This window comes from Ornithorhynchus anatinus, chromosome 13, assembly GCF_004115215.2.
Source record: "Ornithorhynchus anatinus isolate Pmale09 chromosome 13, mOrnAna1.pri.v4, whole genome shotgun sequence".
Lineage (NCBI taxonomy): Eukaryota > Metazoa > Chordata > Mammalia > Monotremata > Ornithorhynchidae > Ornithorhynchus > Ornithorhynchus anatinus.
Window position 1 is genome coordinate 10,147,271 of NC_041740.1, and position 143,745 is coordinate 10,291,015.

Genomic DNA, 143,745 nt, shown 5'->3' on the forward strand with positions numbered 1-143,745 from the left:
AATCATATTTTTTTAATTGTCTGAAATAAAAGGGGCCATGAGACACCAAGATAATCTACTCTGTATCAGAATAAACAAGCTGTGCGGAATTAAAAAATTTGGTTTAATGACAGGCTGTTACTCATCGTTATTAGAATCACCTTAACATCAACATCTCAGACTGGAGTACATATGAAATGAAATTTTCTAAGAGATTTTTTAATTTCATTCAGCACTATATGGATACTACATTATCTGAATATCCCCAGTCACCAATACTGTAAGCTACGATGGGTCACACGATATGAAAATTAATATTTGCCTCACTTTCACTGACTTTTTAAATGTTGTCATGAGAAGCTAAATATAAATATACCAAAACAAACCGCTAGACCACCAAAATTATTTTCAAGAACAGGGACCAGAGATGAAATTGCTTAGTAAATTAGTATGAATGAGTGGCAAAACAAAATTGGTAAGATAAAGAAAATCAGGGTCTCAGGCGACTCGTTTGAATCAATCATTAATCATCCTCTAATAAAAATATTTCTCAACCATTGCTTGCAAAGTGAGGAATGTTACAAAAATTCTTTAGAACATGACCAGGCTATTGTTATATTTGCTTCCCCTTGAAGTGAAATTATTAGAAGAGTTTTCTCAAAAAGAAACTCTCTAACCACCCACATCTCTCATATTTCCTCTGCCTGGAAATGAACGTACCTGGCAGATACTGAAAGGAGGAAGTCTTTCATTTTCCATCAGCAAGGAAAGTACATCATTGGTTCCAGTGTTGAGCAAAATGGTTTAAAAGCCCTCAAGAGAACTGTTAGAATAGCACCCTTAGCACACCTCTGGAAACTGAATCCTGACAGCAAGGTAAGGGCCTTTTGTTCAAATTGTGTGCTTTTTTCTTGTCTAAGAATAATGCATGATACCTGATTTACTTTTCTTTATCGTGGACAAGATCGGTTCTGGAGTACCAAAGACTTCGGAGAAATATCACAACTTGCGATACTGCCAACCGGTCACTTAGAAATGGAGTTCTTTTCATCATTTTAAAATTTACCTTTCAGTGTTTTTGAATGTCTAATACTTTTGTCTTCTGAGTTACCCGGACAGATGGAATAGGCTACTGGACAGTAAGTCCAAAAGAGCTCCCTCCCTTATTTCTTAATAGTGGGGCATTTTGCCTGGGTTATTTGAACAAGGGTCTCCGCTCTCCACTCTGCCTTTGTAGACATGGTCTGTGTAACATGAGATGAACCTGATAGAAACAGAGGAAATACATTAGCCTTACCAGTGCCTTGAGCTCTGAACAGGAAGGAGCCATTATAGAAGATAGGCCTGGAGGGAATTTCGAAGCCTTGATAGTTGGTTCATTTCAAAGGAAAGTACAATGTATTCCCACAGAATTCGTCTCAAAGCAATTCACCAAAGGATCATGGTCATAAAATGAAATGAGGTCATGTGCTTCAACCCCCGCACCTCTAGACAGGTGAATGGATGCCTAAATGGTTCAAGCAGGTGGCTGTTTATTTTTCTCACAGTGTGCGGTGATAAGAATTCTGCTACCTCATTTATTTTCCACATATCTAGTAAGTCATAGATGTGTTTGAAGCGGTACAGAAATAATAATCTTGGTGCTTGTTAAGTGTTTACCATGTGCCAAGCACAGTACTAAGCATTGGGGTAGACACAAGATAATCAGGGCAGATGTAGTCCCTGCCCCACTTTGGGGCTCACAGTCTAAGTAAGAGGGAGTAGGATTGAGTCCCTGCTTTACAGATGAGGAAACTGAGGCACGGAGAAGTTAAGTGATTTGCCCAATATCCCAAATCAGACAAATGGCAACCCAGGTCCTCTAACTCCTAGAGGAGATCTATCTATCTATTAGAGAAGCAGCGTGGCTCAGTGGAAAGAGCATGGGCTTGGGAGTCAGAGGTCATGGGTTCAAATCCCTATTCTGCCACTTGGCAGCTGTGTGACTGTGGGCAAGTCACTTAACTTCTCTGTGCCTCAGTTACCTCATCTGTAAAATGGGGATTAAGACTGTGAGCCTCACCTTGGGACAACCTGAATATCCTGTATCTACACCAGCGCTTAGAATAGTGCTCTGCACGTAGTAAGTGCTTAACAAATACCAACATTATTATTCTCTATCTATCTATCTATCTATCTATCTATCTATCTATCTATCTATCTATCTATCTATCTATCCATTGTAGATCTCATCCAGCCTCATGCCCCTATTATCCTAGCTATCCTTTCTGATATGGTTTCCGGGGCCTGAAGTTATCTAAGTATATGTTTTCTGAGCTCCAGATCTATGGATACGCTTGTTCATTTTTGAGTGCAAGTGGCCAGAAGAGTCATGGAGTTCGCCAGACCCCAGGGCAACTCAAAACAGAGGCTCAGCAACTAACTATTCAACTAGGATTGTGCAGAATCTAATCAGCTAATCCAATGGAAAAAAAATATTTTAAAAAAATCCTCTTCAGAGCCCCAATGATTCTGTTTCTACCTGCTTTTCCCCACCAAATAACTGCTAATCTTCCATACTCGTCTCTCCATCTCTCCACTGGGAATTAATACTCTGCTCTAAATCTCCATTTTAACCTCAATTCCACTTTTGGAAAGTCTTCCCTCGTTCATGGGGTGGATTCAACTCTTCATTCAGGGGCGGGCAGCACCAGACTCAGCCAGGCATCTTGAACCCACCTCGTCACGCTTTCCGACTGACTATTTCAGGCTTTTGCCAATTTCCCATCCCTGCCCCTCCTCTTTCAGTCTGGATGATCTCAAGACAATCTCCAGTGTCCATACTGTTTAATAGTAAGGGCCTAGGAGGAGAGAATGGTCATCTACATCCCTACACATTGGTTGTAAATTAGCCAAACTCCTGGTCCAATCAGGAGACTTAAAAAGTCTTTGCTACCTTCATTTCGGAAGCAAGGCCAAGCATTCTGAACTGCAGCAAAACATGTGAAATACAATCCTTCTTGCCCTGATTGTTATGAAGCCCATGGTATCAAGGCTGATTCTTCTCATCTTTCCAGTTGGCCAGCCGTAGACAGAAGCCAAACAGAGCACAGACGTCGGATGATGAATAAAACACTTTCTCTTCTCCCTAGAAAATGAAGCATTTTAGGATCCTGTTTTTCCTTGCAACTGGTTTTCATATCTCTGAAACCCTCCCCTGTACCCCAGGAAAGTCTCATCAGTGCATTTTGTGCATGCCGTGGAAATATATATTGGACAAAATAGAAAAACTGGTATGTAAGATCATCTTGTATTCTCCCATTCATGCAAAAAGATTTCTCCTCTCCATTCTGACATTACCTTCGCAGGTTTCCAAGGCCATAGGGCTGGTTTCGCAGTCCTGGAGATAGTTGGAAGGAGAAGTATTGTATGCCAATGCTACTAATTAGTACTAATAATTCGTAATTCTGATATTTTTAAGCAGTTACTACATACCAGGCATTGTACTAAGTGCCGGGGTGGGCACGAGCAAATCAATTTGGACACAGTCCATGTCTCATGTGGGGCTCACAGTCTCAATCCCCATATACAGATGAGGTAATTGAGGCACAGAAAGGTGAAGTGACTCGACCAAGGTCGCACAGCCGGCAAGTGGCAGAGCCGGGATTAGAACCCATACCTTCTGACTCCCAGGCCCCTGCTCTATACACTACACCATGCTGCTTCTCATTATGCCTACTAGGTTGCGCTGTCATTTCCAGTCAAATGCCCCAATACTGATAAAGTCTTTATTTCACTGCTAGAAGTAGAGATAGTAGGAATATGGACTTTGGCACCCTTTCCTCACAATGACTTTCTAGAATATATCATTTTTCGACGGCATCATCGGCATTGAAAGTTCTTGAGCCTGACTCTCCTATCGTGATTCCAGGAGGCTCCGTGGGGCCGTTCTGGGAGGTGGAGGGGAGAGTGAGACTTCCCTATGACTTATCCCTCATTGTACATCCCAAGTGGATGGGCGTCGAGAACGTCAACCAGACAGACAGCACGCTCTTCCCCTGCCCTTCCTTCTGAAGACCAATTTAATGTTTGTGAAGCTAATTTGATCACCTTTTAACAATGATAGTATTTTTTAAGCATTTATTATCTGTAAGCTCTGCGCTGGCATCGAGGCAGCAGACGTAAGCTGACCAGATCGGACACGGTCTCCATTCCACATGGGGCCCGTGGTCTCAGAGGGAGGGAGGAGAGGTGTCTAACACCATTTTGTCGATGAGGAAACTGAGGTACAGAAGTTAAGGGACTTGCCAAAGGTTGCCCAGCAGGCCAGTGGGAGAGTTAGGTCTCCTGACTCCAGTACTGTGGTCTTTCCACAAGCCCACTTTGCCTTCCAAAGTTTAGGAGTGTGAGAGTAGAAAAGGTCTACTGAAATTTAAACACAAATGTTACAGGAATAAAATATGTTTATGGCACCAAGCCTTTTCTTGAATAACTAATTTACAGAAATGGCCCCACTCACGTCTTTTTGATTTCCAGAATGAAAAATTCACTTTTGACTGCAACAGAATCAGGAATGAGGATGACTGTCCTATCCAAGCCCCCGAACTCATAGAAGGAATGGTAAGTTGAGACCTTGGATGAGTTCCAAAGATTAGACTAAAAAACCGAGCCACCGTCTTGAGATTAATAGATCATTCGCTCCCAACCCATATATCAGTTCTAAGATAAGCGGAGCCATATGGAGCAGGTAGCCTGGATGGCAGTGCCAAGTTAGGTGGGGGAGAAAGCCACGCCTGAGGTATTAACAGGTCCAGACCTCTGATCCTTTAGCATCTTCCTATGCTGAATCTGCCAATGCTATTAACAGCGAACCACAGTTAAAGCTATGCCACAAGGGCCCGGGTCCATCTCCAAAGCTCAGAGATTTCATAGACACTTCAAGCTGCAGCATGGCCTAGTGGATAGACCGTGAGCCTGGGAGTCAGAAGCACCTGGGTTCTAATTCCAGCTCCGCCACTTGTCGGCTGTGTGACCTTAGGTGAGTCGCTTCACGTCTCTGTGCCTCTGTTACCTCATCTGTAAAATGGGGATGAAGACTTTGAGTTCACTGTAGAAGAGAGACTGTGTCCAACCCAATTACCTTCTACCTACCCCAGTTCTTGGTACAGTGCCTGACACATAATAATAATAATAACGGCATTTGTTGAGCGCTTACTATGTGCCAAGCACTGTTCTAAGCACTGAGTAAGCGCTTAACAAATCCAGAGTTACTACTGTTATTAGTAAGAGGGAGGCTTCTTCCGCCTAGAAGGCAGCAAGAAGTAGGTTCAGATGCTATCTGTCAATCCAACCCTCTCCCTTACTGTGTGCAGAGCACTGTACTATGCGCTGGGGAGTGTATAATAAGACAGAATTGGGAGAAACGTTTCCTGACCACAAGAAGCTTACAGTCTAGAGGGTCTCTCTTTTTCCTTTGGATAATCAGGTGGAGAAAGAAGGTGCTGCCATTCTCCCAGTACTCCAGGAAATCGCCCAGCTCTTCGGCAGAGCCGACATCCCTTTTCCAGAAGTGCAGCCATTTATCGAGGCAGTGTCTGAAATTCGCATCCTTGCTAATGACTGTGTGAGTATGAGCAATATTTCCTCGGAGTTTTGTTAGTTAAAAATCTGCAAGGAGAGAAGCTCTCATAAAGTACCTCATTCATGCAAACCGTTACCTAGGGTTTCACTCAGTGCCGTTCTAAATATTTTCTTTTGCTCTCATGATAGAATCTGTGCCTCTCCTTTGTAACCTGCTGCCCCTCGAGCAATTAGGAGAGAAGTAGCAGTGTGGGGGAAGGAAAAGAGGATTTGTTCTTATTGCCAGATTCCACTTGGCTCCACCTCATTCATTTACTGATGTTTCCCCTTCTATTGGAAACGGTCCAAACAACCTCCTGCTATTGCCACTAAAAATAAGGCATGTCAACCCCCATAGTCCCTCAATTCCATCTAAGGGCTTCCGGCGAGTCTGCCTCCAAGCAGAACCACACTTGATCCATCCCGGAGAGATAAGAATCTGTCCCCCGGATAAAGAACGCAGTGGAAGGAGGTTACACAATTTCCCTAAGAAATGGGCTCCACTCTCCAACAGCTTTAATTTCAGCGGGGGCACATGTCCCAAGAGAGGCCGGCGGCACGGGGTTTCACATCTCGCCACCTCCTTCCAGGACCACCCTCGTTCTTCCTGCCTCACCCCATTCCATCCAAGAGTGACACCATCTAAGCTCTTAACGTGCATGTTCCAAAGGCCCGGCAGGCATATTCCTCACTGTAGAGACCCATCACAGTCCTCTGGAGGCCAGGGACACCCAAAGATCCGCCTACCATGAAAACATGTGTGGCAATCACTTCTAGATTCAACATAATCCCTTCCTGTTGAGAGGTAAGCCTGTTCGTGGAGATGGAAAATAGCCATCGGCTGGATAAAAGCTCCTCTGGGTCCTTCAAGGCCTTTATTAAATCATCCCAAATCATCCATCTTGCCTCCACCTCTTCACATAGAACTGCTCATGATTCATTTGTTCAAGGCACTGCTTGAGCGCTTACGGTGTGCAAAGCACTATCATTTCCAACTCTGAAATCGTCCTGTTGGCTTTTTTCTGATCCAACCCTCTCCAAATGTTCCAAGTTCCCCTTTAGCTAGAGAGCCCAGAACTGGAGTCACGTTCTTCAAAATGTCTGGAAGATTTGGATCACGAGGGGAAGATACCCCTCAAGGTTCCTACCTGCTCCTCTTCTTTTTAGACAGCTGAGTCTTAAGCAACTTTGTGATTTAGTGCTAATTCCTAACATCGGTTACTATTGGGTCTTTTCTGTTGCATGTACCCATAGTTGCCTCTCCATCTCACGCTTGTTTTTTCCTCCCCGGATAAATTATGCCGCATTTGTCCTTCCCTCAGTTTCTTGCCGATAACTTCTCCACTTTACATTTGGGAATCCAGTCCCAGTTTCTGAGATATTGGCCCTGCACGGCATGAAAATACCTGCACTGTTTTAGACTCCTTTGCCTGAGACGCTAAACTCCGGCAGCATGGCACAGTGGACAGACCACGGGCCTGGGAGTCAGAAGGTCATGGGTTCTAATCCCAGGTCCACCATGCGTCTGCTGTGTGACCTTGGGCAAATCACTTCACTTCTCAGTGCCTCAAGTTACCTCGTCTGTAAAATGGGGATTAAGACTGTGAGCCCCACGTGGAGACTAAGCCCAACCCGATTTGCTTGGATCCTCCCCGGGACTTAGTATAATGCCTAGCACCTAGCAACCGCTTAACAAATATCATATTAATAATACCATCAACTATTGAAAGTTAATCAAAATTGTATATTTTTGCTTTCGATTTCCTCTCAAGTGAAGGGTGACTACTACAGGGCTATCCTTCACCAAGGTGATGCAAAGGTTATTAATGGCCTGGCCCAGTGGAAAGAGCCCGGGCCTGGGAATCAGAGGACCTGGGTTCTAATGCTGACTCCACCCCTTACCTGCTGTGTGCCTTTGGGCAAGTCAATTCATTACTCTGTGCCTCAGTTACCTACTCTGTAAAATGGGAATTATAAGTGAGACCTATGTAGATCACTTCACTGCTCTACGCCTCAGTTTCTTCATCTGTAAAATGATGGCTCCATCCCTGTTTTTCCTCCTACTTAGATGGTGAGCCCCATACGGGATAGGGACTGTGTCCAACAGGACTGTCTTGTATCTACCCCAGTGCTTAATACAGTGCTCGGCACACAGTATGCTCTTAATAAATACCATTAAAAATAATGACAGCACCCTGGGAGATCTGACGTGGTGTTCCGAGGAACGGTGCCAAAAACATGTTAATCTTTTCTTTCTCTGAAGCCTTACAAATTCAGGTTACTATTTGATTGAGTAGAATTTAAAAGGCTTTGTCAAAGGGTTTAGGTTCGTAATGCCATTTAATTCTCCTCTTTACATAACAGATAGAGTCTGAGGTTTCAAATGACACCCATCCGTTTAACCTGAAAAAATGCTTCATGGACATGAATACTTTTCTGGACCAAGTAAGTGCACCACAAAATACCTGGAAAAGACCATCATCCTTGGAAAGATTTCCTCCAAATTCACCTTCAATTAACACTGTAAATTTCTTGGCATATCACAACTGAAAAGAGTGCGAAGGAATGGAAGCCATTCTGATGGCTAAGGAAGATATTTTTCCCACGAGGTTCTGAGCAGGGGGACTTGGGAATATAAAGCATGAAATCTACCACCTTTTTCCTTTTAACGAGGCAGAAGTTCCAAGCATGCGAAACACACCAAAGCTGGGAGGGGTTTTGTGAAATAACTAGATAACTGACTTCCAGCTCTCTTGGCTTCCTCTTCAGTGGAATGCTAAATCGAAGAACAGGCCTTTTAACAGGAGTTTGCGAGGTTTGAATTTTGGTTCTCTTTGCCTCCCCTTTCCCTGTAGCGTACACAACTCAATCTGCAATTTGTTTTAAAAAAGGAACCATTTTAAAAATCCCTTTCTAAAGACCCAACCCTCATTCCTATCTTGACTGTAGAATGGATCCCTCCACTATGGATAGGAACGGGTTAACACACCTCTCCATGATGAGTACTTGTCAGTGTTCAATCCCGGTTGTAGGATTTAAGTCTCTTCTATCTTCGGGGCATTCTTATCATCTTGCCATCCCCAGTCAATTAATTAGTGCTATGAATTAAGCATTTACTGTGTGCAGAGCACTGTACTGAGCGCTTGGAAAAAGTACAACAGATGTGGCAGACATGATCCCTGCCCCTCGGAGCTTACAGTCTACAGTTTGATGCTCCTGGGCAGTAACCTTAGCAAGCCCCTTTGATTTACTCCTGATTAAAACACCAATTTAATAATTACTTGTTTAAAAGAAGATGTTCATTAGGAAGTTACTTTGAGACTGATATAGCTGGGTACCCTGGCTTCCTTTCAGTGAGGAATTGATTATGTTGTAGGGATTGGTGACCACAATTCCAGTCCAACATCTTTTCTAGCTCTTTATTCTTGTATTGTGGGCTGCCAGAACAGTTTCTTCTTTTTAAAAAAGAAGCGTTCTCTCTTGTGTATGCAACCACTCCTGAGCTGATCTCACTTCTGGGCCAAAACATCTTGGAAAGGATGAGACGTTTTAGCTTTCAGTGGTACGTATTAAGCATTTACCGTGTACCACACTAGGCTCGCAATCATTTGGCTCACATAATCTGAAACGCACAATTTACTACTAAAAAACTAGGTAGACCTCTCTTGCGGGATGAAAATACATCTCCCCCTCTAGACTGCAAGCTTGTTGTCAGGAGGGAAGCGTCTGTTATCCTGTTGTGTTGAACTCTCCCCCAAGCGCTTAGTACAGTGTTCTGCACACAGTAAGCGCTCAATAAATACGACTACAGTTTTAACCTGTTCTCCTCCTACTTACATTGTGAGCCCTCTTTGGGACAAGAACTACATCTTACCTGATTGACTTGTATCAACCCCAGCACTTAGAACAGTGCTAGACACCTAAGAGGCACTTAACAAATACCACTTATTTTTCTAAAAAAATTGCCCCTCTAGGAGGACATAATGGGAAATTTGCTACTGGTTGATTTCATAATACTGAGCAAAAAATACCACAACCACAGCATTTCATGCCTCTTTTTAAAAATATCGCTATGAGAAAAGGATCAGGTATCAGTTGTACTCTACATTTAACTGTTTGGTATAAGTAAATGTTCCGTTCTGTCAATGTTGATGCTATAATAATCTTGACAAAATATGGTTTGACTGACACCTCCTCTGTGTGTGTTTTAACAGCATAATGGTACGTGTGCATGGGAAGTGGTTCACTTCAAAACCAGAGAGATTTTCCAGAGGATTTCCAATTTAAACCTCCAAAGATGATACTATGGATGATTACTTTTTAACTGGCTGCATTCTGGCAGAATGCATTAGATATAGTTTTATAAAGTCATATTTGTATAATAAAAAGATAAAAGGCGGAAAGCAGAAAAGCATCTTCTTTGCCTTGGGCTTCAATTAATCAGAAGCACTTAGCACCTGCTGTGTTCGGAGCACTATAACTAAGAAATTGGAAGATTACAAAAGAAGCAAAGGATACGACGTTTGCCCTCAAGGAGCTTAACGTAGAAAGGATATCCCTTCCCTATTCCAACGATCGATCACTCGGTGGTATTTATTGAGTGCTAACTGTGTACCGAGTACTTTATCAAGTTCTTCGGAAAGTACAATATAATAGAGTTGGTAGAGGGATCCCTATCCAGAGAGTGTTGAGAGTCTAGAAGGAGTGACAGATATTAAAACAAATTACAAATAACGAAAATAGTAGAATACACCTCAGCCCTTCCGTCAGCTCCTGCTTCCCTTTCCCCTCTCTTTCGGCCCTCTGAAGGAGGCTCCCTCACCTCTCTTTCCATCCACAACTCTGGATCTCCCCGCCCCACTTCCCCACCTCGAAATTCCCCTCCAATTCATTCAGGTCTCTCTCGCCTCAGCCAAGACTTCTTCCTGGCTTCCCTACCTCAATCAGTGGAACCTGCTGCTGTACATACCTGGAATGTATTTATATAAATTAATGTCTGTCTCCCCCTCTAGACTGTAAGCGCATTGTGGGCAAGGAATGTGTCCGTCTGTTGTTATACTCTACTCTCCCAAGTCTGCCTACAGTAAGCACTCGATAAGTACGATTGGCTGACTGACTACTGAGAACTTAGTTTGTGCAGGCATTTCTGGGGAGAGTAGAATCCGTTTGGTAGACACGATCCCCGGCTTCGAGGAGCTTACAGTCCAGTGGTCTATCAGTGGTATTTACTAAGCGCTTACTCTGTGTAGAGCACTGAACTAGGCACTTGGGAGACTACAACAGAGTTAGTGGACACAATCCCTGCTGTCAAGGAGCTTATCTAAGTTTCTCTCCCTAGAAACTCTCAGTTGTATTGTACTCTCCCCAGCGCTTAGTACAGTGCTCTGCCCACAGTAAATGCTCAATAAATACAACTGACTAGCCGCCAAGCATCTCTCACCGGAGTCTCACCGGCTCCTTCCTCAGGGGGTTGAGCCTTCCCTCATCATCATCACCAACAATATTTACTGAGCACCGATGAGGCACAGAGCACTGTACTAGCACATGGGAAGGTACCATAAAAGTACAAGGATCTGACCCTGTCTTCAACGTGCTTACAGTTTAATGGAGGAGACCTATGGACCCAAATTGAATACATTCACTAGGAAGAAGATTCCAAACTTAGCTATCACTGGTGAAAACAAAAGTAATCCAAAAACAAATAACTGAAATAGAACCGAGTGTCAAGGGGGGGGCTGGTGAGAAAACATGATTAAGAAATGCCATCATTATTTTCAGGAAGGGAGGGATTAGTTGGGAAGGACTTCCCGAAGGTAGCATTTTAACAGGGCTCTGAAGGGGGAGAGAGCCACGGTTTGGCAGGTTTGAGACAGAGAGGTGCGGAGAAAGACATCTCTGGGGTAGAGAGAGGGAAATCAGGTTGTCCCACGTGGGGCTAACACTCTCAATCCCCATTTTACAGATGAGGAACTGAGGCTCAGAGAAGATAAGTGACTTGGCCAAGGTCACACAGCAGACAAGTGGCGGAGGCGGCCTTAGAACCCACGTCCTCTGACTCCCAAGCCCGGGCTCTTCCCACTAAGCCACCCCGCTTGGAATTACAGTGGGACACAGAGACACGGAGAGAGATAGAGACACAGAGATTGATAGAATCGATGTGTTAGAAGCTAAGCGTGAAAAAGGAGGAATAGGAGGAAATGAGGAGAGGCAGGGGTCTCTAGGGAGAGGAACAAAGCAGCAGAGGCAGTGAGGAGACACCATATGTGCATCTAGTGGCTCTTAACTTGTAATGATTAAAATTAGAGAGGACGTGTTACATTTTTAGTGATTTCACAGCAGGGCTGGCTAATTTACTGACCCTGTGAAGGACGGATTAAGGAAGAATCTAGTGCAGTGGATGTTACATGAAGGCTGGTGTCACAGGGGGAATTTTTGGAAGTAGAGCGGAGCCGCCGTGTGGTGAGTCACAAGAACAGCTGCGAGAAACGATACGCAAACCTCATTTCTCCTCGAAATGAAGGAGGCGGAACGGAAAGGAGTTGAAGGAAAACGGCCAAACGTTGCTGCAGGATAGTTTGGGATAGTCCGGAAACATGGAGAGGGCTAGGAGACTCGGGGTGAAAAGCTATGGCGATTATTTCCCTTACACTGCTTTCACGTTAAGCAAGCCCAGGTGAGAAATGAGAAACTGTGCTCATTAACTATCCGTTAGACATTTGGGAGACAAAATAGCTCTCGAATTAAAAACAAAGCCATTAGATTGCAAACACCTCCAGGACAGTGGCCTTCTCTTTCACTTCCAATGCACGCTCCTAGGCTCCTCTGCACACCACGGGTGCTCCTTAGGTCCACGATAACAGTGGTGACAGTGGATAATCCTTCAAAAGTCATTTAGCTTTAAAAACTTACAGCTGAAGGAAGAAAATAAGAGTTTAAGAAAATCTTGTCTCCTTGCACTCATCTCAAAAGACAAGTCATTCTACAATTTTTCACGTTACTAAAACATACCTCCCTGACTGATTTTTGTGCTTTCAACTGCCAGAAACCTTCAGATGATTCTAACATCTTTTCTTCTGGAAAAATCGTGCCCTCGCCAGAGTGGCTCCAGGGGTGGAAGACGGAGCAGAAGGAGAAGCACCTCCGGCTTTCCTCTGCTGCCCATTGGTGTTAGCTCTGCCTCCTTCCAGGCCCTCAAACCCGGCTGACCAGTCCCGGTCCTTAAAAGCCCAATCCCCGGGACGTCACATGTCAGGCCAGCAGGCCGCATACCAGGACCACAGCCCACGAAGCCATTTTTTCCAACATTCCCCCTGAATGCCCCCACTGTCGTTCCAGAAAAACCGAGTCCCCCTTCCAGCTCCCTCTGAATGAAGTCATTCCACCTGGCAGCAGCGGCCCAGGGGGCCGGGAACTGAAAATAACAATCCCGGTCAGAATGGCATCTGGTGCCATCGCAGTCTTAGCAGACAGGGAACAGACCGTTCCAGTATAAAACCAGGCAACTGGCGAGCTCTGCTTCTCACAATGGCTCCATTGCTTTCCGCATCTAACTGGCCTGTGAGTTCAAATTCAGGGCCAGACAGAGAAAACCCCGAACCCTGCCCTCTCCGCCTGTTTTCCATTTCTCCGGCCAAGCTCTCCTCTGGCTGGCAGGAAGAGCAAGGCAGTGGCAGAATGCCACCCACTGATGCTGAATTACGCTACCTACCGGGGGTCCTCTCGGGGCTGCAAACAGTCCTCCTGGCAGTGGGGGTTGCCCCTCATGGAATTAAGTTTTCTCTGTCCACTCAGGGTCACTCACTAACGGACTCACTGTAGGATTGGCTCAGGTTGACATTTGCCCGTCGGCTGACATCGCTGTTGTGTAATCGCACTGTCCATTCCACGCTCCTCATGTCCAATCCCAAATGGAAGGTTCCATGAAATCTATTCTGTTTCTCAAACTGAAGCCATGGAAAGATCTCAACCCAAGAAAATGGCTAACAATTTCCACTTCCTCATTTAAATACCCCCTAGTGATTAATTGCTTCACTTGTGTTCCCTTTGGTTTATTATTGGACATTCCAGTTCCTGTCACTGACAAGGATTTTTTTCAAGTGTAAGGTACACGTATTCAATATTTTCAGAGGGGCTCCCTGGAGCTATCATGAATAGTTTGCACTCCTAGACTTGCACATGTAAGAACTCTCATTTCAGTCCAGTGTTCTGCACACAGTAGTAGGTGCTCAGTAACGACTGACTCATGCAAAAAATGCCTTCTCCATCAGCATTTCCCAGCCCTCTTTCTCTGCACAATTATTCAGAAGGTTGTGGCTTTAGAGCAAAGAGAGAACAGAAAAGAGAGAGATAGGGGTGGAGGAGGAGGAGGGCAACTGTAGCAAAACCAAGGGTTAAACAAAACATATTGATAGAGCCTCAGCATACTTGAAGAAAACCAGACCATCATCCAAGCAGACCAATGAAAAGGCAGGGAAGCTTCACCTGACTAACTACAAACATCTCAGAATAGAAATGACAACTCCGACGAGGCCATAAAATCGGGGATTCATCACTCCCTGTGAATTCACCGGGAGAAACAGAGCCCCGGGATGAAACCACCCCTCAGAGGTGACCTTAACAACAAGCGTGCCACTGAGGTCACCCTAGTACAATCCACCTGTGCTTGTCCGGGCTGTACTCAACCCTCCGAGCACAGACCGCGGGTAACCCATCAGAAGCAGAGCCAGGCGGACAGCAGCAGCGAGCAGGGCGCCTGCCAAATAGTAGGTGCACGGGGGTCTCTGACAACTGATCGAACAATATCCACGCTCCATTAATAGAACAGCTATCTACATATATGGACAATGCCCAATCTATGGAGAAGCAGCATAGCATAGTCGATAGAACAAGGGCCTGGGAGTCAGAAGGTCAGGGGTTCTAATCCTGGTGCCACCACCTGTCCACTGTGTGACCTTGGACAAGTCACTTCATTTCTCTGGGCCTCGGTTATCTCATCTGTAAAATGGGGATTGAGACTGTGAGCCCCACTTGGGACCCACCCCAGCATTTAGTACAGTGCCTGGTACATAGTAAGCGCTTAACAAAGAATAAAGAGGATATTTGTTAAGCGCTATGTGCCAAGCACTGTTCTAAGAGCTGAGGTAGATACAAGGTAATCAGGTTGTCCCACATGAGGCTCATAACCTTAATGCCCATTTTACAGATAAGGTAACTGAGGCATAGAAAAGTTAAGTGAGTTGCCCAAAGTCACACAGCTGACAAGTAGCGGAGCAGGGATTAGAACCCATGACCTCTGATTCCCAAGCCCGTGCTCTTTCCACTAAGCCAAGTTATTATTATTATTATTAATCCTCCAAGCATCCCGTTCTTACTATTGGAGACAGACCACTGACTGGATGAACTTTTCTTCAATCAATCGGTACTATTTACTGAACGTCTACTCTGTCTAGAGCACTGTACTAAGCATCTGGGAGCAAACAATAGAGATAGAACACATGAATGCCTGCCCTCAGGGAGTTTATATTCTAGTAGGGGAGTCTAACTGAGGATAACACTATAATAATATAATAACATAGTTATGTAGTATATTGTGTAATGATCATATTGCATATAATATAATGAGTATTGGTTACAAATTGTAGATTATATAATATAAATTTTTTCTTTATATCGTCTGTTTCCTCTCTAGATTGTAAACTCATTGTGGACAGGGAACTTATTTATCAATTCTGTTGAACTGTAATCTCCTAAGGGCTTACTAGAGCACGTGGCCTACTAACGATGATGATGATAGTTAAAAATAGGATGAAAAAGAGAATGTAAAAGTAGATGTGTGGATGAATAAGTGCTTAAATGCTAAAAGTTTCTAAATATAATCAATCCATCAATGGTATTTACTGAGTGCTTACTGTGTGAAGAGCACTGAACTAAACACTTGGGAATGCCCAATACAACAGAGTTGGTAGAGGTGATCCCTGCCCTTAAAGAGTTTACAGTCCACTCGGGAAGAGAGGAATTAACACAGATTAAGGATATGTGAATGAATAGGATATAAGAATATCTGCATACGTACGTGGGGCGGGGGTGAGTATCAAAGCCTTTAAGGAGTACACAGCCAAGTGCGTAGTAGACGCAGAGAGGAGGGAGGATGAGGAAAAATAAAGGGTTAAGTCAGGGAAGGCCTCTTGGAGGAGATTAAATTTTAGAGGGGGTTTGAAGGTGGGAAGAGAGGCAGATTGTCAGGAGAGAGATCCAGGCCCAAGGGAGGGCATGGACAAGGGATCTGTGGTGAGAAAGACGAGATTGAGGGACTAAAAGTGGTGTCAGGGAAGTGAAGAGTTTGGGGCTGGATTGTATTAGGATTTCAGTGGGGTTAGGTGGGAAGGGGAGAGCTAACAATAATTATGGTATCTGTTAAGCGCGTACTATGTGCCAAGCATTGTTCTAAGCGCTTTGAATGCAATGAGTTTAAGTACAGGAAGTACTTTATTATGAATCGTGGGCGTATATGGAAAGAGGTGGCACAAAAGCGTGGAGGAGGATATGACCTGGGAAGCAGAAAATGAATTAAGGAAGGCCTCATGGAGAACACAGAACTGAGAATCTGAGTTTCATTCTTGATGCACCATTCTCTATAACTTGGAAAGACTTTTTCTTTTTTCTTTGAGTTTTTAAAATGCATCTACTAATGATTCTACTCAGAGGGGATGAGATCAGCACTATTTTACAGGAGTCTCTAAATAAACTTTAGGAAGGGTGAGAGGCAGACGGGAGAGGGTCTATTAAGTGAACATTTCTATAGAAAGCCGGACAAATTGCTCTTAAGTAGACTAGAGGAGATATGTACAAATCATTCTCAGCCAATCACCTAAACCTAAGTATAGTCCAGTGAATGAAACAGGGACAGGCAGATGACTGTTGTAAAATCCACCCCCGCAGCAAAACACTGGATCGTATTCTTCGGTGGCATACGCTGGTGCCAGACAAATCCGATCTGTCTTTGGGAGGATGCATGCTGTCGTGCCTCAACCTCTTGGGCCGTGAAGAGGCGATTGGCCTGGGGGGAGGTGGGGGTCTTCTGTAGGTTTGGAGGAGCCTACTGAGACCGGTAGGGTTGAAAGTAGGGACAGGAAGGGCTGTGTTGGGAGAGGAAGTGGTGGCTTCATAGAGATAATGAGGGTAAGAAGAGCTGTCTGTAAAGACTAGAAATCGACAGGGAGACAATACGGTACAGTCAGTTGCCAAAACATTAAAAAGTCCATTGGCAATAATTCTGGAACTACTATTGCTGCTGCCTCTTCTGCCAAGTTACCATTTTCCTAGCCAACATTCCTCCTTCCGTAACAAGAATGCATAACCAATATTTGCAACAACTTCTCCTTTCACTCTTCCTTCTCTCCACAAAGCCATTCTCTTCTCTCCATTACAAGTTAATTACGAGCTTAAAGCGCTAACTGCCAGCTAGCTATCCTTATCCTCAGCTGATAAGTATTCTTCCGCTCAGACCTCTCTCTGGTTCGGCTTCACACTGTTACTGGGGAAAATGAACTTAGCACAGAAATTACCCTAGGATTATCTTAAAGCAAATAGGAGAAGGAGATATATCCCTCTCTAAATGGAACTAGAGATCTGATACTCTGTGTCAGTCCTGGGGAAATCAGGAGAAATAATAATTACAATAAGAATAGTAGTAGTAATTACGATATCTGTTAAGTCCTATGTACCAAGCACCGTATTTCACCCTGGGCAGAGACAAGATAATCAGGTCAGACACACTGTCAGTTGCACAGAGGGGTCACAGCCTAAAGGGAAGGGAGAACAAGTATTTAATCCCCATTTTATAGATGAATACACTGAGACAAAGAGAAATAAGAAGCACTCAATTCAAGTGAGTTAAGGTAAGAAGCAGCACGGCTTAGTGGATAGAGCAGGGGCCTGCGAGTCAGAAGGCCCTGGGTTCTAAACCCAGTTCCTCAATTTATCTGTTGTGTGACCTCGGGCACGTCATTTAACTTCTCTGTGCCGCACTCACCTCATCTGTAAAATGGGGATTAAGATTATGAGCCCCATGTGGGACAAGGACTGTGTCCAACTTGATAAACTCATATCTACCTCAACGCTTCCGCAGTGCTTGACACATAGTAACTTCTTAACCAATGCCATAAAAAAAAAAAGACCTTGTGCACACTTTCTGATCTTTCCCCAGTAGAAGCTGAAGAATGCTTCCCACTTCTAAAGTTACATGGTGGCATTTCTGTTAAGCCCCTCTGGCGAGAATGCACTTGGCTTAATCTTCCCATGGCTGGATTTCAAATATCATGTTGGTCAGGAAGTGTAGCAAGGGGCTAGGCATTGTCAGAAAAGAACACCCCATTCATTCTCTCTGTTTGCTTTTCACTTTATAGAAAATAGGATTATGCCCATTTGGAGATGAGGTTTTCGAAATGAGCCGGACATCACGGTACCTTGACTGAGCTTCCAAACCCTACCTGTTTCTGGAAAATGTGTGGAATTGTTTCAGCGCAAGACGGGATTGCCCCAGAAGGAAACTGAAAATGGTTTTTGAAGATGGATGTTCTAGAGGCCTCGAGAACTTGCTTAAATCCCAGCTACTGTCCGTTCTCGATTATGATCCTGTGTGCATGTACGTTATTTTTTTTTTAATTCGGAAAGGCAATATTTACACATTTAGTACAATGCTAAGTGCTCAGTACAGTGCTTTGCACCCAGTAAGTGCTCGATAAATAGATTGGATGAAGTCAAATAAGTCACTGATCCAGGACTACCCCAAACTGCGGTCGGGCAGGAAGAAAAGTGCCCCCACCCTTCCCAGAGTGAGTCATCTGATCCGACATGAATAGATGGCACTGAAGTCGAGAAGCACTGGACTAATTTTAATCTGCAGAAAACCTTTAACAGGATATTTCTTCCCTTACTCGATGCCCATTTATTTCCTCTATTTTGACTCCTTTTTTTCTGACCGAAAAATGGGATGGAGATTTATGCAGCACTTCTCATAAAACACCTGCTACTCCTGTTCAGAAGTGAAGATAAGGTCCTACCTAGTCCTTTATGAATAAATTCCAAGTAGAAGCTTTCTCTAACCACCAAAACACACCTCCATCTTAGGCATTAAAGCCAGAAAGAGCATTGTTAACTTTGTTTCCTAACAGAATGGTATCAGAATCTGTTTTTGCAGTTTAATTGTAAATCTTGTGCTGAAGAAATGTTTATCTTTTGCATAAAATTGAACTGAATAGGTCTCTTCTTCCTCTCCTTTCCTACTTTGATGTTTGTTACCCAGAAGTACATAGTCTGACAACAGCTCAGGGTGGAAGCTTTTCCCCTTGATGTTGCCTATCTTTGAAGTGACTCTCTTTTGTGTCACTCTGCCAAGGCAGCATTAAATTTCCTGTAACTAGTCCAGAAGATGGACCCCTTTGGGATAGTTGGGCTTTCATTGTTAAGAAACAAAGCTAAATGGTCTGATCCTGTCCCATCCATCTTGGCAACTGCTTAGAATAAATTGCCTCAGGCAAGCTAGAGGTTGCTAAAGGTGGATGTGAATGGCACCTGTGATTTATTTTAGAAGAGCAAGTCTATAGGAGGTTAAAATGGACCCTATTCATTGATGTTAAAGGAGCATAATTTGGAGAGCTGCCTTATCCAGTCCTAGTGACTGCTGGCACCAAGAGATCTAAGGCTATACGTACACAGGCCATCCACATCCCCGGAGGCTAGTTAACAAGTGTCATCCTGCACATAGACCTGCTTTAGATCCTACCACTTCACAGCAATTTTCCAATTCAGAAACTAACAAGTTGGCCCCAGCATATTTCCAAAGCCACCTTAATTTTTATCACTACGTAAGGTTAAAAGAGTCACAAGGGTGAGGGGGGTTTAAATGAAACAGTAATTTACATCTGGGGGCATATGGACGCGTACATTCTGGGGGAAAAGGTTCCTGGGAGCGGTGAAAGAAAAAAAAATGGAAGGTCAAATGTAATTTGGTGAGTTGGCAGAGGTGACCTGGAGGGCACAGAAGAAACACATCAATTGTACCTGTCTTGGTGGGCATGACTTGTCTTATGCTGTCGAATCGTCTCCAACTGATAGCGACTCCATGGACATATCTCTCTCAGAATGCCCCACTCTCCACCTGCAGTCGTTCTGGTAGTGCACGACTGAAAGAAATCAGAAAGGAGACAGTGATTTTGTCTTGTGCCTGATGCCCCGTGAAAATAATTTGTGTTTTTTAAGAGTCACTCCCCCAGGTCCTTCAAGAAATTTACATTGTAAAAAGGTAGAAAAAGCAGGCATTCAAATGTTAAGGGTGGAATACAGATGGGGAAGAGGGGAAAATCAGAGAGGAAAGAGGATATTAGTCCTGTTCCTTTCCTAGCCTGGTGGAATTGCAAGTTAATTTTCATCAAATGTAATAGAAAGCAAAGCCCCAAGATCTGAAGGACCTCATCAAATGTTACACCTCTAAGTGCACGATGAACCTTCATCTCTGTGATATTCAAAAATTCGAAGATTTTAAGAGTTTTAGGCCGGTATGCTCTAAAAAGGGAGTCTGAGTGTGAAGGGGCACTGTTTGGAAGTGAAAGGAACAATAAAAGAATCTCAAGAAGGATGAAGAAATTAAAGTCTTGAAGGCAAAACCAGCTCTGGAAGAAGGAATATAAGAAGGCTGAAGGAGTCTGACAAAACTGGGGAAGTAAGGTTGGAGAGTTTGAAGTTTTTTCACCATATTTCTTTACAGAGGATCTGGCATCTGAGAAATCTGTAAAGAAGACAGAGGCGAGTATATCTTTTTGAAGCCAATATGCTAAAATTGGAAGAGAAGAGGGAGAGGGTAAGTATGAAGAGGGCACGGAGGTGGGCGACAAGTAAATTGCCATCAGTATATGTTTAGTCTAGTTAAAACATCTCTGTTTCTCAGATGTAAAAACCATGGATCATATTTCAGCAAGGTACAGTTTCCTCATCTGTAAAAGGGGATTCAAAACCTACTGTCCCTCCTATTTAGATTGTGAACCTGAAGAGGTGACAAGGACTGTGTCTGATGTGGTTATGTTGCATCTTCCTCAGAGCCTGAGAGTCCAGTGCTTGGCACCAAGTAAGCGCTTAGTGGCAAATCTCACCAAACAGTGCTCTGCACACAGTAGGCACTCACTAAATACGGTTGGTTGAAGTCTGGGTCTCACAGCCAGGAGCGGAAGAGTCATTTCACGTTACTGACAGTGAGAGCTGGAGAGAATTAACCCAGCATGTGGTAGGGAGAGGATGATTGAGGGGATTAGTGTAGACCTGAGCCTTCCTGCTCTTCTCCTCCCAGCTATCCAATGCGGGGACCCAAACCTCAAGTGTCAGACTTTGGTTACCAGAAAGATCAAAAGCATGGGAGTCGTAAGCATGGGAGTCATATGAAGTTACGTGGTGAGGCCCGGGGAAGAGAGAGCTGCGAGTACTGTTCTAAAGACAAGTCCGGTTCACCTCAGAAGACCTTTATAGTAGGAGTTCAAGAGCTCAGTACAGTGCTTAGTACACTGTAAGCGCTCAGTAAATACGATCGAATGAATAATGACATCTGTTGAGTGCTTACTGGGTGCAGCGCTCCGGAAACAATTAAATGTGGCAGGCTTCCTAAATGGAACGTGGGGCAGGCCCATGACTTTGGGGTTGGTGGACAAGGAAATGGCCCTAACTCTGATTATTCAGAAACAGAATAGGATTATCCTGCCTTTAGTCATGATTTTACTGTTGAACAAAAGTCCTTTATGGTGTGGGTGTCAGGTGTCAGGAATGATACCCCATTCTAACATACCCTTAAGCAGCTATGTTCAAATGCCGTCACCTCCCTTCTCTGTCAGCGAGACGGAGCCTCAGTGGGGAGGAGTCCCCAGCCGGCAGATAGCAGCACGGGGGATGGAAAGTGACAGCTGGCTTGACAGAGTCATTCATTCATTCATTCAATAGTATTTATTGAGCGCTTACTATGTGCAGAGCACTGTACTAAGCGCTTGGAATGAACAAGTCGGCTGGGGCTCTGAGAACTGCCTGCCTTCCTTTGTCACTAAGGCAGGACTGGCATAACTGGGCGAGCCTACTGCAACGATGGAGCTAACAGCAGAAACCTAGGCTGGGGGTACCCAAATCGATGGTAATAATCATCACAATAACTACGGTACTTGCTGAGCACTTACTATGCGGACTGTTCTAAGAGCTGGGGTTGATACAAGGTAATCAGGTTGGACACAGTCCCTGTCCCACATGGCGCTCACAGTCTCAATCCGCATTTTCCAGATGAGGTAACAGAGGCACAGAGAAGTGAAATGACTTGCCCAAGGTCACAGCAGACAAGTGGCGGAGCTGGGATTAGAACCCACATCCTCTTGACTCCCAAGCCTGTCCTCTTGCCACTAGGCCACGCTGGGACGACAAGCCATGGCACAGTGGATAGAGCACAGGCTTGTGAGCCAGAAGGTCATGTGTTCTAAACCCGGCTCTGCCACTTGTCTGCTGTGTGACCTCAGGCAAGTCACTTTGCCTCTCAGTGCCTCAGTTACCTCATCGGTAAAATGGGGCATAAGACCGTGAGCCCTATGTGGGACAGGGACTGTATCCAACCTGATTTGCTTGTATCTACCCCAGCACTTAGTACAGTGACTGGTACATAGTAAGTGCTTAGCAAATGCCACAATTATTATTAAGCTATGCTATGTGGTACTTTTCTGTGTGTTTTCAGGACACCCTCGAGACTGTAAGCTCATTATGGGCAGGGAATGTGTCTATTTATTGTTGTATTATACTCTCGGAAGTGCTTAGTTCAGTGTTCTGCACACTGTAAGACTGGGAGGGGCCTGGGAGGAGCCTGGGAGCATTCTAAACTTGTTACGGCCAAGGAATGTAACTGCTAATTCTCTTGTATTGTACTCTGCCAAGCATCTAGTACAGTGCTCTATCCACAGTCAGCGCGCAATAAATACCACTGAGTGATCGATCCCGGCTCCACCACTTAATAATGTTGGTATTTGTTAAGCGCTTACTATGTGCCGAGCACTGTTCTAAGCGCTGGGGTAGACATAGGGGAATCAGGTTGTCCCACGTGGGGCTCACAGTCTTCATCCCCATTTTACAGATGAGGGAACTGAGGCACAGAGAAGTGAAGTGACTTGCCCACAGTCACACAGCCGACAAGTGGTAGAGCTGGGATTCGAACTCATGAGCCCTGACTCCAAAGCCCGTGCTCTTTCCACTGAGCCACACTGCTTCTCACTTGCCTTGCTGAATGATCTAGGGTAAATCGCTTCACTTCTCTGTGCCTCAGTTACCACATCTGTAAAATGAGGATGAAATCCTCCTCCATCTGACTTAGACAGTGAACTACATATTGAGACAGGGACTGTGATCAACCGGATTATTTTGCATCTACCCCAGAGCTGAGTACAGTACCCGGCACATAGTGAGCACAAATACTATTAAACAAATTACACTAGATTGTAAACTCCTTGTGAGCATGAATCAGTCTACCAACTCTGTTTGGTACTCTCCCAAGCACTTAGTACAGTATTCTGCACACAGTAAGCACATAATAAATACCTTTGATTACAGCAAGAGGCTGATGAGCAACTCACTTCAGCTGGGTGTTGTAAGGTTACTACTTAGCCCTTCTCACTTCGAAACTCCTACATTTATTTATACAATTTATTTATACAATTGCCGAATTATACATTCCAAGCGCTCGGTAAAGCGCTCTGTACATAGAAGCGCTCAATAAATACTATTGAATGAATGAATGAATTTAGGCCCATACTCAGAAGTATGTAGAAATACTCAATTGTACATGGAATATTTACCTTTTTGTCTATCTTCCCCTTTGTTCAGGTGGCTTGCAGGCAGGATACTGGACTTTTCCTTGTTTGGTACTTCTGCAAAGCATACTTGTGTTTTGCATCCAGCAAGTACTCAATAATGCACCTGTAGATGATAATAATTATTATTACGATGATATCTAAGTGCTTACTATGTACCGAGCACTATTCTAAGCCCTGGGGTAGATACAAGGTTAATCAGATTGTCCCACGGGGGGCAAATCGGGTTGGACACAGGCTCATAGTCTCCTTCCCCATTTGACAGATGAGGGAACTGAGGCCCAGAGAAGTGAGGTGTCTTGCTCAAAGTCACACAACAGACACTAGCCATGCTGCTTCATGCTGCTTGTAGATAGTAGAGTACACATTAATTTAGGACCTCTCCTTTAAAATGCAAATTAGCAGTTTGCACCTAACACCTGGCTGATTTTTATACTTCTATTAACAGCACTTTTTCTAAAAAAAAAAAACCACACGGGGTAACAATCTTGGTGAGCTTTTTTTTCATGGCTTCAGAATGTAGAAAGTCAAACAAAAATAGGTAGGGGAAAGAATGCTTATCACCTAAGAAATTGATCTGCAGAAGTGACCTGTAATCATTCCATTCCAAGAAGCATTCACATGACCTTCCCTTGAAAGTAGCAATGAAAAGTATGTTGTAATGTGTACAGGTTGATGTTAAGCAATAGTAATTAGCATTTCTATTACACAAGTTGCTCTTCTCACATATATATCACTACAGTTGCTCATGACAGCAAATGTGGTGATTACATATTCAGCAGTGAGTTATTATGAATACATTTATTAAGTCGTTGGTACTGTCTAGTTACCTTCCCCAAAGCACCCCTAGACCCTGCTATTGCCTAGACTATTTACAGATATCATCTATTAAAACATACAGACAAGGTTTTCCATTTTCGCCGCTACTAAACCTCTCAACATTATATTGGACTCTAGGTTATAATAATGATTAGGTTTTCCTAGGGTTAAACTTTCAACAACAGGCCCGCTATCTGCAAACGCCAGGCTGACATGCATTACTGGAATTCTGAGATTGTGACAACTTTAAAAGGTAATCCCTTCCATTCAGTCTTAAACAAGTCCTCTTGAGTTGCAGTCTGTTGGAGTAACTCAATTCCTAGGAAAGTACAATGTGTGTGGAAGATCATTTAAGATTTAGTGATGGGAAAAGCCCATGGATGGACAAAAAGCCAGCAAAGCCCGAGTTGTCTTGAAAAAGATTCAGGAAAGGCCGAGGGAAGGGTTCCCAAAATTCCAACACAGACAGAGAACCAGGAGTGGACTTGTTTCTCTAAAAGATGTTACTGGGGGCAGCAGATGAGGTCGACTGTACACGTGTAAACTCACGTTATGATTCAACCCGTCCACATGAGAAGCAAAGGGACGGTCCTGTGGAAAGACCACTGACTGGGGAGTCAGAGGACCTGGATTCTAATCCCACTTGCCTGGTGTGTGACACTGAGCAAGTCATTTAACTGCTCCTTCCTCGTTTGTAAAATGTGGATTTGATCTCCCTCCCTCTTACACTGTGAGCCCCAGGTGGGACATGGACGGTGTCTTATCTAAAGATCTTGCATCTACCGCTCACTGTTTGGCATATAAACACTTAAATACCATTCTTACCGTCAACACTAGTTCCCGTGTTTCCTATATTCCACAAAGAGAAAAACTCACCATAGACCTATGGAATACAATTTTTCCAGACCCCTCCCCCCCGATCTTTTTTTTTCCCTCCCACTAAATCTCACTCCAAACCCTTAACTTCAGGGATGTTTTTCCTGGGTCGCTTTGGGTCCTGTGACTTGACTTACTGCTGTTGATTCTCATATCTTGCTAATCACTTATTTTTCCCCAGAGGGTATCGTCCCTCTTTCTCACAGAGTTTTTGTGCATCTTTTGTCTATCTGTCAGCTTGGATTGTAGCTCACTGAACAGGCTCAACATTCTGTACGGCATCCAGGCTGCTCCTGGCATGAATCCGAACCCACTCCACCTCCTCCTCCTGACCCATTTCTTCGTCTACCACTTTCCCTTCCGAGGATTCCTGCCTCTTTGAAAACCCCGTCTCGTTCTCTTCACTCTCTTCTTCTCACCTTCTCGCCCTGCCCAGAAAATTAATCACTGAAACCAAAAGCCTCAAGTCGCAAACCTCTTCTGACTTTGGCAAGAGACGTGTTAGCTAACCTGTCTCTTTCAGCCCGTCACCTCCTTAGGCACAGCAGCACGCTGTTGATGTGAAAACATTCTGTACCGCAAATTAGATGACTCAAAAAGCTTCTTGCATGATTTTAGGGTCAAGAACAAGCATCGACCCTTCCTTTCCTCTCACTCCCTGGATGTGCATCTTCCTTAGCTTGGCGGATTTCCCCAGTGGAGATGGGAAACCGGCCTTGGATTTGGATTTGCTCCCGATATACGGGGGATGCCCTAAAAGGGAACAGTTTAGGAAGGCGGTACTCTATGTAGTCATAATAATAACGCCATTTCCAGCTTTTCTCTCCCTCCTCACTCGTTCCTTTAGAAGAGGTGGCTTGTCGTCAGCCCCAGGAGCCAGAGGAAAGGGGCCTGGGGCCTAGGCCCACGTGGGCCATTCTGGGACCCCTCCACTTGACCCTCATATCACTGATGGCGGCAAACGTTCTCAACCCTTCCCCTTCATTCGGTCGTCTTTATCGAGCGCTCACTGTGTGAGAAGCGCTGTCCTAAGCCCTTGGGGAGAGGGCCCTAAACCAACAGACACATCCCCGCCCATGGCGAACTCAACAGCGACTGGTCCTGGGAGGGGAATTCCCCAAGGATACCTGGGTCCCGGAAAAACCGTGACATCTCCTCCCGTGCCAGTCCAGGGACTGGCGGACATTGCTCGTGAGCCAAGATGGGTGGAGGGGGAAGGGAGGAGGAGGAGGAGGAGGAGGAGGAGGAGGAGGAGGAGGCGACCAAGTGGCGACCTGCGCCTCAGCACGCAGCCTGGCCTGGGCCGACTCCTCCCACCTCTGCGTGGGTGTGTCTCTCTCTGGGTGTGTGTTTTTTGTAATCATAATAATTATGGTATTTGTTAAGCGAGCACTGAGCACTGATCTAAGCGCCGGGGTAGATACAGGGTAATAATAATAATAACGTTGGGATTTGTTAAGCGCTACTACGTGCCGAGCACTGTTCTAAGCGCTGGGGTAGACACAGGGTAATAATGGTTTTTGTTAAGCGCTACTACGTGCCTAGCTCTGATCTAAGCGCTAGTGTAGATACAGGGTAATAATGGTTTTTGTTAAGCGCTACTACGTGCCTAGCTCTGATCTAAGCGCTAGTGTAGATACAGGGTAATAATAATAACGTTGGAATTTGTTAAGCGCTACGGCTCTGCCACTTGTCAGCTTTGTGACTGTGGGCAAGTCACTTCTCTGTGCCTCAGTTCCCTCATCTGCAAAATGGGGATGAAGACTGTGAGCCTCACGTGAGACAACCCGATGTCCCTGTATCTCCCCCAGCGTTTAGAACGGTGCTCTGCACATGGTAAGCGCTTAACAAATACTAACATTATTATTATTATTACTATGTGCTGAGCACCGTTCTATAGCGCTGGAGTAGATACAGGGTAATAATAATGATAATATTGGTATTTAAGCGCTTACTATGTGCCGAGCACCGTTCTAACTGCTGGAGTAGAGGGTAATCAGGTTGTCCCACGTGAGGCTCACAATCTTAATCCCCATTTTACAGACGAGGTAACTGAGGCATCGACAAGAGGCGGAGCCGGCATTAGAACCCATGACCTTTGCCTCCTAAACCCGAGGCTCTTTCCCCTGAGCCGCGAGATTGTCCCGCGTGGGGCTCGTGCTTTTTTAATCCCTGTTTTCCCAGAGGAGGTAAATGAGGCCCAGAGAAGTTGGGCGACTTACCCAAGGTCACCCAGCAGACCAGGTGTGTGTCTCTGGGTGTGGGGGGCCGTCGGCCTCCCCCGTTTAGGCCGGGAGCCCGTCCCTGATCAGTCCAAGCGCTCAGTCCCCGTAGTAGTAAGGGCTCAATAAATGCGACTGAATGAAGGAGTGAATGTGTGTGGGTCCAACACGCATTAGAGAAGCAGCATGGCTCGGTGCAGAGAGCACGGGCTCTGGAGTCGGAGGAGCCAGAGGTCATGGGTTCGAATCCCGCCTCGGCCGCTTGTCAGCTTTGTGACTGTGGGAAAGTGACTTCTCTGTGCCTCAGTTCCCTCATCTGCAAAATGGGGATGAAGACTGTGAGCCCCACGTGGGACGACCCGATTCCCCTGTGTCTCCCCCAGCGCTTAGAACGGCGCTCGGCACGTAGTAAGCGCTTAACAAATACCAACGTTATCGACACGTGCGGGGCACCTAGACTGGGCGCCCGTCAAAGGGCAGGGACTGTCTCTCTCTGTGGCCGCTCTGTCCCTTTCAAGCGCTTAGTCCAGTGCCCCGCAGAAGCGCTCAATCAATACTACTGAATGAATGAATGAATAGAGGCGGGTGGCACCGTGGGCAGCGCGGCCGCATTTTTTCCTCTCCTCCCCCGGCTCGTCCCGCCCTCTCCCGCTGGGCCTGCAGGAGCGGGAAGGGGATTGGCTGGCGGGCCGCCAGGGCCGGCGCTGATTGGTGGGCGCGGCCGTCCGTCAGGGCTGGGGCGGGGCGGGGCGGGGAGGGGCGGGCAGGGGAGGGGAGGGGACGGGAGGGGGCGCGGACCTGCTCCAGCAGCTGCAGCAGCAGGACCGGCCGCAGCAGGACCGGCCGCGGCGGCCGCAGCAGGAGGAGGAAGAAGAGGAGGAGGGCGGAGCGGAGGATGTGGTGAAGGCTGCGGGGCGCCACGCATTTCGCTGCAGCAGTCCCTGCTTTCCCGCGCCGGCCGGGCATCCACCATGGCTCAGCCCCCGGCCGACAAGAAGCTCTTCGAGAACCTCTCGGGCGCCGGCAAGGCCATCGGGGTCCTCACCAGCGGAGGGGATGCGCAAGGTACATCGCCCCAGGGGTCGACCGAGCGCCGGGGCGGGCGCCGCCCCCGAGGGAGGGGATCCCCTCCGTCTCCCCCGTTGAGATCCGGGGTCGGGCGAGGGGGTGGGTCGTCCCCGTCTGGGGCCGACTGGTCCGGGCCCAGCGCTTAGGACAGTGCGCCGCACCATCGGGCCATCGGGCCATCGGGCCATCGGGCCATCGGGCCATCGGGCCATCGGGCCAACGGGCCAAGCCCCATTTTGCGGAGAGCCGGACGGACCTGCCCAAGGTCACACGGCCGGCCTTCGTTGGATCGTCGTTATGGGGCGCTTACCGTGTGCCGACCACTGTAGTAAGCGCTTGGAAAGGAGCTGAGCCCCCGCGACCCGCCGACTCCCAGGGTGGACCATCCCACCCTGGCAGGGGGCGGGGATGGGGCTTCCCGGACGGCCGAGCGGGTTGGGCGCCTCGATGGGCATCCGAAGCGCTGCAGTGCGTGGGGGGAGCCTTGGAAACGCAATAATAAATACATTTCTTTTTTTTGGTCCCCCCCCCCGGCTGAAAGGCGTCTCCCCCGCTCCCCTCCGCGCCTTTTGTGCTCCTGGGGGCTCAGGGGGCGAAGCTGCCGCTGCTGCTGCCCGGGCGAGGTGGAAAGAAAGCCTCGCCAGCCGCCCGAGAGACAGATATAGAACAGTGCTTAGCACATGGTGAGCGCTTAACACATGCCCTCGTTATTATATATAAAGAGAGAGAGAGAGAGATGGGGCTTCCAGGCGGACACCGCCTCATTCCTTCCCGGGAAAGGGAAGGGTGATGAAATAGAGAAACGCTCGGGGACTCCTGGCGCCTCTACAACTCGGTCACCAGCAGCGCTTAGGACAGTGCTCTGCACCCAGTAAGCGCTCTATAAAACGATTGAATGAGTACATGAAGGAGGCTTCGGCCTCCTTTGGGGTCGGGGTCCCGCCTGGGGAGGAGGAGGAGAAGATGATGGTGGTGGTGGTGATCATCTTGGTGCATTGCAGGGGGCCGCCGAGAGGGCCCGGCTGGCTTGGCACCAGTTTCTGGGAGGTTGCCAGGCCTCCCTCGATAGCCTAGAAGCGTACATTTTTTGGCTCGGAATGGCTTTTTTCTTTTTTCTTTTGGGGATGGGCTCTTCCTCCCCAGATCCCTCGCTTTGGAGAAAAACTTAAGGTGGAATACTAAGGATGTAAGCCCGTGATTAGACTGTAAGCCCGTCAAACGGCAGGGACTGTCTCTATCTGTTGCCGACTTGTTCATCCCAAGCGCTTAGTACAGTGCTCTGCACATAGTAAGCGCTCAATAAATACTATTGAATGAAAGGATGGTATTTCATTCAATCATTCGGTCGTGTTGAGCGCTTACTGTGTGCAGAGCACTGTACTAAGCGCTTGGAAAAGACGATTCGGCAACACATGTTCAGTCAATCATATTTATAGAGCACCTACTGTGTGCGGAGCACTGGACTGAGCGCTTGGAAAGTACAATTGGGCAACAGAGTCCCCACCTGACAACGGGCTCTCGGTCTGGAAGAAGTATATAACTGCTTACTATGTGCCAAGCAGTCAGTCAATTGTATTTATTAAGCACTTACTGTGTGCAGAGCACTGTACTGAGCGCTCGGGAGAGGCCAGTACAACAAAAAACGGACAGGTTCCCGGCCCACAACGAGCTTGTGGTCTAGAGAGGGTTTTCTGTTGCTTAGCCCTCTGCAAGCTGAGGGAGGGTCATATTCATTCAGTCGTATTTATTGAGCGCTTACTGTGTGCAGGCACTGTACTAAGCGCTTAGAATGTACAATTCGGCAACAGATAGAGACAGTCCCTGCCCAACATCGGGCCCATAGTCTTAAAGGGTCTTCTTACCTGAGTGACTTCACAGACAGAGGCACTTGGGCCTTCTCCCAGATTCCCTCCAGTCTTCGTTAAAGCGCTTACTCTGTGCCAAGCACTGTCCTGAGCGCCGGGGGAGCCACGAGGTAATCAGAAGCAGAGTGACTCAGTGGAAAGAGCTCGGGCTTGGGAGTCAGAGATCATGGGTTCAAATCCCAGCTCTGCCAATTGTCAGCTGTGTGACTGTGGGCAAGTCACTTAACTTCTCTGTGCCTCAGGTACCTCATCTGTAAAATGGGGATTAAAACTGTAAGGCCTTTGTGGGACAACCTGATTGCCTTGTATCTACCCCAGCGCTTAGAACAGTGCTGTGCACATAGTAAGTGCTTAACAAATACCAACATTATTATTATTATTATTAATCAGGATGTCCCACAGGTTCACAGGCTTCATCCCTATTTTACAGATGAGGTCACCGAGGCACAGAGAAGTAAAGTGACTTGCCCAAAGTCACACAGCTGACAAATGGCAGGGGCGGGATTAGAACCCATGACCTCTGACGACTCCCAAGCCCGGGCCATTGCCCCTAAACCAGCTGGAAGTGGCAGGGGAAGCCTCTAAGCTCTTGGAGTTCGATTCCGGCCCCGAGGGGTGGATAATGGTCCGGTGTTTAAGCTCTTACTATGTGCTTAGAGCTGGGATGGATATAATAGCATCGGATCCGACTGTGACCCTGACCCCCTCTGGGCCAGTGGGAATACTAATAATGATGGTGGTATTTGTTGAGCGCTTGCTATGTGCCAAGCACTGTTCTAAGCCCTGGGGTAGATAGAAGGTAATCAGGTTGTCCCTCGTGGGGCTCACGGTCTTCTTCATCCCCACTTTACAGTTGAGGTAACTGAGGCACAGAGGAATGGACTCGCCCAAAGTCACACAGCTGACAAGGGGTGGAGACGGGATTAGAACCCACGACCTCTGAGTGAGAATAGGTTATCCCCCATTTCCAGATAAGACTTAGAGAAGGCAAGTGAGCGGAGCAAGGTGGCACAGTGGGTGTGTCGGAGGCGTACACAGGCTCTTTCCACTGAGCCACTCTGCTTCTGATTACCTCGCGGCTCCCCCGGCGCTTAGAACAGTGCTTGGCACAGAGTAAGCGCTTTAACGAAGACTGGAGGGAATCTGGGAGAAGGCCCAAGTGCCTCTGTCTGTGAAGTCACTCAGGTAGGACCCTTTAAGACTGTGGGCCCGTTGTTGGGCAGGGACTGTCTCTATCCGTTGCCGATTAGAACCCAGGTCTTCCGACCCCCGGCCCTAGAAGGTGAGGCCGAGGGTCCCCGCCTAGTGAGCCGGGAGCCCCCTCGCCCCTTCCTCCTCCATTCCTTCATTCAGTCGTACTTTCTGAGCCCTTACTGTGTGCAGAGCACTGTACTGAGCGCTTGGGAGAGTACGGTTCAGCAGGTAATAGAGACCATCCCGGCCCACACCGGGCCCACAGTCCAGAAGCGGGGGAAGACAGGCATCACAACAAAGAAAGAGGCATCCATCTAATGAAATAGAGTTTTGGATAGGCGCACATCAAGGAAGCAGTCATCGATATGAAGAAATAGAATTATAGATCGATAGACATCGTTAATAGAAATGAAGAGGGTTATCAATCGGGAGCTGAGGGCCCAAGTGGTGTGGGGTGGGGAAGCATTAGTCCGACTGGCCCCCGGCCAGCTCCCCTTCCCCCAAATCTTCCCGAACCCACAACCTCCCTGCCCCCCGGGGCTGCACACTGTCTGTCTGGGGAGGGGATGTGGTGTGTGATTTGTGTGATGTGTGTGGTGTGTGTGGTGTGCAGGGTGTACGTGCTCGGCCGCCAGTCGCCTCGGACCCCGCCCCCTCCGGCGTCATCGCCGCGGGTACCTCCTTCTCCTCCTCCTCCTCCTTCATTCATTCAGCCGTTTTTATTGAGCGCTTATTGTGTGCAGAGAGAGCACTGTACTAAACGCCTGGAATGTACAGCTCGGCAACAGATAGACAATCCCCGCCCAACAACGGGCTCACAGTCTAAAAGGGGGAGACGGACGGCAAAACAAGTAGTCAGGCGTCAATACCATCAAAACAGAATCCTAGATATATACACATCATTAATAAAAAAGAGTAATAAATGATTTATACAAATATACACAAGTGCTGGGGGGAGGGAAAGGGGGTAGAGCGGAGGGAGGGAGTAGGAGGGAATGGGGAGGGGAGGAGGGCTCAGTCTGGCAGGCCTCCTGGAGGAGGTGAGCTCTCAAGAGGGCTTTGAAGAGGGGAAGAGAGCTAGTTTGGCAGAGGTGAGGAGGGAGGGCGTTCCGGGTCAGTGGTAGGACGTGGGCCAGGGATCGACGGCGACGCAGGCGAGAACGAGGCAGCCTGGGACCCGCCCGGGCCTCTGGCAAGCAGAAGCTGGTGACCTGAGCAGTGTAGCCTAGTGGCGAGAGCCCGGACTTGGGAGTCAGAGATAGTGGCTTCTAATCCCACCTCCACCACTTGTCTGCCAGATGACCTTGGGCACTCACTTCAATTCTCTGGGCCTCAGATACCTCATCTGGAAAAGGGGGATGAAGACTGTGAGCCCCACGTGGGACAACCTGATTACCTGGTATCTACCCCGGTGCTTAGAGCAGTGCTTGGCACACAGTAAGCGCTTAGCAAATACCATCATCGTTATTATTATTATTAATATTAGCCAAAGCCCCCCCTGCCCGTCCTGGCCCCGGCGGCGTGTCCTCGGTGGCGGGAAGGTCCCTTGTGTCAGGAGGTGGTGGGAGAAGAGCCAATGTGAGTTGCATCTGTGAGGAGGACCCCCACCCCACCCCCCGCTTTTCCATCTCCTCCCTGCCCCCCAGAAAATGAGTCGACACGCACGTAGGGCATCCTCGGAGGTGCCCACCCGCCTCCTGGACAGGGGACTGTGGCAGACCAAGACCACACACCGTCTCACCCATCGGGCTGCAGCAGGAGGTTGCCATTGCAACACATCACAACACATCACATCATATCACATCACATCCCGGGAGGGGACAACGAGGGAGCCGCAGCTGCGGGCCCTACCCCTGCCCGTGACCGCTCAAAGTCACCCGAGGCCCAGGGTGCGACAGAAAACCGACTGGGCCTCGTCCAGGCGGGTTGGGGGCATTTCATCCACATGTATGATCGGGGCGGTCATCGTTCGAGTTATCATCTCAGCTGAACCTTGAAGATGGGCATTGCTGACCGTGTTTTGCAGATGAGTGTAGGAGCAGGGAAGTTAAAGGAATTTAGGTAAAATGGCACTTGCTCTTTCCGTGGCAATGGGGAGTGGCAGCAGCTGGCAGATGCATCTTCATTACACATTGCAGAGCGGCTTACATAGTGTGGAACTTGAGTAGATTTGGGAGGAAAAAAATTCAAGACTCTTTAGGTAGTATGGGCAGGCAGATGGATTTGCATCTGGATTCATCAGTCATTCACCAAACAAAAGATCTGCATTTGTTTTTGAGAACACATTTTTAAATTATTCTAAAACATCTAGGTTTTTTTTTCCTGGCCATGAATCAATCTTTCTGCCTGATATTTTTCAAAAAGAGAAGGATTGGCAGAGTGGAAGACTTTAAAAATTAGGCTGAGGTGCCATGTGGTCGAGGAAGCCTTCATGCCCAGAAGCGTGTATAATAATGTAATAATGTTGGGATTTGTTAAGCGCTTACTATGTGCAGAGCACTGTTCTAAACGCTGGGGTAGATACAGGGTAATCGGGTTGTCTCACGTGAGGCTCACAGTTAATCCCCATTTTACAGATGAGGTAACTGAGGCACAGAGAAGTTAAGTGACTTGCCCACAGTCACACAGCTGACAAGTGGCAGAGGCGGGAGTCGAACCCATGACTTCTGACTCTGAAGCCCAGGCTCTTTCCACTGAGCCATGCGTGTATGCATCCATTGCAAAAACGCAATCATAAAACGAAAGACGGTGACTTTTAGATTAATAATAATGTTATTAATTATTATAGAGAAGCAGCGTGGCGCAGTGGAAAGAGCACGGGCTTTGGAGTCAGGGCTCATGAGTTCGAATCCCAGCTCTGCCACTTGTCAGCTGTGTGACTGTGGGCAAGTCACTTAACTTCTCTGTGCCTCAGTTCCCTCATCTGTAAAATGGGGATTAAGACTGTGAGCCCCACGTGGGACGACCTGATTCCCCTGTGTTTACCCCAGCGCTTAGAAGAGTGCTCTGCACATAGTAAGCACTTAACAAGTACCAACATTATTATTATTATTGTTAATAATGTTGGTATTTGTTAAGTGCTTACTATGTGTAGAGCACTGTTCTAAGCGCTGGGATAGACACAGGGGAATCAGGTTGTCCCACGTGGGGCTCACAGTCTTAATCCCCATTTTACAGATGAGGTAACTGAGGCACCGAGAAGTTAAGTGACTTGGGACCCCTGTTTATCAGTGCACAAGTGGAATTGCAAATACATGTGACTTTTTTTTTTAAATAGTATTTGTTAAGCGCTTACTCTGTGCCCGGCACTGTACTGTGTCAAAGTAGATAGAGGCTAATCAAGTTGGACACAGCTCCTGACCCACATAGGGCTCACAGTCTCAATTCCCACTTGACAGATGAGGTAACTGAGGCAGAGAGAAATTAAGTGATTTTTCTCAAGGTCGCGCTACAGACATGCCGGAGCTGGCATTAGAACCCAGGTCATCTGACTCCCAGGCCCGTACTCTTTCCACTAGGCCAGGTTGGTGGGAGAGTAAACTGATCATTTCCTTGCCTGTAGAGTTGTTTGAAAGCTCTCCCAAACAATCAGGAGTAAATCTTAACTACTGTGAACTTAGAGTGTGAATCCTGTTGTTTGGCCAAATACAAAGCACTATGTTTAGGTAAATAGGAGTTGTGTGGAAAAAAAACATTCATTCTTGTCAGAATTGCTGAGCTAGGCTTTACAAAGGAGCTTGTAACCCCCAGTGTTCATTTCTTGTTTTTGCTCCAAAATGAACCCCCTCCCCCCGCCTCAATTTAGCTTGGGTCCATAACTGTTTAAAGGGGGACATTACTTCTCCTCAAAATGAAGACCCAATCTGTTATCAGAAGTGTTTTTCATTCTTACAGCAAACACTTTTATGTTCAGGTTGTTTTTACCTTCCCTAGTCAAAAGCTGTACTTTGTAGAGCAAATGTAGTAAAGAATAAGTATCCGTTTGTTTTTTTAACAAGGAGAGAGCCTTTTGTGTCCAGGGAATTATAAAACAATGTACTGCAAGCTAGAACTTAATGAACTTAATCCAGCCACTATCTCTGAGGGACAAAGACCTTGTTTGTTAAATTGGGTTTCCTTTCATTTCCACCAAAGCTAGCACAAACCCTGCATTGCAGGAAAGTGTTTCTTGAGGAGGAATAACCCTAATTGCAGGAGCACTCTTGTGGAATGATAATGGTGGTGATGGCACGATTTGCTGATGGATTTCAGGATAGAACAGTCCAGGCATGCCCTTGACTCCCCCCTCTTTCTTTCCTTCTCTCATTCAACCCACATAATCATACTCCCTCTAGACGGTAAGCTCATTGTGGGCAGGAAATGTGTTGTTTATGTTCATATTGTACCCTTTCAAGCGCTTAGTACAGTGCTCTGCACACAGTAAACAGTAAATAAGATTGAATGAATGAAATTTAATATTTCACTGAATCCTGTCTGTTCAAACTCCACAACATTGCTAAAATCTGCCCATTAGTCGCTATCCAAACTCCTACGATATTAATCCAAGCACTTTTCCTACCCCGCTTTGATTACTGCCTCAGCCTCCTTGCTGACAAGCACTCTTACGTTCAGGTTGTTTTTATGTTCCATAGTTAAAAGCTGTACTTTGTAGAGCAAATGTAGTAAAGAGTAAGTATCCGTTGTTTTTTTTTTAACAAGGAGAGGGCCTTTTGTGTCCAGGGAATTATAAAACAATGTACTGGAAGCTAGAACTTAATTAACTTAATCCAGCCACTATCTCTGAGTGACAAAGAGATAGACTAATGCAAACTCTGCCACCCAGATGATTTTTCTACATAAATGTTCAGTCCGTGTTTACTCACTCCTCCAGAACCTCCAGTGGTTGCCCATTCACCTCCGCATCAAACAGAAACTCCTTTACCGCTGGCTTTAAAGCACTCAGTCACCTTGCCCACTTCTACCTCACCTTGCTACTCTCCTACTACAACCCAGCCCAGGCACTTCGCTCCTCTAAAACCAACCTACTCACTGTACCTTGATCTCATCTATCTCACTGCTGATCTCTGGCCCCCGTCCTGCCTCTGGCCTGGGATGCCCTCCCTCTTCATATCTGACAATTAATTAATCTCCCCACCCCCTTCGTGGCCATATGGAAGGCACATCTCCAAGAGGCCTTTCCTGACTAAGCCCTCTTTTTATTTTCTTCCACTCCCTCTGGGTTCCCCTAATTTACTCTCTTTATTCATCCTCCCTTCCCAGCCCTATAGTACTTATGTTCATATCTATAATTCATTTATCTTAATGTCTTCCTCCCCCTCTAGACTGTAAGCTCATTGTGGGCAGGGAGTGTTTCTGCCATGTTGTAATATCGAACTCTCCCAAGCACTTAGTATCGTGCTCTGCACACAGTAAGCGCCCAATAAATACGATTGATTAACGTGTCCATAGTTTTTGAGTGACACTAGGGTTGATGTTGTCTGGGAACAGTAGGAAAGAAATTGCTCCTTTCTAAAATTTTGTATTTAAAGTTAATGAAATCTTTCAATTTATTTAGTCAGGAGCCCAAATTTCTCTCTTTCTCTCACTGCCACGTATCGTCCTGGAATATTCCTGGAAGGAATAGAAGGTCGTGGTGTGCCCTTTTCTAAAGCCATGCTACACTACCTGGGGATAGGGAGGTTACTAAGGTTGGCTGACCTCCCTCCTCAAACACAGTTTTGTGTATCTTGGGACCGCCAACCTGGAGCCGTCCCGGGGGAGTGGAACTAACCAGTCATTCAGCAACTCTGGCGGCCGCAACTGAAGATGCCTGGCTTCTCCCTAATGAGGTCTGGGGGCCTCTGAGTTGAGCTGACTATTTTTAGAATTGGATCGAACAGTCCTTAAATTAAAAATGAACAAAACCTAGTTTGAGCCTTCCACTGACCTATCTTCTAAGGAATTGCTGATGTTTTGCTGTTTTAGATTGGTGGGTGGCCAGCAGTTCCCTCTGCCTTGTTTCTGTCTGTCTTCATGGTCAGACCTTCGGGCCAGATAAGGGCAGGGCAGACAGACGACCAGGGCCCTGAGAGTGGAACTTGGCCTCTGACTTATGGCTGAGCCAGGGCTGTCTGTTGGAAAGGGATTAAATCTGATTCCTTCTTTCTTGGCTCCTACTGAGAGGATCTTTTCCCCTTGACATTAGGAGCGCATCAACATTAAGCCTTTTAAATGGGACGCCAGGGAAGATTTTAGCATTCAAGAAATAGTTCAAATCAAGATGGCTCCCCTGGAGCCAGATTAATTTGGTTTAGTTCCCCTTTAGAACTTCTTCCTGGTTTAGATCAGCAGGAACTCTGTAAGGCACGTAGAGGAAATGTGAGACCTTGGCCATTGCAGAGCACCGGAGCAGAGCTGAAAGTGGGAATTTTTCCTGCTTTCTGGAGACCACTGCCCTGAAACACTGCAAAACTGAGTGGCACAGTTTGTGTCTCCTTCTAGAGACCTGCCCTCCCGTTTGATAACCTCTGTCAAGTCTGCCTAGGGCACAACTGAGAGAAGCCTGAAGAAAAAAAAATAATCATGGCATCCAGGAGTCTGCTCTGTTCATGTCTGCTGGTGACCTTTAGCTCCTTTGCCCCCCTTTCTTCCTCCACCCTCTCTCTGCTTCCTTCACAGGCATTCCACTGCTTGTCTGAATTCCGGAGACCACCCTAAGGAAGTCCGGGAGAATAGCAGTAGAGTGAGGGTGGGGGGAGTAGGGCAGAGGGTGTGATGAGGTGGAGAAGGGAGAGAAGCCAAAATGCTGCCTCCCCATGTCAGACAAGCCGTCACCTCTGTAATAATAAAGATGGTATTTCTTAGTCGCTTACTATGTTAAAAAAAAAAATGTTGGTATTTGTTAAGCGCTTACTATGTGCCGAGCACTGTTCTAAGCGCTGGGGTAGACATAGGGGAATCAGGTTGTCCCACGTGGGGCTCACAGTCTTAATCCCCATTTTACATGTTCCAAGAACTGTTCTAAGCACCTGGGAAGATAGAAGATCATTAAGTCGGACTGCCCCACACAGGGCTTGTAATCTAACTAGGAGCGAGAACAGGTATTGAATCTCCATTTTAAGGGTGAGATAACTGAGGCACGAGAAAGTGAAGTGACTTGCCCTAGGTCACACAGCAGACAAGTGACAGAGCTAGGATTAGAACCCAGGTCCTTTGGACTCCCAGGCCTATGCTCTATTCACCTGACCATGCTGCTTCTCTTTCTTTGCAGTTGCCAAAAAAAGGCTGAATTGGGGAATTTTTTTTTTTAATGGTACTTAAGGGGTCTGTACTAAACTTTGGGGTGGATACAAGATCATCAGGTTGGTCACAGTCCCTGTCTCACAGGTCTCTCAGTCTAAGATGGAGGGAAATGTCACCTCCTTGAACATTAGTGAGGCTTTATCAAGTATTTCCTTGCTGTTGTACTTCCTTTAAGGAAGTTCTTTTACTGACAGTTATATGCCTCTGAAGATAATAGAAGCTTTTGGTGGTTGAAGTCCAGACTGCTGAGCTAAAGAACCTGTTCCATTAAAGCAGGCACTGGCCAAGCTTCTAATGGGGTTATTTTTGACTTTGCCGCATTCCCACAAAGCAAGCAAATTTTCGACTTTTAAGAAACCTTGTCCACAAAAAGCACATATCGGGCGGGGGCTTAGTGGTTAGAGCGTGGGCCTGAGGTTCTAATTCCATCTCTGCCACATGTCTCCTGTGTGACCTTGGGTAGGTCTCTTAACCTTTCTGGGCCACCTGTAAAATGGGGATTGAGACTGTGAGCCCCACATGGGACAGGGTCTGAGTTCAGCCTGATGAACTTGTATCCACCACAGCATTTAGTACAGCGTCTGAAACACAGTAAGCACTTAACAAATACCACAATTATTATTATAATTATGAATTAATGGTATTTAGCACTTACTATGTACAGAGCACTGTACTAAAAGCTTGGGAGAGTATAGTACAACAGAATTAGCAGGCACGTTCACTGCCCATAATGAGTTTAACAGTCTAGAGACAACATTGATTCTCTCCTGGACTATAAGGTCTAACAATAATAACTGTTATGTGTTGAGTGCTTACTATGTGACAGGCACCGGGGTAAATGGGGGTTAATTTCTTTCGAGAAGCAGTGTGGCTTAGTGGAAAGAGCCCAGACTTGGGAGTCAAAGGATGTGAGTTCTAATTCCGCCTCCGCCACTTCTGTGCTGTGTGATCTCGGGCAAGCTATTTAACTTCTCTGTGTCTGTTACCTCTTCTCTAAAATGGGGATTAAGACTGTGAGTCCCACGTGGGGCAACCTGATTACCTTTTATCTACCCCAGTGCTTAGAACACTGCTTGGCATAAAGTAAGCGCTTAACAGATACCATAATTATTATTATTATTATAATCAAGTCCGACAGAGCCCCTGCCCCTTATAGGGCTCACAGTCTAAGGAAGAGGGAGACTAGATTTTTAACCCCTGTTTTTCAGATGAGGAAATTGAGGGCAGAGAAGTAAGTTGCCCAAAGTCACGAAGCAGGCAAGTGGTAGGGCTGGGATAATAATAATAATAATTGTAATAAGGGTTTTTTATGGTATTTGTTAAGCACTTACTATGTACCAGGCACTATATTAAACTCTGGGGTAGATAGAAGCTAATCAGGTTGGATATAGTCCATGTCCCACATGGTGCTCACAGATGAGGTAACTGAGGCAGAGAGAAGTCAAGTGACTTGCCCAGGATCATACAGCAGACAAGTGGCGGAGCTGGTACTTGTTAACCAGTTACTCTTTGCTAAACAATGTACTAAGTGCTGGGGTAGGTACAAGATAATCAGGTCCCACGTGTGGCTCAGAGTCTGAATAGGAGGGAGAACAGATATTGAATCCAGATTTTGCTGATGAGGGAACTGAGACACAGAAGAAGTTAAGTGACTTGTCCAAGATCACACAGCAGAAAGTGGCTGACTTGGGATTAGGACCCAGGTGCCTTGATTCCAAGGTCTGGATTCCTTCCATTAGGCCATGATGCTTCTCTAGGTCTAATAATATCTAGACTAGACTGTCTAGAGAAGCACGTGGCTTAGTGGAAAGAGCATGGGCTTTGGAGTCAGGGCTCATGAGTTCGAATCCCAGCTCTGCCACTTGTCGGCTGTGTGACTGTGGGCAAGTCACTTAACTTCTCTGTGCCTCAGTTCCCTCATCTGTAAAATGGGGATTAAGACTGTGAGCCCCAGGTGGGACAACCTGATTCCCCTATGTCTACCCCAGTGCTTAGAACAGTGCTCGGCACATAGTAAGCGCTTAACAAATACCAACATTATTATTAGACTGTAAGCCCATCAATGGGCAGGGATTGTCTCTATCTGTTGCTGAATTGTACATTCCAAGCGCTTAGTACAGTGCTCTGCACATAGTAAGTGCTCGATAAATACTATTGAATGAATAATATCTAGTAATGTTTCTGAAGTAATAGCTCATGATTGCTGTCCCTATGACTTAACAAAGCTACTCTTTTGTGTAATATTTGAAAGTTAGCCATTGTCCCCTTCACCCGTAGAAAAAGCTGGAGATCAGTTGCTTTGGGTACATCTTGTTACCTTTCTCCCCCTCCCCTACTCCTGTCCCTAACCTCCCAGGGAGAAAGGAAAACTGGGATTTTATGTAGGTCATGGAGCAGAATAGTGATCCAGTTTGGCTTTTGTATTCCTTAAATGGAAAGGCTTCAAACACTTCGGGGTAATTGCTACTCTCAGCAGAGCACACTACAGATCTTTGTTCTTAAATCAGTCATGGGTTTTTAAGGCCTTCCAGTCATTAGGGATAGCTAAAATATGCACCAGGGTGGTTTAGTGGGTGTACCTCAGGAGCCCTCCTTCCCCCCCATTACATGCTGATTAAACCTCCAGGTATATTCACCAAAGCCCAAACCCACTAGTCTTAATATTACTGCCTCCTGGAGATTATTAACATGACTACTCCTCTCTCCTAATCTCTTGACAGGGAATAGCTAACTCATTAATGATGTTAATTGCATAGCTCTTTGCAGATATTAAAAAATTCTCCTAGTAATAAGACATTACTTCCTTAAAGCCGAAGGGAGTAGGACACAGCTGCTGTCTGCTGAGCCCGGTTATCATCGTGTGTCGAAGTGAAGGGAGTTTCCACCTCTGCTACGCTATTACTACACTATTGCTCCTCTCGACTTTTGGATTTTTATTTAAAGCCCCACAGGGAAATCATGTTGATGTGCCTGCTGTCACCCTTGTTTTTCTCTAAAGAGACCGAGTGTAGAGAGTTTCCCAGTGAACTAAACTACACAGAATTTCTGATGAAGCAAAAGCCGTGCGTGATTACTGTTTACCCCTATTCCTTTTTCACTTATTACATAAATTAGGAGGGTTGCAATTTGGGCCATTCTTATTCATTTACTACAGTCTGTGGTAGCAAAACCTATCGTTTCACTTTCCCCAGGCTTTCCTCCAAAGTGTCAGCATTCCAATTCTTAATATTCATGAAAATATACATGGACTGAAAAAGTAAGCATCCTATAAGGCTCGGAATCTAGACTCTAAAACAAAAATCATCGGAAGGCCATGGAAGAACCCATGTGAATTTTGTGGAAATACCACTCAATCCTGCTTTCCCTGTTTCCCTTTCAGGAATGAATGCCGCTGTCCGGGCTGTAGTTCGAATGGGAATTTATGTCGAAGCCAAAGTGTATTTTGTGTATGAGGTGAGTGTGCAGTTTATCTCTTCCTTCTCAAATCTTGTTCATCCCTTTTCTCGTCAGTGCCTTTCCTGGGCATTTGAGGCTAGGAGTCCTCTTAGGTGCAATTTGTCTGGGCTTCTTTATGATTTTGGAACTTGGTCCTGTGGAAGAAAGTGTACAAAGTCTTTTTGAGATAGCTGAAATTCTCTCTCTCGGGGATCTTGTTATCAACTGACCGAGGAGTATTAATCATAATCAGAAGGATTGTGCACTTTGGTCCTGTGACAGGTAAGCAGATAGGCTTCTTTGTAAACCGTTTGAGAGGAGAATTTCTTGGGGAGAGAATTGGTACATGGAATGGCGGGAAGCAAAGGTGCGGCGGAGAAGGGCAGGGGTCATGTGGTCAGGGAGAACTGGTCTTTAATTCCCATGTGGGTCATCAATTTCACTCTGATCATTTGTGAATGAGAACTCTTGACCAGTGCAAAGCTGAGGTTTTTCCCAGGTTTTTTGAATTCCAAAACTACATTTGCAGGGTTCCTGCACCCCATACTCTCCGGGATGATATGCTACTGGGAGTCAGCATGGTTTAGTGGAAGGGCACCCGTCTGGAAACTGGAGGACCCAGGTGTGAATCCAGGCTCTGCCATCGGCAGGTTCTGTAACTGAGGAATCAGTCAAACAATCTATCAGTGGTCTTTACTGATCGCTAACTCGACGCAGAGCACCGTACTAAGCTCTTGGGAGAGTGCAGTGCAAGAGAATGAGCAGATAAGTTCCCTGCTCATCACATTCTTACAGTCTAGAGAAAAGCCCTGCAAAATGGAGACAGTAATCCTTGCCTTCATCCCTACCTCACAGGTTTGTTGTGAGATCCCAAATGAGATAAATAATGTGAGTGTGCTTCTTGACAAAAGGAGCTATAAAAAACCAAGACATTATTATTAGTAGTAGTAGTAGTAATATGCTTTCAAATTTAGAAGACATTTAACTCTGCTCTTTAGTAGATTTCCCTGAGTCACCCTTCCTAATGGTTAATAGCCCAAGATTGTTAACCTGTTCAGTCATTACTGAGTTATTAGCCCTTTGAATGTGATGATTTTATTGTTGAATTTTTTTGTGCTTTTTGTGGAAACGGTGTGGTAGGAATACTAACCGAAGAGCAACGGTGTCCTTCTAGCCTGTTCTGTCTCGTTCACACTTGTAAGGTTTCTGTATAAATCCCGGCAGTCTGACCCGGATACATTTTTAGCTGGCGGCATGTTTGCGAGACACATGTTTGGAGTTTCTGCCAAGTGACTGTTTTGGTGCTGCATTTCAGGAAGCGTAGAGAGGATTCTCCTTTCAACATAACTTGTAGTTAGTTTTTTTCTTTCCAAAGAATCCTAGGAATTCCTTGGAGGAACAACTAAGCCACTCCACCCTTAATTTAGAAGAAATGATTTGCAAGTTCAACTGTCCTGGGATGTTTAAAGGGTAGAGACCAAATGATAATGTGTCGTTGAGGGCAGAGATTATGGCTACCAATTCTGTTGTGCTTTCCCAAGCACATAGTACAGTGATCTGAACGCATCAAGTGCTCAGTAAGTATAACTGATTGATGGGTTTTATTTTCGCTCACAGGTCTGTAATACCTTATGTAGTATTTGCGATTTAATTATCTTCTTTTGAAAGTTCTGTTGGTTATAGCTTCCCAAACCTTCCCAGTGAAGCAGGTTTCCGTAGTGGATAGATTGCCGGTCTGAGAGTCAGAAGGATCTGGGTTCTAATTCCAGCTCTGCCATTTATCTGCTGTGTGACCTTGGGCAAGTCACTTCACTTCTCTGTGCCTCTGTAACCTCACCTGTAAAATGGGGACTAAAACTGTGTTCATCGTGATAAGCCTCTATCTACCCCAGCGCTTAGTACAGTGCCTAGCACATACTAAGAGTTTAACAAATACCATAAAAAAAATTGGGACTTGGCAGGACAGTTATTCTGTGTTAGTGCCTTGCGTATGGGCATATTACTGTCCCCAGAAAACATAATTAATAAAATTGCAGTGTAATAATTTTTTGATGATGTAATGACCTTTCTCATTTAAATTAGTTAATGAAACTGACCAATGATCTTTCTCACTGAAGAAAGAAAAATCACTAATCAGTTTCATTTTTAATAATGTGTGTATTGGTTTGAAAAAAGCCTTGAAGACTGTTGAATGGAAAGCATGATGATTCGGGGAAAAAAGGGTCACTGATCAGTTTCAGTAGCTTGTTTGTGTATTCATTCTAGAAAACTCAAATGGTTGAATGGGTCATCTTTTTTCAATTTAAAATGATTTTAACCACTCCCAGCTTTGATGTGTTTAGCATGCTTGGAACCTCTGCCTCATTAAAAGGAAAAAGGTGGTAGATTTCATGCTTTATATTCCCAAATCCCACTGCTCAGAACCTCATGGGAAAAATGCCATACTTAGCCATCAGATTTTCACCTCACTGCTTTTCCCCAGCTCTATATTGCAAAGCAGTAATGACCCTTCTCTTTGCCTACTCCACCCTCCCGTCACTGCAGTCGTTAAGGCCATAATATTTTTCTGTTCTTTGCTGTGCTTCGCCATGGAGTAAAAGCTGTGAAACCATAGTGGGTGGGAGGAACATTTTTGGAGGCCTTACAAGGTCTGACAAGGACGATGTGGTTATCAGGAAGTCAGCTTAAAGCTGTAGTTCAGACCTGAAAGGCCAGAGGGCTGCTTAAAATCAGGGTTGCTAGCTTGGGGAAAGGGAAAAGTACAGAAACCAAGGTTTGAATGAATGTTATTACCTTCTCCACACGGGCTCAGGCCGTGAGAGTGTGGATCCGGTCTGCTGAGTGGTTTGCATAAGTGGTGGTGAGGAAGGCTAGGGCTGTTGCCTGTCTACTTGTTTTGTTTTGTTTATCTCCCCCTTCTAGACTGTGAGCTCGTTGTTGGATAGGCATTGTGTCTGTCCGTTGCCGAATTGTACTTTCCAAGCGCTTAGTATAGTGCTCTATACACAGTAAGCGCTCAATAAATACGATTGAATGAATGAGTGAATGAATGAATGAATAAACTCCTGTGCGGGCAGCCTGTCCTTGAGGTCCCGCCAACCTTCCCCACCAGTCCCCCTAGCTGAATTTGTCTGTTAAAGTGTGATATCAGAAGGTGGAGAGGGTCATAAATATCACTTGAAACCTGGACCCCTGTATTCTTTCCCAGAAAATGTGCGACATGCATTTGAATACTATGTGCATATTTTACTATGGAGAAGTGGCTTCATAGATAAAGTGGGAGTCAGGCAAGCCATGTGTCAGCTATGTGACCTTGGATCAGTCATTTCACTTCTCCGGGCCTCAGTTCCCTCATCTGTAAAAAGAAGATTAAGAGTGTGAGCCCCATGTGGGGCAGGGACTGCATCCAACCTGATTAACTTGTATCTACCCCAATGCTTATGTGCCTGGCAATTAGTCAGCATTTAACAAGTATTATTATTATTATTCAGAAATAGGCATGTCCGCAGAAAAGAGCCTAAACTTCAATAATGGCCTCTCGTTTTGTTCCTTTGGGGTAAAAGTGGCCTAAAAAGGATTCCTTGGCTGTTCCCCAAAACTGAGCAAGTGTTACAGGGATAGAAGGACCCAAAAGGGATCACTCTAAAAACTCGGACCTGGAGAAGGTTGGGGTGGGGACTGTCCTTGAAGCAGTTTCTCCTGATGTTTTCGATAAAGACTGCTGCACTTAGGAATAATGAGCTTTGTTTCTAACAGGAAGGAATTGGGAAACATACCATTCCAGCTTGGGTTTGATATGGTAGATAACTAAACAGTAGTACCAGGCAAACTCTGAAGTGTCTAAATTAGGTAAAACACAGCTAGTCATATACAAATTTTGTAAATAACTATGTCTTTGGAAGACGTGGTTTCGCGTCCAAAAAAAAATAGGTCTGGTTGACTGGCATTCAAACAAAAGTTTTCTCATAGTCTGAAATGATCCGGTGAGACCTCATTTTTGGAAAAGGATTCCTCAACCAAGAGGAATAAAAATAGAACCCAGTGTACACAGTAATGTTAAAAGAGAAAAGGGCCCTCTAAGTGGTTCAAGTGTATGGCTGAGATGTGAAAGTTGTCCTGAAAGGAACAATTTACCAGAGGGAGCCTCTAGGTCCATATTGAACCAATGTGTGAACAGGAACCCGAAATAAAGAGTGAGTTTACCAGGCAGCACTCTGATGTGCATGGGGATGTTTGTATGTTTGTCAGATTCAAAGGTGACACTCCTCATGGTGATCTTATTCAAGCAAGTGGTTGCCACTAAAAGACCCATGTGCTACTGAAACTCATACCATACTTCTCCATAAAAGGAGTCTCTCTTTGCTCTCTGAGGGGTTTGCCACTTGTAGCGCCTGGTGCTGCTCGTTGATTTGTCTCTTGGTTTATTCTGGTATATCTTCAAGAGGGGCAACTTCTCTTTCGACTGTCACATGCCGGGCTGGTCCCTGTGCCACAGTTGTCTCCGTGCCGTCTGCTGCCGCGCCACACCGTTTGACATTTGCTTCGCTCTGTCTTTAAATTGTTGGTTCAGCCCTCGCTCTTTGGGTAGGCCCCATTTCTGTCCACAGTGTGACACATGTCAGATATCCTGTTACCATCCATTGCCGATGAATCCAGTGCTGATGAACTGACCGCATTCAGGACTTCACTGTGCTGATCTTGGCTGGCGGTTTGATGTTGAGGGTGGCTAAGGAGGGTTGCTGATAATGGCAGCACCCCCAGGACCCCTGGGCTAGAGGGAAAGTGAGCTCACACCCTGTGTTGCCAGTAGATGCAGGTGGTAGATTTATACACATACATGATATATTGCAGCTGCCATATTGCCCTGAGCCTGGAACCACAGAGAGAAGTCCAGGGAGTCGTGTAATGTGGAGCATGCTTGTCCCAGGGAATTAATGATACTAATTATGGTATTTCAACGCTGAACCAAGTTCCAGGGTTGATAAAATATAGGTAGATCGGATGCGGTTCCCGAGCCACATGAGACTCACAGTCCGAGAGGAAGGGAGAACGGGTATTGTATCTGTATTTTGCAGATGAGGTAACTGAGGCATAGAGAAGTCAAGTGACTTGCCCAAGGTCACAAAGTAGGCACAAGGTGAGATGGGATTAGATTAGAAACAAGGTCCTCTGAGTCCCAGACCTGTGCTCTTTCCACTAGGATCACTGCTTCTCACTACTATGCCTTCACCCCATATCTCCTCCCAGTGAGCCCCCAAACAAATCCCCATTGGCTTGTCAAGGGTAGCTCCTTCTCTGTTTTTCACAGACATCTTGCACATGGAAGATGCTAGTTATTGAGAACATAGGCAAGGAGAAACTCAGTAATGATAATCAAGTCATCATATTTATTGAGCACTTTCTTTGTGCAGAGCACTGTTCTAAGCACTTGAGAAAGTAGAGTGTAACAGAGTTGTCAGACAATTTTCCTGCCCACAACAAGCGTACGGTCACTTGACAGTAGAGCATCTTCTCACAAGGCAGAAAAACATTTCCTTAAATCAGCTCATTTACAATCATGCTAAACTATGAAATAGAGGTTGGCATTAGTCCAGTTTTTCTGAAGTTAAGGCACAAAGAACTTCATATCTTGATCTAGGCTCCAATTGCTCTAATCACTGTTATAACTCTTCTTCCCTATTTTTCACCCTTCCCAATTCTACTGAAGCTCATCCTGCCACTGCCCCCCCGTGTGATAACAGAGATTGTGTCTAATCTTTGTCTTTTTATGGTATTTGTTAAGTGCTTACCATATGTTCAACTCTATTCTAATCTCTGGGGTAGATAGAAATTAATCAGGCTGGATACAGTCCCTGTTCCATGTGGAGCCAACAGTCTAAATAGAAGGGAGAACAGGTATGGAATCCCCATTTTGCAGTTGAGAAAACTGAGGTTCAGAGAAGTTAAGTGACTTGCCCAAGGTCATAAACCAGGTAAGTGGTGGGGTAAGGGATTAGAACCCAGATCCTCTGGCTCCCAGGCCTGTGTTTAATCCACTAGGCATCTTGCTTCTGATTTTACTGCTTCTACCCAGTACTCAGTGCAGGGATTGGGATATAGTAAGCCCTTAACATGTACCAGAATTATTATTATTATTATTGTTGTTATTACAAAACAATGAAACTGAGGTTGGCTATTTTTTTTAATGTTTCTTTCACTTTTATCTACACACACTGTGAAGAATTTAAGTCAGAGACACAAAATGAAATATCTTGCCATGTGAATGAGAGCAGGGTGAGAGATCTTGCAAGTTAGCCAAGACAGATTAACAATAGAGAAGCAAAAGCAGAGGTGATTGCCTAAATCTTACAGAGTATAAAGTTTAGAGTTGGCTGAACTAAGGATGAACCTTGAACAAAAGGGAGATACAGCTGTCTGAACTTGCTGTTGCTAAGAAAAAGAAACCTGTGAGGATAGGTGAGATTTTTAGATCAGAAATGAGGGCCAATCCATACACAGGTGGTGAAGTATGTTTATTTGGGGTATGAGATAATCCTGGTAGTGTCCTTGTTGGTGTCCATGTCCTTGATAGGTGCACAAAAATTCGTGATTTTAAGCTGCATCTGTTTAGGGTTCTGCTTATTAGTATCAAGAAATTAACAGTGAAATAATAATATAATCTAACCTTGGCTTCACTGACTCTGGCCTCTCCTTGTTCTCCTATCTCTGCCTGCTCATTCCCAGTCTCTCTTGCCGACTCCTCCTCTGCCTCCCACCCTCTAACTGAGGAAGTCCCTCAAGGCTCAATTGTGGATCCCCTTCTATTTTCTATCTACACCTACTCCATCAGAGAATTCATTCATTCTCGCATCTTCAACTACCATCTCAATGTGGATGATTCCCCAAATTATATCTCCAGTCCTGACCTCTCTCTTCTCCAGTCTCGTATTTCCTTCTGCGTGTAGGACATCTCTACTTGGACGACCCGCTGATACCTCAAACTTAACTTGCCCCTAACAGAACTCCTCATATTTCCACCCAAACCCTGTCCTCCCCCAACTTTCCCATCCCCCTATTTGGGATCACCACCACCATCCTCCCTGGCTCACAAGCCAGTAACGGTGGCATTTTCCTTGACTCATTCAACCCAGGTATTCAGTCCGTCTCTAAATCCTGTCGGTTCTACCGCCTCAATTTTGGCCAAATCCATTCTCTCTCCAACCAGACTGCTACCATGTTAATCTAAGTGCTTATCCTATCTTACCTTGATTAGTGCATCAGCCTCCTTGCTGACCTCTCTGCCTCCCGTCTCTCCCCACTCCAGTCCATACTTCACTCTGCTGCCTGGATCATTTTTTAAAAAACAGATCTGTCCACATCTCCCCACTCCTGAAGACTCTCCAGTAGTTGCCAATAAACCTTTGTATCCAACAGAAACTCCTTACCATTGATTTTAAAGCGCTCAAACAGCTTGCCCCCGCCTATCTTACCTGCCTTCTACTACAGCTCAGCCTGTTCACTTTGTTTCTCTAACAACCTATTTCACTCTACATCAGTTTTATCAGTCTCACTACTGGCCCTTTAGCACATCCTCCCTCTGACCTGGAACTCCCTCTCCCTCACATATGACCGTCCCCTCCCCCCCCACTCTGCCCACCTTCAGAGCCATGTTGAAATCACATCTCTTCCAGGAGGCCTTCCCGACTAAGCCCTCATTTCCTGTACTCCCTCTCTAATCTGTATCGTTCTTGCTCTTGGATCTGTAACCGTTAAGCACTTTATAGCCTCCCCACCCTCAGAACTTAAGGACAAATATGTAATTCTTTTAAATGTCATTCCTCCCTTCTAGACTGTAAGTTCCTTGTGGGCAGGGAATATGTCTACCAACTCTGTTCCTTGTGGGCAGGGAATGCGTCTACCAACTCGGTTGTATTGTACTCTCCCAAGTGCTCAGAACAGTGCTCTGCACACAGTAAGTGCTCAATAAATACCACTGACTGATAGAACAGGACCCAACCCTAGTGGACCGAGAATACTTAGGGACTCAGCTAGGCCTCATGTGGATATATTTGTGTTTGTCTTTATGTGACTGTATGTGAGTTCCTCAAGACGAGAGACTGCTTTTTCGAGGGACTTGCCTTTTTATTTCTCACAATGCCTCATACAGTGCTCTTCACACAGTAGGCATTCAGTTAAACTGTTGACTGGCTGGCAGTTATTTGAGCTGACTATCCCCTTTGTTCTCACTTCTCTTTTAGGAAAACAAAGACTTAGAAAAGACAGTCAATTAAAGGCAGTTTCTTAGTAACTTAGAGGAGGTACTCAAGTTAGACCTCTTAAACAAACCCCTGTATCCCCAGGGCAGGGTGAGACCCAGAAATCTCTTTTACCTCCTAAATCCTCCCAGGAGCCACACTTTGCAAAGTATGAGGAAACTGTTGGTTTTGGACGGATTCTGTCAGAGGAACCTGAGGCAGTCTCCTCCTCTGACCTGACCAGAGGAGTCAAGGGAACCACAGGGGCCACTTTCACTCACTTATCGATGGCGTTCCCTGGAACCCATCGCTAGACCATTCATTCCACTCAATCGTATTTATTGAGTGCTTACTGTGTGCAGAGCACTGTACAAAGCCCTTGGGAGAGTACAATATATTCAAGCGCTTAGTACAGTGCTCTGCACACAGTAAGCGCTCAGTAAATATGACTGAATGAGTATATGCCATCTAGATATGTGACATGGGGACTAGTTGAACACGAAATGCTTTTTCTGAGGGAAGAGTTTCCACTTCAACCAAAGTCTCCAAATCTAGTGACCGTATGCAAGTTGGCATCTAGAGAGAATGGAGATGAGATTTGTCATAAACTTAATTTTTAGAGGCTCTATAAAATAAAAACCCTAAACTGGATATTTATCTGGCCAAGAGCCCATGGTTCTGAAAGAAGCAGTGTATTTGAAAGAGAAGATTGAGTTATAGTTATTAGTGCTTTTTAAATGCAGCAAGATTTGGCCCTAGGAGATTATGAGGTTTTTATATATTCAGGATGAGAACATTCAGTAGCTTCCTTTAGTGGAAAAGTAAATGGGAAATAGAAGTTTTCACCAAGCCTTTTCCAGTAGTAGTAATAGGAGAAAAATCAATCATATCTGAGTGCACTAGGAGAATCAATTTGGCTTAGTGGGAAGAACAAGGGTCTGGGAGTCAGAGGACTTGAATTCTAATCCCAGCTCTGCCACCTATCTGATGGGTGACATTGGGCAAGTCACTTAACTTCTCTGGACCTCAGGTAAAACTGATTAAATTGATTGTGGATTAAAACTCTGAGTCCTATGTGGGTTATGGACTATGTCCAACTTGATTGATTCATATCTACCCCATTGAGTAGTACAGTGCCTGGCACATAGTAAATGCTTAACAAATACCATTTAAAAAGAGAAAGTTATGATAATCCACCCTAAAGTCTTATCCCAGAAACTCACATAAAATTTAAAAAATTGGATTGTAGGTGTGACAACTCAAGACCCCCAAAATGGCTTCTGAAAATAGGGCTCTTTATTACTTTCAAAGTCCTATTTCCTAGTTTTTGACTCAGTTGCATGGATCTATAAAAGGTTTTTGGGATTCCCCACCCCCAGTATTTTAATGTTGCATTATTTAAACATTCATCAATGTAAAAAGATTTCTAAAATTTCATGTTATTTTTCTCCCTCTCACAGGGTTATCAAGGTATGGTGGATGGGGGAGACAACATTGTTGAAGTTTCATGGGAAAATGTTTCAAGCATTCTCCAAGTGGTATGTACTCCTATATTTTGTGTTATGATTTCTCTTATTGATCACCGCAGGGAACCTGGATAATTAGAGTCTAAATTCACTCTGGCTACAATTATCCAGGTATTACTTTGGTCTGAAGTATTTGGATAATGGAGATCAAAGTGCATTTTGGGGCCTTGGTTAGGCAGATGATTTACATCTGCACAACTACTGGCCTGTGTTTGTCTTTGCATAAACCTGTTCAATATGACCCTTCAGATATTCTTTTAAAAATTTTTTTCTTGCCTCTTCAATATTTAAAGAAAATGGAAATGCCACTGAATGTTTTGAAGTGACCCACAGAATTTTAAACTTCCTTTTAAAAGAAGTCTCAAAAATAATGAGAAAAAAATACTTTAAAGAATGTGGCTTAAACTTATATTAGCTGCCAAGAAGCTGAGGTGTTCTTTTTAAAAAAACAACACTTAATCCAGTTCTGTTCTTATTGTTGCTTTTTGAAGCTAGAGGGAGGCAGGCTCAAGACATATAAAAGGAACACTGATTCTTGTAGGGCGGTAAGCATATGGGATTTATTAGGAGAGGAAGGAGGGCCGGCAATAAACGTCAGTTAGGTTTTGGAAAAAACTCATGTGGAAGAGGTCCATCATGTTAGAGGAAACAGTTTGGCATGTTAGGTGGTTTATCCCCAAGAAGATGGCCACCGTGGTTCTCCCCCTGTCATTCCAAGCATTGTTTGATATCCAACCCTTCCTATTTCCTTCTGCTGCCACTACTGTTCACCGTTGTTTCCATCATGACTGATGATTCTGAAGGATTCTTTAGTTTCCATTGGAACAGGATCTCCAGTTGCATAGTTTTCTCTTCTTTCTCCTTTCTGTCCATCCCTTGAGAACATTATTTCTTGGCACCAAGTCGAGAAATCCATGGGAATGGTTTAGAACAGGAAATTCTGGGGCCAGTAGACTTCTTTAATGGTGATACAAAACCACTCCACAACCACATTCAGATTTCAGTTGGTTCTACCTGCCCTTGTAACTAAGAGACGGGACTCCCAGCTTCAAGGAATACAGATGATCAACAGGAGCTAAGAGGACCAATGTAAAGAGCAAGTTGTTTTAAATCTGGCACCCCCTGTGAACCTCTGGAAAACCTTATTGAAGAGGCCGGTCAGGCTAGATGCAAACCAGTTACTTGGATGGCTTAATTTTCTGGAGAGCTGCCAAGGAGATTGTCTTTCGTAAATCTCTACCACGGGGTATGAAGCTTTGCAGAAATGTTAGCACTCAGGCCAACTCCTAGGGGAAATGTGAAGACAGTACCTTAGTCACAGAGGAGAGAAGAATTATCTATTTAGTTTGAGTCGGACTGACTTTCAAAATCAACTTCGGGTAACCGGATTGGCTAACGGTGTCAGTCAAATTTACTGGAGAATGGCAAAAATCTTTTGCTTTACTTTGTGCTTTGAAGACTGTCTTAATGTTTGTGGCTATTTTGAAAAACCTAATGTTCTTTAAAAGAAAGAGAAAACAGAAGTGTAAAATATTGTCAGTTTTTTTAGGTCTTACTGTTCCACATGTGGTACATATTTATATTACTGTATTTTTTTCCTAAATTCCATCTCTTAACCCCTTTTGTGGTTTTGAAGAAGGTTCAGAATATACTTTTTTATTCCTTAGCCATACGATCCTGTCCATGTCTACGCCAGGGACTAGTCATATGCACCCTTTTGCATTTTCAGTAGAAGCATCTTTGCGAGATAAACTCGATGGTCAGAGTCACGGGCAGGAACTTAATGTGCTTGGGTTGTATTGTCACAACTCTCTCTGCGTTCGACCCAGGAACTCCCAAGTTGGATTCATTTTAGCGATAGCCTCACTCAGACACACAGTCCTGGGCCTCGGGCAACCTCTGGGCTGGTAGAAGGAGTAGAAATAGAAAGAGTGGTAGTGGTGCCATCAGTCCTGACTGAGAGCTTGGATTCATTTTTCTCCAATTAATTAGTCTGTTGCTTATCAGGGAGACCTAGGTTCTGTCAGGGAACTCCATTCTGCAGTATCTTTTTGGATTTAGAAGAGAGCATTTTGCAATTCAGTTAAATGCCCTGCACTTTGCATTCGGAGTTTACCTTTGCTCTGCAAAATCAAATCTATTTTATGATCATTTTATTACTCTTACCAGAAAAGGAAAATCCTCGATAAGGTAATGATCTGCTGCTGTTGTTAACCATCATTAAAGTTTCATTTGTCACTGCACTTTTTGACCCTTAGGAATAGTCATCTCAGACTTGCCCACTAGGCACCCCCAGATTATCTAGGTGTTGGTTACATAGTCATTCTAATATGTTTTAAAATAGGGAAGGAAGAAAAATAAAATATAGCTTTGGAAACTTATGGCTTGAGTGGATATTTATGTTTGTACACAGAAAGGCTACTCGGGAAAGAACTGTTTTTTGTTGTTTTCTTCAAAATCTGTCACCAGCCTCCCGGTGGGGGGGAATCACCCCAAAATCGATCCAACTTTTCATAAAGCTCTGTCTCTTCTCTGCAAAATACATTGGCTGCTGATGGTAGGAGGTCAAACTCTAGGCCTGGCTGAATGGGCCCGGTGTATGAAATAGAGTGGTGTGGTGGTGTCCCTGTTTGGAAGCTTGACTTCTCTCTTTCCAGCACCTTTAATATAATTCACCCAGGGCTAGAGTGATCACATTTTCCCCAAGTCTAAAAGTGAGGTATCCTTTGAGAGATGGAGACATTGAGAACATATGTAGAGGACAAGAGGAAAAAGTCAGGAAAGATGGACACACAGACTCAGAATCGTAGAGTCTGAGACACCTACATGAAGTATTTCTGAACCAATATCAGGACTGAAAAAAATTTTGCTTCTTCCCTCTCTGTTTTCTTTCCGTATACGATACAGTTGCCACACACCGGGTTTCTTCCTTTCTCTATGCCTCTGTCTTTCTCTTCCTCCCACTCCACAGCCAATTGTTATCCTGTTTTTTTTATTTCCCAAGCTCCTGTCTTGGTCATGACTCACCCTCCAGGTGCTGGAATTGTTATAGAATGCGGAGGCAGGACTTATGCCCAAGAATCTTGGACTGTCCCCTCCTACTCTTTCTGTCCACACAAACACACACATATCCAGCCTCCTCCACTTCATCCCACTCTCAGTATATGTGTATACACACATTTGCACACACTGTCTCTAAAGCACTCACTAAGAGCTGGAATTGGGATCCCTCAGTGGGAAACCCAGGGTTACACAGCAAACATATATCTATCTTTATTCTCTGATGCTAAGGAAGACTGATGTGTCTTGAACTGGACCTGGGTCCTCTCTCCATCCAGAATTCCATCTCTCAATGCATCCTCTCTAGGCTCTCCGAGGTCTCCTCATCTTGGTGGTTGCTTACCTTGTCACCGCAGACAGCGAATGAATCCTTACTGCTAGTACAGCCCTGTGAGGAAGGTCCCCAAATGAAGTATTTTCAGAACAGTAGAGCCGACTTGAAAAAATAATGTCGTGTCTCTCACCGAAACTGTAATGATCTGGCCGTTTTACCTCGCATAGTGCAGACATTCCCAATCAATTGGGAATGTCAGTAGGCCTTGGATTCCCTGCAGCAAGAAACCCTTTCACCTCTATTAATCAGTCAGTGATATTTACTGAGCACTGTACTAAGTGCTTGGGAGCTAGTGGATTGTACCTACTTTATTCAGCTGGCCTAGTGCTTAGTACTTAGCACATAGTAAGCACTTAATAAATGCCAGCAGTATTCAGTTGCTTCAGGAATTTTGTCACTAGTTCTGATGGCTCACTGGGAGGAGGTCTAAGCTTTGGGTCCGAGCATTTAGAAATATGCAGGAATCAGTGGTATTGCACGCTTGCTATGTGCAGAGCACTGTACTAAGCGCTAGGGAGAGTACAGTAAAGCAGAATTAGCAGTCACGTTCCCCGTCCATAAGACGCTTACAGTCTAGAAGGATACGTCTGTGTCCGTCTCTCCGTCTGTGAAGTAAATGAGCAAAATGTCATTTCCTTTCCAGGGAGGGACAGTGATTGGCAGTGCCCGTTGCAAAGCATTCCGGACCCGGGAAGGTCGCTTAAAGGCAGCTCTCAATTTGATTCAGCGTGGAATCACTAACCTGTGTGTGATTGGTGGCGATGGAAGCTTGACGGGAGCCAACCTCTTTCGGGAAGAATGGAGTGGACTACTAGAAGAATTGGCACGAGAAGGTGTGATTCCCTCCCCCCCAATTCAGACACACACTCAAACTCACACTCATACCCACACTTTGAAGGTTTCTCCCAGCTTCTTCCCACTTTCCTCTGCCGCCTCCTAGAGAAAGCATATCCCAGCAACCCGTCTCGTCTGTACAAGTCTTATGTTATGCTAAGGTGTCACGAAGAATGCTGACACTTGCGGGGCTGTGGTTGACTGTTGCCGAACCACAATTTAGGCCCTCTCGTTGGGTCACATTTACTTACACCTCTTTCCCCGAAAGACCTCCCCCGGAACTTGATTGCATTTGCCGGATGGTAAAGGTGAATCTCCTGGGAGATTGATTGTTTTCTTCCCTTCACCCCTCACACTTGGAGAGGAAGTGCTTTGTAGCACAGGTTTATTGCACTATAATACACCCCCTGAGTGAGGTGAAACCCTAAAGGCAGCTGTGCTTAAAATACTTGCAAGTTTATTCAGCAACTTTTGGCCATCCAGGCTTTCCAGGGAGATAGGCCTAGAGGGGCAAGAAGGGGCCAGCTAGCTGTGGCTGCTGGTGACCAGAGGGACAGCAGAGGGTTGGGACCAGGGCCCTCTGTGGCCCGAGGTATGGGCTCAGCCAACTGCGAATGGGCGAAACCACAAACCAAATATCTATGACTGCTATTTCCCCTCACTGTGAATCTTCCATTCAAGTGTGTAAGGAAATCCCACCCCTAGCCAGTAGAATTAGTAGCGATGGAATTTTTTGAGCACCCTCGGATGGCAGTGCACAGCAGTGCGGGACATGTGCCCTAGTGAGAGAGCCCCAGCCTGGAGAGTCTGAGAACCTGGGTTCGAAACCCAGCTCTGCCTCCTGTCTACTGGGTGACCTTGAGCAAGTCACTTAGCTTCTCTGGGCCTCCATTCCCTCATTTGTAAAATGGTGAGTCAATACCTGTTCTCTCTCCTATTTAGACGGTGGGACGGGGACTGTGTCTGGCGTGATTATCTTGTACCTACCTACCCCAGCACTCAGCATGTTATTTAGCACATAATAAGCACTGAACAAATACAATTATTATTAGTGTTATTACTTTCTGCTACTACTGTGTACTTGCAAATGTACAACAGAAGCACAAGACATGGTACACTTCCCCGTCCTCGCCCTCTTGATTGTAGTCAAAACCGAAAACAGGCTTGGAATATGAATGAAGCGTGGTGACTGCTCTGTGAAGGGTAAAAAGCTGGATGGAAGCAGCTGACAGAGAGCTGTCCAGTTGGCCTGTAGAGACCGGAGGACAGCAGCCAGTGGAAACTTGGCCCGGCTCAAGACCGCATGGGCCGTCCTTCTTCCACCCACTCTGAATCACAAAGCAGCCCTTCAGATCAACTGAATGGGGGCATTTGCGGGGCTTTCGCCAGTCATTTCTAGTCAAATCTTTTTCTTCTTTGATGACCCCTTCTGAGAAAAGGACAGGAATCGGGAGTTGGAGAGGGATCGCACAAACCGTCTTAAGATATCCAGTTTCCAGGTGGATGAACTCTGCTGATTCTCCTTCCACCTCTTTGACCTTGCTTGTTCCAGCCTGGAAATCCGCTTAATCTGTGCAATCTTAATTTCCCTTAGCTTTCTTTCCCCTTTGTCCAGGAGACGGTTCTGAAAAGGGGAACTGGGGAGACAGAAAGATTCGGCGGGCGGTTTCCGATTTCTAAGGCCATCCTGCTTAACCTTACAATCGTGTGGAGCCAGTCCCGGGTCGGTAACAAACCATGCTGTGGCTCTCTTGTGGTAGGCAAGATCGAAAAAGAGGCCGTGAAGAAGTACGCCTACTTAAACATCGTGGGGATGGTCGGCTCCATAGACAATGACTTCTGTGGAACCGACATGACAATCGGCACGGACTCTGCCTTGCACAGAATCATCGAAGTGGTGGATGCCATCATGACCACTGCCCAGAGGTGAGGGACCTTAGAGAAATGATTGTGTTATCAGAGGTGTCCCACTCTTCATTGTGCATGAGGAGACAGGAAGGGGACAGGGTATTTAGGAGAAGCAGCATGGCCTAGTGGAAAGAGCAAGAGCATGGGAGTCAGGGAGTCATTATCCCGGTTCCTCCACTTGCCTGCTGTGTGACCTTAGGCTAGTCTCTTAACTTGTAATTGCCTCAGTTTCCTCTTCTGTAAAATGGGATTAAAATGCTGTTCTCCCTCCGACTGGGCCAACTTTATTTTGTATCTACCCTGGGGGCTTCGTACAAGCCTTGGTGTATAGTAAGCACTTAGTAATATTTTATTAATATTATTATTTAAGACGGGAAGCTGAGGATTGGGCAAGGGCAGGCTTCAAAGAGCCAAGAGGTTAGGAAGCCACCATTTGGGGTATTTTCACACCTGGCTGGAAACTTTCAGGTCTGGCCTGAGGCCTGAGCTGTGCAGGTCTGGGAGTCCAGTCCAGAAGACTTTTGGGGGCTCAGCCCAGTGGAGTGGACACTTATAGAAGTTGAACAAGTTTCAAAGTTCTTGCTTCCTATAGACTCTTTTCTGTCTTCCAGCCATCAGAGGACCTTTGTGTTAGAAGTTATGGGAAGACACTGTGGGTATGTGTTTTCTTTTTTCATGGGCTTCCAATGTGATTCCCTTCAAGGTATCTGGTGGAATTTGTGTTTCGTTTCCCCGCCTGATCTGCCTTTGTGCCTTCAATAGATATCTGGCCCTCGTCAGTGCCTTGGCTTGCGGTGCCGATTGGGTGTTCATTCCCGAATACCCCCCAGAAGAAGGGTGGGAAGAACAGATGTGCACTAAGCTTTCAGAGGTGAGTCATCGTGTCGGTCCCACTGTGCTGTGACTTGGTTTCATCACCCGCTGGTGCACAAAGTGATGAAACGGGGACAAAACCCACCCCAGGCCTCCAGATAGAATCAGTAGCTGATGTGCAGTCGTTTACCTTTCGATACAGTGCGAGAATAGGTGTCAACTGCAAACCAGTTTGGTCCTCCGTAGCACTGATGTGTCCCTGATCGAACGTAGCCAGATGCACGTGACTTCTGTTGGCCTACCTCGCGGACTCTCGTGACTAGAGTAACGCTCTCTGCCTCTCTCAAGTGATGATGGATAGTAGAAGAGTATTACAGTAACCGCAGGTTGCTTGTAAGGAGGCATGCCTTTGTTGGGTGAGGTGAGGTAAAAATCACCCAGTCGGTGAGCAGTCGTTGCCACCGACTACCAGGCAAGGGAAAGATGAAAGGATCAGGGAACCTGGGCCCCATCACACAGCTGTTCAGGGGTCTGTAGCTGCAACAGACTGTGAGCCCGTTGTTGCGTAGGGATTGTCTTTCTCCGTTGCCGAATTGTACTTTCCAAGGGCTTAGTACAGTGCTCTGCGCACAGTAAGCACTCACTAAATAAGATCGAATGAAATTTCTGAGGGATTTTCCCTTGGCGTTAAAGCGAATGCCGGTGAGCCCCATGTAGGACAGGGACTGTGTTCGATCTCTTCTTGTCTTAACTCCAGTACCTAATGGTTGTTATGAGACACTGATGATATTGATTATAACTGGCACATCTCTTGCTAGAAGGAGTTCCGTGCTTTCCATTGGAATGCTTTTGTCTCTGGAGAGCTAGCTAGGGCCAGGGTAGGGACGAAAGGGAGAGTCAGATAGCACCCCGGCTCCGGGCGAAGAGCCAACGCTGCTGGGCCTGCCCCTCTTCTCCCCCTCCAAGCCAGGATGGGTCACTGAATCTGGAGCGGGGGAGTGGCTGTTCCAGGACTGATGTACAACAGTTTTGGTGTAGCTCTTTCTGATTTCAGTCTTCTCTTCCCTTAGAACCGCGCCCGCAAGAAAAGGCTGAACATTATCATCGTGGCCGAAGGAGCGATCGACTCTCTCAATCAACCCATTACGTCAGAGAAAGTCAAAGATGTAGGTGCTTCTAGGATCTCTTCTATGGATCAGCCATGTAGTTACTGTGCTACCTGTAGGAAAAAGGAAGAGTTAGCTAAAAGGATCAAGAAGCAGCCTGGCATAGTGGAGAGAGCACTGGCCTGGGAGTCAGCAGGATCTGGGTTCTGATGCTGGCTCCGCCACTTGTCTGCTGTGTGACCTTGGGCAAGTCACTTAACTTCTCTGTACCTCATTTCCCTCAACTGTAAAATGGGGATTAAGACCGTGAGCCTCATGTGAGACGTGGACGGTGTCCAAGCTGATTAGCTTATATCTAACCCAGTGCTTAGTACGGTGCCTGGGACATAGGAAGCCCTTAACAAATACCATCTAAAAAGGGCCGGGGGCGGGGATGAGTTTGATTAAGGAAAATAGATCATATCTTTGAGGTTGTTTGCTCATAACCATGATTTCCATCCAGTAAAATATTTACAGAGGCAAAATGCTGTGCAGGAGCTGTTGTTGGCTTGATAGGAGCTGAAAGAAGGTTCATAGAGCATTCACTGTCTTATTTGACATTGAAGATTGGGAGGTCACCAGTGAGGGACATTTTCATGAAGGAGTAGTAATAGCCATCGTAGACATTGAGCAACACTGGGCAATACACCGTGCTTAACGTTTGAGAAGTACCACAGGCACACAAGACACACTCTCTGCCCCCAGAGAGCTTACGGCCCATTGGAATCATCACATTTCTTATAATCCGAACAAGGAAAGGACAGTGAAATGGCATTCCCTCAAATTCCCATTTTCTCCATACAGTTCTTAGACCACCTCAGAGTTATCTGCGTGCAAATGTCCATTAAGAAAATAGCTGCTAGATAGCGTTTTCTGTAAAGATAAACCCATGCTTAATCTGTATATCCACAAACAAAACTACGGTCCTCTGGCCAATGTGTTTATATTCTGAAGCGCAGCTGAACAGCATAGCGACTCATCCGATCCCTAAAACACACAGAAGCTGAGTATTGAATTTTGGGATTTGCCTATTTTCCCAGAAAGTTCTGCTTAACTTTGACTTATAAATTCAAAATATCTGAACCAAAGCAAAAGACATTTTAAAGCATTTCTTTCTCATTCTCAAGAGTGCCATGTTCTCTACATTTATATAAAAATCAAGATGGTTAAGAAGATGTTTCTGGAATTTTTTTTAGTATCCCATCGTGATGATCGATTCTGACAGTTACTGCTATTTTATTTGTTTTGTGAGAGAGGAGGATTTTAATTGGCTCAAAGTAATCATCGGAACAAATTTTGAGTCACTGTTGAAAGGAAAATTTCTTCAAGAGTGGAGAAACTGGAGATTGCTATTTCTGAAATTGCATCCAGGCAAAGGAAGGTAGCTAAATCGAAGGAACTGAAGAGGGTCGTCTCTACCAAAATATCGATTTATCTTCGTGATGGGAGCAATTTTCTCTTAGCTGCCGGTTCTGCTCCTTTATCCTTTACTTACATGGAAACTCTCTTTGTAGCTCGTGGTTAAGCAGCTGGGATTTGACACCCGCGTGACTATCCTTGGGCACGTCCAAAGAGGAGGTACCCCATCAGCTTTCGACCGGATTTTGGTGAGTATGGCTAAGTAGAGAGATAGGCAGTTTTCCTCCCGACCGAAGGTGCTCGTGACCAGGGAAAGTAGGTGCCTGGTAGTGGTAATCAGAGAAGCAGCGTGGCTCAGTGGAAAGAGCATGGGCTTTGGAGTCAGAGGTCATGGGTTCGAATCCCAGCTCGGCCACTTGTCAGCTGTGTGACTGTGGGCAAGTCACTTAACTTCTCTGTGCCTCAGTTACCTCATCTGTAAAATGGGGATTAAGACTGTGAGCCCCATGTGGGACAACCTGATTCCCCTGTGTCTACCCCAACGCTTAGAACAGTGCTCTGCACATAGTAAGCGCTTAACAAATACCAACATTGTTATGGTAATCCAAAGGGATGCAACTGGGTTCAGGGTTATTTAGCTGAGAAAATTCTAGGCAGCAATTGCAGTGGGCAAGTTGGGAGGAGGGCTGAGTTTGAGTTGAAAGTAGATTTCAGTTTCATCAATATTGAATTTAAGGTAGTGCGTACACAATTGAGTTCTAATATCTACTGCAATTCAATGTAAATAATTTAAAACCATGGTGCACTAAGGATACTCTAAAAGCTCATTAATTCACTTCCAGGAACCCTACAGCCAGGGAAATACATTTCCTTTAACTCGCCCATTGCATGGCTCAGTGGAAAGAGCATGGGCTTAGGAGTCAGAGCTCTTGGGTTCTAATCACGGCTCCACCACCTGTCAGCTGTGTGACTTTGGGCAAGTCACTTCACTTCTCGGTGCCTCAGTGCCCTCATCTGTAAAATGGGGGTGAAGACCGTGAGCCCCAAGTGGGACAACCTGATTACCCTGTATCTACCCAGCGCTTAGAACAGTGCTTGGCACATAGTAAGCGCTTAACAAATACCACAGTTATTATTATTAGTATTACTATTATCTCATTTATCTCCTCCTGCACCATGTGGGCAAACACAAAAGGCTGCCATCAATCGATCAATGGCATTTATTGAGCATTTACTATGTGCAGAACACTGTACTAAGCACTTGGGAGAGCGCTATACTACAGGTTCCCTCCCCATAAGGAGCTTACAGTCTACATGTCAAAGCTCCCTTCCAAGCTTTTATGGTTCAAGCAGTACATTCCCATAGACTCGACTCACTCCTCTTACATGCCGGAAAAAGGAACCCGGAAAATTGACTTAAAGCTGAAGTCTCCGCAAGCCAATCTTTGGCTACCCAAGATTGAAAAAGGAATATTATCCAAATCGGTGTAGATGTTTCAGGCCAATGATATTTATATCGTTTATATGGATAAATGACACACTGAAATGTTTTTGGGACCTGAATCATTTGGCTACTTGGAATTTAGGGATCCCTTAAGTAGAATCCTAGCTAGATTGGCTAAGAACGAATTTCCTAAAAATTAGGTCATGTGGGGGTCCTAGTCATGTAGCACAAGATAATACCTGCAGAAAAGGGCCTGGAGGTATCTCTTGCCTTAAAAGACGTGTTGAACTGAAATCATTTTGTCCCTTATTAAAAATATTTTAGTCCTGAGGGTCTTCCGGTCGCCTCTGTGGTTTTCATTCATTCTCTGTCTGATCCCCAGGCCAGCCGCATGGGTGTGGAGGCCGTCCTGGCCCTTCTGGAGGCAACCCCGGTCACGCCAGCTTGCGTGGTGTCCTTGTGCGGAAACCAGGCCGTGCGTCTGCCCCTGATGGAGTGTGTGCAGATGGTGAGTCTGGGGCGTGGAGCCGGGTGGTGGCTGCTTCGTTATCTCTCTGGAGCAGGAGGACCACGGGGGCCATCGAGAGCCAGGTAATAGTTGAGGCCTTTGTTTGGCTGACAGATGCACTGATATCTCCAGCGGCATAATGCTCTCCCTTCTGGGCTGTAGAAAGGACAATTGAGTAGCAAAAACGCTCTGTTCCTCTTTAGTGTAGTATCTCTTAAGCATTTAATGTGTTCAGAGCACTGTAGTATGTGGTGAGAGGGAATACACAGGTAGGAAGTAGACATGGCCCCTGTCCTTTGGGGTAAATCTGTCTGGTTTTATTCCCTCGATAAAATGAGGAAAGATCATTTTCTTTGATTTACATTCCTTTTTCCTGCCATCCAAATGAGTCTAACTTGGAAACGGGAGACCCCCGGTTTAAACTGCCTGTAAACTCTGGAACCTCTCTACATACCCCTTCCCTTTTGAGTCCTCCCCCAATTCACCGAAATCTGATGTGAGACACCAGTGTGGTCATCTGCCTGATGCTCGGTCCTGCGTACTAGATGGCCTGAAGGTAGAAGTTAGAACTGAAACGGTATTTTGTTTGGGCCTGGTCGTGTTCACTTCTGGCTATGCCACCCGAGAGGGACTTCGGGAACACCGGCAATCAGTGGTAGTTATGGAGCGCTTACTGTGTGCAGGGCACAGTACAGAGCACTTGGGAAAGTACACTGCGGTGGAGCTGGTAGCCACATTTCCCGCCGTAAAGGAGCGTACAGTCTCGTAGAGCCATCGGTATTTCTGCTGCCCACCAGCGCGTACCCATTGGTCCTTTAGAGCAAGCCACCAGTCGGCCCTTGGCCCAAAGTATTCAGAGACTAGTGGGCAGCAGCTGCTTCAGCTCCCAGAATCCTTCAGTGCATTCATTCAGTCGAATTTGAGCGCTTACTGTGTGCAGAGCACTGAGCTCAGCGCTTGCAAAGTAGACTCAGGCAACAAATAGAGACAGTTCCTACCCAACAACGGGCTCACAGTACAGCCGCCGTACCCAGAGTCAGCGTAGTAGCTAGGTGTCACCACCCTGGATACTTACTGGATTTCAATACTTCAAGAGCCTAAGGGGCTAGAGAAAAACAGTGGGACGAGCAAGGTCCTTTCAGCTAAAACCTGTAAGGGAGGTTTCTAAACTCTGACCCTTTTAACTCTCTTTTTTTTAAAGACTCAGGCTGTGCAGAAGGCAATGGACGAGAGGAGATTTAACGAGGCCGTGCAACTGAGGGGAAGGTAAGACAATGACAGGGAGTGAGTTTATGCTCATCTGCCTGAAGTGTTTTCCTCAGCAAGTGTTGGCGGGAGCTGCAGCTGAGGCTGGACAGGTACAGTGGATCTTTGGTTCATAAGGTTCATATGGATAAATATGATACTCGTCGTATTTGTTAAGTGCTTATTCTGTGCCGGGTACAGTACTAAACGCTGGGATAGATGCACGGTAATTGGGTTGGACACAGTCCCTGCCCCACCTAAGCTCACAGTCTTCATCCCCATTTTACAGATGAGGTAACTGAGGTCCAGAGAAGTGAAGCGACTTGCCCGAGGGCCTCTGACTCCCAAGGGCCCCTGACTCCCAAGGGCCTCTGACTCCCAAGCCCGGGCTCTTTGCACTAGCCCATGCTGCTCCCCTTGGAGAGGGTTTCACCATTGATTGGGGTGGGTCAAGGCCAGACCTTGTAGAAGGAAGCTTTCGGGGTCAGAGTCGAGTGGAACTTAGATAACGAGGCAATAGGAGCACAGTTGATGAAAATGAACCTGATCAGCAGAAGTGAAGTTTTAAACCATCAGCGCTCCCCATTTGTGAGGGGAAGGACTTGACTCCTCTCTGAAAATTCTAAGATATCTGTTGTCTCTTTAATAGCTCCAAGTGTTCCCATCCCAGGTTAAATTTTTCAAAGGGGTGTCTTTTTCCAGCCTTCCCAAGCCTTCAGTTCAAAGGCTTTGAGTTCGTGTAGGTAAATATGGAAATTCAGATCCAACCAAAAGGTTCTCTCTAAAAGTAGCAGGTTCTTAATAATCTGGCCAAGTGCCTCTCTGTGTACAAGTAGCCTGGTGGTAAGAAAAGACCTTCCCCTTTCTGTAACCACTGGGGTTTGCTCATCGCGCTCCTGAATGGCCGAGGCCCAGAAAAGGGAAGCAGTGCGGTCTGGTGAATAGAGCATAAGCCTGGGAGTCAGAAGGATCTGGGTCCTAATCCTGGTTCCGCCGCTGCTGAGTGACCTTAGGCAAGTCACTTATCTTCTCTGGGTCTCAGCTACCTCCTCTGTAAACTGGGGGATTAAGAGGGCGAGCCCCATATAGTACAGGGACGGTGTATAACCTGATTAACTTGTATCTACCCCAGCACTTAGAAGAGTGCTTGGAACATAGCGCTTAACGAAAACCGTAATATCTACCCTGCAGGTCGTATCGACTTGCTGTTCTTGCTAGTCACACATCAGGAGGAAGGCGGCAGCCATATTTACAAACGTGACAAACATTCCAAGCAAGACTCTGTTGACTCAGTGGGCATCTGGGAGGGAAGAGAGAGTTAAGCGCTTTCTCTGCCCTTGCAGCTGACATTCTGAAAAAAGAATAGTAATTATTGAAAGCTGCACTTGTAAGGAAACATTTTTAAGAGCCCCATATCACATTTTCTAGGATTCAAAAATGTAGGCTCCTCAGAGGGATTCATTCCTGGACTCCACTCTAGACTCTAGGCTTGTTTTGCTCATCCCTCTAAAATGTAAGGTCACTATGGGCAGGGAACGGGTCTGCTAATTTCTCTTGTACTTACTCTCCCAAGCACTTAGAACAATGCTCTGCGCAAAGTAAGCGCTCAGTAAATACCACTGATTGACTGTGGACAGGGAACGTGTCCGCCAGTTCCCTTGTGTTGTATTCTCCCAAGTGATTAATACAATGCTCGGCACACAGTAAGCGTTCAGTAAGTATGAATGACTGGTTGACTTGATTCTGCTCGAGCTAACAAAATGCAGCTCTGGTCAGTTGGGAAGGAGCAGGTCATGCCTGCAAGAGCTAACTCTCCCTCACAATAGGCTAAATTTGTAGTTATAGCAGACCACTTGTATATAGAGCGCTGCACGTTGATTTTGGTATTTTTTTAAAGAAAGTTATATAAACATGCATTTAAGATACTGTATTTGCCTTGCTTGCTAATTTACAGGAGGCTTTCATTTCCAGTTTAAGAAAACAAAGTCTAAATAAGCTCTACTTAGCCTGTGATTCTTAATCATATTTTCGAGGCAACAGGTCTTTGCCGTAAAAAAAATTATTGCCAAAAAGACATATTTAGACTGTTATGGTTCAGGTCTGTACACCATAAGTGCTCCGTAAATATCACTGATGGATTGATTTCTTGTTTCTTTCAGACACCTTTAAACCTCAAAATCCAATCCACCTTTCCTTGTTTTCATTTTAGGAGCTTTGAGAACAATCTTAATACCTACAAACTGCTTTCTCACAAGAAACCAGATGCAGAACTGCCAACGGTAGGTGGGATCCTCCCCGTCCCCCTCTCAAGCAGGGAAGGAAATAAAGGAGGAGCGGTAGAGGGGAGGGTGGAAGGGCAGTTTGGAGTGTTGGGATACAGAGATTGAGAGGCATCTCTGCCTTGAACTTTGTGTGCACTGTAAATGAGAAGTAAAATGAATCAGTTTTTCATTGCGAATCAGTTTCTAGGAAATATGAAATGTGAATTGGCCGTTTGCCCATCTTGTACACGGCCGTGATGGGCAGCCACGGTTTCCTACCCCGCAAAATTTTTCTGCTCGGTCTACCAAGATGAGCTGCCCTGTAGTATGCCCCGAGCACTCTGTTGGCGGGGATGCTTAATCAGCTGGGACACTATTTCCAGACTGTGCCTTGGCATTAATAGGTCATGCTTGAACAAATCATGGCCCTGACACTCTTACTGAAAATGTGACTGTCCAATTCTTTAACAGTTCAAGAGAGGAGATGGAGTCTCATTCATTCATTCAGTCATATTTATTGAGCTCTTACTGTGTGCAGAGCACTGTACTAAGCCTTTGGGAATGAACAATAAAGCAAGACACGTTCCCTGCCCGTAGCGAGCTTACAGTCTAGATGGGGAGACAAACGTTGATATAAATAGATGTGTGGCTGGGAAGGGGGGATAATAATAATTATTATTATTATCATTGTATTTGTTAAGCACTTACTATGTGCCAGGCACTGTTCTAAGTGCTGGGGTAGATAACACTTAATTAGGTTGGACACAGATCCTTTCGCATATGGGGCTTACAGTTTTAACCCCTGTTTTACAGATGAGGGAACTGAGGCGCAGAGAAGTTAAGTGACTTGCCCCGGGGCACACAGCAGACGAGAGGTGGAGTCAGTATTCGAACCCATGACCTTCTGACTCCCGGGCCCATGCTCTATCCACCAGACCATGCCGTTTCCCCGGAATAATGAGAGCAAGTCAGGGTGGCGCAGAAGGGAATGGGGGAAGAGGAAAGAAGGGCTTAGTCAGGGAAGGCCTCTTGGAGGAGATGGGCCTTCTGTAGAGTTTTGAAGTGGGGGAGAGTGATCGTCGGCCGTGAGGACTGGCGGGATGAGTCTCGGTCCCGAGACTTCAGGACCGGGGGCCGCACGGAGGAGGGGGTTTTAGTGCCAGCGGCTTATGTGACCCCCACTGGCACCCTGTCATTTGCTCTCCGTGTTCCCGCTGGGACCCCGAGGGTGAAGTGCGAGGAAGCGGCGGAGGGGGTGGCGGAGGCAGAACCCGGCAGAGTGCCCATCCGGTCTTCGCCCGCGCTGGCCACCTACCAGTATGAGTCTTAAGGCCATAGAAAACTCCTCGACAACCACTTTTATAGATCGACCTCAGAGATTTGGACGGGCCTTTCATCAGATTCGAGGAAAGGAGAAGTCGAACCCGGGACGGGTTATTAGCAGGAGAAAGCTTGGCGGCGGCTCAGGGTCTTTCGACATCCTGAAATCAGTTCCCCGGAAAAAAGCAGTATAAATAGCCGAAGAGAGATATGGGTCCCGTACGTCCGTGCGGGCAAGCAGTTGGACTTTCCTGAGGGTGGAGTAGGCCTCTCAAATTCCGCTAGCCGTGATTCAGAGCCTGACCCGCTTTCGGCTCAGTGACGCGCTCTCTCCCGTCCCGCAGAGCAATTTCAACGTGGCTGTCTTGAACGTGGGGGCTCCCGCGGCGGGGATGAACGCTGCCGTCCGCTCGGCGGTGAGAGTCGGCATCACCGAAGGTCATAAGATGTTTGCGGTCACCGATGGGTTTGAAGGATTCTCAAGAGGGCAGGTGGGTACTAAGCAGGCTTGGAGCGCACGGGGCCCGTAATAGTCCCTCTGGTACATCGGCGTTACGTCGAGGCTCGCTTCCGTTCAAACACGATGAATAGAACTTGGATCCGTCAGGAACCGAGCCGCCTCTATGTATTAAGGCGGCATGTCGGCTTCGGGATCTGGCCAGTTTTCCCAACCCGTGTCTGTTTCGTTTGTCCAGTTCCTTCGTGTTTGAAGATGGTGCCCCTGGCAGTGTGATTTCATCCTTCAGTGGGTTGTGTCTGGGAAGAAGAAAATCTCTGTGATTCCCATGTGGGAAGGGAAGGAGCTGTGTCAGATTTGTAATAATAATAATAATAATAATAGTAATGTTATTAAGTGCTTAATGTGCGGGAAGCCCACGTGGGGGGAATATGAGATAATCATATCAGACAGTCCCTGCCCCACGTGTGACTCCTGTCAAAGGGAGAGGAAGAGCAGGTATTTAATATCCAGTTTACAGGTGAGGAATCTGAGCAACAGAGAAGTTACTCAGGGTCACACAGTAGTAGTGGAAGAGCTGGGATTGCAAGTAGGTTTCCTGACTCCCCAGCCTCGTGCTGTTAACGCCAAGACACACTGCTGTGTTTGATTTGAGTAGACCATGTATCTACTCAGCACTTGCTACAGTGCTCGGCAAATAGTGAGGATTTAATATCTTTTAAAAAGGAGGGGTCTGACGCAAGGCCACCTCCTACCCAGCACACGCGTAAAAACAACTGGAAAAACTTTCCTAGCCCACGGTCCAACGAGAGCCCACTGTTATCGGGGTATACGCTCGATGTATTTTACCGATGGATGCGCCGGCCTGACTTGAGTCTCTCTCGTTTTCTCACCAAGTTTCAGCCTTTACAGTTTAATTCACGCGACTGAATTAGGATGCGTTGGTTTATTTCGATCCACGTCCTACGGAGCTAGCGCAGTTAGAGTTAGTGCCTCGATTTTTTGTTGTTGTTTGTTTTGTTTTTAACTGCTGTTGTTCTTCAAAAGCCAGGGTTTCCTAGTTTAGCGTGGTTTCTATTAGGCTACCCCACACCCAGGATTTTACAGACCTTAGGAGACTATGATGATTCCACTTACTGGCTCAACCGAGGTACAACAGCTGATGGGGACTTTGGCTGTGTTCTCTGTAGTCCTTTTCTGATGTTTTCGCCTATAGCAGGCTCTTAAAATTGCATTGCTAATATTTGTTTTCCTTCTCTCTTAGGTAAAAGAAATCACCTGGGGAGATGTTGGAGGCTGGACTGGCCAAGGAGGATCAATTCTTGGTACCAAACGGTAATGTCCAGATTCAGCCTCTTGTCTCTGCTGATGTGTAGGTTAATAATTACCGTAGTAGTAATGATGATTTTATTCATTAGGTGCTTACTGGGTGCCAAGCACCGTGTTAAGCGCCGGAGTAGAATACGGTACAATCAGATCACATTCATTCTCTGTCCACGTGGAGTTCACAGTCTAGAGGGGAGGGAATGCAGGTGTTTAATTCCCATTTTACAGATGAGGATATAGAAACAGAAAAGTAACTTGTCCAAGGTCACAGACCAGGCAAGTGGCAGGTGTGACATTCGAACTCAAGTCCGGTAACTCCCACTCCTGCTCTCTCCACTAGGCCGCGCTGCCTCTGAGCAATGAACAGGCCCCCAAAACTAACTCTCCACGTTTTTTAATGGTATTTAAGAGCTTACTCTGTGCCAGGTACAGTACTAAGAGGTGGGGTAGATACAAGTTAATCAGGTTGGACACGGTCCATGTCACTCGTGGGTCTCACCGTCAAAGTCCCCATTTAACAGATGAGGTAATTGAGGCACAGAGAAGTTAAGTGACTTCCCCGAGGTCACCCAGCATAAAAATGGCAGAGCCAGAGTTAGAACCCAGGTCCTTCTGACTTCTAAGCAGCCCATGTTCTATCCACTAGTCTTGCAGCTTCTCTTCCACGCTCTTGTTTTCAATTCAGATTTTTAAACCGGCAGTTTCCATCCCTTCACATTTCTTCTAAGTTGAAAGAAAAGGTGCTGCCGGGCCAGAGACATCCTCTTCCCAGGGTGGGTAAGAGGAGGAGCCACTGGATTGTCACCTGTCTGCCTCTTCCATCTGGGAGTGGTCTAGGGGTTGGAGCATCCCCGTTGAAGCAGGGGATCATTTCTTGCTCCAACTGACTCTTTCCGCTGCAGAGACCCTCAGAGAAAGACTTATACGGTCAGTCGATCAATTAGTATTTACTGAGCTCCCACTGTGTGCAGAGCACTGTACGAAACTGTCAGACCCAGTCCCCGCCTACGGGGGACTTATACGGTCCGACGGAAGTCTCCGTGGAAGTAAGTAGCAGTTGGAAATATGATACCGCTCGGAGGAGTATCTATTTCCATTGACCGAATGAGCAGAGTAGTAATAAACTGAAGGGAAGAGCGGGTCTGAGTCATTATGGACTAAGACGTTTTTCTAGTGATTGGGTTTTTGTTTTTATCTTTCTGGCAAGAGCTATTCTAATTTGGTGAACAGCTGAAGCCAGGGGGCCTCAAAATGATCGGAAAAGATTTGGCTCATATGTGCCGTGGCTGTGAATCTGACCCAGCCCTACCCCAGTGTGTTTCCGAACTATCTTATGTCCGTCGAACCTCTCTCGTGGAAGCTCACTGAGGGCAGGGAATGAGTCTGCCAACTCTCTTACATTATACTCTCCCAACCACTTAATACAGTGCTCTAGGCACAGGAAGCGCTCAATAAATACCATTGATTGATTGATTGACTCCCCGGAAATGCACATCTGAATGCATTCCCTCATTTATTAGATTAAGAGTCTGCCCCGTGAATTGCTCTGTAACGAGGGATTGACTCAGCCCTCCTTTGGGGCCGGGCTGCCGGGGAGAGGCATTCCGGGAGCAATTGGAGAAGCGGTGTGGCCCAAGAGAAGCAGCGTGGCCTAGTGGCTAGAGCACAGGCCCGGGAGTCGGAAGGACCCGGATTCTAAACCTGGCTCCGCCACTTTTCTGCGGTGTGACCTTGGGCAAGTCACTTCACTTCTCTGGGCCTGTCAGTTCCCTCATCTGTAAAATGGGGATTAGGGCTGCGAGCTCCATGTGGGACATGAACCGTGTCCAACCTGATCAGCTTGTATCTTCCCCAGAGCTTAGTACAGTGTTTGGCACATGGTAAGTGCTTAATAAATACCATTTAAAAAAAAAATTGGAGGTCTAAATCCTGCCCTCCATTCAGGCAACTCAAGCTGGGAATTTTCCCGGAATTCCCTGGTTAGTCGCCTAAACTTCTAGCTGTGGCTGTGGAGACCCGGCCCCCGTGGTGGGGCTCCCCAAGCTCCCAAGATCCTCTGCAGCTCTGCCGGCGGCTTTCCTGTCCCCCCGTGTCCGGCCAGCCCGTGTCCTAGCTTTCGGGGCTGTGCTTGGAATTAGAATGGCCCAGGCCCATTGTGCTCCCGGGAACACTGAAACACACTCGCTCTCCAGCCCAAAGGCAAAACTTTGCTCCCTAGCCAGAGACTATTTGGGTTGGCAGCTGGGAGCAAGTCCTGCCGACCGCTAAGAGAGCTCTGTCCCCGTTATAGGGAGTGGGAGCGGGGCCCCGTCCAGGAGGGTTTGGGAGTCCCTCTGGACGCCCGGCCCGACTGCAGCGAGCGGCTGGGTTTTAACCCCCACGCCAGCCCCCCAGGTTCCCATTAGGTTTAGCGAAAGCTACATAGTCCCCCTAAGCTCACGAAGGAAACTTTCCTATTTTTCTTCGGCTTAAGCCGGATATCATTCATCTGGATTTTTATCCTTCTGGTTTCTCTCAGCGTAGCGTGTGACGTAGTTGAACGTCCTTAGAGTACATAGCAATTGAGAACGACGGTAGCTTATTAGCGTGCTCGGGACGAGATGAAGCCTGTTCTCGCTTAACGGAAGAGGGGGGCAGAGTCACTCGATGAATTGTGACATTTGGTTCCAATTTCTTGCTAAGCCCAAGTCCTTGAGCTCATGCCTTTTGGAGGCGGCTTCAGCATGTGACTGCACCTCTCAGACGCCGTGGGGCGGGGGGGGGGCCCGTGTGTGCGTGCGTGTGTGTGCCTGCGTGCGGGGGGGTCGGCGGGGGGGGGTCCCTGCTGGGAGGCACGAAGCAGAAGGCGAATCCCTCCACTTCTCCGGCTAACTACCAGACCGCTGGTTTTGGGGGAAGAAGTGGCCGCCTTCCCTGCCTTCCACCATCTTAGCAAGCATGGTGAGCCATTTTAAGTGTCACCGGATTGCCCCACATTTCTACAGTGCTTGACCTCATCTCTTGATTTAACTATTTTTAGTACCCTCCCTGCAAAGTATTTGGAGCAGATTGCTGAACAGATGCGTACTCATAATATCAACGCTCTATTGGTTATTGGTGGATTTGAGGTACATGATTCTATTTTCTTGTCATCTTGCTGGTTTCCTAAGCATAAGTATTGTAGTCATGCTCTATTTGAAAGAAAGAATTCTTCTCTGAGCTGGGGCCGTGTGATTTCACTTTCCCTATCCGACTCTGCCTCTGATTTTGAATTCCCGAGCCTAGCCTTCGTTTAACTTAACGTCTCCGCAGCGCCCGTGTGCCGAGGCGGCCGAGATCCCGAACCTGCGCCGTTCTCGGCGGTAGCGAGGTTCGGGGTTTCCCCGGTCACGGAAAGCCGATACGATTTGGAATATTCAGCCGAAACGACCCCGTGCAACGAGAGCTCGGTTTTTGGTTGAGCCTCCGTGCCGAGTCATCTGTTCAGTGAATTCTGGCGTGTTTTTTGACACAGGGGAAGAGCGAGAGGTGTCGAGCCCGATTCTCCCGCTGTCTGACATCCCTCCCCAGTAGTAGGTTAGGTCCTCGGGAGGAGCGTCGGCTCTCCAGACCACCGAGGGGCCGTTAGCGCACCGGAGCGCATCTCGCGCGTGCCTTCAGACGGTAGCCGGCGGCCTCAACGGGGTCGTACTTCCCCCAGAGAGCCTCGTCTACTGCCGGGAGTAACTTCCGCCGGGGCCCGGGCTAGTAGTCTTTCGTCCTTTAGCTAGGAGCCCGTTGACCTGGATAGAACCTAGAGGGTTTAAAGGTTTTTCTCCCTCAGGAAACGACCGATGATACGTTGTCCTCCTCAGATACTTTAATTATCTGAAGGTTTCCCCCGCAATGTCTCTTCCTGCGAGACCCTCGGTTACGGGCCACTTAAATCAGTTTCTAATAGAGTTTAGTCTTTTTGTAAGTGACCTTGTCGACCCGCATGTTGTTCTGTAAATGCCGTGTATCTCTGCTGCTGTGTTCCTAATGAATTTTTATGTTGGGTTTGTAGCGGTCCCCTCGTATCCCAGCCCGTGACTTGTGCGGTGTGGTAGAAAAGGCTCTCCCCGTGGCTCGCCCCTCGTACTCCGATTCCGGCGATGTCATTTTCCCTGTCCTCTAACTGTGCCCACGCCTCCACAACAGGCCTACCTAGGACTGCTGGAACTGTCAGCCGCCCGGGAGAAATATGACGAGTTCTGTGTTCCTATGGTTATGGTGCCTGCCACCGTCTCCAACAATGTGCCGGGTTCAGATTTCAGCATTGGCGCAGATACCGCTCTGAACACTATCACTGATGTAAGTCTGTGCGTACTCACCAAAGCAGCTCTGTAGACTAACGCTCGAGGCCCCCAAGGGCCGGCCTTCTCAAATTTATACGCCGGTACAGCAGAAATCAGATCTCCGGGATTTGGGCCGTTGCGTTGACAGACACCCCGGGGGGCCTCGGCCCTTGGAACCCCGGGATCCGGCCGGTGGATTTAGACAACTCCACCGGCCCGTAAAACAACCTGGTCGACCCGATGAGACTGACCGGTCGGTCCACGTAGTAGCGATGCATTCGATGTCAGCAGAATGAATTCAGAAAAAGTCGAGAGGTAAAGGAGTTGGTTATAATTTTGATTGATGATTAAGATTTCAGTCTGCCTGGAGTCTGATTTTCAGAGTCCTTAGACCTAGAATCATTTCCGCGTTCGGGACGTCGGCTATAAAAGTCCTGACTTCTGTGAACAAATACGAATCCATTTCACGTGCTCCTCCTGGCGTGGTTCCTCCGTAAGCTTCTGTGAGCCTCGGGGTTCCCATCTGTAAAGCAGGGTGTGTCGTGCCCTCGATCGAGGCGATCCGTGTTGGCTATTATAGCTGTATTATTTCAACGATGTTTTAACACGCTCCCTTGCGGGAATCAGGCTGTGTACTTGATTTAGTCCCCAGGTCATTAGCTCGGCAACACGAGAATGCATTGCATTAGTTCTTCCCTGTCCCTGGGATTCAAGCGAGGCAGAATTTTAGGGGTGTCTGTCGTAGCCCCACATTTTGCTCCTGGCCTTTCCTAATGGGTTGATTTCTGGTACTGGTAGATAAAATCAAACTAAAATATTTTAACTACATTCAAAGGTAAGTAACGCCGGCACGCTATTTGTTTTTCTTCTTGTCTTCGTAACTGCCTAACCGTCTAACCACGGAGATCATTTCACGCATGGGGGAGATTGAGCAGTAAAATTCCTTAGCGATATACTAACCGTAGAAAACCTTGCGATAGCCTAACCGTAGAAAATTTCCCAAGAGGTAGCATCCTGTAGTCCCTTATAGAAGTCAATCGACCACTAGTGTTACTAATAGTAGGGCGGAATTTCGACTAATTCAGTTTGAGGTTTGCCGGGACTCTGCTTCTCTCTGTGACACGGGGCACCTCCACAGATGGTATCTGTGAAGACCCATTTACCCGGAGATGTACGAGGTGAATGGGAAAGTTTTTCATTCCAGGTGAAACGGAGCTTCTGCTTCGTTAGCCAAAGGATAGCGTTTCTCACAGCGCGGGAAGTTGCAGAGACCTTTGCGAATTCTCCGTACGGGAAGGTGAAGTCGGGGTGGACGGTGGTGCCGTGTGTTGAGCGGGGTGCGTAGCTGCTGCCAGTGGATGAAATGCAGTGGCACCTCAGAGGAGAAGAGAATTTTCTCAGTCTTACACCCACACTCTTTTGATCACACCCCTGCCCAACAGAAACTCCATCCCCCATCCGAACGCCATTTCCCTCACCCCCTCATCTGGGAAGACAGTTCATCTCTGGGCCCTCGTTAGATGCAATTCACTCCACCGAGGGGAATGTTGCTTTAGGACCGTGTGTGGAATTCATTCATTCATTCACTCAATCGTATTCATTGAGCGCTTACTGCGTGTAGAGAACTGTACTAAGCGCTCGGAAAGTACAATTCCGGCAACAAATGGAGACGATCCCTACCCAACAACGGGCTCGCAGTGGTGAACGAGGAGTCGTCCGTTCAGTCGTATTTTTTGAGCGCTTACTGTGTGCAGAGTCACGAGTTCAGGGGAGGGATCGGAGCACCAGAGTTTGTATCAGGAGAGTGCTCGACCGCATCATTGACTGCCGTTGTATCCCATTCACCCCCGGTAGCCGCAGTTTCCCTTTGCCGCCCCTTATCGTAGGCTTTTATCAAACCATCTGTAGGACCCTGAGTTCCAGATGATACGGTTGGGGGGGTTCTGTGGGTGAAAGTTTAGTTCCTATGAGGCAGGTGGCGTGAAACAGGTTGTTGTCCTGACTGTCACCCAAGCCCTGATTAGAAGTGAGATCTACTAAAGGTAGTCATTCAGGGTCTTTGTTTTTGCCCAAGGAATCCCAGGAAACAAGATAAACCACATAATTGTATTGACTGGGCAATTAGTCCAGGACTCAGGCCCAATTTTGGTGGAAAGAAATACCTTCCCATTGCAAAGAACTTAGCAGATGGCTGATGTTTATTAATAGTAATAATAATAATTACGATGGTGCTTGTTAAGCACTTACTATGCGTCAGGCACCGTAAGAAGCGCTGGGCTGGGTACAAGCGAATCTAGTTGGACACACTCCGTCCCGTGTGGGGCTCACAGACTCAATCCCCATTTTAGAGACGAGGAAACTGAGGCACAGAGAAGTGAAGTGACTCGCCCGAGGTCACACAGCAGACAAGCGGCAGAGCCGGGATTACAACCCATGATCTTCTGACTCCCAGACCCTTGCTCTATCCAGTACGCCATGCTGCTTCTCTGTCAGGATATTTGTTAAGCGCCTTCTCTGTGGCAAGCACCTTTCTAAACGCTGGGGTAGATATAAATTAGTCAGGGCGGACGTAGTCCCTGTCCCGTAGGGGTTCGCCGGCTAAATAGGAGGGAGAGAGGGGATTGAGCAGGTCTGTTCTAGAACTGTCCCTAGGGGGGTCTAAACTGAGAAAAGGGAACCAAACTGTCTTATTTTTGGCCTCCGTGTCTCTGAGAGAAAATCTGAATCCCAGGAACCGTGAGGAAAGCTTCTATCACTCCTCCCAGGGTCCTGCCCCTTCTGATCATCGGTGACACTAGTCAGTATGACAAAAACCAGTGAATTTTGTGCATAAACAGTCACAGTTTTAAACCCTTTAGGTCTTGGGGAAGTGGTTTTAGCTCACTGCTTCTTAAACGTCTTTATTGTGAGAATAATTACACCCTTTCCAGAGTGTATCATCTCCTAATAAGTGCTTTGATCTTTTGGGAGGTGTTCAAGTGTAAGTGCTGAAACAGGGCCAGCCCGCTGGAATGTCAGATCGACTCAGCAGATGTCAGTAGTTTGTTGTTGCTCCCGAGACCCCGAAGGCCCGGATAGAGAGCAACCCTTCTGCCGGCCTCTCATTCGGCAGTCACCCGCTCGGCCGTCCGGTCTCGGCTGCTCGCCAAGGGTAGGGCGGAGGGAGCAGACGCTGCGCCCGCCATACCTTCAGGGGTGGGGAGGGAGGAGGGTGCTTCAGGCAGCCCCACCTCTGGGAGGGGAGATGCCCGTCAAGTCAGCAGACAGAACGCCCGCCGCCGACATTGGCCTCTTCTTCCTCTGCCGCCCCCGGCCCACGGACCACACCGATCTCCGGAAGCCTGCTGGTGCCGGCGGTCGGGAGGGAAATAGGGAACCGCAGGGGCAGAGCGAGGAGACGCTCATGTGAGAATGAGTGCCCAAATCATCACAGTCCACCCAGCACTCACCACTGCCCCCGCCGGGACCCAACCCTGGCCGGCCCCGTACGCCGCCGAAGAGCCGCTGCCAGGTGTAAAACCCTGACGGCTGATGTTAAGAGGTTCAAGTTCACCCCAGACTGCGAGAGTTGTTCTCTTTTCCCACGACTCATACTTTCTACCGCCCTGCCTTCCTGGGCGGGCTCCGGCCTTTGGACCGGGTGGTTTCCGAAGGCCGTTGGTTTGGAGTTAGCGGAGAGGGTCTCCTCTCTTTCCAAGAGGGATACGTGCAGCAGTACAGAAATCATGAGAGGCACCAAATGGGAGAGGAAACCATTCACGGTCGAGGATCTGACACGAATAGAGCTACTCGCTGGATGAATCCTCCCGGAGAGTTCGGCCGGAGAAGGGCTTGGCCTCGAAGCCGGCCGTTCCCGATCGCAGTTTCTGTGCTTCTGGTGCTGCTGCGGGGGAAAGTGGTAGTTCATCCGTGAGCGGTTCCTCAGGCCGGCCTACACTGGTGAGATATTCAGCGGTAGCCTCCGCTCAGCCCAACGACCACATTGGCGTAGTCTCCTCTGATACCGTTCAAGAGTTCCTTTCAGATGCTTAGGCCTTTGGAACAGCAGTTATTTGGAGAAAGAATTGGGTCAAAGGCTGAGCGTGAGCATGAATTCTGTCCTCTCATCGAAATGTTTGCTTCAGAGTGGAGTCGGAATGCTAGAGGGCTCTTCACCCCACGCTCCGTTCTTGGCCACCTCAGAGGGAATGGTGTGCAGATTTGGAGTGGAAGCCTAATGTCCTGGTTTTCAACCAAAATCGACTTGGGCAGATTAGACCGTCAGGAGCGGAGCTAATCAAGGAGCGTCAGTGACCTAGGTGTGCTTGGCAGGCTTCGTGCCTAGTCACCGTATTTTAGAAAGAGATGAGTAGCAAGCAGAGCTGTCCAGGATCCGAATCTGGGGAAAGAAGACACCTACTCAGGCCCGAAGGTAAAGAGGCGATTGCTTCCCGAAGGGGAAAATGCCCTCACGTCTCAGAATCTGCACACTTTGTGGTCCCGAGGAGACGGGCTGATGGGGCATGCTGAGGAACTGCATGCTTTCGTTCAAATTTTTTTGGCCCTAGTGATGCGACGTTTGGGGGTGGCACGTGGGGACGTGTGTGAAATGCTGGTGGTTGAAACACTGATATTGCATCCTTACCCTCCTTGCACTAGGTATTGGGTAGAATAGTTGCCAGCTGGCCTGGCTCGTGTCTTAACCGCTTGTCATAAATGACTTTTTTCTCCTCACTGGAGAACGGCGCCCTGCCGATCGTGAGCCTAGATTTCCGTATAGGGCTGTGAGGTCTCCGTTCAGCACCCCAGAAATCGACTTGAAACCCTGTGATGAGCTGTAGCCACTCCTCTTGTCCAGGTTTTTAGCTGACTGAGTGGCTATACGCTTTCATTTTAAGGAAAGATTACAAGCTCCAAACTTACATTTCCTAGTAAAACCCGAGTCCATGGTGTGGCAAAATGGCAGCCCACCCTCCCTCCCCCCTCCAAAAAATAATACTCCCTAACCATCTAACCCAGTCGGCCACCCCTTGTGTAGAAGGCCGAGGGGCTCAGGTCAGATCGTGGTCGCCTCGTATCCTAGAGCCCCGTAGCTTAACCGAGAAAGGAAATGAAATTCTAAATACCCACACATTGGCTCGGTAGGATCTGGATGCAAACCGGGGCTACGGGATGGGCCCGGAGACAGACCAGACTTGGCTACCTGATCACTGCTTTAGAAGAAAGCCCAGCGTGGACTTGAGCAGCCTTGCCCTTCAGCAGATCGACGGTGGTGAAGGCTCTCTGGCCACGAGGGCCGTGCTTTCACGGCTCTCCTGCCCCAAGGCGGCTCCCGGGGCTACGCCTAAACCTCGGCTCTCCGAAACGAGCGGCCCCGGTGCTTTGAACCTTTCTGATCCTCCGGTGGGAATTCAGTAGAGATATTTACTTAGAGTGACTTTATAACCCAACTGACCCCTCTCAGTAAGCCTCTGAGTCCGATATTTCGTTTCGACGATGTAGTTTTCTAATTGGCGGCCGACCCTCCTGCGGAGTTTAGGTGCCTCACGGGAATCATATGATCTATCTGGATGGCGCTGACTGATGCCGCAGCTGCTGCTTCTCTCTCTCTCTGCTTCCTTCTTTGCTTCTGGTTTCGTTTTTCCCTCTCACACGAACTAACTGTCTCCCGTCCTTCAGTAGAGGATTGCGCCAATGCGACCCCCGTGCACTGTTGAGCCTTTTTTTTTTTCCCTTTGCCTTCTCCCGACCCCGTCAGTTTCAAGTGCCATTTTGCCGCCCTGAATTGCACAAGGTTTTTGCGTTTGCCACCGGACAGCCAAGCCACCCCTCACAGTCAAGGGACCGCTCTCCCAACTCTTTAGTGACGGAGGAGAGGACACTAATGATATTTGTACTGCTGCTTCAGGCTTATGAAAGTTGTCTGCAGTTAGCTGAGGCACGTTCCCGCTATGAGGAGTTTTGCATCCCCGTGTGTGTGTTGCCTGCTACCATTAGCAACAACGTGCCAGGCACCGACTTTAGTATCGGGGCCGATACGGCCCTGAATGCTATCGTGGAGGTAAGAGGACGCCATTTCCGCGCTTTCACCAGATTGTAGCTCCGTCGTAGGAGAGAGGGCGGCGTGGTATCGTCCGGTCTTAATTTTCCAAGGGTATTATTTGTAGAACAGAAAGGGACCAGGAAGATCCCCACCAATTTCTGGACTTTAATGTTGTAGTTTTTTCATTAGCTCTCTCTGTATTTTAGCTAGCCAGATTAAAATCACTTTCCAGTTCCTCATGAGGTAATCCCGAGGTAATGAATTTATATATGTATATATTTATATAAATATAAAAATAAATATATATATACATTTTATTGTCATCTTCCAGCGCATCTCTATTGACTATCATTTTATCTCTATTGATCCCTCTCTCTTGCTTACATATGTACATGAGTGAGAGAGAGAGCAGTAGAGACGAAACTGTTAGTCAATTGAAACAGATAGAAATAAAATGTGTTAGTCTATTGAAAGATTCTTATTTTTTCTGGAACTGAAGGGCAAAGCCTTAGGCTCTGTCAGGGAGAGCCACAAAGGCGATGTCTGAATATCTGATGGTGAAGCCTTCTTTTGTCGTTCTGCAGAGGAATTTACATGAGTCAGTCATAGGAAGATTAAGTGTAGAATATGTAACAAAGCTTATCACCAGCTCCCGGGCTATAAATGCTATTGCTTCTGGCAGTGGGTAAGTAAAAACAGCACCAACAACCAACCCAGGCACCATTTGGGACATTGCCTCTTCCGCGGCAGGAAAAGTCTCCCTCGTGCTTGGGAGTGTGACTTTTTTTCCTGGTGAGGAAGCAGTCAGCCACCGAGTCCCCGGCCCGCTAGGACCACTCGGTCTAAGAGTGGTATTTAATTCCCATTTTACAGATGAGGAAGCTGAGGCACAGAGAAGTTAAGTGACTTGCCCGTGGTCACGCAATAGGCACGTGATGGAGTGGGGATTAGTGCCAGGTCTCTGCCCTCCCAGGCCCGTGCTCTCTCTACTAGGTTTTTGTAGGAAGGGTCCTGTGCAGAATCGATGAAGTTGTGGACGTGTAAGAAGAAATCGGCGAGTAAGCTTTGAGTCTTGCTTGCCGGGGAGATGGAATGTTCAATTCGAGATTTTAAGGGTTCAGACCAAATAAGACTACTTAGAACATAATGGGGAGAACCGACTCTACCCAGAACGTTAACGCCAAGGAAGCGACCGGCCGGCAAACTGATGCTCCTTTCTTCCGGTCAGACCTGCGATCGCATCAAGCAGTCGGCCAGCGGGACGAAGCGCCGGGTGTTCATCATCGAAACGATGGGCGGCTACTGCGGTTACCTGGCCAACATGGGGGGCCTGGCAGCCGGGGCGGACGCCGCGTACATCTTCGAGGAGCAGTTCGACATCCGGGAACTGCAGGTACTTCCCTTCCTTTCGAACTCCTTTTGTTCCGAACGTTTATTCGGCCGGGTCTAGTTCCAGTTGGGGCGGCTGAAACAAGGGTTTCGGATGGTGGCTGGAATGCGTGGGGATTATGTGATAATTCTTCGCACACCGTCTCTGGGCCCGTAAGGTTGGCTCTCATGTTAGTGGGGATTCCCGGAACCGGGCGCTCAAAACAGCTTTCTGGCCTTGGCTCTGCCCACGAAAGGGCCTGTGGGATTGACCTCAGAGGATTACTGTTGGTCCTGCATCTGGGGGGAGCCGAGGGGAGACAGACCGACGGGAGCAGCCGACTTTAAGGTGAAGAGGCGTACGTTTCACTGACTTATCAGTGAGGTCGGTCCCTTGTAAGGAGTGCCGCTCCTTAGGCAGCCCTCAGTGGATGATCATCGCTATATAAGCAGTGATTTAGCATCAGCTCTGCTAAGCACCCTACCGAAGAGGTGCTCATCTTCTGGCCGAGAAGCTTCCCGTTCCCCCCGACCGAGCTGCAGACCGGCCCTTCGGTATTTGGGTTAAGAAAGGGAGCAGTGGTCTTTGCTGAGGGCGACCATGAATCTGCAAGGAGGAGGAAGCATACTCACAATCTCTGCCACCCTCTGATTTCTCTCTGATTTGGGCAGCTCCCGCCAGCTGGGATGGCAGGGAAGGGGGGAGTGCGGCAAGGTTTCAGTTCCATTCAGAACAGATCCACGTTTCGGTTGGTCAGGGCTTAAACGTCACACCGCCGGCAGCGCGTTCTGGCCGCCGACGGTCTCGTCGTCGGTAGAAGCTGCCTAGAAGAGAGCCGATCCCGAACCCGCCCCCTGGTTGGAGCCTGCCACCAGCCCCAGGAATCTTCCTTCGGGCACTGGGTAGAGTTGGTGGACTGCGGATCGTCAGCTGGTTATTCCGCTCTTCCGCTTTTCTGCCTTGCCTTTAGCTTAAGAACTCAGGTGGATTTAAATCCACACGGAGTAGGCCATTCACTCCCGAAAAGTAATCAAGCGGTTACCAGGCAATGCCCGAGAACCCTCAGATCTCACTTTTAGCGTTCACGAAGCTCTTGTACGGAGTTGCAGAAGACAATTAAATGAGGTGGTAGCGGCCACCTGTGAAAATGCTTGGCGATGACAAAAGGCGCACTGACACGCACGGAAGTATCAAACCTTTTAATTACACCCGGTAGAGAAGGAAGGTGAAGAACAGAACGACCAGCTAACGATACCGATTGCTTCAACTCAGCCCAGCGACCGAAGTAAAATCCCAAGAGTGACGAGAATAGAAAAGGTGCAGGAGTGGGATTAGTCAGTCACTCTAGCAGGGAGAAATCCGAAATTCCAAGTTCCTTGGGGGCAGGGGACGTCTCCGTGTATATTGTTTAATTATACTCTCCCAAGCGCACGTACAGTGCTCTGCACACAGGAACTGCTCGATAAATACCATCGATCGATCGATTGAGGGTTGCTCTCGTCTTGCAGGCTAACGTGGAACATTTGACTGAGAAGATGAAGACCAGCATCCAGCGGGGCCTGGTGCTCAGGTGGGTGTGTGCACAGGAAGCCAGAGCCGACGCGGGGTCGTCATTCACGTTGGTTTTAAACGGGACCGTCCGGTTTAACCTGAGTGCCGAGTCTCCCTCGGCCTCGGCTTCCGCTGCGGCTACATGACGCTAGCCCCGGTAGGAGAATGCGACGGTTGTGGAGCAGGCGGCGTGGCCTAGCGGAAAGAGCACGGGCCTGGGAGTCGGAGGACCTGGCTTTTAATCCCGGCTCTTCTTGTACTCTCTAATTGAACTGTACTTTCCAGATGCTTACGGCACACAGTGAGCGCTCGATAAGTACGATCGAATGAATGATTGCTTGCCCAGGGACCTTGGGCAAGTCACTTAACTTCCCTCATCATCGGTAAAACGAGGATTAAATCCTCCTCCCTCCACCTTAGACTCTGAGCCCCACGTAGGACAGGGGACTGCGTCGAACCTGATCGACTTGTATCTGTCCCCAGCGCTTCGACCGTAAGTGCCTAACGAATAGTAAGCGCCTAACATAGTACATAGTAGTAACGGTAAGCACTTAAATAGGAAGCGCCTAACAAATACCGCTTTAAAAAAAAGAGGTGAGCCTCGCAGAGAAACGCGGTAAGACAGGCTAAACCTGGGCTTCTCCCGGCAAAATTGCACCTGGGACATCGTCACGTCACGCTAGGTGGCTCCTCTGCCCCCTGGGCCAGAATTCATGCGGTCCAACGGTATCTGGACCAATATTTCCAGTTGGAGAATGTCAGACGGAGGCTCCGGAATGACTAAAGTCCAGCCCCGGATCGCCAAGTCCCCAAAACTCTCTCACGCCCTAAAGATTCCTTCTTCACATATCCTGAAATTGCTGGGACGCCACCTCTCCCCTGTCAGAGTTTGAGATGGAGGGAGCAGTGGCCACTGGGGGAGTCCTCTCCTGACAACTAGCTACATGATTAAGGAATAATCAATCAGTGGCATTTATTGACTACTTACTACGTGCAGAGCATTCTTCTGAGCGCTCGGGAAGCGGGGTGGCCATGAGGAGCAGCGTGGCCTAGTGGATAGAGCAGGGGCCCGGGAGTCAGAAGGACCTGGGTTCTCATCTCAGTTCCTCCACTTGTCTGCTCTGTGACCTTGGACAGGTTGCTTCATTTCTCTGGGCCTCGGTTACCTCCTCTGTAAAATGGGGATTGAGATCACGAGCCCTAAGCAGGACAGGGGACTGTCTCTAACCCAGTTAGTTTATATTGACACCCCCCCCCCCGCGCTTAATACTGTGCTCGGCACGTAGTAAATGCCACAGATTGTTATTACCGAGAGTCATCCAGGATCCTTGTAAAATAAATAAATAAATCATGGTATTTGTTAAGCGCTTACTATGTGCTAAGCACTGTTCTAAGCGCTGGGAGAGATACAGGGTCATCAGGTTGTCCCACGGGAGGCTCACAGTTAATCCCCATTTTACAGATGAGGGAACTGAGGCTCAGAGAAGTGAAGTGACTTGCCCACAGTCACACAGCTGACAAGTGGCAGAGCCGGGATTCGAACCCATGGCCTCTGACTCTCAAGCCCGGGCTCTCTCCACTGAGCCACGCTGCTTGTCTAATTGTTATTCCCCAATGTTGCTTCAGTTTCCTCATCTGTAAAATGGGATGAAAATACCTGCTCTCCTCTCCTCTCGGATTGTGTGTCCGAACTCTGGAGTCTTCTGTTTACCCCAGTGCCTAACTCAAAATAAGAACTTGAAAAATACTATCATCCCGTTTTGGGTTGAGGGGAGGGGCATAGGCTGGAGCAGTCAGTCCATCAAAGAACTCTGCACTTTCTCTGCTTGACCGGTCCCATTTTCCAATCTTCTCTAGGAATGAGAACAGCAATGAAAATTATACCACTGATTTCATCTACCAACTGTATTCTGAGGAAGGAAAAGGAGTATTTGATTGCAGAAAGAATGTTTTGGGCCATATGCAACAGGTAACTCCCACAGAACTGCAAAAGTGATATTTAAATATTCAGAGCCACCTTTTTTACTCATTAGTAGAAATGTCACGGATTCGAAAATCAGTCATTTCCAAGACGATTCAGCCAGGATCCATTCCTGAAATATCCGGTGCTCATGGGAGGCGGGCTTCACAAGAAGTAGAAAACATCAGACTGCCACACCTCGTGATCATTCTGACCCTTTCTACTTTCTGGGGTGTCAGGTCCCGAATAAAGAGGGTAACCAGAGAATGTGGTTTTCAAGAGGAAAAGCAGACAGTATAGGTTTAGATAGGCGATATCCCTTTAATGTTAACTGAAGTATTTGCTTTCTCGGATAAGGCAAGGTCAAATATTGTGAGACCTTGTGGCGCTCTGGACGTACATATCCACTATCCATTTGTTTTTAAAGCCTTAGAGGGGTGGAATTGTGATTCCCATCAGTTTTATCTCCCAGCACCGGCAGACATTTTCCAAGAATTCTTCGTGGTGGTTTACCGCTCAAATTACTAGTAATTTTAGAACAGTTAGCGTGTCAACGTGTAGAGCTTCCCAAGCCCTAATTTAGTTTCAAGTTACAAGAAATTGATTGCTTGATGGAAGACGTCCTACCGTGGCAGGGTGAGATGAACGACCGAACTGGGTAGAGAAATGAGTCTCCAGCAGTCAATACATAGTGAAACTCTTAATTCCAACAGGGTGGAGCACCCTCGCCATTTGACAGAAACTTTGGGACAAAAATCTCCGCTAAAGCCGTGCAGTGGATTTCTAGAAAACTGAAGGAGACATACCGGAAAGGTACGGTCACCCTAAAGATCGATTCGCTTTGGTGGTTGAAATTTAAGCGGTTGCCCTCGACTTCAGATTAGGTGGATTCATATGACTTCAAGTTTCTCATTTAGCAGTTTTCTTTTTGGAGTGTAATTTTCCTGGTCTCGTTAACCTTCGTGTACATCTCCGGCTTTTGGAGTTGTAACGAAGGGATTTCTCTGGCTTATTAGTAAACCTGAAAATATCTATTTTTAGTGGATATGCAGTTGTTCCTTGTTTTACACTGGACTTGCATTCTGAAAACAGTCTAAAGCGAAGCTTATTTGACAGAGTAAAAACAGGGACAGTATATTCCGACTTCCAACAGTGGTATTTACTGAGCGTTTATGGTGTGTAGAACACTGTACTGGGCACTTGGGAGAGAACGATAAGTACTTAGTACATTGCTTTGCACAGAGTTGAGCACTCAAGAAATACAGTTGAATGAATGAACTGTACCCTAGAGTTCGTAGACACAATTCTGGGAAAAGTACAAATGAGCTTCCTAAGCCGGGCATGGGAAGTGTTGGTGAGGGAAGAGAGATTTTGCTCTCGGCAGGAGATCTTGTGCGTAACGTCTTGTGGATGGCTCCCAGCACTGTGATCGGTGAGGCCGAGAGGGCTGGTGTTTGGTAAAAACAAAAAAACCCAAAAACTTGGCCAATTGCAACGCGAGTCAGCACGTCCCCAAGGGAGCCACGGAGCTGGCAGGAAGCGGCAAGAAAGAGCAGAGTGCAGAGTGGCTCTAAGCGAAAGGGTGCTGCTGCGCCTTGGCTCGTCCGGGGTATATCAGCAGCCGCTTCATCGCCCAGGGCAGGAGATGGACGTCTCAACCGAATTTCTGTCTCCCCGCCTCCCTACTGGGGCTGCTCTCGGGGCCTGTGGTCCCCGGCAGTAGCACAGTGTGATGGAGCCCTGCTTCTCACCTCCAAAGCTCAGCTCCACTCGCTATTTCACACGGACCTGCCGGCATCCCAAGCTTTCAAAAGTGGATTTAGACAGTAAAAACAAGCAAAGAGCTTTATGAGAAGAGAATCGGGGTAAAACAAGGAAGACCTGAACGGAACAGAGTGTTGCTCCAACTCAGTTCTTAGCCTGGATCGTAAAGCGGCTTGGCATTCATTTAACTCTAATAGTGCGGTAGTTAAATACTATTTCTGTTTCTATTTTATTTCTTTGGTGGCCTCACGGAACACCTAGAAGAAGGTAATATATTTTCCTTGAGCTCTGTCTTTTTTTGTTAGCTTCCGGTTAACCAATCCAATCTCTCTCTCTATATATATACCAACGATCCGTCCCCAGACCATCCCAGATATGTACTAGTTTACTCTGACAGTCCAAGGGGAGATTGTACAGCCTCCCCTGATGCCTCGCCCTCCTGTCTCAACTGGCAGAGATCAGGAAACTTCCACCAGTGTTTACCCTAAAGGCCTCCAGCTTCAATAAGCACTGGTGGAAGCTGATCGAAGCTCTCTAAGCTTCCACAGGAGCCCTTTTCTACGTGTCTCGAGCTTAGCGGAGCGACTGATCCTCTCCCAGCCATCTGCCCGATATCTGAAGACTTCAAGTGACCGTCAGTCTTTGCCAGGCCAGTCGGGCCTATTTACTGAGAGCTTACTGCGTGCAAAGCACTATGCTAAGCGCTTGGGAGAATACCACCCAACAATATAACAGACACATTCCCTGTCCACAAGAAGCTTACAGCCCGGAGGCCAAATTTCTTCCACTCACCCTCCAGAGACCTCCGAATGGCACTGCTTTAAGAAGGCCATAGTTGGCAAATGTCCCGGCCTGCGCGTCGTTCCAGTATGAGCTGAGCATGTGCAAAGAAACAGAAAGGTCCCCCCAGTTCTGAAAGACAGAACCGGTCAGGTTGATCGCCTTAGCCGTCAGCTCTCCTGCGGTGTTGCCTGAGCTTTTTGCACAATCCCGACCCCTTTTTCGCTCCCCTGTTTAATTTCACGTTATGACTCTTGCCCTTCCTGAGACCTGTTTTTCCCTGTGCAAATTCAGTGATTTTTCTGCAGCAGCTTGTTTGTCCCCCAAGCCTGTCGCATGGCTGCTTGTTGCACGGCCACTAATGCGTACGTTCCCTTTAATCGTCACTAAAGCCGGCTGCTAATTTGGGGTGTAAATGCCTCGTTTCTTTACTCTTCCAATCAGTTGTGCGCTGTGATTGTTATTCTTAGATCTTCGGTACCGGCAGGGCGGTCTTTCTGCATTTGATGTGGCAAATATCGTGGCTGGTGCACCTCTCCCCCCTGTAAACCACCTCCCCCAGAATGATGAAAAAGGCTTGAGTGTCAGAACCTGGTGAGGTTTGAAGGGCAGAAGCATCTCAAGGGAAGGGAGAGCAGGAAACCCGAGGGACCCCTTACCCAGGATATATATACTACGACCTGCTTCAAGTTTCAGCCGCTTCACCGTTCTTTACTCTCCCTCCCTCCTGGTTTTGGGAGTTGCCCTTTGGGGTTTTCCACCCCAGGTGGCCATTTTAAGGCCCATTCATTCCCCCTCCCCCCTCCCTCAATTTTAGCAGTGTTCCCCTCTCAGGACAGGCATGAGAATGGGGAAGCAAGATGTTGGAGAAACCGTGGCAACTCCCAGCTTTAACTTGGCCAAGGCAGGAGACAGCGCACAGCTGGGTGGGGTCCCTGCCGTCTCTCGGATAGCAGCTTGTTTCCAAGAAGACTGTTCCACACCAGGCAGGCCGCTGAGCCTTCCTGGTGCTCAATCCTGGACATTCAGGGACCAGGAGCAAGCAGCTGGAAACGGGGGTCGGGGAAGTTTCGAGAGTTGGGAGGCTGCAGTCAGCAGCTCTTGTCCAGAGACAGTGAAAGGCAGGCCTCAATCCACCCCCGCCGCCTTTGCCAGGGTTCACATTTCCAGTTTAGGAACTCTTCACTTTCACGCATTCTTCCCTGCCTTTATCTCCTCATCCTCCCCCAGAGACTGTTACTGGGTTAATTAGTTCCTCAAATGACCTCTGCATTTTTACCTTTCTAGGAAAAATATTTGCCAACACCGATGACTCAGTTTGTTTGCTAGGAATGCGCAGACGGAATCTTCTCTTCCAACCTGTAATTGCACTAAAACATGAAACGGATTTTGTGTAAGTACTAACAGTAGTAGATTGATCTTACTGAGTCGCGATCCCTCCAGCGTTTGATGCAACTGCCTTCCAAATGAGTACTTTCAATCACGAAAGAAGGAGGTTACTGACTACCCCTCCTCCCATACCTTGTCTGAAAGTAAAATAGAAAGCCAAACGATCTCAAGTGACGCTGTAGTTTCGGGCCATTAAAAATAACTGAGCTAAGAGACTTTCCCTTGCGCCTCTGGTCAAATGCAAGTTTTCTAGAATGAGGGTCACGGTTTCCGAAGCCCAGGACGGTTTGCTGGACATTAAGAATCAGAGCCTGGGCTTTGGAGTCGGAGGTCATGGGTTCGACTCCTGGCTCTGCCACTTGTCAGCCGTGTGACCGTGGGCAAGTCACTTAACTTCTCTGTGCCTCAGTTACCTCATCTGGAAAATAATAATAATAATAATGTTGGTATTTGTTAAGCGCTTACTATGTGCCGAGCACTGTTCTAAGCGCTGGGGTAGACACAGGGGAATCAGGATGTCCCACGTGGGGCTCACAGTCTTAATCCCCATTTTACAGATGAGGTCACTGAGGCACAGAGAAGTTAAGTGACTTGCCCACAGTCACACAGCTGACAAGTGGCAGATCTGGGATTCGAACTCATGACCTCTGACTCCAAAGCCCATGCTCTTTCCACTGAGCCACGCTGCTTCTCCAATGGGGAAAATGGGGATTAACTGTGAGCCTCACGTGGGACGACCTCATTACCCTGTATCTACCCCAGCACTTAGTGCTCTGCACATAGCGCTTAACAAATAACATCATTATTTTTGTCTTAAGGGTATTAAGTACACGGCGGCGTAGTGGATAGAACATGGGCCTGGGAGTCGCACGTCACGCTCAACAGGGAGGTGGAGAGGGAAGTTAGAAATGGGATTAGGCAAACAAGCAGCTGTTTCTCTTCCATCTCTGGAGGGGAGGGACACGATAGCTTGGGAATTATTGTTATTATGGTATTTGTTAAGCGCTTACTACGTGCCAAGCACTGTTTTAAGTGCTGAGGTAGATACAGGGTAATCAGCTTGTCCCACCTGGGGCTCACAGTCTTAATCCCCGTTTTACAGATGAGGTAACTGAGGCACAGAGAAGTTAAGTGACTTGCCCAAAGTCATACAGCTGAAAAGTGGCAGAGCCAGGATTGGAACCCACGACCTCTGACTCCTAAGCCCGGGCTCTTTCCACTGAGCCAAACTGTCCCGGACTAGTAGTTAAGGCGCCATCAAGCTGACCACGACTAGAGTGTCACGGTCCTTTCCAACTAATATTTGTTTCAGCTGCAGCCCAGCAGAGGTGCAGAAAACTTACCAGACTAGTAAGGAGTTAGTGAGAAGCAGCGTGGCCTAATGGATAGAGCATCGGTCTGGGAGTCAGAAGGGCCTGGGTTCTAATTCCCGCTCTGCCACCTGTCTGCTGTGTGACCTTGGGCAAGTCACCTCACTTTTCCGTGCCTCAGTTACCTCATCTGCAAAGTGGAGATTGAGACTGTGAGCCCCACGTGGGACAAGGATCGTATCCAACTGGATTTGCCTGGATCCACCCCGGAGCTTAGCACGGTGCCTGGCACACGGTAAGCGCTTAACAAATGCCATTGTTCTCAACAGGCACCGGATTCCCAAGGAACAGTGGTGGTTGAAACTGAGGCCCCTGATGAAGATTCTGGCCAAGTACAAAACCAGCTATGACGTTTCCGACTCGGGTCAGCTGGAGCACGTGGCGGGGTGCCGACCCCAAGAAGCGGAAACTGGAGCCATCTAGGCCCCCGGTCCAGTCGCGATATAACCCATCTACACCGTGTGTCTGTAATGATGCTTTAGAACTCATCGGTTATTGCTTTGTTTTGTAACATTTAAGTTATTGGATCAGCACTTTACGCGAAAGACGAAGACGCCAGTCCCGTTTTCCTCACCCAGGTGTTGTGTCAGCAGTAGATACCCCCTAGCTAACAGCTGAGCACCAGTTTCCCACACGATCCTCATCGATGCTATCAATCACCGACGTAATCCTTACGAATAAAATAATCCAAATGCAAAAATCCTGAACGCTCTGGGGTAAATCGTTCATTTACTGCACTTTGTTATTAAATAGTATTTCCACTTGAAGCATATGTGAAGAATCAGTTGTGTCAGGCCAAACGTACGTGTGTGTCCGAAGTGGAATAAACATATCGTGGCAAACCGTGAACACCACAACTCCGTCGGCGAACCCCCGAGATCCGATATTTGGGGCTGTTGTGAGAAGGGCCGAGCCTTCTAGTTAAGGTGTAAAATGATTTTTAAGTCCAACAGCGGCAAGTGGGCACTCAAATGCTGCTGCTCCAGCCCCCAGCTAATACCACCCGCTCTTGAGGGGGGTGGGGGGCATTCAGGCTGGCCCCAGAGGTGAAGCTGAGGTTTCTACTGATCTAAGACAGCTTTGGGGGGGTGGGGGGAGACAATGGAAAGGGATCTGCCACAACCGTACTCCCAGCTGCTGCCCAACTGCTAAAGAAATTCAGCGCACGCTAGGTTCGGGTTTCTCAACTCTGGCTTGACTGACTGACCTTCTTTCTCACTCAGCGAAGCCCGGTTCAGAAGCTTCTCCATTAACAGAACTACAGGCCCCCGCCACCTGCCCCTTGTCAAAAGACCAAGCAGGGAGACACAGGCAGGGGCCAGGTGTTGGGAAAGAAAGAATTGAAAGTGGGAGGGGCTTAAGAGAAAAAACAAATTCTCTGGCAGAAACTCACACCCAAGCAGCTGCAGCTAGGAAAGGGTGCCCGACCTGGAAGAAGAGGAAGGCACTCACTATTTGAACAGCCTTTCAGAAGCCCCCTTCTGCTTCTCTCCTGCTCATTCCACTCTATGGCTCTGGTGATCCTATTGCCTGCGACGAAAGCTGAAAGGTCATAGAATGTTTTCACTTAGAAGCGAGGTAACATCCAGGATGGAATTGTTTTATTTCTTAAAGGAAAAGCTTTTTACAAAGTACTGACCGAATATGTCGATCTTTGAGGACCAAAAGTACGTGACACGTATTTAAAAAAAAAAAAAAAGTTTGAACACTTTAGGACTTTGGATCCAGGCAGAACTGAAGAAATGGTAAGTCTTCTAGGTGAGTACTTGTTTTTCTTTCTTCCATTTCAGTTTGAGAGAGTGAAACTCCATCATACACAATTCTTCTTTACCAAGTTGAAGTCTAATCAGCAAGTGCATGATCAAAACTGATGAAATATTAGCAGCATTTTCATAGAACTAATTTCCCTACAGATGTGATTCTAGTCAAAACATCCTGTGTGTCTTGGAGAGAGTCAGAATTCTGGACTGTTCTTTACCTTGAGTGAGATGTTGGTCAACAAAATTATCTTATCACCCAGGATGGGTCTTTAGCAATACTTGTATTTTCGGGACCGAGAATAGCTAATCCTCGGGTGCTCTGTCCAACTGAAAGGTACCTGAAATGAAGAAACGTAAGGCGAGTCAGTTTTTCCACTCAGTTGAGCGTTCTTCATAAAGGACTGTGGTAGGACAATGTTATGTAATTAAAAACAACAAATAGCCACCCGCAACCAAAATGCACCCTTCTAACAACTCCCCCTCCCCCAAGAAACAATAGCCAACCTTTTCAGGTTCAGGCACAAACGTTCTTGGGGATGAACTTTGGCATTTTAACCCATACTCACGTATTGGTTGCTTGGATGAGTTGCTCCCGACTGACGGCAAACAGCTGCTCCCTGTGGGCCTGCTTCATCTCATCCGAGAGCCCATATAAGAAATGGTCCAGCCCTAAAAGAAAAGCCACCTGCTCAGAAAAATCTCTTCTGGCTAGAGCCAAAATGCTTCTCTATGAAAAGGGTGTAAAATCTTCACCGTCACCTTCAAGCCCCGCTGCTTCACGTTACTTAACCGTACCTTTGTCTGAAGGAGCGATGGGAGAATCTACGGCAGAAAATACCGAAAGCTTTGCTTCGTCAATGTCCTGCTGTGTGAACTTTCCAGATTTGGCCCATTCAACTGCTTTTCCAAAAGATTCCAGCGTTTCTATGGAATTTGGATCCCTAAGAAATTCAGAATGGGGAAAAAAAACCCAATAACAAGTGTATGAAAAAGAATTTTATGGTGGACCTGGTGATGGGATTAATGACCACTGGCATCTAAAATCACATATTTCTAAGTTTATTCAGTTATCAATGACTATTTTCTGCTGTGGCAAGGGCCCACGCCACCAGATCGCACTCCAAATTTCAGAATACGTTCTAATATTTTTGCCATGTTCAGATTGAGAAAAAACAAAATGCACACCCTATGAACAGAGGCAGGGAAAACGGGAAAGTTTTTGCCCTTTTCCCCACTGCTAGTGAATCCAGGGGTTCACTGCAATTTCCTGGCAAGAGGGAGGCAGAATTCTGAGTCACCATCTCCTGGAACAGACTGTGAACAATGGAAGCAGATGGAAGTCACTCTGAACAGGGAGGTGGGGAGGGAAGAAAGTCAGGAATGGGATTAAGCCATCGCTAAGAACAAGCAGCTCAGTTTCTCTTCCATCTCTGGAGGGAAGGGATATGATGGTGTGGGAATGTCCTGGACTATTAGCCAAAGTACCATCATACCGGCCACGGCTAGAGTGAAACCATCATTTACAATTAATATTTGTTTCAGCTGCAGCCCAGCAGAGGTGAAGAAAACTTAAAAAACTTAGGCTAGTAAGAAGTTAGTTAGCGAGAAGCAGCCGGGTGTCATGGCTAGAGCAGCGTCCTGGGAATCAGAAGGACCTGGTTCTAATCCCCCACTTTGCCACTGTCTGCTGGGTGGGCTTGAGCAAGTTGCTTAACTTCTCTGTGCCCCAGTTACCTCAATTGTATCATGGGGATTAAGGTTATGAGCCCCATGTGGGACAAAGACCCCAGCATTTAGTATAGTACCTGACACATTCTCTGGGACAAGAGAATTATGATCAGTTCTAAAATTGTTTTTTTTTTCCTTTTAAAGGAATGGAGATAAATGCAGGCTAGTAAAGTTAATCACTAATCAATCACTTTAAGGGGGCATATCAGTCGGTTACACAAGGTATACGCAAGAGTTACTGTACCTGTAGGAGTAGAAAGTGAATATTCCACTATGGCTGAGTTTAGCACCTCCCCCATATGCACCACCTTTTTCTCTAATTTCTGTGTGCAAAAATTTGGCTGTCATCAGACGTGCAAGGATCCGAAGACTAAAATTTAAAAAACAAAAACATTATTATAAAACTTGTAACATCTGAAGATCTTGAGGATATACCTGGCAAAAGAATAGGTTATCTGCATAGCTAAAGGGCAAGTTTCCAGGCTAATACACATCACACCCAAGTTACAATTTTTGGCCTCTAGCTATACCTTTTCAGCATCAAATTATAGGAAAGTTTCACAGTAGAGTAAGTTTACCCATTTCTTACCTGGCATAATCTGGAGCTGTATAAGGAACGGTCCTAACACATTCACCGACATAATTCACGGGAAAAGGGAGTAGGAAATGGGTCTTCATCTGACACGGTTTGAAGGTAGGATCCTAAAGCAGAAAATGAGACGACAATGAAACCTCATTTCAAAGTACAGCAAATAGTACTCTGCTGGTTTAGTTAGGATTATACAAGCTTCCTCTGGCAGATGCCTTTTAATCTCTCTCTTCTGCACTGGCATAGAACAACTCTAGTTTTTAACACAAATAACATTTATTGAAATCATCTTTATACACTGTAATCAATCTGACTCTTTCTAGAACATGAATTACTCAAGTCTGTGCATTCATACCAGAAAATTCTGTTTACCTCAGCCAGGGTAATCTCATTATCGTTTCCTGGTACTTCTATTACAAAGTGAACTGTCCTTAGAGCTCAGGGATTTATATAGGAAATCAGACAGACATAAATCCTGTCCCCAAGTCGCATACAGTTTTCTAAGGGAGGGCAAGATGGTTCAACATTCATCCTTATTGGACTACACAGAGCTTACATACACAAAGTAGGTGTATCCCCTAAATACTGAAATGATGTGGGATAGTAAGGGCTTCCTTGTTTCCTGGGGAATGTTTCTTGGAAAAACCTTAGACTTAGCCCTAGCAATGCCAGGGAAGCTGTCCCGTCCAATTATCTGTAGATGCTTGACAAACAGCATTAGAAGGGTGCTTGACAAATAGCAAGCCCTTAACAAATACTCTTTAAAAAACCAACCAAATACCTCAAAAGAGCCCAGTTTTCAACTACGCCCCGAAAGGATGGCTGAGGGAGGGGCAGGCCATTCCAGAGACAGGCAGGTGAACAGACTACGCTCAGGTTAGGAGGTAGAAGGAATGAACAGAGCGGAAGGGGATGAAGATTACCTGGACCCTCTAGCCGTAGTGGAGTGTGGATGTCACAGAATTATGGTTTTATTAGAAGGATAGATCTAGCAAGTGAAGAATCGTGAGGCTTGGACTTTCAATCATCAGTCAGATTTATTGAGTGCTTACTGTGTGCAGAGCGCTGTACTAAGGGTTTGGGAGAATACACTGTAAAGGGCTTGGTAGACAAGTTCTCTGCCGGCAACGACTTTACAGTCTAGAGGTAATTCAGAGAACACTTAATTCAACGAATAACGGGGGGCAGATTAAGGGCCATGAAAAAAGGTCTCCAGAAATAATTTTGTCAGGGAAAGAGGTGTAATCTTGATTCAATAATTCTTCCATCCATTTTACCTATGTACTTCATAGCAATTTTCCTAACATAGGCTGATGCTTTTACTAGGTAATACTTAGGGAGCAACATTAGCCTATATAGAACCTACTTGATTTACTGTACTTACTGTAATTAATTTTCTTGTGACTTGGGAGCAGTTGAGTAATTCATTTCCTACCGGCTTGGACTCTGAAGATTTCTGAAAACAAAAGGGAAAACTCAGTTTGTCAGTTAAGAATACCAGATGCAAAACCAGTGATCTGGGGTCTGGGAGAATGTTACACAAGTAAAATACCAGGTCTTCCCTAACAAACCTCCTGTTTGGGATGATTCCGTTTCATGTAAAAACACTGCCTGGACTAGATCTCCTGCCAGTTTGGGAAAACAAAATTCGAAGAAAACTCATTTCTCTACCCTTCTCCTCAGATCTTACCTTCATTCAGGATTGAGATGGCTGTAAGATCATCAGCACTGCACCACAGCGCATCTGAGCTAACAGATTATTATTTTATCTTTAGAAAATTGTGAAAAGACTATGAAACTTTACAGCGTAAACAGAGTATAAAATCTGTTTGGACATTAAAGTCACGCCTCTAAATCCAAAGTAGCTTCTGGAAAATGAAGAAAAGCATACGGGGAAGGGCACCCTGCAGTTACTATACTCCCAAAGCCGGGGCAGAAAGGGAGCCCTGTCGTCCACCCTACTTTGCTACAAAGCCACCCCTCTACAGCCGAGTCAGTTCCCAGCTCTGTCCCGCAGACCCTTTGCAGGGAGGGAATGTCATTCACGTTCACCGTCTGCTTCCGTCTCATGTCAACCACACAGCGCACTCAGCCAGAACTCACTGCTCTACCCAGAAATCTCAATCCAGGTAGGCTACCTGGCTGCTTAATAACTGTGGGACTTGTAAAGGGCTTACTTTGTGCTAAGCACTGTATTAAGTGTCGGGGTAGACAGGTACAGTATGTGCAGGTGGCACACGGTCTGAGGAGGAGGGAGAACCAGTCTCGTATCCCCATTTACCACATAAGGGAACGGGCACAGAGAAGTTTAGTGATTTGCCCAAGGTCACAGAGCGGGCAAGGACCTGAGACACTGCAGCAAGTAAGTGACCACATGAGAAGCAGTGTGGCCTTGTGGATGAAGCACAGGCCTGGGAGTCGGAAGGATCTGGGTTCTAATTCTGACTCTGCCACTCATCTGCTGGGTGGGCAGGGCAAATCACTTAATTCCTCTGTGCCTCAGTTACTTCATCCGTAAAATGGGGTATAAGCCTGTGAGTCTCCATGTGAGACGTGGATTGTGTCCAACTGATTACCTTCTATCTACTCTAGCGCTTAGTACAGTGGCTGGCACATAGTGAGCTCTTAATAAGTACCATTAGAAAAAAGAAACAAACAAAAAAACCCGCCAACGGATCAGGATTAGAACTCATGTCTCCTGACTCCCAGGCCCACGCTCTTCCGACTAAGCCGTGCCGCCGTTTAATACGCAGACTCAGGCCGAGTGCGCTGTGAGAGAGTTAGCTCGAGAATACCAACCATTTTCTTCAAAATCTACTTTGTAAAATATCGTCTAAGACACCGGAGTGAACTGCTCAATGTTTGGTGACAAATACAATCTTCTTCCATACCTCAATCACATGGGGGCGGACAGGTTTCCGTTCTTTCTTACTTCTAACGAGGCTCTTTAAGAAGTTTTCTACTTCTTTTGCTGCCACGGGTAACTGCTGGGGAGCAGCATTCACTGAACACCTGTTCAAATAATAATCAATCATCGTATATATAGCTGCTATTAGAATCATACATTCGTTCATTTGGACTACCCAAAATATATTTTCCTTTCAGTGATCCTCAACATCTGGGATGATATAACACTGCTGCTTCATTATAATGAGCATCTAAAGTAACAAATGTGAATTCCTAACAGCACGGCAGAAGTGACAATTTTTCCTCATCTTCATAAATTCCGAACTTTCAAACAAATATCTAGTTTTGATTTTGAGAAGAGAATAACCACATGGGTTCTAAATTTTCAATAACGCTTAATTCTTTAGTGTCACAGAAATGATGCATTTGAAGGAAATGCAAGTTAGATTACTCAGGCAGGAAGAACTTGTGCTGGGTACTGTATTTCCCAGTTGGATCTGAGCAGATCCAATTTCTTTCAGGGTCTAAACCAGGGAACCAAGGGTAATATGCAGGCCTAATTAACGTTGTTATTCACTACAAGCTTGCCAAATTACTACTGCCCAACTGATGTTTCCTAAGCTCTCCCCTCGATTAGAATTAGGAAATTGGCTTCCCGCTCGTTGCTCACTGCGGTTACGTGTCAATCGCTTGCTTCTCTGGGATTTTCCCTAGCTGAAAAAGGGGAGCCAATGCAATTTTTTATCATTCTGAGGCTTTTTTTTTTTTTAGATATTGCAATGTACACACTCTGAATTCCTAAGACAGCTGGCAGTTATTTCGAATTATTAGAATAACTTTTCTACCCCTTGCCAAAAGCATCTCTCCAGAAGAAGCTCCCAATTTCCCACCATATTTCCTAGATTATAAACTCTCTGAGGGTAGATATCGCCTACCAATTCTATTGTACTCTTCCAAGCGCTTAGTACAGCGCTCAGCACACAGTAAGCACTCTAATATAATCCACTTACTGACTGATTCACTGCAATCTGTTTCATTGCCTTCAATCATCTACACTTCGAGTCAAAGAACCTATACGCTGAAACCTTCTTGAAAGGTTTCAAGATATGGAATCAGTAATGAGGGAGTTAAGCTCAGCCCCTAGAAAAAGGTTCTTCAGTTGCTCCAAAGGTTAACTTCTTTGTTTTTATGGTATTTGTTAAGCGCTTAATAGGTGCCGGGTAGCTGCAGTAAACTGTACTAAGATAAGCGGGTTGGACACAGTCCCTGTCTAATACAGTGTTCACATTCTTAATCCCATTTCATAGATGAGATAACTGAGGCACCAAGCAGTTAAGTGACTTGCACAAGGTCACACAGCAGACAAGTGGCAGAGTCAGAACTAGAACCCAGGTCCTCTGACATCCTGGCACCTGCTCTTCCCGCTAGGCTACGCAGTTTATCTTCTCCAGATAATCTCTCTAATCCTGATAGGATTCAGCCTCAAATATTTAGGAAGAAGAGGATTGACATACTCCCTTATGAACTTCCAGGCATAGCTTTATGCTCTGGTGCTAGACACGCTAATACGATCTTACTGAAGATCAAATCAATTCAATTCTAATACAACAAGCAGTTCAAAGCAAACCCACATTAAAACTAATTTAGGAAACTTGTAAATGGTAGTCGTCTTCGCTCAGCTGTCAACCAAGAATGCATAATCCTCACCTCATATTGTCACCATTTAGTACATGTTTCTTGATACGGGGAAGTTTTCTTAGGACTGATTTAATATCTGACATCTCTGCAATTCGCTTCATTAGTTTCACCTTGATCAAAAGGGAGAATCATTTAAGTCATACGTAAAGTGTATAAATAAAATCAAGAATGCAAATTGGGTGGGGCAAATGTAAATATATGCAGATAAATACAATCAAGCCCTAGTGGATTTGTAGGAATTGTTCGTAAGAATATGCTGAAACCAGAAAGCGATAGGTTCAAAACAAATAAAAAGAAGCACTTCCCACTGCAGGTGGCAAAACATATGGAATTCATTACCATGAAAAGCTGCATCAGTCAAAATCATCAAAGTTTAACGAGGAGCTTGGATAAACTGACTGGTGAGCCATCCATGATAGACACTCTAAGGGGAAGGTACGCAGGTAGAGAGAAGAGCCAAAAGCGTTAGAGAGCAATCCCGTAACTAACAGGATCCAGGGGGATTCCTCTTCCCCGAGAAGAGAGGTCAAAGACTAAACTGTACACGAATCCTTCAAGCATCCCCTGGCCGCTCTCAGGGGCCGAACACTGGGCTGGATAGACATTGATCTCATCCAGTAATGATACAGTCCTTACAACGTATTTCATATTATATTTCCCAGGTTTGTCCAATTAAAAAATTTCAAAGCCACAAATATCTGTATTACGAACAGCTTTTGGACTCAAATTGGGATATGGGGACGTGTGGATTTCTATACCTTGCACACCAAGACTTAATATTACTTCTCAAAAGTAATTTAAGGATGAGGAGGAATTGGATAGATCTCAGATCACAAAACAGAACTCCCCAAGGCCCCAAATCGTTCCTTTACCTGATCCATTCCACTAAAGGTTTCCTGTAAGTCTCCCGCAGGAGTAAGATTCCTACTAGCTCGAATAGAGGCGTACATATGGCCAGAATCTGGAATGCCATTTGAAAGCTCCTGGGCAGTCATTTTAACCAATACTTTGAAGTGCTCCTCTTCCTCAAAGTGTGGACTATGAAAAATAAAATATACCAATTTTCAATTGTTATTTTAGAATCAACCAAAAAACCATTTTTCCCAATACTGAGGAATACTTATGGGATAAAATTTTATCAAAGATATAAACCTGCACAAATTTTGTCCCAAAGAGTCTGAGGATTTTAAAGGTGCAAAAAATCAGTCTTAAGCCAATACTTGGTACTGAAGCATTTTAGGATCTAGATGTGGGGAAGATTTCTCTTTCTATAGGATGGATGTGAAGGACAAAAAATACGCAAGCACATTACTTGTTAAATATTTCGCTCCATAAATGCATCATGTCCGGTAGATTTCGGTCCAGGCACAAAGATGAAAAGAGGACACCCTACAGAAAATGGGGGAAAGTAAAATCATTTCAAAAGTGTATATAAAGTTAATCTGAAATAGAAAATAATAGACTTGTGACTGACGCTGTTTCAGCAGACAGGACAGTTCATTTTACCTGCTCATACACATCTAGATGCGAATCATCTGGAATGACATGCGGAGAGACAGACATGCCGCCTGTTTTTAGCTCGATCTGCTGGGCCTGTTCTCGGTAGTCATAAACTCCACAGCCCAACCTGTAATAGAGGAGTTTCATTCCATGTGGTCAGAGATAAACCCTTTACACCCATTACATTTTCCTCTTAGGAATAATGCTATATTTATTCACATAATTACCCAACCCCAGTTTTTGAGAAATAAGATTTTTGTGTACCTAACTACTAAACTGGACAGTTACGAGCAGTGACAGCTTACATAACTATGCAAGCTGTGTGTACCAGGGGAGGGGCAGAAGGGTGATAGTGTGACCAGTGGGTGTAAGAGTTAATTCACAATGCCTGTTGTTTGCAGTACTTGGGAGGGTGCGCTAGAAGAGACGCCGTCTCAAATACCCTCTGACCTTCCTCCTCCTCCTCTCGTTTTTTCTTGTCCTCCCCGGTTTCCTAGACTTAATTCTTATACAACCTGTGTAATAGCCCCATCCATTTCAGTGTTAAAAAACGTTGCAGAAATGGGGCAATTATGTGATTATGGTAGATAAAAGTTTTCATTTCACCATGGTATATAAAGTACCCCAGTGATTTTCATAACAGCAGTTATAAGAACAGGTAAACCTCGATTTCCCCCTTGCGGTACCAGAGATATTAAAAGTTGCATATAAATGTTTCACGTGCACGCACACGCGTTCTCTTTCTCTCTCTCTTTCTCCACACACATCAGAATCATCTTACTTGGTAAGGACGCTGCAGAAAAGCGGCACGTAGGGTCTGAGCTCCTCAGGAAGCGTGTTGAGGCTAGAGAAGGCTCTGAAGTATACTATGCCGTTGGTGGGCTGAGCACAGTATTGAATAGGGACTTCACCAGCTAGAAGGAGGAAATAGCATTTTGAAAGCTCTCTCTAAGGCATTTCCAAATTAACTTGGAGTGAAAGATTGTTAGCCTACCAATACGATTTAATGAGTACCCAGTGGATTAATCTACAAAGGGCAAGTGTATTTATTGAAAAGATTTTAGGCAAAAAAAAAATTATACTGGATACTCAGGTCTGCAGAGGACAGGCCTAACACTAAGCACTGACCTTAGGGGAGGCATGATGACTCTTCTTGGAAAACTGCCCCATGCTCATATTTGAGTCAATAAAAGGTTACACTTTGTGCCATATAACTGTAAGCAGTGATCGCTGCTCAGAGAGGGAGGCAGAGATGCAAAAAAATGAGACACACACAAAATTCATTAAGACTGGCACAGGCCAGGCAGGAATTGACATTGTGGCAACACAGCAAGAGGGCAAGGGGCCTTCATTCATTAGACCGCTTTGGGCGAGGGGACGAGGAGCTGAAGGAGGAGTTAATTCATTGAGGGTCTACTCCATACAGCACTTGGAGTGCTACTAAAGTGCCCTTTTACCTTCCTCTTCCTCTCCCCTCCTTTCCCTCCTTTTTGTCTTCTCTTTTTTCCTCTTCCCTTTATTACACTTAATTCTTACAAGACCCATGTAATAGTTCCACTCCTTTTAATGTTATAAAAATGTATGCCAAAAAGTGGGGCAGTTATGGAAATAACTACTTATCCCTGAAGGTAAGATCAGTGGCTTCTTGGAAAGAGCACAGAGTAAGGAAACCAGGGTTTTCCTCCAAGCTCGGCTATGACTGGCAGTGTGGCTCAGAGGAAAGAGCACGGGCGGGGGAGTCAGAGGACGTGGGTTCGATTGCAGCCCCGCCACTTGTCTGCTGTGTGAACTTGGGCAAGCCGCTTAACTTCTCTGTGCCTGTTACCTCACCTGTAAAATGGGGGTTAAGACTGTGAGCCTCATGTAGGACAACCTGATTACCTTGTATCTACCCCAGCACTTAGAACAGTACTTGGTACAGTAAATGCTTAACAAATACTGTAATTCTTATCATTCAATAGTATCTATTGAGCACTTACTACGTGCAGAGCACTGTATTAAGCGCTTGGAATGTACAAATCGGTAACAGATAGAGACCGTCCCTGCCCTCTGACGGGTTTCCAGTCTAATCGGGGGAGACGGACAGACAAGAACAATAGCAATAAACAGAATCAAGGGGAAGAACATTAATAATATTACTATCACCAAGGCCTTCTGGCTGACCTAAGATAGGTTAACTTAACCTCTATGTGTCTCAGTTTCTGCATCAGTAAAATGGAGATGAGATAGACTGTGAGTCTTACTGGGGCAAGGACTATGTCCACTCATAACCTCGAACCTCAGCGTAGAGTGAGCATTTAATACATGCCATTATTTCTATCATCAATGTTACGGCAGTTGCCGATCACTACTCCAGCCCAACCTAGGAACTGTTTTATCAGTTGGTCCGCTTGACTGGCAGAGAATAATCCCAGCTCTGCCGCTTGCCAGCTGTGTGACTTCGGGCAAGTCACTTGCTTCTCTCTGTGCCTCAGTTACTTCATCTGTAAAATGAGGATTAAAACTGGGAGCCCCACGTGGGACAACCTGATCACCTTGTACACCCAGCGCTTAGAACGGTGCTTTGTACATACTAAGTGCTTAACAAATACCGCCATTTATTTTATTTTTATTTTCCAGCTTTCCTACCCCAGGCCCAACACCTACCCTACTCCCCCCTACTCTCCTCCCCCTTCCTTCAGGCAGTCCCCAGAACTGCCTGGGCTGCCTAGCGCACAAGTGAACCAGTCAGGAGGTACCCATGAGGAAGCAATCTGATGCCTAAATTCTCTAGTCTGCACAGGGGACACGTAAGGCAGAGGAATGCTAAAAGACATTTCAATTTGGCAGGTTAATCTGCAGAAGACGCAGAGAAATAAAAAGCCAGTCACCTTTCCTGTAAAAGATATCACGATCGATACTCAATTAATCTTTTTAAATAAGTGTTATCCATTAGGTTACCCAGACCTGCTAGTGCCGTATCGAGTTCTGTGAAGGGTATAGTCGGCTCAATGTCTGATACTTTCAACGCTGGTAGACAGGAAGCATCTTGGGGTTTGCTCTGTAGAGTTCTCAATTCTAAGCCTGAAAGAGAAGGTAAGTTTCAGTCTGACTACAATAAAAAGAGAGGGGTGATTTATTAAATCACGTTTACAAAAATAATCCTCACATCTCACCACAGCAATAGGGTTCTATTCATTCAGAAAGTATTTTAGATGAAAAACAGAAATGCTCTTCGGCAGCCATACATCCGGTAACATGCTAGCCGAGTTAATATGAAATCTCTAACCTTTTTCAAAGATGTACTCCTTCTCAGGGGCAGAAAGAGAATCGACCTTTTGCTTCAGTTTATCCGTTTCCATCTGCGTTTGCTTGTCATAGTAAGTTTCATCAGGACTCATCGACAAAGTCAACCTATGAGGATTGTTCTGTAGAAAAAATAGCCATCAAAACTGATCAAGATTAATTCAGCCGGGATTTCTTTTATTCTTTTGCAACAGCAACCCAAAGGAAACCCACAACAGTTCTTACGGGCCAGGGTTCCTTGGCCAAACAGGGATGGGTAAACAGAATAACGCAGGTAAAGGCTAATACTATTTCTTCATTTGATTTTGTAAGTCAAGGCTTAGTCTTTGAAAGTTTTAATAATACCAAGCCTGAAAGTCCCATGTGTGACAGCGCCTGTATCAGATCTGATTATCCATGTGCTTAGAACAGTGTAGGCACGTGGTGTTTAATAAATGATTGCATCATTATGATGACTACTAGGAATCAGAAAATTTCACTGTGTAATGAGCCTTCTTAAATATCATTAGGAGCAACCAGAGTATTCCATGAAACATTTCCATCAACTCTTTTTCTTACAAAGTTCAGGTTCCTTGAGATGGGAGTTGGTTTATCTGAAACTTGGTTGGAGCAAAACACATTCTGATTATTTTAAATGGAAAGTTGTTATAGCGGTGTTTACTAAAACTAGCTTTAGTCAATTCCTTCAGTGCTGCAGGTTTTCAACTATAAGGTGCTTTTCCATCTAAAGAAATGATTAAATACTCCCATTTCTAATTTCACCTATCTCCCCCAACTAAAGTCAAAAATATCTCAACCACAAATTCCTATTTTTCAGAAATAAGCCTTATAACTCAAAGTCCGAGACAAGTCACCCACACTATATTTCAGGGCCATTTTTCACCCTGAGACCGTCGCTGCAGTGGGACTCCAGTTTTTCACTGCTTTCTGCAATATCCTGCGTCTACGAACATGTGGCAGAAAGGCTAATTGAAAAGGCTAATTGAAAAGACTTGTTTCTACAGTTTCTGCCTTATAATTGCAAAAACATGGCTACACCCGCTCAACATAGCTGGGTATACCACATGACTTTGGCACAACATGAATCTGACTTGGACCCATATTTCCCACTTAAAGCAGTGAAAATCATTTGAACACCTAATGAATTTCAATTGCATGACTCCTTGGAGGAAGAACTCTGAATGTCCAAAAATAGAGATTGGAATTATTAAAAACAAAACAAAAAAACACAAACTTAAATTCAGCACCTTCCAACACATTAAAATCTTTTGAGTCTATTCATAATTATGCATTTCCATATTACATGAAGAGGAAAGTTTCACTGACATTGATCCAGGGCTTAGCGTAGTGTCTGGCACATTGTATTCAATAAGTACCATCATTACTTCATAAAAGAAATAACTGAAAGTGATAAAAGCAATCTTTAGCTATTTGTACTTATAGTCTTTAAAAATACAATGTTAAAGGGAATCCATGATGTTTAAAGGTATCATTCTTTGCTCTGAATAATATCTATCAGTCCATTTGATGAAAAGACCATTCTAACAAAATTCAAGTTTCTTCTTTTGAAGTTTTTTCAAGGGAAGGCAGAGGCTTATATATAAAGACAATCTTCTTACCTTAAAATATTTCTGGACTTTTTCTTGGAGAAAACGTGGATTTTCCTTAAGACACTGCCTGAATCGAGCTGTTTGATTTTCTAATTTCAAAAGCTCCACGGGATCTCCTTCATGGTTCCAGCAGGAAGCTATATACTGACAACAAATAATTCCCACAAATTGTTAGGCAAATTCCTAAAGTCTAGAGAGTATCAAAAGAACTGTGATTTGTCTAAAAATATTCTTTGTTTTGGTCGGCGTTCCTGGGTCATTACAAGGTAGACTGTGGAGTTATTTTTAGGCTGTATTCAAGAGAAAACACTGTCAATTAAAACTGGTCCGAGCAAATCTTTTGCCAAATTTATGCCCTAAAAAATTCCTTTAACTCTGGCTTTAAAAGTATTTTCAGAAAATGTGACACTAACAAATCAGTGTTACCACATTTTGTGCCATAAAATACATAAATTATGCATATTATTTCTCTTCTGCTGGAGGAATAGACTGAACTCTTGAAGAAGAAAATACAAATTGAATAAATACAAGGCGTCTCAACTATGCCTTTATATAAATGTGTTTACATAATGCCAAACGGCAACAATAAAAATGAAACTACTTAAAAGTTTAAAGATAAAACTGCCAATATCCATGTGTTTCTGTAGCAGAACAATAAACACATGAGCTCAAAACCTCTTGCCGATATGCTTAGTGCTAGTTTTTTTGGTGTCAAGAACTACCAAATATATATTTCTCAACCCTGAGACTTTATCACTAAATAAAAAAGCACTTACTGAAGTAAGAGCAAGGCCAAAACTGGTAGACTGATGTTTCATTTGGATTTCAATTTTGTGAAGCAGAGCTTCAATTCTTTCATCCTCAAATCCTTTCCTTAAAAACAAAATCACATTCACATCAGCCAAAGTAAACAACTCACTGAAAGATCACTGACAACAAAAGTGATTTCCAATGAAATGACACAGATTGATGATGAAAAAAAATTTCAAGAGACAAAGACAGAAATGCAGGAGAAACTGCTTTGAATGTTTAATTTTTTCTCAATAGAGTAATAAGCAATAGAGCGAAAGGGAAAATTCTAAATTATTTCTAAATTCCAGTCACTTACTCGATAACCTCATCAATCGTCTTGGCAATGATGTGTTTGATAGCTTCCGTATCTTTTTCAGCTATTCCCTGAAGGCCCACACTGAAGTAGGCTTCCCTAGTACAACCATTGTACCTACAAAAAAAAAAAAAGACATTGTTTTTTAAGCTCCTACAAGTAAGGCTATGCATTCATTTACTGAAAGCACAAATAAAAAAGAGTACCTAGTAAAAGAACCACATTATAACCACTCTCTATTCATAAATAGTGGCACTTTGTTACGCAGATCTTAAAAGTATGCAGTTTCTGACATTTCTAAACAATGAAACAAAACTAAAGCTTGATAGAAAAATTAAACCTAGCCCAAGAGAGTAACAATTTTGATAAACAAATGGAAATTTTTCTTCACTGCTGTCTTACTTGACTAAAGACCATTATCACACTGGCCCTGAGAGGCAGATTTTGTGTGCAACCTGGAAGAACATCTGAAAACCAAGTATATAAATGTCTGCCACCCAAGTGATAAATTTTTCCTATGTTTTCCAGTTATCCGTATTTAGTTCAATTACTTCAGTTGGTCTTGATCCCAAGTACATCCCGTTTTGCCAGACCCTGTGTTTTTACTGCATGTTTTGGCTAGCATCTTATTAGGGTAGTATTAAAAAGCAACCATCTAACACCATGAGCTTGCTTGGATACAAGCAGTATGGCCTAATGGATAGAGCACAGGCCTGTGGTCAGGAAGTCCTGGGTTCTAATCCTGGTCTCGCCACTTGTCTGCTGTGTGACCTTGAGTCATCTAACTTCTCTGGGCCTCAGTTACCTCAGTAACCACAGTCCTCAACATGGACTACGCCCAACCTGATCAGATTGAACCTACCCCAGCACTTGGTACAGTGCCTGGCACCTAGGTGTTTAGCAAATACCATAAAAAGAAAAATACAGGATGCAGTGATGTCAGATGAAATGGCGTGTGCATATGTACACGGCACTGGACGCCGACAGTTCAACGCTTTGAGTTCTCCTTAACCTGGGGTTTTGCAAAAACACAACCGCTGTGTTTGCGGAGAACCTGGTGTAGCTTAACCAGCTTTCTACTCCAATAGCATTTTCCGGGAGAAAAGTGAGGTGAAAATTATTTCTACAGATACATGAAAAATATCAAGCTATTTTACATAGAAGACAACTGCCACAGATGATTAATTACAATAATCCAGCATAGATGTGTTTGGTTTTCCAAAACTTCTGAGCACATATCAGGAGTTTCTCACCCGCCGACATCCACCTTGTCTACGGGTGAAATAAGTTGATATCCATTAGATATCCATTAATGCGTTAAGGGCAAGGTATCTTTCTGCCCTCCTGCCTCTCCTCCCCAAAGTTTCTCTAGGTTGGCTCTCCACATCTCTAATCCCGAGTAGCTTCTGTTACCTCCATATCTCTTCCCCTTTTCCCTCTTCCCCTTTACTCCCTCCTCCCTTTCCCCTCTCTCTCCCTCTAATCAGGTCGACCACAGTCCCTGTTCCGCATGGGGCTCGCAATCTAAGTGATTTTAGTAATCTAAGTAATCTTAACCTCCATTTTACAGATGAGGAAACTGAGGCACAGAAGTTAAGTGCCATGCCCAAGTTCACCCAACGGGCAAGCAGTAGACCTAGGACAAGAACCCAGGTCCTTTGATATTCAGGCCTATAATCTTTCCACTAGGTGAACCTCTCGTCTCCCTTCTCCGATTGTTTCCTCTCTCAGACCAGAGGATGAGACTTTAAGGTCAATTCACATGCTGGAAAGAGTTGCAGCTATTTCTCGGAAGATTGCATATTATTTTCTCTAACTTATGAAAACACAAAAGCTGCTAAACTATGTGTATTTGTTCACTACCGAATCGACAAGTCGAAACAATATTTACTGGAGAAGTGCTTACCCGACATCTGGAGAAAAGTCTGTGCCAAGTCCGGATTCAATTAAGGCTTTATAAAAAGGAGAATTGGGTCCCCAGATCAGAAGTGATGACAAAAGGCTCAGTGTGAAGGCTTCAAATGTATCTGTAATACTACATTAATGTAATCAGTGTCAGGAGTTCAAAATCAGTGCTAAAAAACACCCAGCTGAAGTATGATTCCTCATCTAGCAAGTCTCTAGTACGGTTCAGATTAGCCCCTTCCCAACCTTCTCCCCACCCTTCAATCAAGAACACACACTATCAGATGCAAATGAGCAGGAGATCAAGATCAAGAGTCAGTGGCTACGCTGACCTGAAAAAACATCTTAAACGATGTATCATCCAAAATGATGTGATATATCTGAAGTAAGTCACATTCTTTTCAAGCAAGCCTCCCAGGTTTCTACATCCTCAGAGACTGAAAGTACATTAAGCATCCACTTTCTCATTGCACTAGGCTACAGGAGAACATCCTTTTCTGTCTCCCAACTCTCCCTTAGGTAATGTTTTCTGTTGTCTGCCTGAAAAAAATGTTCCAGTATCACAGATGAAATAATTTTCTGTTTGGTTCACTGACACTAACAAATGCTTATAATTCTCCCAATCATTTCAGGCAGAATAAAAATCCAGTTATTCCGATCAAGATGAGACATGATACGTGGATATTCTGGATACTTTTTCTTCTCAAACTTGGGTGACATTTGTGCTACCTGAAATTTTCACGGAATAGGCAAACTAAAAACCTCACCCATTTTACGCTTCCAAACAGAACTTTTTATAGTCAAAATACCCAAATCCTGGTGTACAGCACTTTGTCAGCAAAACAGACAAAATTAAATTTAGGTGCAGTGCGATGACCTCAACATCCTGCATGATCAGGACCTTCAAGGAAGTTCTGGGGGATACCATCTTCAAAATAAGGTAACTTTCAAGATAAGGTGAAATGAGGCAATTTTGCCTGAATGGATATACCAATCATCTGAGACGCCAAACTGGTTTCGATACATTGCATACTGGATGAGTGAATTTTGACTATTTTAGAAATGCCTAGGGAAAAACTTAAAACATACCAATTTTTTCAAGGAGGTTTTGTGAGTCAAGGTTTAGTAACGTTTCCGGGTTTAAAATGGAAAAATTAAATGCATTTTCTATATAGATTTAATACTTTTAAATCACTTACTCTGGCAAGAGGAAACTGACACTGACGGTTGTTTGCTTGTTGGGATCTGCAGCAAATGAATCTGGACTGCATGTTACATGATGTTCCCTCTGTCAAATACAACAATATTAGCCAGATACTTCGATTATTTTATAGCTAAAAACCCAACATCTATAAATATAAGGTAGCTTGACGAATAGCACCCAGCTGTTCAAACTATACTACTTAGTACGGTGCTCTGCACATGGTAAGTCCTCAATAAATATCATAGATTGATTTTTTTGGGGGGGGGGGGAGAGGTGAGGCTGGAAGGCAGTAGAAATAAGTAGAAATGTTTTTTTAAGTATGCCATAATTTTTATGATGGTGGATCTTGAGCTCAGTAAACCTAAACTGTATTGAAATTTAAGTTCATTTCTTTAGTATTAAATACTTACTGGTTTATCCCACAACTTCTGAACTGGCACTGCAGTGTTAGGTTCAATTCTTTGAAATTTACTCAGTGCTTCTTCATGGATTTGTTTCAGATGTTGTTCCAACCGAAGATTGCCATAAGTGAAGAATCTGAATTTCAAAAATGGACAGTTTATACTTGCAGATTGACTATAAAAAAAGAACTAGTGGTTTTTGTTTTTCGGTCTTTTCCCCAAAGTACTGTTAATGCTCTCAAATATTTTGGTTTGGGGGACAGGAAGTTGCCTTATGTGTAGAGTTTAGTTAAGAATCTTCTGCTCATTTACTATCATGATAATGGGAATGCAATGTACCTACACTATAGCTCACAGAGGAAGACACGCATCCCTGAATAGGGGCTAGAAGAAAAGGACTGCACGTCTTGTACATTAACCAAAATTATGCAGTGACAAAATTGTATCGGATCAAAGATATGACATCCTACTAGGCAGTTCATTCACTACAGTGCCCTGCATGCAGTAAGCGCTCAACAAACACGACTGATGGATGCCACTCTGCATATTCCATGTTGTGCATCTAATCTGGAACAATATTTAAGGAACTGAAATTTAGTCCACAGTACATTAACCCTAAAAACCACTACCACTGAATTACATTCAATCCCCAACGCTGATCCCTTCAAATATTTTGTTAAGCGCTTACTATATGACAGACTCTGCTCTAAGCCTTGGGGTAGATACAAGATAATCTGGTCGGACACCGACACCCCCCCACCCCTGCATCCCTCACCAGGTTCACATTCTACATGAGAGAGAGAAGAGGTACTGAATCCCCAAATTAGAGACGAGGAAACTGAGGTGCACGGAATTTAAGTGACTCGCCCATGATCAAGGTCACACAGTAGGTAAGTGGCGGAGCCAGGATTAGAACCCATGTCCTCTTACTTCCAGACACGTGATTTTTCCACCAAGCCACACAATCAGATGATCAGAAACGATTAAGAATAAGAGCTGGAAAGGTATCAGGGATGAATACGTATGAAGCTCCTTATTTAAACATCAATTCCATGAAGAGACACCTCATTGCTATAAAGAACCTTAATAGATACGTGAGGGACTCGAGGACTTAGCAAATGAATACACTAATAACCACCTCCAGACTAATCCAAAATGAAAACCCTGGGCATATTACCTAGCATTACTTGGGTGATAATGAATGGCATGAAACTGTTTAAGTTGCTCCCAGGTAAGATCGGGGATGTTTAATGGATCACCTCCAGAGATCACCGAGTAAGTGTGGTCAGGAAGAAGTTTGTTCTGAAGGTACTGGGAAAATATTCTCTCATTGTCGGTCTTTAAATGAAGAAATACGAACAGTTACACGACAGAAAATCAACAGACCAATTACATCCTGGAATATACAACTTGTAGCATGGACTCCAAAAAAGGCTAAAAGAGGCATTCATTTACAGAGAGATAACTAGATGATCTTGCATCCAGGGTACTTTTCACCAACTGCACAGCCAAATTATGTGGACTTTCAGTGGGTTTTACTCTGCACGTTTTGTTAGGTGAGAAGGTCTGACTCTTCCCTATGCTGAGCACAATGTCATGTTCTTTCATTTTTTTTTTGTTTAAAGAGAGAGGATCGAAAGCAATGCTAGAATGCGCTTCCTTCTTTGAACTTGCTTGGAAGCCCTGAATTCAGGATTCTGCTATTACCGGTGTCCCTATATGTGCAGTGAGGGGACAGTTTCCTCTTGTTCGCTGCATCCCCACTCCCATTCTTGCACACGTGACACCTTACTAACAGAAATTTAGATAGTTTGGAGGGTGCAGTCAAGGGTAGCACATAAATTGATATCTGGGAGAAGAGTCAGGTTGACAGGCAAGATGATCTGAGTACAGAAGAACAATCAGGTATGAAAAGTGGAGGGGACATATCAATTGAATACCTAAAGAGGAGCATCGGTTTTAGTACAAACAGAGATCATTTTACTTTGGAATATAAGTTAGCATGTTTTTCAGGGCTAGAAAATGAGTCTGCTTTTACACAATCATTAGACTAACAGTGGCTTAATGGAACAGCTTTGTGAAATTGCCATTAGCATTAGAAAAATCCACCTTTTGGCTTTAGTGAGGAGAATCATGTTGCATTCTGGTTAGTAATAATTTGGCACTTATTAAAGAAATACATTCTCTGCCTAGAATGAAACAATGAGAGAAATTAATGATTTTCCCGATCGGAATCAGAGGGTTGTATTTTAAGAGCTCAGAACAGCTAAATGCTTCAATAGGTGTCAAAAGCAAATGAACTTACAAATGCTCCCTTCATTTCATTAAAAACCACTCCTTTAAAGACCAGTGGTGATTGAGGATCAGTTGGATTCTCATGTTCCAGTCTCCAACCTTCTTGCCTAAATGTGAAGATCAATAATTAAAAGGAGACTCTGACTTTATCGGTACCATTTTTAAGATAGCAAAATATTACCTACCAGAAATCCAACTCCCGCAAACACGGAAAGAAGGCTGCATCCAGATACACGGACAGAAGATTCTGAAAATCCTTCGGATTTTGGGTTGAAAACGGATACAATGTATAATCGCTAGCTAGGTACAAATAAAAATCAAGAATTTGGTGAGCTGGCTGATTCCTAAGAAGATTTTTCTCATAGGAATATTTTTTTTCTTTAACATACACCCGTTGAAGTGATTTTAAATGAACTTAAAACGGGGCAAAACCTTTGCATTTTTCAACCTCCAAGTTCATATATATGTTTAACCGGTACTCACCCGTGAACGCATTCATAAAAGTGGACAGTGACCTGTTCAACATGTTGAAGAAAGGATCTCTGCACGGATACTTCTCAGAGCCGCAGAGAACGGTGTGTTCAAGAATATGTGGGACGCCGGTACTATCCTTTGGGGTAGTACGAAACTGTACACTAAAAACAGTAAAACGAAGATTTACAAAAAGGGAGAAGCCGAGCTCCTCCTAGGCTTGTCATATCTCTATAAACACTGCGAGAAGTTTCTATCACTGAAATATTTTCGCTATATAACTGATTATCCCAGCCAAGTATTAAAAACGCATTACTCAAAAGATGTCACCCTCTGGAAGCATCTACAAGAGTTTCCATGCAATTAATTCTACGTCGGGAGTTGACATACTCGCAAGAGGGCAGCACTGACGTCAGTAAAAAAAAAAAAATCTCCTACCCCAATAACATAGTTTACGCAACCAGTATTTATTTATTGTATTGGTATTTATTTAGCGCTTACTGTTTGCAGAGCATTGTACCACAAGCTTGGAAGACTAGGTTCAGGTTTCCCGCTCACGAGCTTATGGACCGTAAACTGGGGAGTCACATTTTAAGTTCATTTAAAACCACTTCAACTGGAAGTGGACGCACACACTCAGTAAGTACGTCACCAGATGGACTCCTGGGCCCTCTATCACACCGGAGCCATTGCGTTCCCCTCCCAAGTCTCGGCAGACGGTAAACACGGGTGCAGTTTCTGAGCTGCAGGGCTCGAGCGGAAGGAGACTGGCATTACGTCGGTGTCGGACAGGGGACGGACCAGCCGAAAACCAGACTGGTGGGCAACGGTTTTCCCCGTCACCCTAGTGGTGCCCCGGCCCCTGCTGCCTGGCACTCGGGTTGCTCCGGGTTCCTCTCTCTGTCTTTTCCCACCTCGGTCCTGCCTATCCCTGTGGCAAAAAGACAGGGGGCCAGACAGCAGAGGGGATCTGGAATGCAGTGGCTGAAGCACTCCCAGAGGAGGCCGCTAAACCTCTAACCGGCATAGCTTCGTGGACCGACAGCAACAGAAGCAAAGTTCGCCGATGCCCCAAGGAGGATAAACCTTCCCTTTAATGAGCACTCGTTTCTCGTCTAATGCAGGTATTATTCTCCCGATAAACCCCTCGGTCAGGAAAACGTATTCTAGCACCAAGCCCTGACCGCCACCGAATATGTGCACACAGTCGAAACGTGCTCTATCCAGTTAGATAGAGGAACGCTCCAAATTCCCCAACGCTGTTCTCCTCAAAACTCACAGTGAAAACACGGGCTATGGAAGAACCGTCTGTACAGAGGGCAGCGAGATTTAAAACTCGGGGAATCATTTTTCAATGAAAGTTTTAAAAATCACATAAACTCTTACTCATCTACAGTTAATATCACAGCTAACTTTACTACATTTACCTGAATAAATTATTTGCGTCTTCTCTTGCCACATGTAAGTACTTAGCTCCCGTGCCGTCATGACTGAGCTTCACGGCCGTCAGGAAGAGCTCAGGAATAGGTGTCACCTGCATTAACAAAATAAACCATAACCGACATCTAAAATACGGGCATGACATTTAAGATGAATAATGAATTTTACAATTTAAAACTGAATAGCGCAAGGAAGATTACTAGCTGTAAATCTTTGAGAAATTCTTTCAAGACGGAATAACAAATGTTCAACAGCAGGACCGAAAAAAACCACTCCCAAATAAAGCTCCCCTTAAGGGCACATTCTTCGTAAAAGCCAAGGCTACTACACACAGAACCCAGTTATATAATAAAGATACCTGGTTTACAGTGAACCCATGGATCTTCTCTCCCACTTTATACCGCAGCGCTTTTTCACAAGCCAAACTACTCCTCCGCCTCCATGACTTGTAATTTAGCAACCTGCAGTTAATAAACAAAAATGAAATAAAACTCGATTGCCCGAACGGTGATGTCAATTTGAAAGAGACCTCGACATCTGGCCGCTATCCTATCGTAGTGAATTCTCACATACGGACCGGCATGGTGACACAGCTCTTATGTATAGATCTGTAATTTTATTTATTCATACTGTTGTCTGTTTACTTGTATAGTTGTCTGCCTCCCCCCTCTAGACCGTGAGCTCGCTGTGGGCGGGGATCGTCTCTCTCTATTACTGTATTGTACTTTCCCAAGTGCTTAATGCAGTGCTCTGCACACGGTAAGCGCTCAGTAAATACGACTGAATGAACGAATGAATAATTGCTAAAGAATTAAAGGGGAATCCAGCCGAGTTTGGGGGAAAAGATGGGAGATTAAATTGAGTAAGAATTATCAATGGGAGCAAGTGGAGGGCTTTTAACTGGGGTGGAGGGGGGCTCGCTCAAAGGACCTAGACCCCGGGTTGGTTTAATTTCAGCCCTGAGCTCCGCTCTGCTGGGGCAAAAATCCTTTTGGACCGCTTAGGGAGTAGAAGAGAGGCAAGAGCCTGGACAAGCCACTTCACCACAAGCATGCTGTTTTCCAACTGGAAAGAGACATTAGCCCCAGTCGAACTATAGCACTAGACAGGCCGAGCAGGTGATTGTACTCAGGGGAGGTGGTGGTGGGATGACCAGCGCACCTGAGGTCCTTTACCAATCACCGTGGCATTTGAGGAGTGCGAGTCGGTGTATTTCCTGCTGCCAAAGCCACAGTTCATTTCTCTGCCTAGGTTCTTAGCCCTCAAGCTTCACGATCGGGCTCAGCCACCAACTTGGACTACAGACTCCTCCATCATCCGTGAGAGGATAGGTGCAGAACCACAGGCCTGGAAGAGGCCGGATGCGATCACCTAAATTCTACTGCCAAGTGGGTGTCAGAGTGAAAATGATCTCATTCTCCAGTTCAGGTCACGGAGTAACTTAAGATATTTGGGGAGAGTAGACCCGCTCAGAAGGCTGGCAGATGAAGCCTAATTAGAGTTGGAAGGGGCATTTCGTCCATCATAGCACACTAGTGCAGAGCTACTACGTAACTGTTTATTTTTATTGTTCACCTTTGCTTCCAACTACTATATGCTTGGCTAGGCATCTGCCAGTCCCATTTGATTATACTCTTTGAAGACAGAGAATGGGATTTAACTTCTGTTGCACATCCCCGACCCTGCATTTACCCATTTTTATGGTCAGTAGAGAAGCATGCTTTCCAAAACCAAAGTAGGGAAGGCGATTAGCAGGTCTAGGAAGGAGACTTGGTAGATCTTCTGGCGGGATCAAATCCCAGCTCCACCACTTGTCTGTGATGTGAGACTGGACAATTCAACTCTCTGTGCCTCAGTCAGGGGACTGAGACTGGAACTGCGTCCAGCCCGATTATCTCCTATCTGCGCGGCACGTAGAAGAGCGCTTGATATGTAGTATACTCTTATATACAACTACTACTATTTTCTCATCTCCTCTCCCTCTCCCCCCCCGACTGTGCGCCCCAACGATCGATTAATCAATGGTACTTACTGACTGTTTACTAGAGCTCTGTACTGAGAGCTTGGGGGAATACAATAGAGTTAGCAGGCATGTTCCCTGCCCACAACGAGCTTAGCCTAGAGCAGGAGACTAGAAATAATTCATAATATTTAAGGATATGTACACGTGGGAGAGAGTCTGAGTTCACCGCTCTTTCTACCTCCATGTTTAGCCGAGTGCCGGGCTCACGGTAAGCGTTTCCTGACTGAGCCTTCATTTCCTCTTCTCCTACTCCCTTCTGCATCAACCTGACACTTGGATCGGCTCCTTTATTTCACCCCTTCCTCAGTCCCACGGCACTTATGTACAGATCCATCATTTATATTAACGCCCGTCTCTCCCTCTAGACTGTAAGCTCCTCGTGGTGAGGGGGCATATCTATCGACTCTGTTATAATGCCTTCTCCCAGGTGCTTGGTACAGTGCTCTGCACACAGTAAGCTTTTAATAATGACTGATAGATTAGCGAACGGCACAATAATCATTACCGGGAACCTGGGTCGCTTGCATCTATCGCCACTGTGCCCATTCACTGACTGTCCTTCACCTTGGCCCCAAACCACCAGAGGGGAAGGAGTAGAAACAGGACAAGGACAAAGGCAGGGGCAAATGCAGGGGTTGGGACCCGGCATTCATTCATTTAATCGTATCTATTGATTGTGTACCGTGTGCACAGCACTGTACTAAGCGCTTGGAAAGTAAAACACAGCAATAAAGAGAGACAATCCCTGCCCACAATGGGCTGCCAGTCTAGAGGATGGGGTATGGGCAGGGACAAGAACAGGGGATAGGGCAGGTGCAAGGTCAGGGGATGGGGCAGGGGATGGAGCTGGAGCAAGGGCAGGCGATGGGGCAGGGGCACGAGCAGGGGTTGGGGCAGGGGCAAGAGAGAGATGAGCAGGGGTTGGGGATGGGGCAGGGGCAGGAGGACGGGTTAAGGGTAAGGACCAGGTGAGGGGCTGGGGTTGTCCCCGGGACGAAGCTCAGCCTCCGCCCCCCCGGTCAGTGCGGGGGTGGGGGGTGAAGGCGGCCGCCCGGGGCCCAGCCAAGGTCCCGGCCGGAGGGAGGGAGGGAGGGAGGGAGGGAGGTGGGGCCCCCCCCCGCCCCGGCCCCCTCTGAGCCCGCCCCGCCGCCGCCGCCGCCGCCGCTCACCGGCCGAGTGGGAACAACGGCCCCGCCGCCCTGCCCCGGCTCCACATGGCGGCTCGGTCCCGGCCCCGGCCCCGGCCCAGGCCACCGCCACCGCCACCGCCGCCGGGCCTCGGGCTCAGGCTAGGCCTCACCGCCAGGGGGCCGCCCACCCCGCAACATCCGCGCCAACCATTGGTCGCCCCCCGCAGCTACGCCCGCTCTGATTGGCTCCCGCCGCAGAGGGCGGCTGGGCCTCGGCCGCCTCACTCACTCACTCACTCACTCACTCACTCACTCACTCACTCACTCACTCACTCACTCACTCTTTCATTCATTCATCCACTCTCTCTCACTCACTCTTTCATTCATTCATTCACTCACTCACTCTTTCTTTCATTCATTCACTCACTCACTCACTCTTTCATTCATTCATTCACTCACTCACTCTTTCATTCATTCATCCACTCTCTCTTTCATTCACTCACTCTTTCATTCATTCACTCACTTTCATTCATTCACTCACTCTTTCTTTCATACATTCACTCACACTTTCATTCATTCACTCAGCGTGGCTCAGGGGAAAGAGCCCGGGCTTTGGAGTCAGAGATCATGGGTTCGAATCCCAGCTCGGCCACTTGTCAGCTGGGTGACTTTGGGCGAGTCACTTCACTTCTCGGTGCCTCAGTTACTTCATCTGTAAAATGGGGATTAAGACTGTGAGCCCCACGTGGGACACCTGATTCCCCTGTGTCTACCCCAGCGCTTAGAACAGTGCTTGGCACATAGTAAGCGCTTAACAAATACCAACATTATTATTATTATCATTATCTTTCATTCATTCACTCTTTCATTCATTCATTCACTCTTTCATTTCTTCATTCACTCTTTTATTCATTCACTCTTTCCTTTCTTTCCTTTCTTTCCTTTCTTTCCTTTCTTTCGTATTTATTGCGCGCCTAGTAGGTGCAGGGCACTGTACTAAGCGCTTGGAATGGACAATTGGGCAACAGAGAGAGACCATCCCTGCCCCACGACGTGCTCACGGTCTAATCGGGGGAGACAGGCAGCAGAGCAAAACGGAACAAAACGAAAACAAGACAACATCATCAAGATGAATAGAATCAAGGGGATGGACACATTAGAGCAGCGTGGTTCAGTGGAAAGAGCCCGGGCTGGGGAGTCAGAGGTCATGGGTTCAAATCCCAGCTCTGCCACTTATCAGCTGGGTGACTGGGGGCGAGTCACTTCCTTTCTCTGTGCCTCAGTGACCTCATCTGTAAAATGGGGATGAAGACTGTGAGCCTCACGTGGGACAACCTGATGACCCTGTATCTACCCCAGCGCTTAGAACAGTGCTCTGCACATAGTCAGCGCTTAACAAATACCAACATTATTATTATTATAAATCTGCTTGAAACCATGACAATGCTGTAATTCTCTCAAATTCCTCACATTTAGGATTTCACTCCTAAGACTGCAGACCCAGACAATGACTCTAAGGTTTAAGAAAAACTACTTGCCCCAAAGTATCATTGACACCAATCTACCTTTAATACTTCCTGAAGGTCTATTTTGTGCAGAGTCCCTTCCTAAACGCTGGGGATTAAATAATGACATTAATAAATGTAATTCCTGCCCTCAAGGAGTTTACAAGCAAACGGACACCTTGCGACATCTCACGTTTCATGATGAGGTGGAGGCCTACACGCCTCTAATGAATCATGCAGATCAAGCTAGGAAGCACATATAACTCGGGGCCCAATTAACCCAGGGGTTCATTCATTTATTCAGTTGTATTTGTGGAGCGCTTACTGTGTGCAGAGCACCGGGAGAGTACAATACAACAACAAACGGATACATTCCCTGCCCACCAAGAGCTGATGGGGATAATAATAATAATAATGTTGGTATTCGTTAAGCGCTTACTATGTGCAGAGCACCGGTCTAAGCACTGGGGGAGATACAGGGTAATCAGGTTGTCCCACATGAGGCTCGCAGTCTTCATCCCCATTTTACAGATGAGGTCACTGAGGCACAGAGAAGGGAAGCGACTCGCCCCCAGTCACCCAGCTGACAAGTGGCAGAGCAGGGATTTAAACCCATGACCTCTGACTGCCAAGCCCGGGCTCTTTCCACTGAGCCACGCGCTGGGCCTCAGTCTGAGAAAGCTCACCCTGCAGCCCCCTCCTAAAGTTCCCTTCAGGATCTCAAGCGGAAGCTCCTCGACTGGAGCACTGGCCCGTTACTCCGACCCTCGGTATGGGATTGGAAGATGGAGCGACCCTCCGGGTGAAGGCAGCGCAGGCCGAAGAGCTCACCGCGTCGCACCTGTGCTCTGCATGTGGCCGAAGTTCGGCGTCTTCCCGGGCCAGGCGAGTACTCCCAGCCAAGGCCCTTGCTCTGTCTTCCTGGTGGCTCCTGGTGTCCTTTTCCTCTTTCACCCCTGGAGCGCTGTCTGCGGGATAACCCGTGAATCCAAATGGGAGGGGCAGCACGCGAGCAGCTGGGAAAGGAGACCACACATCTCAAGCCCGGAGTTGAAACTCGATCCTCAGGTGGAAGGGAGGGTGCACGGTTCCGTACGGGTCAGAGTTATTTTATTATTATGGTATTCGTTAAGGGCTTATTATGTCTCAAGCCCTGCTCCGATGCTGGGGTAGATACAAGTTAATCAGGTTGGACGCCGTCCTTTTCCTACACGAGGTTTACAGCCTAAGTAGGGGGGACAACTATTTGCTTAACAAATACCATTTAAAAAAAAAATGACAGGAAGCCCTTGTTCATATTCCTTGACTATCGTGCTCTTCTGTAACTGATGTAGAAAAGAGAGATAAAGCTAGGTGGAGAATTGTCTTTTTCACTTTTTCGTGGCATTTATTGAGCATTCACTGCGTGCCTGGCACTGAAGGAAGCGCTGCTCTCCCAACTGCTTAATACAGTGCTCTGCCCTTGGTAAGTGCTCAATATATACGACTGATTGATTAGGGTAGATGTAAGCTAATCAGGTTGGACAAAGTCCTTATCTCTTTGGGGGCTCACGGCCTTAATCTCCATTTTAAAGATGAGGAAACTGAGGCATAGAGAAGTTAAGTGACCTGCCCAGGGTTACACAGCAGGCAAGTGGCAGGCGAGGATGCATTTTAAGCAATAAAACAAAGCCTCAGATAAGGCTACAGCACAGCTGTATCAGTTGCGGAGGACGGTCCCTACACTTTCATCAAGAAAGGAGTGAATCTCTTTGAGCAAAAGTTTCATAAAGAACAAGGGGCAAGGAGGGAAAAGAGAAAGTGTCAGATGCTGTGAAGGTTAAACATAACAACACTTTAAGGCCAGTCTCTTTTGTGGGGAAAAAATGTGGCCTGGGGTTGCAGATCCCGCATTGACCTTTTCAGCCACACATGCCGTCATAGGTGAATTTCTCCTTCACTGGTGAATTCTTTATTAATAATAATAATAATGGTATTTATTAAGCACTTACTATGCGCCAGGCACTGTACTAAGTAAAAACAAATCAGCGGACAAACAAATATGACCGACATACATGTACAAATTGCATTATCTATCAGAACAGACCCTTTGGGGTCTAGAAAACTAAAAGTCTTGGTCATGGCTCCCTGGGATTTTAGTTGTGCTCTTTTCATAAACCCATACTTATTCGCTCCTTCAAACAAACAAACAAACTATTTTTTTTATGTCTGAGAACCCTCAGACTAAGCCTTCCTAGTATAAACAGGACTTTTTTGTTTTTGTTTAGCGATAATGAACTCACTTGTTTTTGAACTAGACCCAGGGAAGTTGAATTACTCTTCAGGTTTTTCATCGCCAGAAACACTGTTCTGAAAGGACTAGTCCCTTCCTCTAACTCCCGTTGTGGGAATTATGTTAATAATAAAGCAGTTCAGAGCACTTCTTCATCTAAGCTCTAGCTTCCAGTTCTTCCATGGTTGTTTAGTGGACTGCGGGCTATTAATCCCTTCTTTTCCTTTCCATTTCTACCCCCTCATTGCTGGTTGCCAGAGCCCCCGACTTCCCTTCCTTCACGCGGTGGCCAGTCCCGCGTCGTTAGCTGCTCCGTGAAGTGTCCTTTCTTTTAGGATCTGGAGGTGGCATTTTGGATTGTTTGATTTTCAAAGAGGAAATTGGCCGATATTTCATCTCAACGGCTCCGGCGGTGGGATCTTTATGTGCCGGGGGCAAGAGCGAGGAATTGAATATTCATAATTAAACTTTCATGCAACATTGTGTGGAGCATTGAAATAAATTATCTATCAGGGAGGGGATGGGTAAATGGGTGCACGTCAGAGGACAGGAGAAGGAAATAAATACGAGCGATAACATTTATATTACATTTTTTATGCATTATTGTTTGCGGCAGGGAAATAAATATCCATTAGCGAAATGACTTCTTAGTGGGCATTGCCAGAGTCAATAAGGGCCCACTTATGCACCAGAGAGCCCGGCATAGAGCTGTTTCTGCATTAAAATTGCTTTCTTCTCAACTAGTTCTTCTTTAACCCAGCCAAAATAGTCTGCCAAGTGAGTTTCATCTCTCTCATCCCTCAAACAACACTTTTGCAATGTTTGAGTCCTTTCCTAACAGGGCCCTTCTCCTCATGGAAATCAATCTCTTCATGGTAAAAGTTTTGTATAATTCTATTCTCTGCCTTCCTCTCTATCGAACATTGCTTTCGTGTGTCTCTCTTCTCTTCTCTAGGGTTCGGGAACACATTCTTTTGAGGAACGCGGCGTGTCCTAATGGAAAGAGCAAGGGTCTGGCATTCAGCGGACCTGGGTTCTAATCCCAGCTCTGCCACTTGCCTTCTGTGTGACCTGGGGTCAGTGCACTTCTCTGTGCCTCAGTTTCCTCATCTGCAAAATGGGGATTATATGTCTGTTCTGCCTCCCCGTTAGACGATGAGCCCCTTGGAAGGCAGAGACTACGTCCGATTCGATTATTTTATGTCTGCCCCAATGATTAGTGTAGTGCTTGGCACAGAGTAAGCACTCGCCAAGTTCCGCAGTTCCTAGTCTATTCCTTACCTCCTTGTCACAACCCAGTAGAGGTCAAGACATTCCCTACTTGTCAAGTTATATCGTTCCCTAATAATCCACCTTTATCTGAATGTGATGTCGAAGGTATTAGTGAAGAAATCAAATCAGGTGTAACTCTCCCTCTCATTTATCAAACCCTTACTAAGTCTCAAGCACCGTGCTAAGCACTGAAGTCGATACCAGATAATCAGAGTAGACGTGGCCCCCGCCCTTCTCGATGTTCACAATCAGAGGTAGGGAGAGTATTCATTCAGGCGTATTTAATGAGCGCTCACTGTGTGCAGAGCACTGTACTAAGCGCTTCACTCAATCAAATTTACTGAGCGCTTTCTGCGTGCAAAGCACTGTACTAAGTGCTTGCTAGAGGACCGAGAAACAATAGACACATTCCCTGCCCACAGCAAGCTCACGGTCTACAGGGAGAGAGCATTCATTCAGTCGTTCAATCGTATTTATTGAACACTTACTGTGTGCAGAGCACTGTACTAAGTGCTAAAACCATCTTATCCTCATTTAGAATGCAAGTCCCTCCACTAGATGGAAAACTCCTTGAGGGCAAGTACCATGTCTACCAACTCTGTTGTATTGTGCTCTCTCAAGTGCCTGACGCAGTGCTTGGCGCAGAGTTAGCCCTCACTAAATGCTAGCCTTTACATTTACGTTTCAGTAAATGGCTCTCTCTGAAGTTAGGATGCCCCATAGCATACCCTGCTGCACCTTGCCCGTAACGCACTTGCGCTGTTTCCGAGCGAGCAGGGTCGTGGTCGGTATCCGGGATCGAGGGTTCCCCTGCCGGGGACAACCCGTGGCCACTTGAGCTAGCAGGAACCCAGCTCCCCGGTGCCTGGAGATCAGCACAGTGAATCAGTGTGTGCAGTGGAGGCTGCGGCACAATCTGCGGCACAATCTGCGCAACTCCCAATCACGTTCGGCCAGATTGAGCACCAGCCCCCGCAGCCCACCCCCCCTCAATCCTGTATCCCAGGATGGAGAGAATTCAACTCATCAGCCGCACTATCCCCCTAGGAGTCACTGGTTTTGCTGGCCGTTTCCCAAAACAAATGAGTATAGAAACCATTTAACTGATTTTCCCCGAATCATAGTGAATAATTGCAATCTCTGAAGAGTTGGATTAGTGTAGATATAAGTAGACCGTGTGACCTCATCTCCAAATTAGCTATGAAATGGGAACAAATTAAACTGCCTTGGGGGAAAAAAAAAAGATCCGAAGGAACCTTACCAGACTCGAACGTTGTTTTCCTTTGATTCCGTATCCCAGTAAAACAAAAGCAACCCGGAGCTCAGTGCTCTCATCCGTACCCAACCCCTGTTAAAGCAAATGAGAGTTTCCGTTCATCCCTTACCTCTCCACGTTCTTACCGGCTATCGGCAGACTCCCCAGAAGGAACTCAGTCAGGCCCTTTCAAAGCCAAGATTCCCGCTGAAAAGCGCAAAGGCAGGTGATAAGCCAAGTGCTGGCTCTGTAGTACTTGCTCTGCGCTGACCCTGCTCCTGACGCTGCTCTCAGCTCTGATCCATTCAGAGCTGCACTGCTGATCCCTCTCATCTTGAAAAGGTCTGGAAACGTTCCCGTGATGACTTTCGTGGTATTTGTTAAGCACGTACTACGTGTCAGACACCGTACTAAGCGCTGGGGTAGGTACAAGATAATCGGGTTGGAAACTGTCGGCCGGTCGTGCTAACCCGGACATATTTGGACGGTCAGACGTGCCTGGTTATCTCTGAAACTAGCATTAGACTCTATTTCTTAATTTTTCCCTCACCCTCCTTCATCCTACCCGGTTCCCCTGTGCACCTGTGGCTTCACATCCCCCTCTATGTCCACCTTCCAAGGAAAGGACAGTTAAGAAGCCTCTTATGGTTGGTCCCCATTGACATCATGCAATCAGTCAGTGGTATTTATTGAGTGCATAATAATAATAATAATTGTGATATTTATTAAGCACTTCCTACGTGCCAGACACTGTACCAAGTGGTGTGCAGCCCACACAAGAGGTCATCCATCCTCTGAATCCCCTCCTCTTAGCAAAAGCATCTCCTGGAAGCTCCACAGAAAGGTCTGGAAATTTGCTTACCGAAGTCATCTGTTATATCGTACTCTCCTGAGCACATTGTACAGTTCTCCGCACACGGTAAGCGCTCGAAAAATACTACTGATTGATGATGGATTATTGTGAGTTCTTCCTGGAGAAATGCAGAGAACGTATGACTCCGCAGTTGATTCTTTTTCTACGGGAAAAAGAATCTGCTCTGCACGATGGTCTTCACCTTCCACACTTGAAGAAATCACACCCTTGAATCTCTTGGCACCTAGTAGCCCCTGGCATCTCTTTTCTGAGGAAAGCACTTGTTGCATCTCAGTGCTCCAATAATTGCCTGTCAAGTTATTTATTAGGATGGGTGACTTGATAATCATTATTAGTACACTGGCCTCCCAATTCAAAAAGAATTAAGAATAATTAAGACCCTCTAATCTGAATCAGTATTAATAAACAGTGTGCAGAAAACGTATTTCAGTGAAAAATGATGGGAAAACTATCTCTGTTCATGCGTGGAAAATTCAGTTTCCTATTATAATTGCACCAAAAATAGTAGACATCTCATGTCTAACTTCATGGGCAATCTGTTTCTGGCTGGATTTTTGGCAGGTATCGTGTAAGTTAAAAATGATTAGAATGTCTGAAAGAAATGAGTTTGTGTTAATGTGGTTTATTCAGCGATAACACAGAACCTGTGCAGATTTCCCAATCGTGAATCCCATTGTCTGTGGTTTGAGGGTTATGACTTTGTGACGAGTTGTAGCAGAAATGAAAACACTCCAGTTCTTTTAGCGGTGGAAATTTTACTGCGGGTTTATGAGAAATGTTCAGCGTCCATTGTGCCTACATATATATAACCACAAGCTCTTTTTGCAGTTTCTTTCCCGATTGAAAGATGAGGATTTTTTTTAGTTTACTCTCTCTTACCTTATTGTGTGTGTGTGTATGGTATTTGTTAAGCGCTTACTACGTGCCAGGCACTGTACTAAGCTGGAGGATAGATATAAGCCAGTCAGGCTAGATATATTTCATGTCCCACATGGGGCTCACACTCTTACTCTCCATTTTGCAGATGAGGTAGCCGAAGCACAGAGAGGTTAAGCGACTTGCCCGAGGTCCCACAGCGGCCAAGTGGCGGAGTCAGCATTAGAACCCGGGTCCTTCCGCCTCCCGGGCCCGTTGCTGTGTCCGCTGGGTCGCACTGCCTCTCTGTTCGATCGGTGAATCGCTCGCTCGTATATTCGAGTCTGCAAATGTACTTCTGAGTGGCAGCATGGCACGTTTTCATTAATCATTTACATAAAACTGCATTATGCAAGTTGCGCAGCCTGCCAGCTACGGCAGAACATCCCCCACTCCACAAAGGAACAGGTGTGCACCCAAATGAAAGATTTTGATTTAGTCTGCAACAATTAAATATAGCATCCACTAGATGGTATATTGGCGGCAAGTAACCTTCACGAGCACGCTGTCTCCGAATCTGTCCATTTCACTGCTGAGTCTGTTACAATTAACACCTAACTCATGAGTTATTCAAACCCACAGAACTCACTTAAAAGGGAAACGTGACACCAGTAAAGAGAACTTGTTCCTCTGTAATTCCTTGACAAGGAAATGACAGAGGAGGGCCGGAGGCTGGGGGGAGGTGGCGGAGGGGAAGAAGAGAAGATTTCGTGGCAGAGAGTTGGCCGAGGAGTTGTTCTCGAGGGAGGAGTGGTTGGGGGCCGTGGGGCGGCTCAGCTCTTCCCTTCTCTTCGCCGCGCCCTGCCCAAGCCAGGTAGAAGATCCAGCTCCCTGGCGTGCGTCCGGGTGGGTCAATCAGTCGGTCGTTCCCCAAGCCTCTCCGAGATGGTTGGTGAAAAACTCTCTCGCCCCACGGGGTCGGAGTCTCTGATAATCGGTCAACAGCCGTGTTACGAAAGTTGAAGTCCTGAAGAATAGCCCCGAAGCTCAGGCCCTGCTTGGCTGAGGCAAGCCTGTGAACAGGTCGGATGACGATAGAAATCAAGTAACCGCTGCATGGAGGGGTAAAGGGCAGATCAAATACCCCTAGGCTAACCGTTATCTCACTAAGCAGAAACTCCCAACCTTTGGCTTCAGGGCATTCCATCAGCTCTCTCCCTCATACCCACTCTCTTTCCTGCCCACCTCACACTCTTTTTTCCTCTCGAGCCAACCAACCCACTGGGCCTCCTCCTCACCTCTCCTTCTTTCGCCCCCTTGCTCACCCCCTTGCCTAGTGGAAAGAACACGGGCCGGGGAGTCAGAAGGCCCTGGGTCTAATGCCTGTTCAGCCGTTCTGTCTGCTGTATGACCTTGGACAGGTCACTTCACTTCTCTGTTCCTCAGTTCCCTCATCTGTAAAATGGAGATTAAAAATGTGAGCCCCAAGTGGGACAGGGATTGGGTCCAACCCAATTTGCTTGTATCCACCCCAGTGCTTAATACAGTGTCTGGCACATAGGAAGAGCTTAACAAATACCACATTTATCATTATTATTCCTTCTTGCTGGAACTCTCTTCCCCTTCGGGTCTCTCCCTAGTCTGCAGCTCTCCCCATCTTCAGTTCTCTTCAGAAGTCTCACCTCCTCCAAGAGGCTTTCTCCAATTGAATTTTCTTCTCCCTAGATATATCCTTCTATCTCCCCAGTTTTTTTTTACAAACTACACACCCATAGTACTTCTTTGCACACTGACCTACCCTGTGTAATTTTCCTTTCTCTACTCTCTGTGTCTGTCTCCCAAGCTAGACCTTAAGGGCTCTGAGAGCACGGACTGCATCTTTTCATTTTCCCCAACTGTTCGGTATAGCTCTGCACGTAACTCTCAATAAATGTTATCGGTTGAATGATTGAGCAAATGGACCAAGACCTTTAAATACCCACTGCCTCAATTATTAAGAGTAGAAAAGAACTTTCTCCAGCCTCTAGCAGCAGCGTATTTGAAGCCAAGTTTGGTCAGGGCCTGCTTTTCCTGGATAATATATCCATGGATAAAGGCAAACAGCTACTGTGAAAACAATCTGGAAGCAGCATCAGAAAACACAATACAGGAAATAAGGTAGAAGTAATATAGTACTTATTAAGCGATTTCCGAGTGCAGGGCTTTACTAAGTGTTGGAAAAGAGTATGCGAGTGTGAATTAGATGCTGTCCCTGTCCCTCAAGGGGCTCCCAATGATTGAATCAAGGTAGGGGAGAGGACCGGAGACAGACCCATCTAGAGCAACGGAACGATAACTCATTAAAACAGCCTTAGAGAAAAGATCAAATACACAATAGCCAAAATAAAAATGAAAACAGGGTCAAACCGTAACCTCCGCCTTTCACGGCCGATACTTTGTGGCCGATTCTGAGCCGTGGCACCGGACCCTCTAAACGGGGTCCCCTGGCAGTTCCCTGGAGGCCAGCCTCGTCAGATCCCGAAGCAGAAGGACCATAAAAAGTCCCATTTTCCAAACCTCAGCCCCACGTACCAGGTAACTCAACAGGGTAGTTTTCCCCCCTGAAGGGCACCAGTCCCCCTCACAAGGTCATGGCTGTGCTTTTGTGCTTTCCCTGGGTTAAGATAAAGAGCAACTTCTCATTATTTGATACATTTTTCAAGTGTTTTAAAGGATTACTTCGTTTGTGGCTTTCAGATTAAGGCATGAATAAATTTTATGATGCGTATTTTGGTGAAAAATGAACTGCTTTACACAACTGAGCCTGAAAAAACCTCTCAGGGGAGATTTGGCTCTGTGAGAGGCTGAAAAGAGAATTGAATACCGTGTTTATTAGGAGATTAAAATTCAATTGAGTTTTACAAGTTTAGGGTATATACTTAGCCATATTAGAAAAAAAACCCTTGAAAATTGCTTTTTCTCTGGGGGGTTTTGGCTTCATGTTAAAAAATGAAATATTTAATGGAAGTTTTCCCTTTTCATTATCGGTCTATTCCCTCTGTTGGGTTCTTTCAGGACAGCCATTCTCCTGTTTCTGACCCTTGAAAATTATGGGGGGAAAGTCATTTTCTCAGGTAAGATTCCTTGTTCTGAAAAGAAAAAGGGAAACTGCATGTGTGCCCTCCTGTAATTCAGTCCTAAACTGAGCCAGTCGTGTCAAGGTACAAGACACACCATCCACTGTGTGTGCCTGCTAACCAGTCAGTCGATCGTATTTATGAAGCGCTTACTCTGTGCAGAGCACCGTACTGAGTGCTTAGGAGATACCATATAACGATAAACTGACACGTTCCCTGCCCACGACGAGCTCAGAGTCTGGACGGGGAGACAGATATTAATATAAAGAAATAAATGACAGAGATGGGTGTAAGTGCTGTGGGACCTGTCTCCTCCATTAGATTGCACACTTCTCGAGGGAAGGGATTGTGTCTTCAATCAGTGGTATTTTCTGAGCCCTTACGGTGTGCAGAGCACCGTACTAAGCTCTTGGGAGGGCATTTATTTTTTATTGATCTGTATTCATTTGTATTGATGTCTGCCTCCCCTTCTAGACCGTGAGTTCGTTGTGGGCAGAGATTGTCACTCTTTATTGTCGTATTGTACTTTCCCAAACGTTTAGCGCAGCGCTCTGTATACAGTAAGGGCTTAATAAATGCGATTGAGTGAATGAATAATGCAACGGAGTTCGCTGGCACGATCCCCGCCCTCAAAGAGGTAACAGTCCGGTGGAATCCCTTCTACCGTACGTTCCCAGTGCAACTGCCAAGTACAGTTCTTTGGAAGCGCTCAGTTGCTACTGATGACGATGGAATGATACAAGAAGAGCAGGAAGAGCAGCGTGGCTCAGCGGAAGGAGCCCGGGTTTGGTAGTCAGAGGTCGTGGGTTCTAATCCCGGCCCCGCCACTTGTCAGCTGTGTGACTTTGGGCAAGTCACTTCACTTCTCTGGGCCTCGGTTACTTCATCTGTAGAACGGGGATGAAGACTGTGAGCCCCACGAGGGACAGCTGATAGCCTTGTATCTACCCCAGCGCTTAAGAACACTGCTTGGCACATAGTAAGTGCGCAACAAATACCATCATTATTATTATAGAAGGGGAATCCCTCAACTGGTAGCTAAAACTTAGAATTCTTCATCGGGTGGATTTTAGGGACTCCGGGTAGTCCGGCTTTTAATAATAACAATGATAATGATAATGTTGGTATTTGTTAAGCGCTCACTACGTGCAGAGCACTGTTCTAAGCGCTGGGGTAGATAGAGGATAAGCAGGTTGTCCCACGTGAGGTTCACAGTCTTAATCCCCATTATACAGATGAGGTCACTGAGGCACAGAGAAGTGAAGCGACTTGCCCACAGTCACACAGCTGACAAGGGGCCGAGCAGGGATTCGAACCCATGACTTCTGACGCCCAAGCCCGTGCTCTTTCCACTGAGCCACTCTGGCTTTTCCTTGGTCCAAGCCTGGCTGGCAGAAAGAATTTCACGGACTGGCCCAGCCAGATCCTTGAACGTTGGAAATTTGGCCCAGATGGCTGGGCCGGAAGTAGGAGACCTGCCCGCTCCAAGTGTCCACCACCGCCCACGCCCACTGCCGCCCAGTAACTCCAGTTTGATCTGCACTCCAGCTGGACGGCACTCGGGGGGAAGGCAAGGGGCTCTTTCAGGAGTCTTCCTTTGTTTCCATCCCTCTAGTAACTCCTCGAGGGCGGGATTCGTGTCCCTTAATTCTGTCCTCCCCTCCCAAGCACTTAGGACGGGGCTGAGCACCCAGTAAGTGTTCAATAAATACTATCGCTTGATTGTTTCGATCGGTCTCTCACCGAGGGAGATAAAATGAAAAATAAAAGGCACGTAAATCTTCCGGTTCTCCTCATCCCCATCCCTCTCCTTCCCCTTTTCCTTGGCCGCGAGAAGGAGCAGCAGGCAGAATTGTCCAGGTCCGGGCCGGAGGTACGCGTGACCACAGGGGTCAGCTCAGAACCAGCTCAATCTGGCCTCCCGGGATCAAGATTCCCCATGTCACCATGTCACCCTGGTCCCCCCAGACTTTCTTATGCCTCAGGGCGTCCCCCAACCAGGTATAGGTCACTAGTCGCCCAGTGGAACGGTAGGTGACTCTCCGTCGGCCAGATGACACCCTTCCGCAGAGCTAGCTGGACTCCGGGGGACCTAGTCGGCGTGGGACACGTCCTTCGTCCGGATGCGGCTCAGTGGAAGGAGCCCGGGCTTGGGCGTCGGAGGTCTTGGGTTCGGATCCTGGCTCTGCCACTTGTCAGCCGTGTGACTGTGGGCAAGTCACTTCACTTCTCTGTGCCTCAGTTCCCTCATCTGTAAAATGAGGATGAAGACTGTGAGCCTCACGTGGGACAACCTGATTACCCTGCATCTTCCCCCAGAGCTTAGAACAGTGCTCCGCACAGAGTAAGCGCTTGACAATTCCAACATTATTATCGGGAAGCAGCGTGGCTCAGCGGAACGAGCCCGGGCCTGGGAGTCAGACATCATGGGTTCGAATCCCGGCCCCGCCGCTTGTCAGCTGCGTGACTGTGGGCGAGTCACTTCACTTCTCTGTGCCTCAGTTACCTCAGCTGGAAAATGGGGGTGGCGACTGTGAGCCCCACGAGGGACAAGCTGATCACCTTGTATCCTCCCCAGCGCTTAGAGCAGTGCTTTGCACATCGTAAGCGCTTGACCAATGCCATCATTGTTGTTGTTGTTATTATTATCACTGTAGAAAATATGTCTTCTGGACAATTTCTGCCTAAGCTGAGCGTCGAGTAGCACTGGGTGGCAGCAGAGATCCAGATGACTGGTCCCTGGCCAGAACACGCGTGCAACGTTTTCGAGAAAGTCTTGGCGAATTTGACAGTGCTTTCCATTGTCCTGATCCGCCTTTTCACAATGCCGGTTTGTGATGGCTTGCATTAATGGGGTCGGGGTCAAATGTTCATCTTGTAATTACTTAATGAGCAGGAGAAATCGCTACTGCCCAGCTTTGGTGTAAGTGTTTCTAAGAATTCTCATTTTTTTCAATGTTGTTCACCGGGGCCATTGCAAAGATGTTCTTTCGTCTTGACGTTTCTTTTACAGTCGAGTCGGTTGTGACCGATTATCGGTTATCGAGTACAAAGACCTGTGTGAGCTGCACTGAAAAAAGGGCCTTCATAGTCAACCCTAGCTAATTCCCTTAACGGGCGGCTATGACTATCTTCATTTCATTTGAGAATGCACACTCATTCATTCATTCATTCAATAGTATTTATTGAGCGCTTACTATGTGCAGAGCACTGGACTAAGCGCTTGGGATGAACAAGTCGGCAACAGATAGAGACGGTCCCTGCCGTTTGACGGGCTTACGGTCCAATCGGGGGAGATCCGGACAGACGAGAGCGATGGCGATAAATAGAGTCGAGGGGAAGAACGTCTCGTAAAAACAATGGCAACTAAATAGAATCGAGGCGATGTACAATTCGTTAACAAAATAAATAGGGTAATGGAAATATATACAGTTGAGAATATATACAGTATACACTCGGCGGACTCGTAATGGGGCAGCGAGCATAAGGATGCTGATATGAGTGAGTGTCTGAGATTTGACTCGAATTCAGGAGGAGCATTTGGGAGTTTCGTCTCCATAATGGCCAAGATAACGATGGGCTACCTGTGATTGAGGTTCATTTTCAAAGTTCCACCTCTAAAGAGTGCAATGCAGATCTGTGCTTCAGAACTGCTTTTTTAACCTGAAACTTCAACGTGGCCGTGGAATCCGACGGCAGATTTTCTCCGTTATTTTAGTTAAGTACATAAAAGTAGCCTCCCCGACCCTAAAAGGGGTCATCTCGAAGATCGGGAAGAAATTAAAAATGCAAGCAAAATACTCAAAGTAAACTGCCAAAAAAATGCTCCGAGCAGATCATTTTAATGGAGAAGAGATGAACGGTAGCAACCTTGGCAGTCCTAACTGCACTAGCTTGAACAGCATCAACACAAAACCATTCACTTCTTTTGGTTAGCAAATGGGTTGTTTTTGAATAGAAAGTTCAATTCGTATCGGTTCACCCAAAGAACGATGAGCCGGCACAAATATATAGTATTTCAGTACAATAATTCTAAAGTGCACCCCCCCCCCCCGGATCCCTCGAGAGAGCATTATAGATTCCTTTTACTATAATGCTCATTCAGTTACAATATGGCAATGACCTACTTTCAGCCTAACTAAATGAATAAGGGAATTTAAAATGGAAGTGCACCCTCCCTATGTTGCCACACGGGCAAATATATATATACTATTGTTGCAGATATCTGACAAGAAAGCAGAAATTCAATGATGCCTTGATCTTCAAAGGCCAGGTCACAAATGGCACTTATGTGCATCTAACTATGTGTAGGCAATTCCAGGTGATCGGAACAGAGACTCAAGGTTGTGGGAAAAACAATTGATTCACAGGTTGTGGGAAAAACAATTGATTCACGTTCAAAGAGCACAGAATAAACACAGCCCTGACTCTCTGTTCCTAGAGGAGCTTCCTCCTCAGCTTTCCAAACAACTTTTCCTGGAATCCTTTATCCCTCTGTCTCTCCCTCTCTCCACCTTGGGACCCTATCCAGGTGATGGTCTCTAGGAAAAGACAGGCTGGCAGAAGAAATTTCCCTAGGGCTCCTCTTTCCCGAACCACGTTTGCTATCTCCGGTGCCCTGACAATGGAGTAGTTCCTCTCGTCGGTGACCGGGTAACTTCCGGGTGCCATTATGATCATTATTTTCATTACTAAAATGTATCACGCACCTACCGTGTACAGAACACTGAATGAAAATGGATTAATATATGGTCCTTGGCCCACAAGGGACTCACGGCGTATGCAGGAGATGTCAGACGTGTATGAGAATAACGCTTTCAACAGTAAAAATGGGACAGAGAAGCGGTATGGCCTAGTGGCCGATCTGTTGCCGATTTGTACATTCCGAGCGCTTAGTACAGTGCTCTGCACACATCGTAAGCGCTCAATAAATACTATTGAATGAACGAATAGTGGAAAGTGCACGTGACTGAGGGTCAGAAGATCTGGGTTCTAGTCCTGGTTCTTTCAATTAACTACTGCGTGAGCTTGGACGAGTCACTTGACTTCTCTGTGCCTTATTTTCCTCCTCAGGAAAATGGGGATTAAAACACCTATTCTTCCGCCCGACTGGACTGTGAACCCCATGTGGGACAGGGACTGTCAGAACTGACTATCTTATACCTGTCCCATAGGTTAGCAGAGTGTTTGGGGCACATTAAGCCCTCGATAGATCCGATTATCATTATTAGTAATGATGACTATAATAGTATCAATAACAAATTCGACATTCAAAAATTTCACCACAGAGTTGTAACGTTCTAAGCATTGGGAAGGTGGCTTCGCACCCCCATTTGCCGCTGTGGGGAGCAGGGCTCATTGGCTGTGGTGTCCACTGGCAAGACGGAGGCCGTCCTGACCGACAGGCCAAGTCTTCCTCCTTCACCGGTGGGGCCTGAAGCTCCACGGGAGGGGAACTCGAGGGACGTGGGGTCTGAAGAGCCCGTCCAACCTCCACACCCGGAGGAGAGGGGATGGTCGGCCGCTGGGTCGGGCAGGAGGCCGGTGGAGGCCGGGAACTGCTTCCCGCTCTCGCCAATCCCGCTGCCCTGGCCGAATAAGAACTGGCAGGGAGTGAATTCCTTAACCGTCCGGCCTGACTTAACAGCTAATACAGGGAAGTCCGGGCCCCGCTTCGGGGTGGAAAGGAGGCGGTCCCAGTCAGGAGCGAGCCAGGTAGGATTTGGAGCCAGCCTGGGCTCATCCAGAGGCTAGGTTGGGCAGCCAGGAGTCACTGGCTAGTGACCTACCAGTGAAGTCACCCTGCCTCCTACCAAGCAATTCATATTTTAGGTGATCTATTTAGTACATACCGTCTGTACTGAGGCAACCTCAAAAGCAGAGAGAGGATTTTTATGGAACAAACTCATGAATGCGTCGAGACCCCAGGGGCTGGGTGTGATGAATGAGGTTTAGGGGCAGGGCTGAACTGACCGGATACAAAAATCCAGTGAAATTCTTGGACCTGGAAGGGGTCCTCTTCAACCCTCAGCCCCTCCGCTAGTGAAGGTGGTCGGGGCACAGAAACTACTTGGGATCAGAGAAGGGGAGAGGACCTGAACTCAGTTTGGTTTTTGTCACCAGCGATGGGGCTAACACAAGGTGGTGAACTCTAGAAACAATGAAGCCTGCCGTTCCCTTTTACCCACAGCATTAGAAAACCGACGCAGAAAGACAATACGAAACGCCATTCTCCGGCAATAGCTGAAGGCAAAGAAAAAGGACCGAAGATGTGAAAAAGCACTTCCCCACTCTGACTTTACCTCCTATCCCTCCGTCTGACCCCACTGCCGTAGTTTAGTTCTTAGGAAATACTTAAGGTAGCAAATGAATAAAGCCAAGCAAGTGCTATTGAACTCTAGTCAACTCTCATGGTTGGTGTTTTCTATAATGATCGAAAACAATGACCGGAACAGGGGTTTGGTGTTAGACAACCTCCCTAAGATAGGTAATTTTCCTCTTATTATGTTGATTGAAGAAGATTGCCTTTAATGGGACAAAATGGGATATTTTTTATTCAGCCGGCGGACCACAGCCTTGCCTAAAGAAATAGGAAGAACGTTTCCTAACCCCAGTTTACAGAGAGAACTACACAGTCACTACCCCATCTTATTGTACAAAGTTTACGTTTATGTTGTTTCCACAGTTTGGATTGGGAGCCACAGAGAGCACTTGGATCTGTACCCTTTGAGCACTTGGTATTCGCCCCACAACACTTCCGTCCCTATGTGTAATTTATTTATATTAATATCCGTCTCCTCCTCTAGACTGAGAAGCAGCATGGCGTAATAATAATAATAATAATAATGTTGGTATTTGTTAAGCGCTTACTATGGGCCGAGCACTGTTCTAAGCGCTGGGGTAGACACAGGGGAATCAGGTTGTCCCACGTGGGGCTCACAGTCTTCATCCCCATTTTACAGATGAGGGAACTGAGGCACAGAGAAGTTAAGTGACTTGCCCACAGTCACACAGCCGACAAGTGGCAGAGCTGGGATTTGAACTCATGAGCCCTGACTCCAAAGCCCGTACTCTTTCCACTGAGCCACGCTGCTTCTCTAGTAGTGGGGAGTAGTGGGGCGTAGTGGGGAGACCGTGGGCCTGGGAGTCGGAAGGTCATGGGTTCTAATCCCGGCTCCACCACCTGTCGGCTGTGTGACCTAGGGCAAGTCGCTTCACTTCTCTGGGCCTCAGTCACCTCATCTATAAAATGGGGGTTGAGACCGTGAGCCCCGAGGGACTGATTTGCACTGATCCCTGCGCTCACCACAGTGCCTGGCACTTAGGAAGTGCTTAACAAGGACCATAATTATTGAATTGTTATTAATTATTTATTAATAGACTGTAAGCTCGTTACGGGCAGTGGGTCTACCAACTTTCCCAAATGCTCAGTACAGTGTTCTGCAGGAAGTACTTGATAAATACCACTCCATATTGTATGGACTTCCCCCCTCTAGGCTGCATGCTCGTTGTGGGCGGGGAATGTATCTATTATACTGTTATATTGTACTCTCCCAAGAACTTAGTACAACGGTTTGCACACAGCAAGCGCTCAATAAATATGATCGATTGACTAGAGTTATTAGGTTGCGTGCGTCAGATCGTATCCCGACGTTGTAAACTTCTCAAGACCATTCCACCAGTCGCGTGGGATCGCCAATCAAATGAGAATCAGTCTGAGTCTCCCTCCGGGGAGAAGGGAAGGGAAGAGAAACCGATTCTCCTTCAGCCCATCCTCCGGGCCCACCCTTGGAGCTCGACCTCCGGGCCGCTTCCTAAATCGGGTGCTTGGGAGAGCACAACACGGTGAAGTCAGTAGACGTGATCCCCGTCCACAAGGAGCTTATAGTCTAGCGGGAGCTTACTGCGTCTGTTAAGTGCTTACTCTGTGCGGAGCACCGTGCTAAGCCCTGGGGTAGATCATCTGTGGGCAGGGAATGTGTCTTTTTATTGTTGTATTGTCCTCTCCCGAGCGCTCAGTGCTGTGCTCTACACCCAGTAAGCGCTCGACAAATACGACTGACTGCGTGAATGGATCGGCGGTATTTATTGAGCGATTACCGTGAGCCAAGCGCTGTACCGAGAACTTGGGAGAGTACAATACAGCAGGGGCGGCAGATTCAGTAGGTACGCTCCCCCTCCACGTGGAGCTCACGGGCTAAGGGGAAGACAGACGATGAGTTACAGAGAGGGAAATGGTGGAGTGTAAGGACGTGTACGCAAGTGCTGAGGGGGAAGGTGAAGCAGGAGGGCGTAGTGGAAATTATGATTCGTTGGGAAAGACCTTTTGCGGGAGATGTGATTTTAGGATGGCTCTGAAGACGGGGAGAGTGCAAGTTTGTCAGCTATGAAGGAGGAGGAGCCAGCGACCGGAAGCATTTATTTATTCAGTGGTATTTATTAAGCACTTACTGTGTGCAGAGCCCAGTCCTAAGCGCTTGGGAAAGTACAATACAACAACGGTGACATTCCCTGCCCACAACGAGCTCACAGTCTAGATGGAAGCAGGAGTCGAATAGGAGCAGCTCCTCGAGTCAGAATTGAAGGAGGAACCCGAACGCTAAACGGTAATAATGATATCGGTATTTGTTAAGCGCTTACTATGTGCAGAGCACTGTTCTGAGCGCTGGGGTAGATACAGCGTTGTCCCACGTGAGGCTCACAGTCTTAATCCCCATTTTACAGATGAGGTCACTGAGGCACAGAGAAGTGACCTGCCCACAGTCACCCGGCTGACAAGTGGCCGAGCTGGCATTCGAACCCATGACCTCCGACCCCCCAGCCCGGGCTCTTTCCACGGAGCCACGCTGCTTCTCCAGTAGAGCGCAATGGGAGTGTGGCGGGCGAGACTGGGGAGAGATGCGGGGTGGGAGAGAGGAGCAGCGGGGAACAGCTTCCTCCATCAGCAAGAGCTTGGTCCCTTGTAATTCTGGTGGATGAAAGGGCGGAGAGGGGGAAACAGAGAGATTTCAGAAATCTGAGAGTTGTCAGAAATCTCCCGGAAATCTCCAGGCTTAGGTGCGGTAACGTTTAAAGGGGAAGAGGGGTTCATTAGGAGTTCCACTGAGTCCGGGCACTTTCTGCAGAAAAGGAGGCGGCCTCCCCCTGTCCAAGTTGGACCCGTTGTTCACCGAAAGGGAAAAACCGCTGCCGCAGACAGCAAAACTGCCTTCTGCTTCCGCAGCCTCCTGCAAAGACTCGTAATCGTACTCTCCCCGAGTGCGCAGTGCAGTGCTCTGCACGTAGGACACACACGATGAATACGGTGGATTGATAATCACGTTACAGCTCCTCATTTGGCTTGGGACCTCAGGTTCTGTTTGAAATACTTTAGCAAAGCCGGAGCGGTGGCTTAGTAATGTCTGGTATTACAGCGTAGCACGCCGAAAGGAATCTCGTATCACTTTCCAAGAGGTGGTAGGATGGATCCTAATTTAATGAATTCAGTCATGTTTAGTGAGCGCTTACTGTGTGCAAAGCACTGTACTAAGGGCTTGGGAGAGTCCCCTACAGCAACACATTCCTGCCCCCAACGAGTTCATAGTCTAGAGGTGGAGACAGACGTTAATCTAAATAAATAAGTAAATAAATTACAGATATATACCTATCTAATTTCTAGCATATTAGTCTATGGGAAAAGTCACTCCATGATTCAACCGCTCACAAAACCACATTTTCAAGGAACTTAACTCCTCTGTATTACGGAGTGTGCATGCATGCTCCAATATAATACATAAAAATATAATGTAAAACGCAGTGACAATGTGAGGGATTAATTCTACACTTCAGTCCTGGCAAAGGAGGGAAAGCTGGCCAGTGTCAATATTTCAGTTTCACTGCGGGGAACTCCCCGAGGGAAGAGTTTCAGTTTTTTATTTTACACGGCGTGGCCTTTAAATAATGAATCTAATCCATTTGCTCAACTCCAGTTCATTCCTCTGGCTTGGGAGATGCCAAATTTTCCAGTTAAACATTTCTCTCTTTTTCCAAACGAGTGCGGCCTTGAAAACATATCAACCCACTGGGTGTCGTGAGTTTCAGACTCATTCTGCTTTCCTCCGGAGCGTGTCGAATGGAACCAGCGTCACCGCAACGCTCCGGAGCTAAAAAGAAAATGAACTTGGAGAGAAGAGTCCCCGATGACCTAACGGGGTGTCGCTTTCTAGGGAAACTTCGCAGATTTGCACACTCTCCCTCTGCGTCATGCACCCCGGCGTCTTGGAAGACTCTCCCGGTGAACCCGGCGGCGGAGTCGAGGCAGGAACGATCCAGGCTTGGAACAGAAAGGGAAAACAGTCTCGTATTGACATTTGGAATCCAAACGTGTTACTTTTCCAGTGTGCCATTGAGATGATCTCTGGCTAGGTGGTGGCACGATGCCATCGTTTATTTCCAAGATTTCTCAAGAGGTTATTTAATAACCGTGCCCTTCCTCACTGGGACAGAGCTATTTCTTACAGCTACAAGATACCTGATTTATAGCAAGGAGGAGACACAAGATATCAGAGGGAGAAAAATGCCACACTGTTTTATAAGGCAGTAGAAATTCATCGTTTGGTAGCCGAGCGCAGACACGGGCGCGCTCACACACACACGCGCTCTTCAGCTCTAACAACCAGCAATTAGTTTAAATCGTAATATCACCAGGGGAAGCATAACTTAGTTAAAATTTACATTTAAATGAGACCATTTGAAGAATCAAATGCACGGCAATCTGTTATTTTTATGTAACAATTCATATTATTTTTCTCTAGAAGGTATTCTTCACGACGTAATTTTATTGCTTGCCAGTTTCAAAGTGTCATCACACGTTTGAAGGATTGTTCTGTAACTTGCACCAAAAATAATTGCTCATTCACCGCTCATTCTTTTCAGGTTTGGGCAATATGGCTGACTCAGCCTTTCCCCAGATTCATTTAAATGGTTTTTGTCAGACTCTTTGTGCTACTTTAATGAGGCGATCCAAGAATCACACCACCCCGTCTGCCATCATCGAGCAGAACATTCTATAAAGAGAGAAGAAGCGCCCGCAAAGAAATCACTAATGATGGCCTCTGTGTTACTCTTAAATTGCTTATTTGTTTTCGCTGTCTTCCCCCGTTCGGCAATGCCGTCTCACCCTACCGGGGACGTAGGCAGAATTGACTTTGAAAACGCCAGACCCCGGGAAGCAGAGGCAGGGGGTGAACCGCCCAAGGAACTCTGCAGGCAGAACGGCATCACGTCACGTCAGGTCACGCCCCGTCACGCCTCGGTCCTCAAACGAAACACTAGAGCTTTTCCAGCTTCCCTTCGGCAACCGCCCATCACCAGGAAAATAGGACACGAGTAGCAAAAGCCGTCGCCTTGATGGCTCATCTAAAGGCGTCGGTGGTTACTTTTTGGCGTCCTATTTCTGTTCCCTGTTAGTTTTCCCCGTTGTCCTCTTTCCGCTGCAATCAGTTGTATTTATTTAGGGCCTACTGTGCGCAGAGCCCCGTACTTAGTGCTTGGGGGAGAACAACACGACACAGTTGGTAGACGTGTTCCTGCCCACAGCGAGTTTATAGTTTAGAGAGGGATACGGACATTAATATGAAGAAATGAATTACGTGTATGTACGTAAGTGCTGTGGGGCTGAGGGAGGGGTGAATAAAGGGTGAAATCCAAGTAATAATAATCATTTGGTGGCATTTGGTAAGCACTTACTATGTCCCAGGCACTGTACTAAGCGCCGGAGTGGATCCAAGCAAATCACACTGGACACGGTCTCTGTCCCGCATGGGGCTCACGGTCCCAATCCCCATTTTACAGATGAGGTGATTGAGTCACAGAGAAGCGAAGCGACTTGCCCGTGGTCACGCGGCGGACAAGTGGCGGAGCCGGGATTAGAACCCATCACCTTCTGACCCCCAGGCTCGTGCTCTATCTATTACCCCCCAAGCGCAAGGGTGACGCCAGAGGGAGCGGGAGAAGAGGAGCGAGGGTTTAGTCGAGGAAGGCCACGCGGAGGAGGTCTGCTCTTAATAGGCTTTCGAAGGTGGTGATATGAAGAGGGAGGCCGTTCCAGGCCAGAGGCAGGGCGTGGGCGAGAGGTTGGCGGCAAGATAGACGAGGTCAGGTCGTGGGCGAGAGGATGGCGACGAGATAGACGGGGTGGAGGTATAGTGAGGAGGTTGGCGTTGGAGAGCAAAGTGCGTGGGCTGGGTCGTAGTAGGAAATCAGAGAGTTAAGATAGGAGGGGGCAAGCGGATTGAGTGCTTTAAAGCCGATGGTTCCCTCTGCTCCCTCTACCCGCCCTTCACCTCTCCGCAGCTGAACCCTCTTCTCCCCCCTTTCCCTCTGCTCCTCCCCCCTCCCGTCCCATCCCTTCGGCACTGTACTCGTCCGCTCGACTGTATATATCTTCATTACCCTATTTATTTTGTTAACGAGACGTGCATCACCCTGATTCTATTTATTTGCTATTGCTTTAATGAGATGTTCTTCCCCACGATTCTATTTATTGCCATTATTCTCATCTGTCCGTCTCCCCCCGATTAGACCGTGAGCCCGTCAGAGGGCAGGGACCGTCTCTATCTGCTACCGATTTGTACATTCCAAGCGCTTAGTACAGTGCTCTGCACATAGTAAGCGCTCAATAAATACTATTGAATGAATGAATGGGTTCCTGTTGGACGCGGAGGTGGATGGGCAACCGCTGGAGATTCATGGGAAGTGGGGAAACGTGGACCGAACGCTTTTGTAGAAAAATATTCCCGGCAGCAGAATGACAGCGTGGCTCAGTGGAAAGAGCCCGGGTTTGGGAGTCAGAGGTCGTGGGTTTGAATCCCGGCTCTGCCACTTGTCAGCTGTGTGACTGTGGGCAAGTCACTCCACTTCTCTGTGCCTCAGTTACCTCATCTGGGGATGAAGACTGTGAGCTTCACGTGGGACAACGTGATCACCCGGTATCTACCCCAGCGTTTAGAACAGTGCTCGGCACATAGCAAGCGCTTAACAAATACCAACATCATCATTATAGCTGAGTGGGGAATAGACGGGAGGCAAGGAGGTCGGCAAGGAGGCTGATGCAGTTCGTACAGTCGTATTTATTGAGCACTTACTGGGTGCAGTAATCAAGGCGGGATCGGTTAAGTGCTTGGATTCACACTTGGAGAAGCAGCGTGGCTCAGCGGAAAGAGCACAGGCTTGGGAGTCAGAGGTCGTGGGTTCTAATACCGGCTCCGCCACTTGTCAGCTGGATGACTTTGGGCTTCTCTGTGCCTCAGGTACCTCACCTGTAACAACCTGATTTCCTTGAATCTACCCCAGTGCTTAGAACAGTGCCTGACACATAGTAAGCGCTTAACAAATATCCTTATTATTATTTTCATTATTTACATGGTAGCAGTTTGGATTGAGAGGAAAAGGCAGATTTGAGTGATGTCGTGACGGTTGAACCGGCGGGATTTGGTGACGGATTGAATCCGTGGCTTACGAGGACGGTGGTTACAGGGGGAGGACAGGGTTTGGGTGGGAAGGTGAGGAGTTCTGTTTTGGACATGTTAAGTTGCCTGCATCTGCCTCCTCACCCCCCCCGCCCCCCCCACCCCAGCTCGCCAGCCGTTTCATGCCTCGTGGAAAGAGCAGAGGCCCGGGAGTCGGAGGACCTGGGTTCTAATTCCGGCTCCGCCACTTGTCAGCTGTGTAACCATCACCAAGTCTTCACTTCTCTGTGTCCCAGTTACCTCGTCTGTAAAATGGGGATTCAGCAAGTGAGCCCCATGTGGGACAGGGACCGTGTCCAACCCGATTTGCTTGTGTCTATCCCGGTGCTTAATGCCTGGCACATAGTAAGTGCTGAACAAAAACCATAAAAAAGTCACAGTTTCTCTGCGGTGCTGATCTCACCTATCATAAAAAGGGATTAGGTGGCCCGTTCGCACCACCTCAACTCCAAGGAAGTAAGCCAGAAAAAGAGGAAGAGTCTAATAAAAGAGGCATTTTATTGTATAATGTTATAGTTCCATTTTTAGATTTCCGGCTGGTCATGCATCACACGATTTGCATGTCCCGACTGCATTCCTCTGCTGGGAAGTCTTTTTGACTAATTCCTTCAGAGGCCTTCGCATAGTATCTCGCACAAGACGGTGCTTAATGAACACTAATGCGATGCATATGGAGACGGGGAAGGCAGCAGTTGTGGTCATTTGACACATTCACACTTTTGCCCTGGGCTGTTAAATTCCTCCGTTGCTTTATTTTTAAAATGATACCCCGAAATATTTTCTGCAGAGGACTTACTGTCATGTACAAGTATCTTCGATCAGTTCAAAGCTCCCAGAAAGCTCAGGAAAGAAGTCACGGACTGAATTTGACCTATAGCTTCATTTTGCTTTGAAAAAAAAAAAAATCCCAAGCATTAGCCTCTCTTTATTAGCCCAGATTTTTTTTTTTATTCGATGACTAATGATCGTCTACACCAGGGCTGAAACGAGACTCTTTTTTTAACCTTCTTTCCCAGACAATGCTAATAAAACCCGTCTTGGTACAAGGAGCAAAACCCGTTCAGGGCGGGGCCGGTGGAAGAGCCTAAAGCAGGGCAGGATTGACAAAAAGCTAAATTGAACAGCTAAGGGACAAGGCCAGAAAGCGATGTAAATTAGTAGAAGTTTGGTCATCTTAAAACCCAAACTCAGACTCATTATTCATTCCAGATCAATGCCGTAAGCTCCAGTGTAATAAAACAGAATTCTAAGCAGCCTCACTCTGACATGTTTATGGGCTCTTGGTTTCTTCTTGTCCTCTGGGTTTCAAAGCATCGCTGTGGCTGTTTCAGTAGCAGAGCCAAAGGTTGGGTGGCTCTGAAATCAAAGAATCATAGAGCTGGCAAGGCCCCGGAGAGGCCTAAACGGGACCCAGATTGTTTTTCCGCTCTCCCTGCCCTGTCCTCTCTCAGCCCCACCCAGCAAAATGTGAGTTTTACACACACACGCACGCACACCCACACACCAACACACGCTGTACTAAGTGCTCGGGAGAGTACAGTACACCAGAG

At 46.4% G+C, this 143,745-nt stretch overlaps 2 protein-coding genes across 7 annotated transcripts; one reads left to right on the forward strand and one right to left on the reverse strand.

Moving 5' to 3' along the window:
• The first annotated feature begins 28,177 nt into the window (after positions 1-28,177).
• On the forward strand, positions 28,178-91,254 carry LOC100080281 (phosphofructokinase, platelet). Of its 6 annotated transcripts, none has more exons than XM_039913899.1 (23): positions 28,178-28,435; positions 42,158-42,231; positions 51,908-51,985; positions 56,011-56,200; positions 57,962-58,127; positions 58,721-58,765; positions 58,872-58,980; positions 59,993-60,088; positions 61,582-61,674; positions 63,253-63,378; positions 64,580-64,644; positions 66,833-66,902; positions 68,549-68,695; positions 69,926-69,996; positions 73,007-73,094; positions 74,146-74,298; positions 80,170-80,322; positions 81,533-81,697; positions 83,182-83,243; positions 85,082-85,193; positions 85,898-85,997; positions 89,016-89,121; positions 90,757-91,254. In XM_039913899.1, exons 1-23 carry the CDS (start codon positions 28,342-28,344, stop codon positions 90,908-90,910), a joined length of 2,517 nt encoding a protein of 838 aa, XP_039769833.1. In that variant the 5' UTR covers positions 28,178-28,341; the 3' UTR covers positions 90,911-91,254. The 6 variants fall into 6 exon arrangements, with proteins under 6 accessions (XP_039769833.1, XP_028933706.1, XP_028933709.1 ...); XM_029077873.2 differs by lacking the exon at positions 74,146-74,298 and adding an exon at positions 87,210-87,215; XM_029077872.2 differs by lacking the exon at positions 80,170-80,322 and adding an exon at positions 87,210-87,215 and having other exon boundaries at positions 28,179-28,435.
• An 812-nt stretch (positions 91,255-92,066) lies between these two features.
• PITRM1 (pitrilysin metallopeptidase 1) lies at positions 92,067-117,674 on the reverse strand. Its single transcript, XM_029077877.1, has 27 exons — positions 117,578-117,674; positions 114,744-114,846; positions 114,373-114,479; positions 112,958-113,109; positions 112,660-112,774; positions 112,485-112,581; positions 111,357-111,517; positions 110,189-110,315; positions 109,774-109,862; positions 108,576-108,704; positions 106,673-106,786; positions 106,341-106,437; positions 105,574-105,708; positions 103,938-104,076; positions 103,616-103,732; positions 101,451-101,583; positions 100,676-100,796; positions 100,482-100,558; positions 100,042-100,207; positions 99,179-99,279; positions 97,456-97,576; positions 95,949-96,020; positions 94,565-94,677; positions 94,220-94,345; positions 93,043-93,188; positions 92,814-92,916; positions 92,067-92,585 (listed from the first exon to the last, which is right to left on the reverse strand). Exons 1-27 carry the CDS (start codon positions 117,622-117,624, stop codon positions 92,492-92,494), a joined length of 3,102 nt encoding a protein of 1,033 aa, XP_028933710.1. The 5' UTR covers positions 117,625-117,674; the 3' UTR covers positions 92,067-92,491.
• Between the last annotated feature and the right edge of the window lie 26,071 nt (positions 117,675-143,745).

Bases quoted from the DNA above. Each gene is read 5' to 3' on its own strand.
- LOC100080281 (XM_039913899.1), top strand. From the start codon at position 28,342: ATGGCTCAGCCCCCGGCCGACAAGAAGCTCTTCGAGAACCTCTCGGGC. The intron at 51,986-56,010 runs GTATGTACTCCT...TTTCCTTTCCAG, and splicing joins TTTCAAGCATTCTCCAAGTG to GGAGGGACAGTGATTGGCAG. The intron at 60,089-61,581 runs GTAGGTGCTTCT...CTCTCTTTGTAG, and splicing joins CGTCAGAGAAAGTCAAAGAT to CTCGTGGTTAAGCAGCTGGG.
- PITRM1 (XM_029077877.1), bottom strand. From the start codon at position 117,624: ATGTGGAGCCGGGGCAGGGCGGCGGGGCCGTTGTTCCCACTCGGCCG. The intron at 106,787-108,575 runs GTAAGCACTTCT...TTTTTTTTGTAG, and splicing joins GACTTTTCTCCAGATGTCGG to GTACAATGGTTGTACTAGGG. The intron at 96,021-97,455 runs GTATGGAAGAAG...TTTTGTTTTCAG, and splicing joins TCCGCCCCCATGTGATTGAG to AAATCTTCAGAGTCCAAGCC.